Source organism: Piliocolobus tephrosceles, chromosome 17 (genome assembly GCF_002776525.5).
Source record: "Piliocolobus tephrosceles isolate RC106 chromosome 17, ASM277652v3, whole genome shotgun sequence".
Classification (NCBI taxonomy): domain Eukaryota; kingdom Metazoa; phylum Chordata; class Mammalia; order Primates; family Cercopithecidae; genus Piliocolobus; species Piliocolobus tephrosceles.
Window position 1 is genome coordinate 11,788,594 of NC_045450.1, and position 131,087 is coordinate 11,919,680.

At 44.6% G+C, this 131,087-nt stretch overlaps 2 protein-coding genes, 1 long non-coding RNA gene and 1 pseudogene across 10 annotated transcripts; 1 reads left to right on the forward strand and 3 right to left on the reverse strand.

Annotated features, from left to right (window-relative positions):
- Window positions 1–32,980: 32,980 nt before the first annotated feature.
- On the reverse strand, window positions 32,981–48,473 carry RSL1D1 (ribosomal L1 domain containing 1). The gene is made up of 9 exons (XM_023231119.1): window positions 48,303–48,473; window positions 47,090–47,229; window positions 43,814–43,952; window positions 42,857–43,005; window positions 42,665–42,766; window positions 38,127–38,220; window positions 37,915–38,040; window positions 35,632–35,919; window positions 32,981–33,762 (listed from the first exon to the last, which is right to left on the reverse strand). Exons 1-9 carry the CDS (start codon window positions 48,405–48,407, stop codon window positions 33,442–33,444), a joined length of 1,464 nt encoding a protein of 487 aa, XP_023086887.1. The 5' UTR covers window positions 48,408–48,473; the 3' UTR covers window positions 32,981–33,441.
- Window positions 48,474–48,538: 65 nt separating this feature from the next.
- Window positions 48,539–96,742, forward strand: LOC111555227. 2 transcript variants are annotated; one of them, XR_002735459.1, is made up of 4 exons: window positions 48,539–48,632; window positions 92,097–92,214; window positions 92,721–92,790; window positions 95,969–96,742. It is a non-coding gene; the product is annotated as an uncharacterized LOC111555227 (long non-coding RNA). The 2 variants fall into 2 exon arrangements; XR_002735460.1 differs by lacking the exon at window positions 95,969–96,742 and adding an exon at window positions 94,045–94,096.
- On the reverse strand, window positions 65,038–113,134 carry GSPT1 (G1 to S phase transition 1). Of its 7 annotated transcripts, none has more exons than XM_023231116.3 (15): window positions 111,485–111,703; window positions 94,588–94,629; window positions 94,436–94,477; window positions 93,156–93,383; window positions 91,549–91,582; window positions 87,897–87,974; window positions 84,423–84,603; window positions 83,642–83,796; window positions 83,333–83,473; window positions 82,010–82,103; window positions 79,889–79,969; window positions 74,019–74,192; window positions 72,685–72,774; window positions 72,359–72,527; window positions 65,038–69,836 (listed from the first exon to the last, which is right to left on the reverse strand). In XM_023231116.3, exons 3-15 carry the CDS (start codon window positions 94,455–94,457, stop codon window positions 69,784–69,786), a joined length of 1,500 nt encoding a protein of 499 aa, XP_023086884.1. In that variant the 5' UTR covers window positions 94,458–94,477; window positions 94,588–94,629; window positions 111,485–111,703; the 3' UTR covers window positions 65,038–69,783. The 7 variants fall into 7 exon arrangements, with proteins under 7 accessions (XP_023086884.1, XP_023086886.1, XP_023086883.1 ...); XM_023231118.3 differs by having other exon boundaries at window positions 111,464–111,703; XM_023231117.3 differs by lacking the exon at window positions 111,485–111,703 and adding an exon at window positions 112,522–113,134 and having other exon boundaries at window positions 65,043–69,836.
- Window positions 100,536–101,158, reverse strand: LOC111555225 (annotated as a pseudogene).
- Window positions 113,135–131,087: the final 17,953 nt, after the last annotated feature.

The window sequence follows — 131,087 nt, forward strand, 5'->3', positions numbered from 1 at the left end:
AAAAAAAAAGGAAGACAAAGTTATGACCGGACACCTGGTCTTTTTTTCTTTTTTTCTTCTCTTTTTTTTTTTTTTTTTTTTTTTAAAAGACAGGGCCTCTCTCTGTTACCCAGGCTGGAGTGCAGTGGCACAACCACAGCTCACTGCAGCCTCAATCTCCTGGGCTCAAGCAATCCTCCCACCTCAGGCTCCCAAGTAGCTGGGACTACAGGCTCGTGCCACACAGCCTTTTTAATTAAAAAAAGAAAGAAAAAGAAAGAAAAAGAAAGCAAACAAGGGCTGTTCTTTCCTATGCTTTTGGCTTTTCTGAAGTATATTAGTTTGCAATTTCAGCCTTCTTGCTTGCCTTGAATCCTCCACACCTCTGCGTGTTGTACCTGTTCGCAGCTGCATTAGGAGTCAGTATATAGGATTAGTTCAGGATGCCTTGGTTTTCCTTTCAGCTAGGCACCAAATCAAGTGTCTCAGTAAAATAACCCATCTCCTAGCACCCATCCAAAAAATTGGGAGTTACTTCCCCTTGGCCCATGAGGTCTCTGAATACCAGCTTCTACATCTAAGCAGCAATAGCAGTAGTAGTTCGGCTTTCTGTACAAAGTTATCTGAGATTCTCAGCAGGAGCTGGCGTGCACACATAATAAAAGTATCTGCTTTTTAAAAATATATTCACTGGCCAGGCGTGGTGTCTCACACCTATAATCCCAGCCATTTAGGAGGCTGAGGTGGGCGGATCACTTGAGGTCAAGTGTTCAAGACCAGTCTGGCCAACATGGTGAAACCCTATCTCTACTAAAAATACAAAAATTAGCTGAGCGTGGTGATGGATGCCTGTAGTCCCAGCTACTTGGAGGCTGAGGCAGGAGAACTGCTTGAACCCAGAAGGCGGAGGTTGCAGTGAGTCAAGATTGTGCCACTGCACTCCAGCCTAAGCGACAGAGGAAGACTACAAAAAAAAAAAAAAAAAAAAATATATATATATATATATATATATATACACGCACACACATATATATGTATAATAAAAAATACATATACACACACACACACAAAATTTAAGTTCCCCCCGAAGGAAAAAGGTACTTTGTATTGTGATAAATATATTGACTCATTTAAGCTTTCCCAAATAAATACAAGGTGAACTTTAAGATGCTACAAGTTGGTAGCGCAATTGTGGAAGCTTTGGAGTCTGGGAAGCATGGAGGCAAGTCCTCCTTACCCATCTGGGTGGCCCTAAGCAAGTATCTTTCAGAGCCTTGAGTTTATCTTTAAATGTGGATAACGATCCTCCTGGCACAGTGATGATTAAATAACATATATAAACCACCTGGCACAGAGACTGTTCAATAAACAGCAGATCCATTTTTTTTTTCCTCACCTACAGTTCAGTGGCAAGATCACAGCTCACTGTAACCTCAGCCTCCCGGAGCTCAAGGAGTCCTCCCACCTCAGCCTTCCGAGTAGCTGGGACTACAGGCATGCACACCACCACACCTGCCTAATTTTTGTATTTTTTGGTAGAGACGGTTTTACCATGTTGCCCAGGCTGGTCTCGAACTCCTGGGCTTAAGCAATCTGCCTACCTCGGCCTCCCGAAGTGCTGGGATTACAGGTGTGAGCCACCGTGCCCAGCATAGCAGTGATTATACTTCCCATGATGGAGTAAACTTTCCAGCAGTCATCTTTGCGGTGGGAAGGGATACTTGCACATGCACATACCCCATCCCCAGAGACTGTGAAGCATGCTCCCCAGTTCACCCTGGGAGTGACTGCCTTGGAAAAAACTGTTGCTGAGGGGCAGGATGGAGGGTCACAAATCCCTCAGGTGCACTGAGGTGGAAAAATGGTCAAGAGTCTCTGCCTTAAAAATGGAGCTTAGGAGATAAAACCCACCAACTAGGGGCCATTATCACCATGTTACCTACTGAAATGAGCCGACCACAGGACCAACCTCAAATAAGAACAGATAACAAAAATGACCTGTTTGCAAATATTACAGACCTGTACGAGAAAAGAAGTAGCTTCCAATTTCTAGCACTCAAAATATGAAAGAAACATTTAGAGAAGAAACATTTAATACTCAAAATGTGCTCCATGTTTGCCAAATTGCCCCGGGATACTCTGACCACATGCATTGAGTGTTGTCAGTACTCCTGGAAATCTGTGATAGAATCTTAATGTGCACCATGCAAAGTTTAATATCACATTTCTGTTGAATAATCACTGTGAGGCCAGGTGCGTTGGCTCATGCCTGTAATCCCAACACTTTGGGAGGCTGAGGCGGGTGTATCACCTGAGGTCAAGAGTTCGAGACCAGCCTGACCAACATGGTGAAAACGTGTCTCTACTGAAAATACAAATTTAGCCAGGCGTGGTGGCACATGCCTGTAATCCCAGCTACTCGGGAGGCTGAGACAGGAGACTCACTTGAACCCAGGAGGCAGAGGTCACAGTGAGCCAAGATCACGCCTTTGTACTTCATCCTGGGCAACAAGAGCAAAACTGTGTCTCAAAAAAAAAAAAATTTAATTTAATTTAAAAAAAATTAAACATGCTCTTTAAGGATTCCCCAAGATGTGGATTTGGGAAATGAATTATAGAATAGAAAGGAGCAAAAACACAGATTAAGGGAACCTGATATGCTGGGATACAGGGTCCAGGACCTTTGTCATTCAATATGTAAAAATGTCAGGATGTGCAAGTGAGAAACAACTTAAAACCTTAAAATCAGAAGATCACTCCCCACTGACACCGCGGATTAGAAGATAAGAATCACCTCGGCCGGGCACGGTGGCTGAAGCCTGTAATTCCAGCACTTTGGGAGGCCGAGGTGGGTGGATCACAAGGTCAGGAGATCGAGACCATCCTGGCTAACACGGTGAAACCCCGTCTCTACTAAAAATATAAAAAAATTAGCCGGGCGTGGTGGCGGGCGCTTGTAGTCCCAGCTACTCGGGAGGCTGAGGCAGGAGAATGGCGTGAACCCGGGAGGTGGAGTTTGCAGTGAGCTGAGATCGCACCACTGCACTCCTGGCTGGGCAACAGAGCGAGACTCTGCCTCAAAAAAAAAAAAAAAGAATCGCCTCAAAGGAAGCTGCTGTCAAACCCCTTTAATTCAACTAACCAACAATATTATGCAACTGCTTTTTTTCTTTCTTTCTCTCTTTTTTTTTTTTTTTTTAGGCGGAGTCTTGCTCTGTCGCCCAGGCTGGAGTGCAGCGGCCTGATCTCGGCTCACTACAAGCTCTGCCTCCCAGGTTCACGCCATTCTCCTGCCTCAGCCTCCCGAGTAGCTGGGACTACAGGCGCCCACCACTGTGTCTGGCTAATCTTTTGTATTTTTAGTAGAGATGGGGTTTCACTGTGTTAGCCAGGATGGTCTCGATCTCCTGACCTTGTGATCTGCCTGCCTCGGCCTCCCAAAGTGCTGGGATTACAGGCGTGAGCCACCGCGCTCAGCCAGCAACTGCTTTTTTTTTTTTTTTAAAAACATGTTCAAGGATCATACATTTTACTCAGATTTTTATATCATTCGGCAGGGAGCCAAGGCATATTAGGAAATTCACAGAAACCATAAACATAAAAAAAATGCGTAAGTCCTCAGTTCAGTAACCACACAAATATTTCCAAGAACACATCCAAAGCCACTTTCCCTTCTGCAAAGCTGTTATAAAATGTACTTAGCACCAGGCACAGTGGCTCATGCCTGTAATCCCAGCACTTTGGGAGGCCGAGGCGGGTGGATCACGAGGTCAGGAGTTCAAGACCAGCCTGGCCAAGATGGTGAAACCCCGTCTCTACTAAAAATACAAAAATTAGCCAGGTGTGGTGGTGTGTGCCTGTAATCCCAGCTACTGAGGAGGCTGAGGCAGGAGAATCGCTTAAACTCGGGAGGCGGAGGTTACAGTGAGCCGAGATCACACCACTGCATCCCAGCCTGGGCAACAGAGCAAGACTGTCTCAAAAAAAGATAATAATAAAATATGCTAATTTATCCTAAAAATGTATGACAATGGTTTGGCACCTTTTTTGCTGGAGGGTGTCAAAATCTAGCAATAAAGTTGCTCTAACCAGATTCAAACTAGAATATTATAGATCAAATCTAACCACTCAAATCTTGCCCAAGTCTTAGTGATTCATATACCCTTTGGGTGCCAGTTCCTTTTCAGCACTTCACTGGTATTTTCTTTCAAGGATTTATGAGTGTATATGTCAAGAATTTTTTGGCTGGGCGTGGTGGCTCACGCCTGTAATCCCAGCAGTTTGGGAGGCCAAGGCAGGTGGGTCACCTGAGGTGAGGAGTTGGAGACCAGCCCACCCAACATGGTGAAACACTGTCTCTACTAAAAATACAAAAAATTAGCCGAGCATGGTGGCATGCACCTGTAATCCCAGCTACCAGGGAGGCTGAGGCAGGAGAATCAATCGAACCCAGAAAGCAGAGGTTGCGGTGAGCTGAAATGGTACCACTGTACTCCAGCCTGAGCAACAGAGCAAGACTCCGTCTGAAAACAAAAAAAAAGAATTTGTTAGTTTTAAGAGACTGTTAAGTAGTGAACCCTAATTTAAAAAGGCTAAGGGGGCCGGGTGTAGTGGCTCATGCCTGTAATCCCAGCATGAGTTCGAGGCAGGCGGATCACAAAGTCAGGAGATCAAGACCATCCTGGCTAACACGGTGAAACTCCATCTCTACTTAAAAAAATACAAAAAATTATCCGGGCGTGGTGGCGGGCGCCTGTAGTCCCAGCTACTCAGGAGGCTGAGGCAGAAGAATGGCGTGAACCTGGGGGGTGGAGCTTGCAGTGAGCAGAGATCGCGCCACTGCACTCCAGCCTGGGCAACAGAGTGAGACTCCGTCTCAAAAAAATAAATAAATAAATAAATAAAATAAAAAGGCTAAGGGGAAGAAAGGAAATTTATGAGCTCACAGAACTTAATTGTCCAGGTAAAATTCGTGTCAGTATCATCAGAAACTTAGGCACGCACTCTCCTTCTGTCAGTTCTGCTTTCCATTCTCAGGCAGACCCACCCCTTCGGGCAATGTAACTGCCAGCAGTTCCAGGCTTAGGTGGTATTTTCTCAGCAACTTACACAAAGCCTTGTTCTTACAAACATTTCCATAAAACCTGGACCTGACTCATTGGCCAGAACTGTGTCACACTGTCACCAGTGGAGGGTGTCCAGGTTCTTGACGTTTGAACAAAGAATTGGACGAAACGCACAAAGCAATGAAAGAAAAGCACAGATTTACTGAAACGAAAGTAACACTGCACAGAGTAGGGAGCAAGTTAGAGGAAGTGACTCAAGAATGCTCGTTACAGAATTTTCTGGGGTTTAAATACTCCAGAGTATTTAAGATGTCAGAGGTTTCCCATTGGTTATTTGGGGTATACCTTATGTAAATGAAGAGGATAAGTGAAGTTACAAAGTTATTTGCTTGGCATACACCCCATGCAAATGAAGAGGATGTTTCCTGCCATAGCTGAAGTGAAGTTACCTCATCGCTACTAAAAATACAAAAACTAGGCCGTGTGCGGTGGCTCAAGCCTGTAATCCCAGGACTTTGGGAGGCCGAGATGGGCAGATCACGAGGTCAGGAGATCGAAGCCATCCTGGCTAACACGGTGAAACCCCGTCTCTACTAAAAAATACAAAAAACTAGCCGGGCGTGGTGGCGGGTGCCTCTAGTCCCAGCTACTCAGGAGGCTGAGGCAGGAGAATGACGTGAACCCGGGAGGCGGAGCTTGCAGTGAGCTGAGATCTGGCCACTGCACTCCAGCCTGGGTGACAGAGCGAGACTCTGTCTCAAAAAAAAAAAAAAAAAAACTAGCTGATATGGTAGCGGGCATCTGTAATCCCAGCTACTCAAGAGGCTGAGGCAGGAGAATCGCTTGAACCCAGGAGGCAGAAGTTGCAGTGAGCCGAGATCAGGCCACTGAACTCCATCTAGAAAAAAAAGCAAAAAACAAAAAAAGACACTTAATTGGGGGTTTTTCCCTTTTATTTCATTCTAGGAAGTTTGTTTGTTTGTTTATTTAGACAGAGTCTCACTTTGTTGCCCAGGCTATAGTGCAGTGGTAGGCTCTTGGCTCACTGCAGCCTCTGCCTCCCAGGTTCAAGCGATTTTCCTGCCTCAGCCTCCCAAGTAGCTGGGATTACAGGTGCTCACCACCACACCAAGCTAATTTTTCTATTTTTAATAGAGATGGAGTTTCACCATGTTGGCCAGGGTGGCCTCGAACTCCTGACCTCAGGTGATCCACCCACCTCGGCCTCCCAAAGTGCTGGGATTACAGGTGTGACAGCCACCACGCTCAGCCTAGTTCTAGAAAGTTTTTAGGTTCCCTGCCTCCAGACCCCATTCTCCTGCCTCAACATGACCATCCTGAATCAATCATCCAGGCAGGGCAGGTTATACAGTTTTGTTGTAAACTGTTATGTTAAAGCCAGGTGGGGTGGCTCACATCTGTAATCCCAGCACTTTGGGAGGCTGGGGTGGGCAGATCACTTGAGACCAGGAATTCCAGACTAGCCTGGCCAACATGGTGAAACCCCATCTCTACCAAAAATACAAAAATTACCCAGGTGTGGTGGCACGCACCTGTAACCTCAACTACTCAGGAAGCTGAAGTAGGAGAATCGCTTGAACCCAGGAGGCAGAGGTTGCAGTGAGCTGAAACTGGCCACTGCACTCCAGCCTGGGCAGCAGAGCCAGACTCTGGATCAAAAAAAAAGGAACAATCCTCCTTGATAGGTGCTGTCCTGCAACACAGAGACTAAGGGGAATTGAAAGATAATCCTCAAAGATTTCCAAGTGTTGGCTGCGTGCAGTGGCTCACGCCTGTAATTCCAGCACTTTGGGGGGCCGAGTTGGGCAGATTACCTGAGGTCAGGAGTTTGAGACCAACCTGGCCAACATGGTGAAACCCCGTCTCTACTAAAAATGCAAAAATTAGCTGGGCTTGGTGTTTTGCCCCTGTTGTCCCAGCTAGTCAGGAGGCTGAGGTGGGAGAATTGCTTGAACCCAGGAGGCAGAGGCTGCAGTGAGCTGAGATCGCACCACTGCATTCAAGCCTGGGTTACAGAGTGAGACCCCATCTCAAAAAAAAAAAAAAAAAAGATTTCTATGTGGCATGAAGGCTTTTGGACGATATGTAAGTCAAAAAGAATGCATGTGACATCTTGTATATAGTTATGAAAAGCAAGTATTTGTCGAATAACATGTATGTCGTGATTAAGATGTCAGGGTAAGGCCAGGCACGGTGGCTCACGCCTGTAATCCCAGCACTTTGGGAGGCCGAGGCGGGCGGAGATAACGAGGTCAGGAGATCAAGACCATCTGGCTAACACGGTGAAACCCTGTCTCTACTCTCTACTAAAAATACAAAAAATTAGCCGGGCGTGGTGGCGGGTGCCTGTTGTCCCAGCTACTCAGGACACTGAGGCAGGAGAATGGCATGAACCCAGGAGGCAGAGCTTGCAGTGAGCTGAGATCTGGCCACTGCACTCCAGTCTGGGCAACAGAGCAAGACTCCTTCTCAAAAAAATAAAGATGTCAGGGTGAAAGACGTGATTAGCTGAGGAGAAACTAAAGCAGAAGACAAGTGATCGCTGATAAGATCAGAGAAGAGGCCAGAAAACAATATGCAGAGCCAAGGAACAAAAAATATACACTAAGACGTAATCAGGGGTGTGGGGGGAGCGAGGCGCAGTGGCTCATGTCTGTAATCCCAGCTACACAAGAGGCTGAGGCAAGAATTGCTGAACCCAGGAGGCAGAGGTTGCAGTGAGCTGAGATCGCGCCACTATGCTCCAGCCTGGGCCACAGAGCAAGACTGTCTCAAAAAACAAAAAAGATGTCATCAGCCAGGAAACAAAACTTCCCTCAAAGAAGCTAAAGCTAAGCAAGGTTAAATGTGTTTGCAAACTGGCAGTTACGGTGGTAAATTTTGGGTATGCAGTTTTTAAAATCACAGTTTAGAGGGGAAAAAAGCAGCAGCTCTGAAAAGTATTTGCCTTATGAAGGCAATTAAATAAATCCTTTTTTTTTTTTTTTTTTCAGAAATGGAGTCTCACTTTATTGCCTAGGCTGAATTGCCAGAGCATGGCTCACCGCAAACTCTGCCTCCCGGGTTCAAGCAATTCTCCTGCCTCAGCCTCCTGAGTAGCTGGAATTACAGGTGCTGCCACCAAGTCTGGCTAATTTTTGCATTTTTAGTAGAGATGGGGTTTCACCATGTTGGCCAGGCTGGTCTCAAACTCCTGACCTCAGGTCATCCATTCGCCTCAGCCTCCCAAAGTGCTGGGATTAAAGGCATCAGCCACTGCACCCAACTGAGCTTTGTTAAGAATCAAATTCTTAACAACAACAACAACAAAGTAAAGAATCTGGCTGGTTGTGGTGGCTCACACCTGTAATCCCTGCACTTTGGGAGGCCAAGGCAGGTGGATCACCTGAGGTCAGGAGTTCGAGACCAGCCTGGCCATCATGAGAAAATACCATATCTATTAAAAATATAAAAGCTAGCTGGGTGTGGTGGCCCACACCTGTAATCCCAGCTACTTGGGAGGCTGAGGCAGGAGAATAGCTTGAACCCGCGAGGCAGAGGTTGCAGCGAGCCAAGATCGCGCCACTGCACTCCAGCCTGGGTGACAGAATGAGACTCCGTCTCAAAAATATAAAAGAAGAAGAATCTAATTTGGTAGCTTTAGGGTAAGGCCTGTGGTTCTGCACTTCTTACAAATTCTTAGGCCCTGGCAGTGCTGCTGCTCCAGGAACCACACTTTGAGAAGTGGCATTCCTCCAGAGAATGTCTAATTTGGCCGGGCGCGGTGGCTCAAGCCTGTAATCCCAGGACTTTGGGAGGCCGAGACGGGCGGATCACGAGGTCAGGAGATTGAGACCATGCTGGCTAACACGGTGAAACCCCGTCTCTACTAAAAATACAAAAAACCAGCCAGGCGAGGTGGCGGGCGCCTGTAGTCCCAGCTACTCGGGAGGCTGAGGCAGGAGAATGGCTTGAACCCGGGAGGCGGAGCTTGCAGTGAGCTGAGATCCAGCCACTGCACTCCAGCCTGAGCGACAGAGCGAGACTCCATCTCAAAAACAACAAAAACACCCTATTCCTTTTCTTATGGTTTCTGTATTTGTAGCTATAAAAGAATAAGATAAACAGGGCACAGTGGCTCATGCTTGTAATCCCATCTCTTTAGGAGGCCGAGGTGGGTAGACCGCTTGAGGACAGGAGTTCAAGACCAGCCTGACCAACATGGTGAAACTCTGTCTCTAATAAAAATACAAAAATTAGCCGGGTTTGGTGGCAGACACCTGTAATCCCAGCTACTTGGGAGGCTGATGCAAGAGAATCACTTGAACCCAGGGGGCAGAGTTTGCATCTTGCCACTGCACTCCAGCATGGGCAACAGACCAAGACTGCGTCTTAAAAAAAAAAAAAAAAAAAATACGAGATTGGGATTTTACCATGCTTCCAATCAGAAAAACAGCAAGAGTTAAATACGGCGGTTTTAAAATAGCCACATCCAGCCAGTCGTGGTACCTCACGCCTGTAATCCCAGCACTTTGGGAGACTCAGATGGGTGGATCACCTGAGGTCAGGAGTTTGAGACCAGCTTGGTCAATATGGTGAAACCCCGTGTCTGCTAAAAATAAAAAAAATCAGTCAGGCGTCGTGGCATGTGCCAGTAATCCCAGCTACTGGGGGGCTGAGGCCAGAGGATCACTTGAACCTGGGAGACGGAGGTTACAGTGAGCCGAGATTGTGCCAATGCACTCTAGCCTGGGCAACAGAATGAGACTGTCTCAAAAAAAAAAAGTCACGTCCTTTCTTCATCAAAACAATTCTTTTCTTGGGGGTGGCAGAGGGAGTGGGTGGGTTATGAGTTTTAGAGGGCTATGATAGACCACTGGTGACACCTTGTGGCTAGTTCTTACCATTACAACCACATTTTGGGTTCCCTTTCAAATGTAAAATTAGAAAAATCAACATTGGGTATTGTTTCATTTACATAATTTTGTGAAACTAAAATGTGTTTAACTTTTCATTTTGAGATGATTATAGATTCATCAGAGGGTCCCAAGAAATGTATAGGGAAGTTCCATAGACCCTTCTCAGCCTCTCCCAGTGTTAACTATTAAATACCAAAACCAAGAAAGTGACATTGGTACAACCTATAGATCTAATGCAGTTTTCACAGTTACACCTGCTCTCCTTTGTGACAAAAGCACTTTGACATATCAAGGAAAACGCATCAGGCCAATAAGAATCTCTTTCATAATATTAAATTCAATGACCAACTAGAAATTTTACCTTAGTTTTATGATAAAGTAAAATGAATCTCAGCATTCTACAACTTAGTTTTGTTGAAACAAATCTTGTTTTAGGCTGGAGTGGTGCCATCTTGGCTCACTGCAGCCTCAACCTCCCAGCTCACGGCTCGAGTGATCTTCCCACCTCAGCATCCCGGGTGGCTGGAACTACAGGCACACAACGCAACACCCAATTTTTTTTTTTTTGAGACAGGGTCTCACTCGATATGTTACCCAGGCTGGAGTCTGGAGTACAGTGGCATGATCATGGCTCACTACCGTCTCCGCCTCCCAGGTTCAAGCAGTTCTCTTGCTTCAGCCTCCTGAGTAGCTGGGACTACAGACACGCCAAACCTAATTTTTTTTTGTATTTTTAGTAGAGACAGGGTTTTGCCATGTTGACCAGACTGGTCTCAAACCTCTGACTTCAGGAGATCCACCGGCCTTGGCCTCCCAAAGTGCTGGGATTACAAGCCTGAGCCACCACACCCAGCCCCCACCTAATTTCTTGTACTTTTTTTTTTTGTGGAGATGGGGTTTTGCCATGTTGGCCAGGCAGGTCTTGAACTCCTGACCTCAAGTGATCCAGCCGCCTTGGCCTCCCAAAATGCTGGGATTACCAGTATGAGAGTCCACATGTGGCCTCTAGCTTTTTGTGTGCGTGTAAGACAGAGTTTCACTCTTGTTGCCCAGGCTGGAGTGCAATGGTGTGATCTTGGCTCCTGGGTTCAAGCAATTCTCCTGCCTCAGCCTCCTGAGCAGGTGGAATTATAGGTGTCCACCATCACACTCGGCTAATTTTTCGTATGTTTAGTAGAAAGAGGGTTTCACCCTGTTGGTCAGGCTGGTCTTGAACTCCTGACCTCAGGTCATCCACCCGCCTCAGCCTCCCAAAGTGCTGGGATTACAGGTGTGAGCCACCATGCCCGGCCTACCTTTCTTCTTTTGCTCATGATTGCTTTGGATATGTGGACTCATATTGGTTCCATATGAACTTCAGGATTTTTTTTTTTCTATCTCTGTGAAAATGTCATTGGTATTTTGATAGGGACTGAAATGAATCTGTAGATCACTTTGGAAAGCGTGGTCACTGAGGGAAAAAACACCGATTGTTTTTTCTCTGCTTCTCTGCTCTAACCACGACAGCAATGAACACAGAAGACTTCTGTGACCAAAGGTGTGGGGATTTCTCCCCACACACCAAGCAATCAATCAATTCTACATCAGACATCTGCTGAGTGTCCTCCAATTTTTTTTTTTTTTTTTTTTGACATAGTCTCTGTTGCCCAGGCTGGAGTGCAGTGGCGCAATCTTGGCTTACTGCAACTTCCGCCTCCCGGGTTCAAGCGATTGTCCTGCCTCAGCCTCCTGAATAGATGGGAATACAGGCGCCCGCCACTGTGCCTGGGTAATTTTTGTATTTTTAGTAGAGACAGGGTTTCACCATGTTGTCCAGGCTGGTCTTGAACTCCTGACCTCAGGTGATCCACTCTCCTTGGCCTCCCAAAGTTCTGAGATTACAGGCATGAGTGACTGCACCCGGCATTTTTTTTTTTCCCCTTTTAAACAAGGTCTAGCTCTGTTGCCCAGGCTGGAGTGCAGTGGCACAATCTCAATCTCTGAGGCTCAATCAATCCTCCCACCTCAGCTTTCCAAGTAGCTGGACCACAGGCAAGTGGCATCGTGCCTGGCTTTTTTTTCTGAGACACAGTCTTGCTCTGTCATTCAGGCTGGAGTGCAATGACGCGGTCTAGGCTCACTGCAGCCTCTGCCTCCCGGGTTCAAGCGATCCTCTTGCCTCTGCCTCCCGAGTAGCCGGGACTACAGGGACACATTGCCATGCTTGGATAATTTCTGTATTTTTAGTAGAGACAGGGTTTCACCATATTGGCCAGGCTGGTCTCAAACTCCTGACCTCAGGTGATCCACCCATCTCGGCCTTCCAAAGTGCTAGATTACAGGTGTGAGCCACCGCACCTGGCCTGTTTTTGTATTTTTTATAGAGACAGGCTTTTGCCATGTTAACCAGGTTAGTATCGAACTCCTGAACTTAAGCAATCTACCTGCCTTGGCCTCCCAACGTGCTCCGATTACAGGCATGAGGCACTATGCCCATCCTCAATTCTGACAGTATCTACCTTAATATAGCATCAGGCCCCACAGACTGAGAGCTCATTCCGACGAAACAGCCCTCTCCCTTCCCACCAGTCACAAATCTGAGCCACCAAAACTTCTGACTTGTTTCAACTTGGGCTTCCCACAACTCTCTCTTTGGGTTCATTTAATTGTTTGTTTATTTTGAGACGGAGTCTCGCTCTGTCACCCAGGCTAGAGTGCTGTGGCTGGATCTCAGCTCACTGCAAGCTCCGCCTCCCGGGTTCACGCCATTCTCCTGCCTCAGCCTCCCAGGTAGCTGGGACTACAGGCGCCGCCACCTCGCCCGGCTAGTTTTTTGTAGTTTTTAGTAGAGACGGGGTTTCACCATGTTAGCCAGGATGGTCTCAATCTCCTGACCTCGTGATCCACCCGTCTCGGCCTCCCAAAGTGCTGGGATTACAGGCTTGAGCCACCGCGCCCGGCCACTGGTTTATTATAAAGGATGTTATCGGGCAAGGGATGATGGCTCATGCCTGTAATCCCAGCACTTTGGGAGGCAACGGCAGGCAGATTACTTGAGGTCAGGAGTTTGAGACCAGCCTGGCCAACAAGGCAAAACCTTGTCTCTACTAAAAATCCAAACATTAGTCGAGTGTGGTGGCTCACGCCCACAATCCCAGCTACTCAGGAGGCTGAGGCAGGAGAATCCCTTGAACCCAAGGGGCGGAATCTGCAGTAAACTGAGATTTCACCACTGCACTCCAACCTGGTCTACAGAGTGATATTCTGTCTCAAAAAAAAAAAAAAGAAGGATGTTACTGGCTCACGCTTTGGGAGGCCAAGGCACGTGGATCACTCGAGGTCAGGAGTTCAAGACCAGCCTGGCCAACATGGTGAAAACCCGTCTCTACTAAAAATCCAAAAAGTAGCCAGCCTTGGTGGTAGGCACGTGTAATCCCAGCACTTTGGGAGGCTGAGGTGGGCAGATCACTTGAGATCAGGAGTTCGAGACCAACCTGGCTAACATGGAGAAATTCTGTCTCTATTAAAAAATACAAAAATTAGCCAGGCATAATGGCAAAGGAATCCCAGTGGCTTGGGAGGTTGAATCAGGACAATCACTTGAATATGGGAAGCAGAGGTTGCAGTGAGCCGGGATTGCGCCACTGCACTCCAACCTGGTCGACAGAGCGAGACTGTCTCAAAAATAAATAAAAAATTAAAAAGATGTTACCAAGGATACAAATGAAGAGATGCATAGGGTGAGGTGTGGGGAAAGGGGCTCAGAACTTCCCTGCCCTTCTTGGGTGAGCCACCCTCCAGGAACCTCCCCGTGTTCAGCTCTCTGGAAACTCCCTGAACCCTGTCCTCTTAGGCACTGGATAGTTATGAATAACCACACAGAAATGCAACTGGACACAAAGGCCATGATCTAACAGACGACGTGGACAAACAGAGCAAGGCCTCCGATTCTTCATGCTCTCTGTGGCCCCTTCTTCCAGGGTACATGGCAGGATCTCCTCTCAAGTGGGGGGTACTGTGACCCGCCATCAAAGTAGGTCAGACAACATTCCTTCTTCCAGGGTATGGGGTAGAGCCTGTTCTGAAATGGGAGTATCATCACCTAGTGTCAGACAAGGTGTGTCACCGAATTTACTTTTTTTTTTTTTTGGGAGATGGAGTCTCACTCTTGTCACCAGGCTGGAGTACAGTGGCGTGATCTCAGCTCACTGTAACCTCCTCCTCCTGGGTTCAACCGATTCTCCTGCCTCAGCCTCCCGAGTAGCTGGGACTACAGGCACACGCCACCATGCCCAGCTAATTTTTGTGTTTTTAGTAGAAATGGGGTTTCACCATGTTGGCCAGGATGGTCTTGACCTCGTGATCCACCCGCCTCAGCCTCCCAAAGTGCTGGGATTACAGGCATGAGCCACTGTGCCTGGCCACAGAACTTCTTTATAGCCAACTCCAAGAAGAAAGATGAGAGAAGATTCCTGCCTTGGGGAGAAAAATGGCAGGAGAAAGAAAGGTTGTTTTCCAAGACCTGCTTCAGAAGTCTCGGCTCACAGCAAGCTCTGCATCCCAGGTTCAAGCATTATTGCACCTCAGCCTCCCGAGTAGCTGAGACTACAGGTGCGTGCCACCACACCCAGCTAGTTTTTGTATTTTCATTTCAGTAGAGATGAGGTTTCACCATGTTGCTCAGACTGGTCGTGAACTCTTGACCTCAAGTGATCCACCCATCTCAACCTCCCAAAATGCTGGGATTACAGGTGTGAGCCACCACACCCAACCAACTTGGATTTTTTTTTTTTTTTTTTTTTTGGAGACGAAGTCTTACTCTGTCACCCAGCCTGGATTGCAATGGCAAGATCTTGGCTCACTGCAATCCCCACCTCCCGGGTTCAAGTGATTCTGTCTCAGCCTCCCAAGTAGCTGGGATTACAGGCATGCACCACCACACCTGGCTAATTGTTATATTTTTAGTAGAGATGGGGGTTTCGCTATGTTGGCCAGGCTGGTCTCGAACGCCTGCCCTCAGGTGATCCATCCTCCTCGGCCTCCCAAAGTGCTAGGATTATAGGCGTTAGCCATCGTACCCAGCAACGACTTGGAATTTTTTTGTTGAGTGGGAGGGGTAGACCCTCTCATTTTGTCATCCAAGCTGGAATGCAGTGGTACAATCTCGGCTCACTGTAACCTCTGCCTCCTGGGCTCAAGCAATTCTTTTGCCTGAGCCTCGCAAGTACCTGGGACTATAGACATCCACCACCATGCCCAGGCTAATTTTTTTTTTTTTTTTTTTTTAAAGAGACAGGGTTTCACCATGTTGCCCATACTGGTTTCAACTCCTGGGCTCAAGCGATCCACCCACCTTGGCCTCCCACAGTGCTGGGATTACAGGTGAGCAATACCATGCCTGGCCAGATGGCATGAATTTGAGAGGCATCATTATGACCTGAAGGTCCTTCTGCACAGGGAATCTTATGCTTTAGGGAATAAAAACATTATATAATCAGAAGAGTTTTTTTGAGACAGAGCCTCACCCTGTTGCCCAGGCTGGAGTACAGTGGCACAATCTCAGCTCACTGCAATCTCCACCTCCCAGGTTCAGGCAATTCTCTTGCCTCAGCCTCCAGAGCAGCTGGAATTATAGGCAGCTGCCATCGTGCCTGGCTAATTTTTCTATTTTTAGTAAGATGGGTTTTCACCATGTTGGCCAGGCTAGTCTTGAACTCCTGACCTCATGATCCACCCACCTTGGCCTCCCAAACTGCTGGGATTTCAAGAGTTTTTTAAAAGCCAGATTTTATTTCTATTTAAAAACAATGCTCAGGAGACTTAGCTCCAAAGACGAAGAGGCCAGGGTCCATGTACAGCTATAGCGAGGTGCTGGCGATGACTGAGTGAGTCGTGGAAGGCGCTGTAGTTCCTTGGAGACTTCCAGTTTTTCGTATCACTCCTAGTCTTAGGCTCGTGGTTTTCTTCAAGTTCTCGTCGACTGTAACTGTACACAGGGCTGTCACTCCAGTGAGGATAATGAAAAAAGCACCTATGGCTATCATTGTTAATCCCGTAGAGAAAACCACAGAGTCAGAGGGGTCCTGTAGAACAACAATGAGTCCCAGAATCACAGTCGCTAACCCTAAGCAGGTGACAAGCAGACATTCAGAGCAAGACAAGCATCGAAACTCCCGTCTTCCAGATACACTCATCCATGGATAAGTTTGGATAGGTTGGTACATGGTGAATTTTTGCTGCAGTGGTTAAGGGAAGAAAAAGTCTATGAAAGTTCAAATATAAAAAGGGTAAATAGAATCCTTTCTTTTTCTGTAAATTGCATCTACTGTGCATTCTTTTTCTGTTTTCCTTTTTTTTTTTTTTAACGGAGTCTCGCTCTGTTGCCAGGCTCGAGTGCAGTGGCGTGATCTTGGCTCACTTCAAGCTCTGCCTCTCGGGTTCAAGTGATTCTCCTGCCTCAGACTCCCTAGTAGCTGGGATTACAGGTGTGCACCACCACACCCAGCTAATTGTTGTATTTTTAGTAGAGACAGGGTTTCACCATGTTGACCAGAATGGTCTCAATCTCTTGACCTCTTGATCCGCCTGCCTCGGCCTCCCAAAGTGCTGGGATTATACGCATGACCCACTGTGCCCGGCCCTTTTTCTTTTTTTTTTTTTTTTTAAATGAGACAGAGTCTCACTGTGTCGCCCAGGCTGGAGTGCAGTGGTGCGATCTTGGCTCACTACAACCTCCACCTCCCGGGTTCAAGGGATTCTCCTGCCTCAGCCTCCTGAGTAGCTGGGATTACAGGTACCCACTGCCACAGCTGGCTAATTTTTGTGTTTGTAGTAGAGACAGGGTTTCAGCATATTGGCCAGGCTAGTCTCAAACTCCTGAATTCAAGTGATATGCCCACCTTGGCCTCCCCAAATGCTGGATTTACAAGCATAAGCCACCGCACTGGGCCTACTATGCATTTTCAATCAGAACTCCCTTCACCCTGTCTAATATCCTGAAGGTAATTTAAAGGGCTGGCTTCTAAGAGGTACTCAAATTCCCCTCTGAGGAGGCTGTCAGGAGGTCAGAGTTCTTCATGGTTTAATATATATCTTTTGGCTGGGTGCGATGGCTCACACCTGTAATCCCAACATTTTTGGACGCCAAGTTGGGAGGACTGCTTCAGCTCAGAAGTTCAAGACCAGCTTGTGCAACAGAGCTGAGACCCTGCCTCTACTAAAAATTGTAAGAAAATTAGCCAGTTCTGGTAGTACATGCCTATAGTCCCACATACTTGGGAAGCTGAAGCAGGACAATCACCTGAACCCAGGAGATGGAGGCTATAGTGAGCTAAGATTAGGCCACTGTACTCCAGCCTGAGTGACAGGACGAGACCCTGTCTCAAATTTTTAAAAAAAGGACATAAGAAGATACATCTTTACAATGTGAAAAGAAAACAAAATCTCAACCCCAAAGTCACTATGCCCAGGGGAAAAGTTAAGCTTGGAAACCGAGTCACACAAACAAAACAAAATCTGCCTTTCCTTTTGTTCCTAAACAGATAGCTATAAGATAGAAGGCCAGCCGGGTGCAGTAGCTCATGCCTGTAATCCCAGCACTTTGGGAGGCTGAGGCGGGTGGATCACGAGGTCAGGAGATCAAGACCATCCTGGATAACACGGTGAAACCCCGTCTCTACTAAAAATACAAAAAATTAGCCAGGCATGCTGGCGGGCACCTGTAGTCCCAGCAACTTGGGAGGCTGAGGCAGGAGAATGCCGTGAACTTGGGAGATGGAGCTTGCAGTGAGCCAAGACCATGCCACTGCACTCCAGCCTGGGCAACAGATGACTCACAAGGGAGACTTTTTTACCTGACAATGTAAATTAGCAGCTTATCTTCATAGGGAGGAGACAAGAGGAGACTATAAATCGCCCCACCCACCCACCCCGAGACCCATGCATATTTGATTTTTATGTTTATCTACAGGTCAAGTACAGATTCCCCGAGTTCAAGAAATACATGATTGTTCTTCCTCTCCTTCCTTTTCATATGCAGCACGTGGATTCAGTGAGCGCTCAAAGCCTCAAAACAATGTGACCCTATCCTTCCCTGTTTTTTCGTTCTACCTTTCCCCTCCTGCCCACTTTTTCCCCTTAAATATTGAAGCCCTCTAAATCCTGTTTGGAAAAAGTGCTGGCTCCAGATCCTCTTGTGGCTTCTGTCTCTCTTTCCTGGGCGTGTCCTCAACGTTGGCCAAAAGAAACCTCTACAGGGATTGAGACCTTCTGAAATTTCTGGTTTAAAAGTGAAATTTCATGAAGCTATCTCAAGACATCCAGAAAGACTACTTCTGAAAATGAATCCTTGCTCTTGGGAGGCCGAGGCAGGTGGATCGCTTGAGCCCAGGAGTTCAAGACCAGCCTGGGGAACGTGGCAAAACCCTGACTCTACAAAAATAAATAAATAAAATAAAATACAAAAAATGAGCCCCGCATGGTGGCAGGTGCCTGTAGTCCCAGATACTCTGGGAGCTGAGGCTTCAGTGAGCCTTGATTGTGCCACTGCACTCCAACCTGGGAGACAGCAAGGCCCCATCTCAATTATAAAAAAAGAAGGCACAGTGGCTCACGCCTGTAATCCCAGGTCTTTGAGAGGCCAAGGCGAGATCGCCTGAGGTCAGGGGTTCGAGACCAGTCCGGCCAACATGATGAAACCCCATCTCTACTAAAAATACTAAAATTAGCCAGGCATGGTGGCGTGTGCCTGTAATCCCAGCTACTTGGGAGGCTGAGGCAGGAGAATCACTTGAACCTGGGAGGCGGAGGTTGCCGTGAGCCAAGATCGCACCATTGCACTCCAGCCTGGGTGACAAGAACAAGACTTCACCTCAAAAAAAAAAAGAAGAAGAAAATGGCTGGGCACAGTGGCTCATGGCTGTGACCCCAGCACTTTGGAAGGCTGGATCACGTGAGATTGGGAGTTTAAGAGCAGCCTGACCAACATTGAGAAACCCCATGTCTACTAAAAATACAACAATTAGCCAGGCTTGCTGGCTGTAATCCCAGCTACCTGGGAGGCTGAGGTAGGAGAACTGCTTGAACCCGGGAGGGTGAGCCAAGATTACACCATTGCACTCCAGCCTGGGCAACACGAGCAAAACTCCGTCTCAGAAGAAGAAGAAAAAACTGAAGTACAAGGCCAAGGGTACTTGAAGTAGGCTTAACTTCTTCCTGAAGCACCATTAGTACTTGATGGTAAATTTATGTTTTTATACTTTAGGTACAAGTGATGAAATTCAAGGCCAGGCATAGTGACTCATGCTTGGAACCCCCGCACTTTGGGAGGCCGAGGCAGGAGAATCACTTGAGGTCAGGAGTTTGAGACCAGCTTGGCCAACATGATGAAATCCCTTCTCTACCAAAAATACAAAAATTAAGCCAGGTGCGTTGGCTCACGCCCATCATCTCAGCCCTTTGGGAGGCTGAGGCAGGCAGATCACTTGAGGTCAGGAGTTTGAGACCAGCCTGGTCAACATGGTGAAACCCCATCTCTACTTAAAATATAAAAATTAGCTGGGTGTGGTGCCACACACCTATAATCCAAGCTACTCAGGAGGCCGAGGCAGGAGAATTGCTTGAACCCAGGAAGCAGAGGTTGCAGTGAGCGGAGATTACACCATTGCACTCTAGCCTGGTGACAGAGTGAGACTCTGTCTCAAAAAACAAACAACAACAACAAAAACACCAAAATTAGCCGGGTATGGACGGCCCACACCTGTAGTTCCAGCTACTGAGAAGGCTTGAGGCAGGACAGTCTCTTGAACCCGGGAGGCAGAGGTTGCAGTGAGCCGAGATCGCACCACTGCACTCCAGCCTGGACAACATGGCAAGACTCTGTCTCAAAAAAAAAAAAAAAAAAAAAAAAATCCAGAAGAAGCAAACAAAAACAAGTGACAAGTAATGAAATTCAAGGTCAAAGATTAAGAACATGGACTTGAAGGAGGCGGGACAGTCACTCAAAGGAAATGTATTTTTTTTCACCAGCAGGAGGACTCAGTAGGTAGAAAGTTTACCAAGGGAGAAGCCTGGGCAGGGACAGTGATTGCCAAACGCTCCCCGCAGCTGTGGTTGCTCTTGCCTTAGGGCCAGGAGTTCACTCGAGGTTACTGTTTGTTAGACAGCATCAATTGTGGATTACAGAACTCCATAGCCACCAACCTAACTCAAGTCCGGGTTGGGGTTTTCACTGAGAAATGGTTGTGTGGCATTTTATCAACACAACAGCACCCCTGCGAGAAAGGTTTGGCTTCTAATTAATCGGATTAATAGCCAGCTTCCAAATCAATTGCTTTTCTTAACACACCAGCAAAAGTCATTTACTGAGTGAAAACCTGAGAACATCTACTATTCAGTGATCTTTCCTGAAGAGAGAAGTGGTAAGAGCAACTCTGCCCAACAAAATATGAAGTCTTAGGTTTTTCAAGCAGTAAATGAATACTGAATGAAAGCTAAGCATAAAGATAATACATTAATGGCTGGGCACGGTGGCTCACGCCTGTAATCCCAGCACTTTGGGAGGCCGAGGTGGGCGGATCACCTGAAGTCAAGAGTTCGAGACCATCCTGGCCAACATAGTAAAACCCCATTTCTACTAAAAATACAAAAAAAGTAGCCGGGTGTGTGACACATGCCTGTAATCCCAGCTACTCAGGAGGCTGAGGCAGGAGAATCGCTTGAACGTGGGAGGCAGAGGTTACAGTGAGCTGAGATCACGCCACTGCATTCCAGCTTGGGCAACAAGAGTAAAACTCCAACTCAAAAAATAAATAAATAAATAAAATAATACTACTACATTAATATAAAATCATGTGGTCAACTGGAATGGAAAAAAATTTTGAAGAGGAAAAAATGGTAAACCTTGTTTTTTGTTTTTGTTTTTGAGACGGAGTCTCACTCTGTCACCAGGATGGAGTGCAATGCTGTGATCTCAGAACGCTGCAATCTCCACCTCCTGGGTTCAAGTGATTCTCCTGCCTCAACCTCCCGAGTAGCTGGGACTACAGGCATGTGCCACCACATCTGGGTAATTTTTGTATTTTTAGTAGAGACAGGGTTTCACCATGTTGGCCAGGATGACCTCAATCTCTTGACCTTGTGATATGCCCGCCTCCACCTCCCAAAGTGCTGTAATTACAGGCATAAGCCGCCGCGCCCAACCGGTTTTTTGTTTTGTTTTGTTTTTGAGACAGGGTCTTGCTCTGTCCCCCAGGCTGGAGTGCAGTGGCGCAATCTCAGCTCACTGCAACCACTGCCTCCCAGGCTCAAGCGATCCTCCCATCTCGGCCTCCCAAGTAGCTGGGACTACAGTGCCTGCCACCACTCCTGGCTTATTTTTTTGTATGTTTTTGTAGAGAGGGGGTTTCACCTTGTTGCCCAAGCTGGTGTCAAACTTCTGGGGTCAGGCAATCCTCCTGATTCGGCCTCCTGAACTGCTGGGATTAGAGGTGTGAGCCACCACACCTGGTGCAGGTGTTTTCAATTATGTCTTTGCAACTGTATACACTAAACATTTTAGGTGTCAAGTTAACAGAGTTCATCACAAAATTTTAGGGTATGTAGGAACACACACAAAAAAACACTAATGAAAACAATGACAAACACTAGTGGTTTTGGCCTTTTAGGCTTGAACTCACCTTTAATGGAACCATTTTATTAATTTGCCATTTCATATTATGTTTTAACGCTCAATTGCTGGTAAGTTTTGTAGCTGAATTTTCTGAGCATTTGTGGCTAACTATGCTGTGTTCTTTAGTTTACTGACAATTTTGTTTCTGATTCCCTAATGTTTAGCCATCCTTACATTCTTCAGATAAGCTCTCCTAAGCTGTTATTAACCTGGTTAAGCAGTACATGGTGTACATTTATCTTAAGACCAGGTGATAGCAGTTTTTCTGGAGAAGAAAACTACTAGATTTGAGTACTAAAAATGCTACTTTTGCAAAATGAATTGGGAAGCTTTGAATTATAACGGCAACAACTCAAGATTTGTATGCACGATATTATTTTATTTTTGGAGACAGTATCTTGCTCTGTTACCCAGGCTGGAGTGCATTGGCGTGGTCTCGGCTCACTGCAACCTCCACCTCCCATGCTCAAGCAATCCTCCTCCCTCAACCTCCAGAGTGACTGAGACTAAGCCACCTTGCCTAGCTAAATTTTGTATTTTTAGTACAGACGGGGTGTGCCATGTTACCCAGGCTGGTCTGAACTCAAGTGATCCACCTACATCAAGCCTTCCAAAGTGCTAGGACTACAGGCGTGAGCCAGCGCACCTGGCCCACAGTATTATTAAGTTAAATCTCACTGTCTTTTCTCTTCCAGTTTTTAGGTTTTTGTCTCTTCATCCAGTTTTGGGAACTTATTACTTACCATTATGTAGACTTAAGATGTTGATATGAAATGGACATAATTCCCTTTGATTTTTTTTAGCTTATCATAATTCCCTTTGATTTTTTTTAGCTTATCTTTCCTGCCTAGGTTATTAAATGGCAAATATTTCTTTTTTCCCCCTGCTTTGCAGGGATGTATTGATCTGCCACCTTTTTCAACAACCAGTTTAGGGCCAGGCAAAGGAGCTTACACCTATAACCCCAGCACTTTGGGAGACTGAGGTGGGAGGATCCCTTGAAGTCAGGAGTTTGAGATTAGCCTGGGCAACATAGTTGAGACCCATCTCTACTAAAAATCTAAAAATTTTTTACAAGCCAAGCACAGTAGCTCACGTCTGTAATGCTAACAGTTTGTGAGGCCAAGGCGGGTAGATCACTTGAGGTCAAGAGTTCAAAATCAGGCTGGCCAACATGGTGAAATCCTGTCTCCACTAAAAATACAAAAATTGGCCGGGCGCGGTGGCTCAAGCCTGTAATCCCAGCACTTTGGGAGGCCGAGACGGGCGGATCACGAGGTCAGAAGATCAAGACCATCCTGGCTAACACGGTGAAACCCCGTCTCTACTAAAAATACAAAAAAACTAGCCGGGCGATTTGGCGGGCGCCTGTAGTCCCAGATACTCCGGAGGCTGAGGCAGGAGAATGGCGTAAACCCGGGAGGCGGAGCTTGCAGTGAGCTGAGATCCGGCCACTGCACTCCAGCCCGGGCGACAGAGCGAGACTCCATCTCAAAAAAATAAAATAAAAATAAAAATAAAAATACAAAAATTAGCCGAGCGTGGTGGCACGCGCCTGTAATCCCAGCTACTCAGGAGGCAGTGAACCGAGATTGGGCCACTGCACTCCAGCCTGAGCAACAGAGACTCTGTCTCAAAAAAACCAAAAAAAAAAAAAAAAGAAAAGAAAAGAAAAGAAAAAAGAGAAATCCAACAGCCTGACAGAAAAATAGTCAATGGATATGAATAAGAGACTAGATCTCTGAATATAAACTGTTAATATAAAAAAGATATGCAGCCCAACAATATTAATATTTAAGACAGCCTTTTAAGTGACTTTCAAACACAGTTAACAAAGAGCAAGCTAAAAGTTTTACGAAAGAAATGATAGCGTCTCTCACCTGGTACGGCAGGCACCTTTTTAGCAAAATAAGGTCAGGAATAGTTTCCCCAAAACAGCCGGACACCCTCCGTCACGACAAACCGTCTTAGATAAAAAGATGAGCAACGAGATGCTGCGTTTCTTTTATACGAATTAGGCTTTTTTTTTTTTTTTTTTTTTTTTTTTTTTGGAGACGGAGTCTCGCTCTGTCGCCCAGGCTGGAGTGCAGTGGCCAGATCTCAGCTCACTGCAAGCTCCGCCTCCCGGGTTTACGCCATTCTCCTGCCTCAGCCTCCAGAGTAGCTGGGACTACAGGCGCCCGCCACCTCGCCCGGCTAGTTTTTTGTATTTTTTAGTAGAGACGGGGTTTCACCGTGTTAGCCAGGATGGTCTCGAACTCCTGACCTCGTGATCCACCCGTCTCGGCCTCCCAAAGTGCTGGGATTACAGGCTTGAGCCACCGCGCCCGGCCACGAATTAGGCTCTTGATTGGATAATTGAAATAACACGGATTCTCACAAGCAGAAATCTTCACACATCAGGTTAATTGTTTTCTTAATTCATCCAATAATGTAATCTCTCAGTTCTATAAACATTGAAGAAATTCACGTCTCACAAGGAGAGACTGGGGGTAAATCCATATAGCAGTTCGCTTGAATGCCCCCACGTAAAAAAATAATAATAACAACAACAACAACAAATAAAAGATCTGTTTTACCCTGGTTGGTTTTTAGGTGACCATTTCATTTGGTTCACCTGCTGAGAATTTGGTAACGATGTTACTCTGAGGCAGGACGACTTCTAGCCACTGTATCCTTCATAGCACTGTTTCCCAGCCCTAACTGAGCAGAAGAATCACCTGGCCTCTTGGTCAAAACACAGATTCCTAAATTCCACATGTATACAGTAATTCCAGTTAAGCAGGTCTGCAGGAGGACCGGGAGTGTGCATTTTTCAGAAACCACCCACCCCGACCAGGGATCTTTAAATATTTTTACCATGCTCTTAATAATAGACATTTCAGAGGGATGAGTTGAAGGAGGGCTGGCATTTGTTCACTACAAAATCATACCATTGCAGGAATCTTGGAAAATATAGACCAGAAGGAAACAAAGGGAGAAAAATAAGCATAGGAAAAAATACTGTAAAAAAATCAAGATATTAAATATTAACTGAGCTTATGTTTAGGAAGTGGAACTGTGTATTATTATTTACAGGTTTGATTTACAGACTAAAGGGTGCAGAAGGCACTAAAATATTTTGTGATAATAATCCCATTTTGGAGATAAAAAATAAGCACTGGCCAGGCACAGTAGCTCATGTCTATAATCCCAGCACTTTAGCAGGCTAAGGTGGGAGGATCACTAGAGGCCAGGAGTTCAAAGTGGACGACATAATGAGATACTCAATTTTTTTTTCTTTTTTTTAGATGGAGTCTCCCTCTGTTGCCCAGGCTGGAGTGCAGTGACACCTTCTTGGCTCACTGCAACCTCCACCTCCTGGGTTCAAGTGATTCTCCTGTCTCAGGCTCCCAAAGTATCTGGGACTACAAGTGTGCACCACCACACCCAGCTAATTTTTTTATTGATTTTTAGTAGAGATGAGGTTTCATCATGTTGGCCAGGCTGGTCTTGAACTCCTGACCTTAGGTGATCCACCCACCTTGGCCTCCCAAAGTGCTGGAATTATAGGTGTGAGGACCATGCCTGGCCACCAAGATACTCCATCTCATATATATATATACTTTTTTAAATTAGCTGGTCATAGTGGTGCCCACTTGTAGTCCCAGCTACTCAGGAGGCTGAGGTTGGAGAATCACTTGAGCCTAGGAGGTCAAGGCTGCACTGAGCCATGATCGTGCCACTGCACTCCAGCCTGGGCAAAAAAGTGAGAACCTGTCTTACAGGTAAAATCTATAAGTGTTTAAGTGTGGAATTTTTTTTAAATTTATTTTAATTTTATTTAAAAATTGAGGCCAGGTGTGGTGGCTCATGCCTATAATCCCAGCACTTTGGGAGGCTGAGGCAGGTGAATCACGACATCAGGAGTTCAAGACCAGACTGGCCAAGATGGTGAAGCCCCATCTCTACTAAAAATACAAAAATTAGCCGGGCGTGGTGTCATGTGCCTATAATCCCAGCTACTCAGGAGGCTGAGGTACGAGAATCGCTTGAACCCGGGAGGCAGAGGTTGCAGTGAACTGAGATCGTGCCATTGTACTCCAGCATGGGTGACAAGAGCAAGACTCCATCTCAAAAAAAAAAAAAAGAAAAAAGAAAAAAGAAAATGACCTAGCTGAATTATATAAACAGGTGAAACTAATCTTTATTTATTTTTTCTTTCTTTTTTTTTTTGAGATGGACTTTTGCTCTTGTCACCCAGGCTGGAGTGCAGTGGCACGATCTCAGCTCACTGCAACCTCCGCCTCCCAGGTTCAAGCCATTCTTCTGCCTCAGCCTCCTGAGTAGCTGGGACAACAGGCACCTGCCACCACGCCCAGCTAATTTTTGTATTTTTACAGTGTTTCACCATATTGGCCAGGCTGGTCTCGAACTCCTGACCTTGTGATCCGCCTGCCTCAGCCTCCCAAAGTGCTGGGATTACAGGTGTGAGCCACCGCACCCAGCCGATACTAATCATTTTAAGTGCTGGACTGCAATGTTATAATCTGGGGTTAAATAGAACCACCTAAATAATTTGCCATTTTTTGTCTCCAGGACCACTATACTGAAATAATCCCCATAATCAAAATTTTATTTATGGTCTTTGATCGGATGCACTAATTTCCTCAGGATCCAAGGATTGATGAAGGTTTCTCATGGCTCATAAAGTCCAGATTGGGAATCTTGGTATTTGAATACTAATATTATCTGTAGGCAAGAAAACCGTGACAATATCAGAAAAAAAATGTAGGGAGTGCAGAACTTTCAAATATTTAACTAAATGACAAGAATTCTTTGCTCTTAAACACCCATATGTGGAAAGCAGAGCAAGGGTTGTTTGCAAGGTGTTAGGAATAGGATGACACTTAGCAACTTCTTGGTACCCTCATTTTCATATGTTCAAGGAGACTGAAATACAATGTGATCCTTTCTTTCTTTCTTTCTTTCTTTTCTTTCTTTCTTTCTTTTTTTTGAGACGTGGTCTCACTCTGTCGTCCAGGCTGGAGTGCAGTGGCGTGATCTCAGCTCACTGCAACCTCTGCCTTCTGGGTTCAAGGGATTATCCTGCGTCAGCCTCTCGAGTAGCTGGGATTATGGGTACACACCACTATGCCTGGCTAATTTTTGTATTTTTAGTAGAGATGGGGTTTCACCATATTACTCAGGCTGATTTCGAACTCCTGACCTCAAGTGATCTCCCCGCCTCGACCTCCCAAAGTGCTGGAAGTACAGGTGTGAGCCACTGTGCCCGGTCGCCCAGTCAGTATTTTAGCTATTTGTAGAGACAAGGGCCTGCTATGTTGCCTAGGCTGTTCTCAAACTTCCGATCTCAAGCGATCTTCCTGCCTCGATCTTTCGAAGTGTGGGGATTACAGGAGTGAGCCACCATGCCCAGCCCTCTACTAGCTCTTAAGGTCTGCTTGAATGGTCCTTGCTCTGCTGGGTACAGTTGGCTACATTTTATTTCATTTCTTTTCTTCTTCTTTTTTTTTTTTTTGAGACAGAGTCTTGCTGTGTCATCCACACTGGAGTTCAGTGGCACGACCTTGGCTCACTGCTACCTCCGCCTCCCCGACTCAAGCGATTCTCTTGCTTCAGTCTCCAAGTAGCTGGGACTACAGGCGTGCACCACCAGGCCCGGCTAATTCCTGTGTTTTTAGTAGAGACGGGGTTTCGCCATGTTGGCCAGGCTGGTCTTGAACTCCTGACCTCAGGTGAGGTCCCCACCTCTGCCTCCCCAAGTGCTGGGATTACAGGCATCAGCCACCGTGTCCAGACACTTTATTTCATTTCTGTTTCTGAGGTCCATTGCTCCATTCATTAGAAAAGGGGCGGCTTGCCAGGCTCAGTGGCTCAAGCCTGTAATCCCAGCACTTTGGGAGGCCGAGACGGGCGGATCACAAGGTCAGGAGATCGAGACCATCCTGGCTAACCCGGTGAAACCCCGTCTCTACTAAAAAATACAAAAAACTAGCCGGGCGAGGTGGCGGGTGCCTGTAGTCCCAGCTACTCGGGAGGCTGAGGCAGGAGAATGGTGTGAACCCAAAAGGCGGAGCTTGCAGTGAGCTGAGATCCGGCCACTGCACTCCAGTTTGGGCGACAGAGCGAGACTCTGTCTCAAAAAAAAAAAAAGAAAAGGGGCGGCTTGGAGAGGATTTGCCAACCTTCCCATGATTTCCATCACCATGTCCCCCAAAATGCACAATGTAAGCTTAAAAGTGTAGCAACTGGCCAGGCGTGGTGGCTTATGCCTGTAATCCCAGCACTGTGGGAGGCTGAGGTGGGTGGATTGCCCGATGTCAGGAGTTCTAGACAAGCCTGGCCAACATGGTGAAACCCCGTCTCTACTAAAAATACAAAAATTAGCCGGGCATGGTGCTGTGCACCTGTAATTCCAACTACTCAGGAGGCTGAGGCACAAGAATTGCTTCAACCCAGGAGGCAGAGGTCGCAGTGAGCTGAGATCGCACCATTGTACTCCAGCCTGGGTGACAAGAGCAAGACTCCATCTCAAAAAAAAAAAAAAAAAAGAAAGAAATGTAAAAGAAAAAGGAAAAGAAAAGGACCCAGCAGAGTTACATAAACAGGAGATACTAATCATTTTAAGTGCTGGACTGCAATGTTATAATCTGGGGTTAAATAGAACCACCTAAATAATTTGCCACTTTCTCTCTCCAGGACCACTATACTGAAATAATCCCCACAACCAAAATTTTATTCATGGTCTTTGATCGGATGCACTAATTTCCTCAGGATCCAAGGACTGATGAAGGTTTCTCACGGCTCATAAAGTCCAAATTGGGAATCTTGGTATTTGAATACTAATATTATCTGTAGGCAAGAAAACCGTGACAATATCAGAAAAAAAATGTAGGGAGTGCAGAACTTTCAAATATTTAACTAAATGGCAAGATTTCTTGGCTCTAAGTAGAGCAATTTCTTGGTACCCTCATTTTAGTATTTCTCAAGGAGACGGAAATACAATGTGATTTTTTTTTTTTTTTTTTTTTTTGGAGATGGAGTCTCGCTCTGTCACCCAGCCTGAAGTGCAGTGGCGCGATCTCAGCTCACTGTAAACTCCGCCTCCCGGGTTCACGCCATTCTCCTGCCTCAGTCTCCCGAGTAGCTTGGACTACAGGCGCCCGCCACCCCGCCCGGCTAGTTTTTCGTATTTTTTAGTAGAGACGGGGTTTCACCGTGTTAGCCAGGATGATTTCGATCTCCTGACCTCGTGATCCGCCCGTCTCGGCCTCCCAAAGTGCTGGGATTACAGGCTTGAGCCACCGCGCCCCGCCTTTTTTTTTTTTTTTTTTCTTGGAGATGGTGTCTTGCTCTGTTGCCCAGGCTGGAGTGCAGTGGCGTGATCTTGGCTCACTGCAAGCTCCACCTCCCGGGTTCACGCCATTCTCCTGCCTCAGCTTCCCGAATAGCTGGGACTATAGGCTCACGCTGCTGCGCCCAGCAAATTTTTTGTAGTTTTAGTAGAGACGGGGTTTCACCATATTAGCCAGAATGGTCTCAGTCTCCTGACCTCATGATTCGCCCGCCTTGGCCTCTCAAAGTGCTGGGATTACAGGGGTCAGCCACCACGCCCAGCCTTTTTTTTGGATGGAGTCTCACTCTGTCACCCAGGCTGGGGCGCAGTGGTGTGATCTTGGCTCACTGCAACCTCTGCCTCCTGGGTTCAAGCAATTCTCCTGCCTCAGCCTCTTGAGTAGCTGGGATTACAGATGCCCGCTACCACATCAGCTAATTTTTGTATTTTTAGTAGAGACGAGATTTTGCCATGTTGGCCAGGCTGGTTTCGAACTCCCGAGCTCAGGTGATCTGCCCACTTCCGCCTCCCGAAGTGCTGGGATTACAGGCGTGAGTCACCGCGCCCGGCCACAATGTGATGTTTAGCAGTTGGATTGACTTAAATACATTCATGGCATTTAAAATGAAATTTTAATTATTATGATTCCTGAAAAAACAAATGAACTAAAACTCAATTAATTCCTTCAGAACAAAAATGTTACACTAGAATTTCTCCCATCAGATCTTATTTCGTTCATTAAATCTCCCTGGTGAAGAGGATGGATTCCAGAAACCCAGTGACAACAATGAAATATCAGCCTCATACTTTGCCCACAGGAGCACACAAGAGCATCATATACCGTAGTAGAGATTTATGGTCCTCCTCTTAGCCCCCGGGGAGACTCCTATCAGCTCCTAGCACTATCAGCTGACTAGGAATGTGTGTGCAACACTTCTGAAGCCTTGGAAACCTAGTACAGAATGTACCCATCTTATGATGATTCAGCTTTATGATTTTTCAACTTTATGATGGTATAAAAGTGATACATAATCAGTAGAAACCATACACAATACACACACCACCATTGTTTACTTTTAGTACAGTATTCATTACATTTGTCAACACTTTATTATAAGATAGGCTTTATGTTAGATGATAATACCAGCATCTTGCTCAATAAATTGAAGCCAGCTTTTTCAACAGAGAACCTTATTAGAATGAAACTAGATGCAAGAACAGGAAGGTAAACACCTGTGTCATATTCAACAAGACTGAACTATGGGGCAAGGAATCACATAGTGTTGCAAAATCTTGAACTGGCTAGAGGATAGGATTACAAAAACCACACAGCTATTGCTGAAAAATTATGTCACGCAGAGAACAGACTGGCATGATTATGTATGTGGATTTGTCCTACACAAATCAGATCTTTAAGTGAAACAAGTCTATCTAACCATAGAACCTAGTTTCTATGGAAAACAAATCAATTAAGCTCAACTCCCACATTTTAAATGTAGATTCATTTATAGAAGCCTGAAAGGACACTGGGGTTACAAATAATTTTAGAGGCTTTCATAATGTAAAAAGTTAACATTACAATTCGTGTTACTAAAATGCAAAAGCAGGTTGGGCATGGCGCCTCACGCCTGTAATCTGAACATTTCAGGAGGCTGAGGCAGGAGGACTTGGGGCCAGGAGTTCAAGGCCAGCCTAGGGAATATAGGGAAAACCCATCTCTATGACATACGTAAAAATTGGCCAGGTGTGATGGCATGCCCCTGTAGTCTGAGCTACTTGGGAGGCTGAGGTGGGAGGATGGCCTTGAGCCCAGGAGATTAAGGCTGGAACCATGATGGCACTAGTGCACTCCAGCCTGGGAAACAGTAAGACCATCTCCCCCACTGCCCACACCCAAAAAAGCAAAAGCAGGCTGGAGTCCTCTAACTTGAGGGAGAGCTACAGGTCTGTTTTCTTTTTACTCAGTTTTGCTCTGCCACCCAGGCTGGAATGCAGTGGTGTGATCTTGGCTCACTGCAACCTCCACCTCCTGGGTTAAAGTGATTCTCCTGCTTCAGCCTCCCAAGTAGCTGGGATTACAGGGGCCTCCCACCATGCCCGGGTAGTTTTTGTATTTTTAGTAGAGATGGGGTTTCACCATGTTAGCCAGGCTGATTTCAGATCTCCTGGCCTCAGGTGATCTGCCAGCCGTGGCTGGGATGACAGATGTGAGCCACCATGCCCAGAATTTTTTTTTTTTTTGACTGGGCCGGGGAGGGGGCGGCAGGCCACGGATTGTCTCTGTTGCCCAGGCTGGAGTACAAGATCGTGATCATGGCCCACTGCAGCCTCTACCTCCCGGGTTCAAGCAATCCTCCCACCTCAGCCTCCCAAGTAGCTGGGACCACGGGCATGTGCCAAATACACCCAGCTTATTTTTGGTAGAGATGTGGTTTTGCCATGTTGCCCAGGATGGTCTCAAACTCCTGGGCTCAGGCAATCCACCCAGCCTTCCAAGTGCTGGGATTATGTTGGGAAAAGCTGAGTGTTGGGAGAAGCTGAGGCAGGGCTTGCATGTCTGACACAATGTAAAAGTCTTGGAACATGTCTGGGGTCCAGGGTCTAAAACCCCTTGTGGCCTTTGGAACACCAAGCTCTGTGCTAAAGGGTGGAAGGCTACCCTGATGCACCATAATCTAAGCCCAGGGCATAAAATCCCTCATGGCTTGGATAGAATCCAGGGCTTGTGGCTCTGGAACGTGTCTAGACTTGCTGGCTCCTTGCTCTCCCAGGATCAATTGTATCTTGAGTTAAAACAACCTGCTCTCCATTATCTCAAGTAGCAGAACAAATGCTAAACCATCACAGCTGTAAATCATATGCTTAATGCAACGCGCCCTTTCGACCTCCACATTCTCACCACCTGTTTCTTTGTTGGATTACCAATAGCGTGGGCTCCCAGTGCTCAGGGCCTTCGCAGTCTCCACGATGGCGATGGTCCTTGGTCCCACTTTTCTCTCTCAAACTTTTTCTCAATCCTTTGACTCCGCCAGACTTCGTCACCCCCACGACCTGGTGTTGGGTCTGATCACTCCAACAGTTACAGATGTAAGCCACTGCACCTGGTACCCACATGATCTTTGAAAGCAGTTCAGTCTATTGCATGCAAGCACATTCCTGCACTGCAGTGAATCTGTAACTTACTACTACAGATGCATACCAATTCACAACCAGTGAAAGGCCAAGTACCTAAAAAGTTTACCGCCTCAAAATATACTTGACAATTGTGGAAACTTCAGCAGTCTACTCTTCCAAGTTTCCTTGGAGTTGTCATACATAAGCAAGTCCATATGGACTGAGGAAAAACGAGGAAGAGGGGAAAGCTTAGGGAAGATAAATCACGTTCTTGCCTCCAGTAGGAAGGATTCAATTCAGTGCCTGTATAAATGATTCCATGTTAATTTCCCTTTCCATATGGATGCTAATCCAGTGACTCATAAGCTTAGACCAACAAACTCAGCATGCGAGCCAAGAAACTCATGCTTCTCCTGAATTCCGTAGCTGTATTCTCATACAGCGAGGCCCTCACTGGGCCACTTTGGGGATGACCACAAATTAATGTGATGGGTCACATCATAGACCTCCAGTCAGACCCACGTGATTTGGAAAGCCAACAGTGTCTACTCAGAAGCAAAGCAACGTTATACTTTTTTTTTCTGAGACAGAATCTCACACTGTCACCCAGGCTGGAGCACAGTGCGGTGATGGTTGCTCACTGCAGCCTCGACCTCTTGTGCTCACTTGATCCTTCCACCTCAGCCTGGGAGCACAGGTGCACGCCACCATGCCACACTATTTTTTTTTTTTTTAGAGATGGGGTTTCACCAAGTTGCCCAGGATAGCCCTAAACTCCTGAGCTCAAGCAATCCTCCCACCTTGGCTTCCCGAAGTGCCGAACCACCACAGAGAAGCACTATATTTTTCCTCTATTATATTAGCAAACACACAGGAGGACAATTTTAAAATATATTATTATACCCAGGAACATATGTCAGAATTACTTATGGAGGTTTTATTATTTTTATTTATTTATTTTTGAGATGGAGTCTCGTTCTGTCATCAGGCTGGAGTGCAGTGGCTCAATCTAGGCTCACTGCAACCTCTGCCTCCCAGGATCAGGCAATTCTCTTGCCTCAGCCTCCCTAGTAGCTGGGATTACAGGCGCTCGCCACCACGCCCAATTAATTTTTGTATTTTTAATAGAGACGGGGTTTCACCATGTTGGCCAGGATGATCTCAATCTCTTGAACTTATGATCCACCCGCCTCGACCTCCTGAAGTGCTGGGATTATAGGCGTGAGCCACCGTGCCTGGACTACTTATGGAGGTTTTAAAAAATCTTGAAGTCCAGGCCTGACGCTTGCAGAAGCTTACAAAGGAGGTCAAGATCTGAGTATTTCTAAAAAGCTCTGGAAGCAGCACTGAAGTTTCCTTCCGGCTAAATCACTGACTTTAGGTCGACTGGGGTACTTTGGGTTTTTTGGGCCATTTTTTGGGGGTGTGGGAAGCTTTTCTCACAGATTTACTAAGAGTGGTGAAGAACTTGGCCTCTGGCTTTTTTGGAGTCTGTCTCGCATCTTTTTTCCCCAGTGAAGGATTTTTTTCCTTCACTGCCTCTTCTTTGATCTTTCGCTTCTTCCCTGGGCCTTTCCCTGGGGTCTCTGCAGCTTTTGGGGTCTCAGATGCAGGCAAGGCCTTTCTTTTCTTCCCACGAGGTGTACTGGGATTAGGACTCTTTGTTGGAGACTTCTTTCCTGTGGCATGTTTTTGAATCTAGGGAAAAAAAGAGAAAGTTTAATACAGAAAAAGCCACAAAACCTGACAATCTAACTCCAGGAGTTACTGTTTTTATTTTTATTTATTATTTTTGAGACAGAGTTTCGCTCTTGCTGCCCATGCTAGAGTGCAATGGCACAATCTCAGCTCACTGCAACCTCCACCTCCCGAGTAGCTGGGATTACAGGCGCGTGCCACCATGTCCGGCTCACTTTTTAAATTTTTAGTAGAAACAGGGTTTCACTATGTTGGCCAGGTTGGTCTCGAACGCCTGACCTAAGGTGATCCACCTGCCTTGGCCTCCCAAAGTGCTATGATTACAGGCGTGCGCATGGCCAAGGTACTGTTTTTATTAGTTAACCCCCAAAAGGTACACCTCAGTATGATGACAGAGATAAGCTGTATTTCACTATTAAAAATGAGTGATAGGGCCGGGTGCGGTGGCTCAAGCCTGTAATCCCAGCACTTTGGGAGGCCGAGGCGGGCGGATCACGAGGTCAGAAGATCAAGACCATCCTGGCTAACACAGTGAAACCCCGTCTCTACTAAAAAATACAAAAAACTAGCCGGGTGAGGCGGCGGGCGCCTGTAGTCCCAGCTAGTCCCAGCTACTTGGGAGGCTGAGGCAGGAGAACGGCGTGAACACGGGAGGCGGAGCTTGCAGTGAGCTGAGAACCGGCCACTGCACTCCAGCCTGGGCGACAGAGCGAGACTCCGTCTCACTCTGTAGTGACTGAGGGATAGGTGCAGTGGCTCATGTCTGTAATCCCAGCACTATGGGAGGCTGAGGCAGGTGGATCACTTCAGGCCAAGAGTTCAAGAGCAGCCTGGTCAACATGGTGAAACCCCATCTCTACTAAAAATACAAAAAGTAGCCGGGCACGGTGGCACATACCTGTAATCCCAGCTACTCAAGAGGCTGAGGCATGAGAATTGCTTGGGCCTAAAAGGTGGAGGTTGCTATGAGGCGAGATCATGCCACTGCACTCCAGCCTGGGCAACAAAGTGAGACCTTGTCTCAAAAAAAAAAAAAAAAAAAGAATTGTGAAGACCCAGAGGTCTTTCTGGTCCAGTCAGAGGAAAACCACCTTTCCCTACGACTGAGGGGAGGGACTCCTGGAAGCACCATGAGGAGCACAGCAGACACATATGGGAGCAAATCCTGAGTCCTCCAACTGTAGCTGCATATCCCTGGCACATGGTGTATTACAGCAGGGGTTCCCAAATTCTCTGTGTAAAAGCCAACCGGTGGCTGGGTGCGGTGGTTCATGCCTGTAATCCCAGCACTTTGGGAGGCTGAGGCGGGCGGATCACCTGAGGCCAGGAGTTCGAGACAAGCCTAGCCAATGTGGCAAAACCCCATCTCTACTAAAAACACAAAAATTAGCTGGGCGTGGTGGTGTACGCCTATAATCCCAGCTACTTGGGAGGCTGAGGAAGGAGAATTGCTTGAACCAGGGAGGCAGAGGTTGCAGTGAGCTGAGATCACACCACTGCACTCCAGCCTGGGTGACAGATTGAGGCTCCATCTTCAAAAAAAAAACAAAGCAAAAAAAAAAAAAAAAAAGCCAACTGGTTGGGGCTAGGTGGGGTGACTCACACTTATAATCCCAGCACTTTGGCAGGCCAAGGTGGGAAGACTGTTTTGACCCCAGGAGCATAAGACCAGTCTGGGCAATATAGCAAGATTACATCTCAAAAAAAAAAAAAGAAAGAAAGAAAAGAAAAAAGTACAATAAATCATGATATGATAATCACTTTCATTGTTCTTTGGGTTCACTCTAGTATTTTTCATCAGCACAGTACCTGCCTGACACAGTAGCCACTGAACCAATCCATTACGAACAGTAAATATTAAAACAATACCTCTACATTTTCATTAGCTGGAGTCGTCTTTCCTATTGGTACCAGCTGTGGAATTTCATCTTCGGATTCATCTGTTGCTTTAACTTGGGCTTTTCCTCTGCCACGTTTTTTCTTCCCGTGCTCTGGGGTCTGTTCCTTCTTCGATTCAGGTTTCTTCACTGTAGTATCACCACTTTCAGGTGCCACATCATCTTTACTAAGAACTGATGCAGACTTCCTAGCCTGCCTCTTCTTTTTCCTCTCCTTTTGTTTTTCAAAATTTCTCTCTCTTCGTTTTCTCCTTGCCTCCTACCAAAAACACCACACAAACATTTTAGCAGGAACAGTTCTGTTGGTTAACAAACGGCATAGATTTACCACTTGCAGTTTTGATTATCCATAAGCCCCTGTATGGACCTTGACCTGTACAGAGAACAAACTCCTTAACCAGCACTGGAACCTCAACCGCAGTTTTTGACTCACAGCCAAACATGCATTTTACGCAGTAAATTATATACTGGCATTTCAGAATCTGACTATCTAAAGCACATGGTTAAGAGACTTTTGTGAAACACAGTATGGTTTAGAGAGTGTAAAGAATAATCCTCAGCTGGGCGCGGTGGCTCATGCCTGTAATCACAGCACTAAGAGAGGCTGAGGCAGGAGGAATCACTTGAGGTCAGGACTTAGAGATCAGCCTGGCCAACATGGTGAAACCCCATCTCTATTAAAAACACAAAAATTAGCTGGGCATGGTGATGCGTGCCTGTAGTCCCAACTACTCAGGAGGGTGAGGCACAGAGAATCATCTGAACTTGGAAGGCAGGGGTTCATGCCACTACACTCCAGCCTGGGCCACAGAGCAAAACCGTCTCAAAAACAAAACTAAAAATTCATTGGACACAATTAACATGGCTAAAGAGAGAAACACTAGATCAGTCTAACAAATAGCAAAAAATTAAATTTTCTTTCCTTCCAAAAGCTTCTTTTGCTAGAGTACAAGTAATACTGAAAACCTACAAACCAAGCTCAGGAGGTATCTGTGAGCATAATCTCCCACACCCATGTGCGTGCACATCAGGTGAACTGGTGTGTTGAAATCATCCCTAGGCCCAATCCCCATGAATGTAGGTGTACGAGTTTGTACTGTGATCAAACAGCACCTTTTCTAGGGGTGGCTCTTGCCTGTCACTCTTTCCCTTAGCTGTCAGGATTAAACTCCAGCCACCTACAACCCTGGATGGGAATAACTGGGTAAATAATTATGTCAATCCCTTTTATTACTGTTTCAAATGTATACATAGCTCACATTTATTCCAATGTTTTAAGCGTTTTGGTCTTTATTTAGACGTATGGTGATGTTATCTACGACTGGAAATATGTGGTAAGAACTTAACTCAGGCCCCCTCAAAAGCCAGTTAATCCAGGCCAGGCATAGTAACTCGTGCCTGTAATGCCAGCACTTTGGGAGGCCAAGGCAGGCAGGTCGCTTGAGCACAAGAATTCAAGAACAGCCTGAGAAACAGGGAGACCATGTCTGTACAAAAAAACAAAAAAATTTAGGCCGGGCACGGTGGCTCAAGCCTGTAATCCCAGCACTTAGGGAGGCCGAGATGGGCGGATCACGAGGTCAAGAGATCAAGACCATCCTGGCTAACATGATGAAATCCCGTCCCTACTAAAAAATACAAAAAGAAACTAGATGGGCGAGGTGGCGGGCGCCTGTAGTCCTGGCTACTTGGGAGGCTGAGGCAGGAGAATGGCGTAAACCCGGGAGACAGAGCTTGCAGTGAGCTGAGACCCGGCCACTGCACTCCAGCCTGGGTGACAGAGCAAGACTCTGTCTCAAAAAAAAAAAAAAAAAAAAAAAAAAAAAAAAAAAAAAAATTTAAAAATTAGCTGGGCGTGGTGGAGCATGCCTGTAGCCCCAGCTACTCAGAAGGCTGACACAGGATTGTTTGAGCCCAGGAGGTCAAGGCTTCAGTAAGCCTTGATTGCATCACTGTACTCCAGCCTGGAGAACAGAGTGAGACACAGTCTCTCTAAACAAAACCAGCTAGCACTGGATCTAACAAAAGTTAAAAACACACCCAATTTATCAATAAATACAAGATATTTCTATCTTAACATGCATTACTGATACTAATATCAACTACTTCATGTCAAGTGACAAAACACAACCACCAGAAAACCAGAAGACGACAACTGGAAAGTCAGGCAGGGATGATGGTCTACTTCTCGCTCCTAGGGACTGAGTTTACACCCTTCATTATTCATTCTGTAAGTATTTAAAATTCTACTAACTTTTTTCCGCTTATTAAGCATAGATCTTTTGGTTGCTTCATCCCAATTGCTGACAAATGAGGAAAAGATGGGAAGGGCAGCCGATTTATCAGTTTTCACAAACAGGAGTTTCACGCTCTCCCACTTCTGAAACAAAGAAAAGAGTAACATCGTCTACATATACTTTGTTTCTTTTAAATGAACAATCAGTTGATGCACCTGCAACACTATACCTCTGGTAATTTTTCTGAAAGTCCTTTGGTGACAGCAACAATGTTTTCAATGATGTGCTCAATTTGCATTCCAATGTGACCGATACGTATAGCACTGAAATTTAAGAGTATTAGACAAGATTTTAAAAAACCATTTTTCAAAATAAACCAGGCAGGTATATGAGAAATATAAATACATAACTCTTAAGTTTTTTTTCTTTTAAAAAGGTAGAAACATTAAGCCTGGGCAACATGGCAAAATCCTGTCTCTACCACACTAACAAAAATTAACTGGGCATGGTGGTACATGCCTGTAATCTCAGTTACTCAGGATGCTAAGGCAGAAAAATCACCTGAGCCCAGGAGCTCAAGGCTACAGTGAGCCCAGATCCGGCAACTGCACTCCAGCCTGGGTAACAGAGCAAAACAGTCTGAAAAACAACAACAACAAAAACCCATTAAAATCTTTAGGTTCTAAATATATTTTATTTCATTTTTGAGACAGTGTTTTCTTGTCGCCCAGGCTGAGGTGCAGTGGCACAATCAACGTACTGCGCTTAACCGGAGTAGCTGGGACTACATGTAGCCCAGTGGATTTTTGTATTTTTTATTTATTTATTTATTTTTTGAGATGGAGTCTCGCTCTGTTGCCCAGGCTGGAGTGCAGTGGCCAGATCTCAGCTCACTGCAAGCTCCGACTCCCGGGTTTACGCCATTCTCCTGCCTTAGCCTCCCAAGTACCTGGGACTACAGGCGCCCGCCACCTCGCCCGGCTAGTTTTCTGTATTTTTTAGTAGAGACGGGGTTTCACCATGTTAGCCAGGATGGTCTCGATCTCCTGACCTCGTGATCCGCCCGTCTCGGCCTCCCAAAGTGCTGGGATTACATGCTTGAGCCACTGTGCCTGGCCTGGATTTTTGTATTTTTTTTTTTTTTTTTTTTGAGACAGAGTCTGGCTCTGTCGCCCAGGCTGGAGTGCAGTGGCCGGATCTCAGCTCACTGCAAGCTCTGCCTCCCGGGTTTGCGCCATTCTCCTACCTCAGCCTCCCGAGTAGCTGGGACTACAGGCGCCCGCCACGTCGCCCGGCTAGTTTTTTGTGTTTTTTTAGTAGAGACGGGGTTTCAACGTGTTAGCCAGGATGGTCTCGATCTCCTGACCTCGTGATCTGCCCGTCTCGGCCTCCCAAAGTGCTGGCATTACAGGCTTGAGCCACCGCGCCCGGCCGGATTTTTGTGTTTTTTTGTAGAGATGGGTTCTCACTCCTGAGCTCAAGTGATCCACCAGGCTGGTCTTGAACTCCTGGGCTCAAGTGATCCACCAGGCTGGTCTTAAACTCCTGGGCTCAAGTGATCCTCCTGCCTTGGCCTCCCAAAGTGCTGGGATTACACGCATGAGCCAGCATGCGTGGCCTAAATGTATTTTAAAGGAAGATTATCATCTTTCATGTACTAGAAATTCCTTCTACCTAAAGTAAAATGTCACATCATGAGGGGGTGATTTTTTTTTTTTTTTGAGATGGAGTCTTGCTCTGTCGCCCAGGCTGAAGTGCAGTGACATGATCTCGGCCCACTACAACCTTCGCCTCCTGGGTTCAAGCAATCCTCCTGCCTCAGCCTCCCTAGTAGCTGAGATTACAGGCACACACCACCACGCACAGCTAATTTTTTTTCTTTTTTTGAGATGGAGTTTCGCTCTTGTTGCCTAGGCTGGAATGCAAAGGTGTGATCTTGGATCACCACAACCTCCACCTCCTGGGTTCAAGTGATTCTCCTGCCTTAGCCTCCCGAGTAGCTGGGATTACAGGCATGTGCCACCATGCCCGGCTAATGTTTTGTATTTTTTTTTTTTTAAGTAGAGACAGGGTGTCTCCATGTTGGTCAGGCTTGTCTCAAACTCCTGACCTCAGGTGATCCACCTGCCTCGGCCTCCCAAAGTGCTGGGACTACAGGCTTGAACCACTGCGCATAGCCTAATGTGTATATTTTTAGTAGGGATGGGGTTTCACCGTGTTGGCCAGGCTGGTCTTGAACACCTGACCTCCAGTGATCCACCCACCTCAGTCTCCCAAAGTGCTGGGATTACAGGAGTGAGCCACCATGCCCAGCTGAGGGGCTGATTAAAGAGCTGGTAGCACCTGACTGTGAAGCCAAGCAGCATTGGGAGGCAGGGGCAGAGCAGGTTCTACCTTTATCTTAGACAAACCCATGTCGCTGAGTCTGCCTTCAAGCTGTTCTAAGGGGAGCTACCTCCAGGAGTGTCACCTGCTCTCTCTCTAGTTCTACTGCTCCACCCAGCTGCCATGTTCAAGAATAAACAGTCCTTGTCTCTGGTGGAACAGTGTCTTTCAGCTACAATCAGGATCATCCCTTCAGGTGAAACAGAGTGCAGGCAGAAGCCCAGTGACAACCCTGGAGGGCTCAGCGCTGGGGCCAGAAGGCAGGCTCACTGTCGGGACAGTGTGTGCGGAATGAGGATGAGACAGGCTGTTGCTCCTCTCTCTCTTCAGCCAAAGACTGGGTACTGCCCATTCCCTGTGCTTGTTACCACCTGCCTGCAAGCACACCTGAGCATCCCAGATAGAAAGATGGTGAGGGGGTAAGAAGGGAGAGGAACAGAAGTGGAAGAGGAAAATAAATTACTATGCGGGGGAAAGGTAAGAGAGGAAATGAAAGAACGATTTCTTTTTTTCTCAGTTGTCTGCAACTTTCTTTAAGCTGTTGCTTTTGCCTTGGAAGATCCCCAGTGGCAGGAGACTGCTGCTCCTTTACCTGCCTTCCTGGTGCCATCTCCTCCTCCCAGATACTCATGGGGCCCATAAACACGGCCTGACTTCTGGCCAACCAGTTCCATGAGCCACTGCTTTGACATCCGCCTTTAACCAAAGGGACAGGGGTCCAAGCCCCGTGGCTAACTCTTCTCAGCTACTTCATTACACCTGATTAAGGGCTTCCCAGCGGCACGCAGAAGACAACACCAGAAAACACCTGTCCTGTCCATCCGCACCCTGCTCTGCTCTACCTGGAGACACGCTGCTGGGGTCAGGCCTCCCTGGTGAGCAGAGGCAAGAAATCTGTGTTTTCTGCTGAGTGTGACCACTGGGTATGCATGGCTCCTGGGGAATCTCTGGGTGGAAGGGTGGTGGCCTACAGCTCTGTCCTACTGGCAGCTATCCATCTCCACACCGCAGTCAGCAAGAAGAAGTACTTCATAAAATGTATTTTCAATACATTTAAAACCTGCCCTACCCCCCAAGCTGGTACACTGCCAAGAATACAAACTTAACCCATTTCTCAGCCTAATAAAATAGCCTGAGCCACATCCTCTGCTCAGCCAGAGGTCAGAAGCAATCACTGACCTAAAACATCTGTTCTAGTAGATAAGACTAGGTGTGGGGGCTCCACCTAGCTCAGTATCCTGAGTAAGGTCAAACCAATACAACAACACAGACACCAAACAGGCGGATGAACAGGATAAATACTGAATTCATTTAATAGGAAGTTGAACCAAGAATGAGGTGGATCTTCACTGTAAGGGGTAATATGGTGCTTTTAAAGGACAATTTGAGGCCAGGCATGGTGGCTCACGTCTATAATATCAACACTTTTGGAGGCCAGGACCGGAGGACTAGTTTTGTCCAGGGGTTTAAGTCCAGATGGGGCAACATAGTGAGACCCTGCCTCTACAAAACATTGAAAAATTGGCCAGGTATGGTGGCATGTGCCTGTAGTCCCAGCTACTCAGGAGGCTGAGGTGGGAGGATTGCTTGAGCCAAGGAGCTGGAGGATGCAGTGAACTGTGATTGCACCAGAGTGCAGTAGCACGATAAACAGAGGACAAGCTGAAAGCCCAGAGCTAGTCATGTCCAAGCATTCATCTTAGTCTCTTTGCTTTCCTCAGTATCTGGAGCTGCCCTGTTCAACGCAGTGACCATCAGCCACTAGCCACATGTGCCTATTTTAAATTTAAAATTCAGTTCCTGACACAGTAGCCCCATTTCAAGTGCTCAATAGCTACATACAAGTAGTGCCTACTGGATGAGACAGCACAGATGCAGACCATTTCCATCACAGCAGAGAGTTCTACCAGACAACACTGTTCTAGAGAACTGAACATTTTTTTCTTTTTTCATTTAAAGACACTCTTGCTCTGTCATTTAGGCTGGAGGACAGTGACAAGAACATGACTCACTGCAGTCTTGACCTCGTGGGCTCAAGTGATCTTCCTGCCTCAGCCTCCCTGTAGCTGGGAGCACACGGATGCAGCACTACACCTGGCTAATGTTCTTGATTTTTCTGTAAGTGGGGGAGGGGGTCTCACTATGTTGCCCAAGCTGGACTTGAACTCCTGGGCTCAAGTGATCCTCCTGCCTCAGCCTCCCAAAGTACTGGCATTACAGGCATTAGCCACTGCACCTGACCTGAGAACTGATCACTTCTGAGGAACAGATTTTAGTTTTAAAAAAGGATCTGGAGCCATTAACAAAATCTTTTTAAAAAGTATATAAAATCATTGTCAAATACAAGATTAAAGGAGGCACATATGAATGCCTTTTACCTACCTGCAAGAACCGCTTTTAGAAATGTTTAAGACCGTTCCACCTACACAATCATTGATCTCTCTTGATAAATTCTTGGACAGAAGGTTTACAGATACTGGAACTCTATAAAAAACACACAGGCATTCAGAACACAATGCTTACACACCTAGAAACTTCATGCTGCTAAAGTCCCATCATTACTAAGAAACTTACTTCTTTCTTTGATAGAAATGTCTCCCAATGAGTGAGGGTAAGAGGCGCCTAATTCTGGCATCAGTAATGAAGAAGTCAAAACTGCTCAGAAGGCGGAGCTTGGCTTCATAGGACTTATATTCCTTCTTTAGAGTTTGGAGGGAGATAATCTAGGAAGCATAGAGAAGAATAAAAACAAAAAGTTAGGAATCTAAACAAGAAATATTCAGGCAACAATTTGTATTTGGATTAAAAAATGTCCTAGAGCCATGCCTCTTATACTTTAATGAACACATAAGTGCCTAAAACATGCCAGGCACTATGCTACATGCTGGAGACACTGAGACAAATGAGAAAGGGCCCCAGCTAAAGAAACTTAGATACAGGTTGGCAACATATATATATTGTTATATATATGTTGCTGTATATGCTCATGCCTGTTAACACCAGCCCTTTGGGAGGCCAAGGTGGGTGGATCACCAGAGGTCAGGAGTTCAAGACCAGCCTGGCCAACATATTGAAACCTCGTCTCTACAAAAATATAAAAATTAGCCAGGCATGATGGCGAGTGCCTGTAATTCCAGCTATTCGAGCGGCTGAGGCAGGAGAATAGCTTGAACCCATGAGGTAGAGGTTGCAGTGAGCCAAGGTCCTGCCATTGCGTTCCAGCCTGGGCAACAGAGCGAGACTCCAAACAAAAAAAAAAAACTTAGATACCTTAGATCCAGCGGGTAATAAAGACAAGTACACCAACTACAAAACAGTAAATCAGAGAAAAACAAGATGCTGTGGAAGTACACAGGAATGACACGAGCCACCTCTTTTATAATTTGCAAGATACAAAAGCTACTGATGTACACGCCACCACAAATTAAATTGAGAAAAGTAGAAGAAAAATACTAGGAAATACAGCAATGTATTTGTGACATCATTTTGACTGAATTAAATCCTCTTGAAAATATTAACCAGGCTTCCTACCTGAGAAATGGTTTTAATTCCATGCTTGTTTAAAAGCTTTCTATAAAACTGTTCTGTCTTTTCAGGAGTTGAATTGGGTTCGTCCTTCGTAAATAAACAGATATCTTCTGAATCTGATCGAATGCTATGAGGCAAGGTCCTACAAAATAAGTGACAAGAAACCGAGGAAAGCATTATTACACACATTATGCATGTTTGTATCACATAGAATACACAATAAAGTTAGTGTCATTTAAATAACCTTTAGTCATGCTAGTTAAGCAAATATTGCACCAAAAACAACATTTAAAAATACATTTTATGGCCAGTAGTAGTGGCTCAAGCCTGTAATCCCAGCACTTTAGGAGGCCAAGGCGTATGGATCACCTGAGGTCAGGAGTTTGAGACCAGCCGACCAACATGGTGAAACCGCGTTTCCACTAAAAGTGTAAAAAATTAGCCAGGGGAGGTGGTGGGCGCCTGTAATCCCAGCTACTTGAGAGTCTGAAGCAGGAGAATCGCTTGAACCCGGGAGGTAGAGGTTGCAGTGAGCCAAGATGGCACCACTGGACTCCAGCCTGGGTAACAAGAGGCAAACTCCGTCTCAAAAAGCAAAAACCAAAACAAAAAACAAAACTCACTTTCAATGGCAAATAAATCACAAATACACACAGGCCCAAATATCAATTAACACTTGGCATATAGCAAGAATTAAAATATACTCAAAGACATCCAAATTCTTGCATATGTAATTATTATTATATATCTGTTGCAGTATGTGCACACGTACTCTAATGTGCTATAACAACCTAGCTTAATCAGGACAGGCCTGGTTCAGAATTTTACCTTCTCTAAAACTCTTAACTCCATAAACAGAATAACTCTTTCTTCTTTTCTTTTTTTGAGACAGGTTTTGCTCAGTCGCCAAGGCCAGAGTGCAGTGGTGTGACCATAGCTCACAATAGTCTCCAGCACAGTTGAGACTCCAGGCGTGTACCAGTTGGGTGCAGGCCCAGCTAACTTTTGTATTTTTCGCAGAGGCAGGGTTTCGCTGCATAGCCTACGCTGGTCTTGAATTTGAATTTGTGGGCTCACTCAATTCACCTGCCTCACCCTCCCAAATTGCTGAGATTATAGCTCGGCCAACCTTTTTTTTTTTTTTTTTTTTTTTTGAGATGGGAGTCTCACTGTTGCCCAGGCTGGAGTCTCTGCAACCTCTGCTTTCTGGGTTCAAATGATTCTTGTGCTTCACCCTCCCAAGCAGCTGGGATTACAGATGCCCACCATCATGTCTGGCTAATTTTTGTATTTTTAGTAGAGATGGGGTTTCGCCATGTTGGTCAGGCTAATCTCAAACTCCCAGGCCTCAAGTGATTCACCTACCTTACCTCCCGAAGTGCTGGGATTACAGTGATGAGCCACCGTGCCCAGCACAACATAACTTTTAAGAAGTGAAACGGGCCAGGCACCATGGCTAAAGCCTGTAATCCCAACACTCTGGGAGGCCGAGATGGGCGGATCACGAGGTCAGGAGATCGAGACCATCCTGGCTAACACGGTGAAACCTCGTCTCTACTAAAAAATACAAAAAACTAGCTGGGCCAGGTGGCGGTTGCCTGTAGTCCCAGCTACTCGAGAGGCTGAGGCAGGAGAATGGCATGAACCCGGGAGGCGGAGCTTGCAGTGAGCTGAGATCCGGCCACTGCACCCCAGCTTGGGCGACAGAGCGAGACTCCGTCTCAAAAAAAAAAAAAAAAGAATTGAAACAGGCCGGGCACGGTGGCTAAAGCCTGTAATCTCAACACTCTGGGAGACTGAGAGGGAGGATTGCTTGAGCCTGAGTTCGAGATCAGCCTAGAGAACACAGTGAAACCTCATGTCCCTCATCTCCACAAAAAATTTCCAAATTAGCTGGGCATGGTGGCATACACCTATACTCCCAGCCACTTGGGAGGTTGAGGTGGGAGGATCACTTGAGTCAGGTCAGGGAGGTCGACGTTGCAGCAAACACAGATCTCCCTACTGCACTCCAGTGAGGCAACAGCACAAGACCCTGTCTCTAACAAACAAACAAACAAACAAAAAAAGAGATAAAAGAATCGAAACCAAAAACATGGAATAACCCAAGAGGGACCAGCAAACACAATTATGCCACATCTTACAGAAAATAAAATAAGAGGGTTTAACTCATTTCTTATGCTTACAACCTATGTTCTGAAGAAGCATTTTGTATAATCACCATGGATTTTTCCATAGAAAGGACTTCACTGGAGTTTTTAGTAGTCTCTGTACAAAGGAATAAATTGTAGCCCCAAAGAATTTTTGCTTGACATGGAAAGATAACGGTTTCTAATAAAAATTAAAAAAAAAGAAACTGTTTAACTTATTCCATGTTTATTCTTTCAAACACCAGGTTTTCAATTCAACAGACCTGATTACGTTAGCTGTTCACCAAGCTCTAAGAAAACTGGTGAAATTTTTTTTTTTTTTTTTGAGATGTAGTCTTGCTCTGTGTCCAGACTAGAGTGCAGTGGCCAGATCTCAGCTCACTGCAAGCTCCGCTTCCCAGGTTCACGCCATTCTCCTGCCTCAGCCTCCCAGAGTAGCTGGGACTACAGGCGCCCATCACCACGGCCGGCTAATTTTTGTGTATCTGTGTGTGTTTTTTCTTTTTTAGTAGAGACTGGGTTTCATTGTGTTAGCCAGGATGGTCTCGATCTCCTGACCTTGTAATCCGCCCGCCTCAGCCTCCCAAAGTGCTGGGATTACAGGCGTGAGCCACCGCGCCCATCCAAAAACTGGTGAAATTTCTAGAAAATTTTAGCACATCTGAATTCCTACGGTTCTTTTATTTTTATTTTTTTGAGATGAGTCTTGCTCTGTCGCCTAGGCTGGAGGGAAATGGAGAGATCTCCGCTCGCTGTGACCTCCGCCTCCCAGGTTCAAGCGACTCTCCTGCCTCAGCCTCCCCAGTAGCTGAGATTACAGGCACCCACCATCATGCCCAGCTAATTTTTGTATTTTTGGAGAGATGGGGTTTTTACCATGTTGGCCAGGCTGGTCTTGAACTCCTGATCTCGGGCGATCCGCCCACCTCGGCCTCCCAAAGTGCTGGGATTACAGGTGTGAGCCACCACGCCAAACCTCTATGGTTCTTTTAGACATAATTGTTTTACTTCATATCAGATTTTTATTATAAGTTTGCAAAGTTTCCATTAGAAACTACGATGGAATTGTTCCAGTTACAAAGAATGAACAAGCAGATAAAAACAGCAAAGGTAGAAAATCACAACTTACAATCTGACTCTCAGTTCTTTACTTGGAATTTTCCATAATACCACCATTAAAAATAAATTTTCACTCTCATTCAAAAGCAACCCATAATTGTTTTTCCTGGACTTGCAATGTGTCAAGAGCGCATCCACTGCCTTTCTAACCTGCAAAGTGAAGATTGACAAATAAGTGAAATGTTCTCACAATAACTTACACAAATAAGTGAAATGTTCTCAATCTAATTTAGCATTTGTCCCTTCTCACACCTGTTTTTTCCCTTCCAACTTCAATTACAAGGGGTAACCTCCATAGTCATATCTATGAGGATCTTGCAATTTATATTCAGAAAAATCTAAGAATCCATCAAACACGCCTAAGTAACTATTTCTAGCACTGTCTGCAGGACGCCTCTTCTACTTAAGAGATCGGGCCAGAGGGAAACGTGCCTCTCCTGCCCTCAACGATGAAAGCAATAATCCCACGAATAGCGCAAAGCGACATCCATTTAGCATTTACTGAGTACTCTTGTTTTTTTTTTTGAGACACAGTCTCGCTGTTGTCGCCAGAGCTGGAATGAAATGGCAGGATCTCGGCTCACTGAAATCTCCGCCTCTCAGGTTCCAGTAATTCTCCTGCCTCAGCCTCCCGAGTAGCTGACAATACAGGCGCCCGCCACCACCCCTAGCTAATTTTTGTATTTTTAGTAGAGACGGGGTTTCACCATGTTGGCCAGGCTGGTCTCTCTCAGGTGATCCACCCCCCTCGGCCCCCCAAAATGCTGGGATTACAGGCGTGAGACACCGCGCCCGGCCTACTGAGTACCTTCTCACCACGTGCCAGGCCCCTGGCCAAAGCGCTTTACACACATTACCTCTCCCGATCCTGGATAGCGGGGAGTGGAAGGGCCTATTTTAAATAACCGGTAGCAAACCTGCAAAACTAAACGACTCGGTCAAGGGCTAACAATAGGGAAGCTAAGCCAGGTCTCCAGGTCGATCTCGTCTAGCTCCACGGTACAGTTGCAACCCAATTCAAGAGCGCCAGGCCGCAGGACCGGGGGAAGCAGGCGCCCACCCAGGTGTTTAAAGGCGGGAGACAGCTGAGGTACACGGCCCGCAAGCGACCGTCCCACAGCCACGGGGAAGTGCGCCGAGCATGCACTCGGGTTCCGGCACCCTGGGCCTCACGAGGTCACCGCCACCCCGCTTCCAAGCCACCCTCCCCATGAACCACTCACTTGCTCTTTGTCCAGCTGCTTCCGTGCTGTCGGGGTCCCTGGAGTTGAGGCGGAGGTTGCAGTCGCCGCTGAAGAAGACGACGGCGCCGAGGCCGAGTCCTCCATCTTGTTTTCACCTCGTGAAGACGCGCGTGTGAAACCCCGCGGCTGGCTTCTGCTGCGCACGCGCGAGCGAGGCCCGGACCCGGAAGCGAGGGGGCGGGAACCGAGCCTCTGTGCGTTATTTCCGGGCGAGCGTAGGGTTTCGCACGTAACGGCGGTGGCTGCTGTCAGATTCCGTTCCTTGAGGAGGTACCTGCTCTTGCGCTCTTCTCCCGCTTTCCATGAGGTGTGAGTAGTAGCTTGGGTGTCCCCTCAGTCTTACACGATAGAAATCAAGAAAGCACCTTGAGGCGGGAGAAGAGTCCCGTCAGGAGACCCAATGGGGTCCCCCACACTCCAGGGGTCCCCCACACTCCACGGTCCCCGCCTCCGGGAAGGCCGCGCGTGGCGTGGGCAGAGAGCCGGTTGACTTTAGGAGACGCGAACCCCAGGCTGGTGAGGAGTCCATGAAATATAAGGCACGGGAGCCACCCGGCGCGTCGTTAAGCAGCGTGAGGGACCGAAAGATGAGTCTGAGCCAATCTCTTAGCTTCTGGTCTCGCAGAGAGGCGGGAGGTGAGATCCTATACAAAAAAGCGTGGTTGGCCGTGCGCGTGGCTGGCGCCTGGAATCCTAGCGGTTTGGGAGGCCGAGGCTAGGGATTCCAGGAGTTGGAGACCAGCCCGTGCAATATACGAGACCCTATCTCTCCAAAAAACATAAAGATTAGCCGGCGTGGTGGTGCGCGCCAGTAGTACCAGCTACTTGGGAGGTGGAGGATGGAGGATCTTGAGCCCAGGAATTCGAGGCTCAGTGAGTTCTGATCCGCGCCACTGCATTCCAGCGTAGGCAGTAGAGCGAGACCTTGTCGCTAAACAAAGAAGCAAGTAAGAGTGGAGGCTGGATAACTGACAAATGGAATTCCTTAGAACAGGGGAGTCCAATCTTTTGGCTTCCATGGGCCACAGTGGAAGAAGAATTGTCTGGGCCCACATATAAAATACATTAACACTAATGATAGCTGATAAGCTAAAAAAAAAATCTTAAAAAAAACTCATAATGCTTTAAGAAAGTTTACGAATTTCTGTTGGGCTGTATTGAAAACCTGGCCTCCAGGACCACACGCGGCCCTTAGGTAGGAGAGGCTTGCTTTGTAATGTCTTCCTCCCACTCCACCCACCTCCCCAGAGGTACCCTTACCAGTGTCTCCTGGAACCTTCCAGAGATGTTCTAGGCATGTTTAGGAGATACTTACTTCTCCTTTCTCTTTTTGGATGGGTTTAATTAATTTCTTTTTTCCTTTTTTTTTTTTTTTGTAACAGTCTCACTCTGTCGCCCAGGCTGGAGTACAGTGATCTCGTCTCACTGCAGTCTCCCCATTTTGGGTTCAAACAGTTCTCTTGTCTCAGCCTCCCGAGTAGCTGGAACTACAGGCGCGCGCCATTACGCCCAGCTACCTTTTTTTTTTTTCGAGGCAGAGTTTCACTCTTGTTGCCTAGGCTGGAGTTCAATGGCGAGACCTCAGCCCACCGCAACCTCAGCCTCCCAGTTCAAGCTGTTCTCCTGCCTCAGCCTCCCCAGTAGCTGAGATTACAGGCATGCACCATCACGCCTGGCTAATTTTGTATTTTTAGTAGAGATGGTTTTGTCCATGTTGGCCAGGCTGGTCTCGAACTCCTGACCTCAGGTGATCCACTCACCTTGGCCTCCCAAAGTGCTGAGATTGCAGGAGTGAGCCACTGTGCCCAGCCATTTTTTGTTGTTGTTGTTTTTTTAGAAACGGAGACGTGCTCTGTCACTCAGGCTGGAGTGTAGTGGCGTGACTATAGCTTAACTGCAGTTTGGAACTCCTGGGTTCAAGAGATCCTCTGGCTTCAGCCTCCCGAGTAGGTAGGACTAAAGGTTCTGGTCACCATGTCCTGATATCTTTCACAGTTTTTTTGTAGATGTGAGGACAGGGAGGGGTCTCACCATGTTGCCCAGACTGGTCTCGAACTCCTGGCTTCAAGGGATCCTCCCACCTTAGCCTTCCAAAGTGCTGGGGTTGCATGCATGAACCACTAAACCTGGCCAAACTTACGTTTTACAAAAACACATATAGTAGCCTGGTATACCCATTGTTCCACACCTTGCTTTTTCTTTTTAATGTACCTTGGAGATTGTTCCAAGTCAGTACACAAAGCTCTGCCTCATCTTTTTAAACGGCTCTATGGCGTCCCACCATGCAGCAACACTACGGTTTATTTAGGAACTTTTTTAGGCGCCTTCAGGATGGTTTCAGACTTTTTACAACTAGTCATGTAAAGTTTTAAGAGATGGAGGAATGAGAGTAAGAGGCTTTCCCTCAACTGCTTTCAGAAGGTGTTCCTTCCATGAAAGGATGTTCTGCTAATCTCTAATAATAGCCTTGTGTTTAATCAACATGTAGAAGAAATGTTCTGAAACCATTGGCACCTGCTTCCCTTTGTGTATTCTAGAATCTAGTGTAAGAGTGGTTTCCTGTTAGCACAGTGTAATGAATTGTTACACTGGGTTTTGTGGATCCATGTTTTGTAGTAGTATTAAGAGTATGGAGACTGTCAGATGTTCTTTCACCTGAACTTCAGTTTGAGAACCATGTTTGTAGGCCAAGGAAACAGTGTGAATGCCGGTGAAAGAGTATGGAAGTGTTTGGAAGCAGTATGTAGCTACAGCAGGAATGTGCAGAGGGCAAGAATGGGAGATGCAGTTTGGAAAGTAGGTAAAGGAATGAATTCATTATCAAGCTGAGGGTTTATACTCACTTTGGAGAAATTGTAAAGATAAGAGGTTTTTGAACTGGCAGTAGAGAAGAAAAGGTAGTGATGATGTATGCGTTAGATAAGTTAATAATCTGGTTGTGATATTGTGGTTTTAAAGATGTGTCCTATCTACGCATTCTTTGATAACTGTCCTCTCAGCTAATGAGGCTTCGTTTCCCTCCTCTTGAGTGTAGACTGGACTTAGTGGCTTGCTTGTGTCAAACAGAATATGGCAGAAGTGATAGTATGTCACTTCTGAGATTAGGTTATAAAAAGACTGTAGTTTCATCTTTGATGTTCTTTCTCTCCCTGTTTCCCTCTCTCATTTACTCCCTCCCTCATTACTTGTAAGGCAGCTCTAGAGAAAGGGAAGCCAGCTGCCATGTTGTGAGGACACTTGGGCAGCCACACGAGTGAGCTTGGAAGTGGATCCTCCTTCGGTCCAACCTTGAGATAACTGCAAACTCAAGAGGCCCTGAGCCAGAACCACTGAGCTAGGCTGCTCCCAGATTCCTGACCCATAAAAACTGTGATATCATAAATGTGTGTTCTTTTGAGGCACTAAATTGGGGTAATTTGTTACCCATCAGTAGATAACTAGTGCAGATTAGTAGACTTCCTGTCTTCAGACTCATTGACACATTCACTTGTCTTCACTTAAAAGTCCTATTAGGACCTCATCCTCGGCAAGTCCCATCATGAATCATCATCTTCTCAAACTTGCTCCTCTTGTATGTGTGTGTGGCTTTTTTGTTTGTTTTTGTTTTGACATGGAATCTTGCTCTGTCGCTCAGGCTGGAGTGCAGTGGCACAGTCTTGGCTCACTGCAACCTCTCCCTCCCAGGTTCAAGTGATTCTCGTGCCTCAACCTCCTGAGTAGCTGAGATTACAGGCACGCACCATGGTGCCTGGCGAATTTTTGTGTTTTCAGTAGAGATGGGGTTTCTCCATGCTGGCCAGGCTAGTCTCGAGCCCCTGACCTCAAGTGACCCACCCGCCTCAGGCTCCCAAAGTGCTGGGATTACAGTTGTGAGCCACCGCGCCCGGCCCCTCGTGTGTTTTCTGTGTCCATCATTGGTACCACCAAGCCATATAGGGAGTTATTCTTAACTCTTTCCTTCTCATCCCCCAAACATAGTCAATAACAAAGTCTTGCTTATTCTTTTTTTTTGGAGACGGAGTCTTGCTTGGTAGCCCAGGCTGGAGTGCAGTGGCGCAATCTCATCTCACTGCAGCCTCCACCTCCTGGATTCAAGTGATTCTCCTGCCTCAGCCTCCCGAGTAAGTGGGATTACAAATGTGTGCCACCATGCCCAGCTAAGTTTTGTAGTTTTAGTAATGACGAGATTTCACCATGTTGGCTAGTCTGGTCATGAACTCCTGACCTCAAGTGATTGTTCTGCCTTTGCCTTCCAAAGTGCTGGGATTACAGGCATGAACCACTGCACCGGGCCCTTGTTTATTCTTTTTAAATGTCTCTTGCATGTATCCAGTTCTTTTAATTCCTGCCACATGCTGGTAGAGGACATTATCATGTATTTGTTTTTTGTTTTTTGCCTAGATTACTTAGATTACACCTCCACTTTTGCATCTTTTATTTTTTTTTATTTTAGTTTTGGGACAAGGTCTCACTCTGTCACGCAGGCTGGAGTGTGGTAGGTGATCACAGCTCATTGCAGCCTCAACCTCCTGGACTCAAGTGATCGTCCCACCTCAGACTCCCAAGTAGCTGAAATTACAGGTGTGTGCCACCACGTCTGCCTAATTTTTTGACTTTTTTATAGAGATGGAGTTCTCTCTATGTTACCCAGGCTGGTCTCAAACTCCTGGACTCAAGTGATCCTCCCACCTAGGCCTCCCAGAGTGTTGGGATTACAGGTGTGAGCCATCACTTCCAGCCCAATTTTGCATCTTATAGTCCATTCTCTACCCTTCAGATGGCGTGATCTTATTAAAATTCAATTCTAATCATATCAAACTATGCTGAATCACCTTCATTGGGTTATTGTCATTGGAATGAGGTATATTCCTTAATTTGCCTTGTATGTATCACAGTTTGCATCTCTTGTCTGGTGTCCTATGTAGTTTAGTATTTGTCCAAGAAAATAGTGTTCCAGTTTGAAAGGTAAATCATATGGACTGGGCATGGTGACTCATGCCTGTAATCCTAGCACTTTGGGAGGCCAACGTAGGATTGCTTGAGCTTAGGAATTCAAAGCTGCAGTTAGCTGTGATTGTGCTGCTGTACTCCAGCTTGGGTGACAGAGTGAGACCCTGTCTAAAAAAATAAGTAAGTAAAAAATTTTAAAACGTAAGTCACATGGTCATTCTCAACACAGTAGGTACTCTTCATCTGGTCCCTTTCTTTTTATCTTCCTAACTTCATACCCTGCCACTCAATCCTTCGATCTTTAAGTCCTAGTTTCAACTCTGCAGTTTCTACTTTTCTTCATACCTTCCAACGTACTATCACTTCTTCCTGGAACACTATCGCCTTGTACCTCCATATCCCATCCCCACATTTATTAACTCATCCTTCTAATTTCTGCTTCAGATTACTTCTGGAGAATTGTAGCTTAGATAATCCTGTCCTCTTACCCCAAAATATTTATGGTTTTCCTACTATAATTGGCTCTCCCCTGTTTGACGATAAGCTCTGAGAGGGTAGGAGAGAGCCAATTAATGGTAGGAAAACTATAAATGGTATCTTCACTATTTATCCTTACTTATTTACTATAAATGACATAAGTAGTATTTCTTTAGAATGAGCAATGCATTAGAATGGCCTGAGACAGGGCTTAAGGAGATGAATATGGGAAACTATTGTGGTTTTTTTTTCTTTTTTTTTTTTTTTGAGACGGAGTCTCGCTCTGTCACCCAGGCTGGAGTGCAGTGGCTGATCTCAGCTCACTGCAAGCTCCGCCTCCCGGATTTACGCCATTCTCCTGCCTCAGCCTCCGGAGTAGCTGGGACTACAGGTGCCCGCCACCTCGCCCGGCTAGTTTTTTGTATTTGTTAGTAGAGACGGGGTTTCACCGTGTTAGCCAGGATGGTCTTGATCTCCTGACCTCGCGATCCGCCCATCTCGGCCTCCCAAAGTGCTGGGATTACAGGCTTGAGCCACCGCACCCGGCCACTATTGTGGTTTTTTAGGTATCAAGATCTGATGGTAGGGTGATAGTGAGGACAGGGTACCTATACTGCTTGACCTGAGCTTGGAGATAGAAGGAGAGAAGTTTAGATTACTTCCAAATTCTGAGAGCCTGAAAAACTGGGCAAATGGGTGGTATTAATAGAACTGGGGAAGTAAGGAGGAGCAGCAGATTTAGAGGGAAAACATGAGATCCTTTTCAATAGAGTCATGTACCACATAATGATGTTTCTTTCAACAACAGACCCACATACATGGTCACGTAAGATCATAATGGAGCTGAAAAATTCCTGTTGCCTAGTGATGTAATAGCCATCATAATGTCAGAGCATTCCTTACATGTTTGTGGTGATGTTGGTGTAAACAAGCCTACTGTACTGCCCCCAAGTATGGCAAATATAGTTATGTACAGTACAGAATTACTTGATAATAATAAGCAACTATGTTACTGGTTTATGTGTGTACTATACTGTGCCTTTTTTTTTTTTATAGATGGGATCTTACTACATTGCCCAGGCTGTTCTTGAACTCCTGAGCTGAAGTGGTCCTCCTGCCTCCTGCCTCCTGAAGTGTTGGGCATGAGATTACAGGGATGAGCCACCATGCCCTGCTATACTGTACTTTTTTTTTTTTTTTTTTTTTGAGACAGAGTCTTGCTCTGTGGCTGAGGCTGGAGTGTAATAGCGCAATCTTGGCTCACTACAACCTCCACCTTCCAGGTTCAAGCGATTCCCCTGCTTCAGCCTCCTGAGTAGCTGGGACTACAGGAGCATGCCACCACGCCTGGCTAATTTTTTGTACTTTTAGTAGAGACAGGGTTTCACCGTGTTAGCCAGGATGATCTCAATCTCCTAGCCTTGTGATCCGCCCACCTCCACCTCCCAAAGTGCTGGGATTACAGGCATGAGCCACTGCGCCTGGCCTTTCATTTTTAATAAAAACGTTTTAAAAGGGCCAGGTATGGTGGCTCACACCTGTAATCCCAGCACTTTGGGAGGCTGAGGTGGGCAGATCACCTAAGGTCAGGAGTTCTGAGACCAGCCTGGCCAACATGATGAAACCCCGTCTCTACTAAAATTACAAAACTTAGCCAAGAGTGGTGGCGGGTGCCTGTAATCCCAGCTACTGAGGAGGCTGAGGCAGGAGAATCGCTTGAACCCAGGAGGCAGAAGTTGCAGCAAGCCGAGATCGCGCATCGCACTCCAGCCTGGGTGACAGAGCAAGACTGTCTAAAAAACAACAAAAGTTTAAAAATGAAAAAAAGGCCAGGCATGGTGGTTCACGCCTGTAATCCCAGCACTTTGGGAGGCCGAGGTGGGTGGATCACGAGGTCAGGAGATGGAGACCATCCTGGCTAACATGGTGAAACCCCGTCTCTACTAAAAATACAAAAAAAAAAAAAAAAAAAAAAATTAGCTGGGTGTGGTGGCACGCACCTGTAGTCCCATCTATTTGGGAGGCTAAGGCAGGATAATCACTTGAACCCGGGAGGTGGAGGTTGCAGTGAGCCGAGATTGCACCACTGCACTCCAGCCTGGGCGATAGAACGAGACTCTGTCTCAGTTAAAAAAAGGAAAAACAATAAAAAATTTCAAAAATAGAGAAAAGCTTACAGAATAAGTATATAAAGAAAAACATTTTTGTGCAGCTGAACAATGTGTGTGTGTTTTAAGCAAAGTGTTACTACGAAAGAGTCAAACTTAAAAATGTAAAAGTTTATAAAGTAAAAAAGTTACAGTAAGCCAAGGTTAATTTATTATTGAAGAAAGAAAAATTTTTTAAAGCCAGGCTCAGTGGTGTGTGCCTGTTGTCTTAACTACTCAGGAGGCTGAGGCAGGAGGATTGCTTGAGCCTGGGAGTTCAAGTTCAGTCTGGACAACATAGTGAGACCCCGTCTCAGAAAAAAGAAAAAGAAAGAAAAATAAATCTAGTCTACCTAAGAGTACAGTGTTTGTAAGTCTGCAGTGGTGTACAGTAATGTCCTAGGCCTTCTCATTCACTCACTTATTCACCCAGAGCAACTTCCAGTCTGCAAGCTCCATTCACGATAAGTGCCCTATACAGGTGTGCCATTTTTAATGTTTTATACTGTTTTTTTTTTTACTGTATCTTTTAGGTACAGTTGCCTACAGTATTTAGTACAGTAACGTGCTATACAGGTTTGTAGCCCAGGAGCAGTAGGCTGTATCATATAGCAGCGTTGGTGTGTAGCAAGCCATACCATTTAGGTTGGTGTGAGTACACTGATACTCCCACAACTGTAAAGTCACCCAAAGGCGCATTTCTCAGGATGTATCCTCATCATTAAGCAACCCATGACTGTATTTTGAGTTTGAAGTTCCAATGGTACATCTAAATGGACCTGGAATGTGGAAGGGAATATTCCTGAACTAAAAAGAAGGAAATTAGAAGTCATTTTCGTGAAGGTGATGATTAAAGCTTTGTAAATAGGTGAGATTGCAAAAAAAAATCTACAGGAAGAATAAAGTTGTAAAGAAACCTTCAATGACAAATGAGGAGGAAACAGAAATAGTTGAAGATGTAAAAGAAAACCAATTTAGGAGGCTGAGGCAGCCAGATTGCTTGAGCTCAGGAGTTCAAGACTGCCCTGGGCAACATAGTGAGATCCTGTCTCTACAAAAAATACAAAAATTAGATGGTTATGGTGACATATGCCTGTGTCCCAGCTACTCATGATGCTGAAATGGGAGGATTGCTTGAGCCCAGGGAGTTGACGCTACAGTGAGCCACGATTGTACCACTGCACTCCAGCCTAGACAACAGAGCAAGACCTTGTCTCAAAAAACAGAAAAAAAGAATGAAGGCTGGGCGCGGTGGCTCACGCCTGTAATCCCAGCACTTTGGGAGGCCGAGGGGCAGATCACAAGGTCACGAGATTGAGATCATCCTGGCTAACACAGTGAAACCCCATCTCTACTAAAAATAGAAAAAGTTAGCCGGGGATGGTGGTGGGCGCCTGTAGTTCCAGCTACTCAGGAGGCTGAGGCAGGAGAATCACTTGAACCCAGGAGGTGGAGGTTGCAGTGAGCTGAGATTGCGCCACTGCACTCCAACTCCAGCCTGGGAGACAGAGTGAGACTGTGTCTCAAAAAACAAATAAACAAACAAAAAACCCAAAAAGAATGAAAACCAAGAGAGTGCCAAGTTACAGAAGCCATGAGGGAGTGGAGGTATCTGAAGATGTGTTAATACTGTTAAATATTGAAGTTGAGAAGAATACATACTGATAAAAGACCATATTGTTAGCACCACAAGACAGGGTGAAAAAATTAAAAAATAAATAAATAGGCCAGGTGCGGTGGCTCACACCTGTAATCCCAGCACTTTGGGAGGCTGAGGAGGGAGGATTGCTTGAGGCCAGGAGTTCTAGGCTAGTCTGAATAACCTAGTGAAACCTCATTTCTACAAAAACCAAGGTAATTAATTTGAATTAGTGAGTACCCAGGTCTCACTGATACCATGAATACTATTAAGTTGTTTCTCTTGGAAGGTACTGAGGTATGTCTCTTCAAACTTCTTGAAATTCTTTTTTGTAGTTAATTTTATGAAGGATTTTATAAATCAACTAATTGTAAAGAGCATTCGAATATGTTGCTGAATGGTAAACATAAAGTTCAAGAAACTTCACACTTAGTAATGAAACTCATATTCTAGTTCGAAATAAATATTGTTACAATCAACTAGTAACCTTAGAAAATTATTAGACATCCTTTTTTATATAGCACTATTGAATCAGAGTTGTTACAAATGGCAGACTAACAAAAGAAATGCCACATAGTCAACTGGTGATGTCTGGATTATCTAAAAGTAATTTAATACTCAGCATATTTTTGGTACTGAAATCTGCTAAGTAATATTAACCTAAACATAATGGAATCAAGGGTGAAACAATATTGCCCAAATGTAGAATGTGACATTTTAAGGAAGGTACGAAGAACATGGTGTTTTGGGTCAAAAAGAATCCCAAGTCTGAATCCCAACTCCATGATTTACTAGTTGTTTAGCCTTGGACAAGGTGGCTGATCTCCCAAGCCTCAATGTCTTCATCTGTTAAATAAAGCTGGTTCCCTCGGATTCAATAGAATCTATCTTCACAGTGTCCGTCTTGTGCATGATAGCACAAGGTTAGTTCTCTTCCCCTTCCCTTTGCTGAAAATAATGTAATCGTTATTAAATGGATTGGAAAATGAAATTGTGCATCTTAGGGGCCAAAAGAGGGCAGGAGGCAGCTTACCTGCATTCAAGCAGGGAAGAAATAGCCAATCAGTAAAGAAATTGATATTTGATTCTAATTTGGGGGCGAAGGGGTGGAGGGCTGGGGAAGAGAAACAAGAGAACAATGATATTGCCGGAGAAAGAAATGTAAAGAGGTTTTCCATAGAAAACCTAACTTTATTAACTTAAGTTTGTTGTTTATTTTTTATTTTTTTATTTTTTATTTTTGAGGCGGAGGCTCGCTCTGTGGCCCAGGCTGGAGTGCAGTGGCCGGATCTCAGCTCACTGCAAGCTCCGCCTCCTGGGTTTACACCATTCTCCTGCCTCAGCCTCCCGAGTAGCTGGGACTACAGGCGCCCGCCACCTCGCCCGGCTAGTTTTTTGTACTTTTTTAGTAGAGACGGGGTTTCACAGGGTTAGCCAGGATGGTCTCGATCTCCTGACCTCATGATCCGCCCGTCTTGGCCTCCCAAAGTGCTGCGATTACAGGCTTGAGCCACCGCGCCCGGCCCTGCTGTTTATTTTTTATTTTATTTTTTTTTTTTGAGGCGGAGTCTCTCTCTGTCGCCCGGGCTGGAGTACTGCGGCTGGATCTCAGCTCACTGCAAGCTCCGCCTGCCGGGTTCACGCCATTCTCCTGTCTCAGCCTCCCGAGTAGCTGGGACTACAGGGGGCCGCCACCTCGCCCGGCTAGTTTTTTGTATTTTTAGTAGAGACGGGGTTTCACAGTGTTAGCCAGGATGGTCTCGATCTCCTGACCTCGTGATCCCCCCGTCTCGGCCTCCCAAAGTGCTGGGATTACAGGCTTGAGCCACCGCGCCCGGCCCTGCTGTTTGTTTTTAACTCTTTGTCCTCATACAATCTATGTGGGTATCACAAGTACACCATTTTGCTGCTAGGTATCATAGTGCACACCAACCCCACTCAATACATGATTAACAAACAGATTCTTAATCCAGTCAACCTGTATTTAGAGTTATATTCCCCAAGGAATGGAATATTAAGGCCACTCTTAGAAGTAATTTCTACATTAAAAAAAAAATAGGTTAAATAGCATAAGGTTAGTTCTCTTCTCCTCCTTTTGCTGAAAGGGATACCATTAGTCTCTTTTTATCAATGACGATACCAGCTGATAACTTGCAGGACTGTGCTCTTCTAGCCAGTCCCAGTACCTAACTGGTAAATGTTATAACAACTCAAAGTGCTGCTTCATTCAAATTAGGAAAGTTTTTTTTTTTTTTGCTTTTTTTTTTTTTTTTTTTTTTTTGAGATATAGCCTGTCTCTATTGCCCAGGCTGGAGTGCAGTGGCACGATCTCAGCTCACTGCAACCTCTGCCTCCAAGTAGCTGGGATTACAGGTATGTGCCACGATGCCTGGCTAATTTTTGTATTTTTAGTAGAGACGGGGTTTTACCATGCTGGCCAGGCTGGTCTAGAACTCCCAACCTCAGGCAGTCTGCCTGCCTTGGCCTCCCAAAGTGCTGGGATTACAGGGGTGAGCCACCGTGCCTGGCAGGAAACTTTTAAATAGCTACTATACTGTAAAGTATTATGCTAGGTCATCAATAAGGATCTATAAAAGGACTTAGAGAAAATACGTTATTCAGGCACAGAATTGAATAAATCTACCAAAAAAAGAAAAAATGATTTAGCCCTGAAGTTTAAAAACAGTTATTTAGTAGAGGTGCAAGTCAGGTTAGTTCTGTAAGTTAGCCCTAGCAACATGAAAGTCATAGGGACAATCCAGTTTTAGAATTGGCGCATCATTTAGAAATGGCACCTCAGGCCAGGCACAGTGGCTCATGCCTGTCATCCCGGCACTTTGGGAAGCAGAGGAGTGTGGATCACCTGAGGTCAGGAGTTAGAGACCAGCCTGGCCAACATGGCAAAACCCCATCTCTACTAAAAAAAACTTATAAATTAGCCAGGTGTGGTGGCACGTGCCTGTCATCCCAGCTACTGAGGACACTGAGGCAGGAGAATCGTTTGAACCTGGGAGGTGGAGGTTGCACTGAGCCAAGATCCCGCCACTGCACTCCAGCCTGGGCGACAGAGCGAGACTGTGTCTCAAAAACAAAAAGGAAAGGAAAGAAATGGTACCTCACAGGCAATACAGGGAAGACCCTCTTTAGGATTGGAAAGGGAGATGAGAAGGGAGCTCATGTTATTTCACCACCTGTTAGGATCACTACGTTATCTGTTTATCCTTGGTGAGTTTTATAAAAGTAGATGAAGAAGAGGTGAGACTTTTCTCTCTAGTTTTACTTCCTTGCATTAGAGAAATTCAGAAGAAAGGTATTTGCATTTGCAACTAACCTGTCAAAGAATGCTAATTGGAAAGCAAAATCAAATCTCCCTTCAAGGATAGATCATTTGAATTAGAAAATATTCATAAAGGCCGGGCGCGGTGGCTCAAGCCTGTAATCCCAGCACTTTGGGAGGCCGAGACGGGTGGATCACGAGGTCAGGAGATCGAGACCATCCTGGCTAACACGGTGAAACCCCTTCTCTACTAAAATACAAAAAAAAATTAGCCGGGCGAGGTGGCGGGCGCCTGTAGTCCCAGCTACTCGGGAGGCTGAGGCAGGAGAATGGCATAAACCCGGGAGGCGGAGCTTGCAGTGAGCTGAGATCTGGCCACTGCCCTCCAGCCTGGGTGACAGAGCGAGACTCCATCTCAAAAAAAAAAAAAAAAAAAAAAAAAATTCATAAAATGGAGTATTAGCAAAAAAAAAAAGAGAGAGAGAGAGAGCTGCTGATACACACAACATAATCTCTGAAACGTAATGTGCCAAAGATAACAAAGTTGAGTTCAAGCTATGTGATTCCAGTTATGTAGCGTTCAAAAACAGACAAAACTATTATAATAGCAAAACAGTGAATGCCTTGGCAAGAGGGGATTGGTTGGAAAGTAGCAGAAGAGAGCTTTCTGAGGTGATGTGTTCTGCATGTTGATGGGGTGTTTACACAGTTGTATACACTTGACAAACTCATTGTAAAATTAAGATCTGTGCTTTTCACTGTATGCAAATTTTACCTTAATAAAAAATCCTCTCCTTTGACATATAACATCTGTCTTCTGGAACTTCCTTACAAATCATAATTACTCCTAAGAATCTAAATCTTGAAGATTCATTTTTTATCCTAAAACCTGATATATTTGCCAGGGAATTAACAAAGATAGTGATGTCGACTGCTTTTAAGTAACTTCTGTAGTTTTAAAAAATTGATTCATAATAGAGGTACAAATTTTCTTTTTTTTTTCGAGATGGAGTCTCGCTCTGTCGCCCAGGCTGGAGTGCAGTGGCCGGATCTCAGCTCACTGCAAGCTCCGCCTCCCGGGTTCACGCTATTCTCCTGCCTCAGCCTCCGGAGTAGCTGGGACTACAGGCGCCCACCACCTCACCCAGCTAGTTTTTTTGTATTTTTTAGTAGAGATGGGGTTTCACCGTGTTAGCCAGGATGGTCTCGATCTCCTGATCTCGTGATCCGCCCGTCTCGGCCTCCCAAAGTGCTGGGATTACAGGCTTGAGCCACCGCGCCCAGCCAAGCAAGCCGACAAGTACAAATTTTCAAGGTGCATGTGATTATACATTGATATAATGTGTACCGATCAAATCAGGGTAATTGGGATATCCATCGCCTGTTTATCTCCATGTTGGAAACATTCAAATTATTTTCTTCTGTTTGGAAATGTGGAACTTGTGTAGTTGATAAGCAAATACAAAGTCGTTTGGGAGTACTGTGCCCAGTTAAGTGGGATGAAATCCTCATTAAAAATTTCAACCTAAATATAACTACAAGGTACAAAACAAATGTGGTTTTTTTCCATTATGCCCTCTTATTTTTACCAGTAGCTTGACTCTTGACTAAGCTCAAACCAGAGAACAGAACTTTTAGTGAAAATGCTTTAAACAAGTAAACTAATATTACTGTGTTTCATGATGATCATTTCCATTGAAGGCAAATGTTAAGGAATCACATGTGGGCAATGGGATGTTAAGAAAATGTGCAGCTAACATTAAATGTGACTCACTGCAGATAGAGGAAATTTTTGGCCTTTTTTTTTTTTGAGATGGAGCCTCACTCCCATTGCACAGGCTGGAGTGCAGTGGTGCCATCTGCACTTACTGCAACCTCCACCTCCCGGGTTCAAACAATTCTTCTTCCTCAGCCTCCCAAGTAGCTGGGATTACAGGCTTGTGCTACCGTGCCTGGCTAATTTTAGTATTTTTAGCAGAGATGGGGTTTTGCCATGTTGGCCATGCTGGTCTTGAACTCCTGATCTCAGATGATCCACCCACCTCGGCCTCCCAAAGTGCCAGGATTAAAGGCGTGAGCCACTGTGCCCGGCCTGGCATAATTTTTAACAGAAGGATGATATTCCAAATAATTTAAAAAGTACACTCCTCAGCTAGAGGAATTTTACTTGTTGTAGGCAGTCTCTTATTCCTAGCAGAAAACATATGAAAATATTTCTTGCATGTAATATGGGTGCACAAAGCCTTCAGAAGCAATTTGAATGAAAGATTGACAGTAACAAGAATTTCACTTAAAAAAAAAAAATAACAGCATCTCACTATGTTGCCCAGACTAGAGTGCGTGGCAGTTCATAGGCGTAACCATAACCCTCTGCAGCCTCGAACTCCTGGACTCAGGTGATCTTCCCAACTCAGGAGTAGCTGGGACTACAGGTGTGTGTCACTGCATCTAGCAAATGTCCTTTTTTTTAAAGACAGAGTCTCTCCCTGTTAACAGGCTGGAGTGCAGTGGCGCTATCTCGGCTCACTGCAACCTCCCCCTTCCGGGTTCAAGTGATTCTCCTGCCTCAGTCTCCCGAGTAGCTGGGACTACAGGTGCGCGCCACCATGGCTGGCTAATTTCTGTATTTTTAATAGAGACAAGGTTTCACCATGTTGGCCAGGATGGTATCGATCTCTTTACCTCATGATCTGCCCATCTCAGGCTCCCAAAGTGTTGGGATTACAGGCATGAGCCACCACACCCAACTGGCAAATTTCACTTTTAAGACCAACACATTGAATTAACTCTAAAGAGGACAAAGTAAATATAAGTAAACAAAAAAAGGATGTTACATGACTTGTACAGTTCTTAATCCAACATCAAAATGGCCATAAAGGCTTAAAAATTGTCACTAATGGTTAAATAATTTTCCAGGATCTTTTTTTCATATGGCCAAAGAGGCTAAACTTGTGTTTTAAGACACTTTTAAGTTTGGTAAGCTTTAAAATTCTATTTTATTGTTATTTGGTCTTTATTCTAGATTGAGATACACAATCTTTCACTACAGATTTACAGCATCCAAGGTATTGATGGCTATTTTTCGTGTTTTTTTTTTGAGATGGAGTCTTGCTCTTGTTGGCCAGGCTGGAGTGCGTGGCACGATCTTGGCTCACTGCAAGCTTCGCCTCCTGGGTTCAAGCAATTCTCCTGCCTCGGCTTCCCAAGTAGCTGGGATTACAGGCACACGCCTCCACGCCCAGCTAATTTTTGTATTTTTTAGTAGAGATGGGTTTTCACCACGTTTGCCAGGCTGGTCTGGAATTGCAGACCTCTTAAGTGATTCGCCCGCCTCGGCCTCCCAAAGTACTGGGATTATAGGCATGAGCCACTGTGCCTGGCCTGAACCCCACTTTAATAGCAAGCTTGGTCCCAAGTTTTAAGCTATGATTGGTTTAATGCCAAATACCTAGAGGCTGACTGCCGAAACCTCAAAGTGATTCACCTAAAGACAGTTTAAACAGGAACTTAGTGAGTACACAGGAATGAACTGCTGTCATTCAAGTAGCCACTGTATATATTACCTTTATCATTAATTTCTTCTTGCCCTTGCACATTGAATAAAACGGGCAAGCACTATTTGGTCTCTTGATCTTTATTAAAAATCCTCAATGTAGAGGTTCATAGTTCTGACAATAACTGACATTTCCCCCAACTCTGCTATTCACATAAAACCACATACTATGATCTCGTTATTTATTATTCAGCATCTCTAGCTTCCTACAGGGTTATTATTTTTGTTTCCTAAGGTTGTTGTATACATTATACAAAAGACTTGCATACCATATGCAAGCAGATAACGTTTGTGAATCCCTTATGTGACAGAGCTTATTAGATCCACCCAACAAACCTGTTGGTAGATGGTTCCAATAGCTGATACAAAAATAAAAGGATTGTACAGAAAAGGGCATGGATGGCTTTTGCTTGTTACAACACAGGTAATTACAAACGACAAATCCTTCAAAAGGGAAGATGACAACTTTTATTGTTATTACAAAAGCAAATTTAACTTGTCATTTGAATAACTGCAAGAGCAGACTAAGGGCTTAATCCTCACACAGGCACCAAGTCAGGCACAGTAGGTAGCTACAAATCGTAAGAAAAAAATTTCTTTCCTACCTAGAGCACTCTTCCATGCTTTGGAATTAGGCTAAAAAACTCACAAACCTGATCAGCTCCCTTTAATCCTCTTTTTTTTTTTTTTTTTTTTTTTTAAAGAGATCTAGGTATTAACCTGCTGTCTAGCGAAAACTAGTCACTAGGTCCTGGCCTGAGATACCCACGTTTCCTTTAGAACAAACAGAACTAACAGGTGTGTACATTTCTGAGAGCCCGATGTGTGAGTCCTTAAAATGGAGACCTTGCAGGAGGCTCAGACCTCAGTTTCACCTAATGCATGTGGAGGAAATGGAGGTGAGAATAGTCACCTGAAGAGTGCAAGCGGTCCAGCTCCAGCACACTCTTCCCCAGGCAGCAGGAAAAGGAGGTAGCAAGGACTTGGGCTGACATCTGAAGCACTAAGCTAATGTGCCTGGTAGAGAGGAGTCTCAGGAAGCACAAAATGTTGCTCCACCTGTGCTGTCCACAAACCTGAGGTTTCCACATCGTTTTAAAGGGCACAGTGGCAAATGTGACAAGGCAGAAAACAACCATTTCAAGGATCACTTAAGGAATCCTGGTGCTTTCTGCCTAATCAGACGTAGTGCCAATCTGCTTTTCCCTTATATTGGAGAACATAAAGGTTTTAATCTCCACTCCCACACCTTCAGGCCCTTGTAATAATCCTTAGTAAACAACTCAGCTAGCATTATTGTTTCAAGGAAGCATAGGATCAGAGGTATGTGAGAAGTGGATTTATTGAAGGGAAGGGAAGACTCAGTAAGTTCTAGGATATTAAAGTCAAGAGTATCCTAGAGCCAAAAACCACCAAAAGTTGAACCAAATCTACCTGAACTGAATTCTGACAGTAAACTGGGTCAAATGGAATCCACATTATTACTACTAGAAAATAAAAACACTTCCTATTCCATTTACTATGAAATCTAATCTAACCACAACTGACTGCTATAAATGTAAACCTAGTTAAGTCTTTTGTGCTATGTGATTACACTTAACAAGTTGCTGCCATGGCGAGATCTCTAAAGAAACAAGATCAAGAATGTATAGATGGCATCTGCTAGAATCACTGAAAGAGTTAGCTGGAAGAAATAAAAGCCTATTATTTGGAGACAGATAATTGTCCCCTAAAACCACTGGTTGCTCCCTCTACCTTACGTATGTCTGTGAGAGGATTAATGGCACAGTTTGTTCCGATAAGGTAGGCCAACAATGAATATAACATTTAAACCATCCTAAAATCAGAGCTATAGTGCTATAACCAGATTTTTCACAAAGGGTTTTAAAGTTGAAAGTTGTCTGATGTTAAGAGCTGTAATAAAACTGCGTATTTTCCCCTTGGCTACCTTAAATCCCTATCCAAAGCAATTAAGCTATCATCCATGAAGCGGTCCATGAGGAAGTCCATGCCAGTAAGGAAAGGTGCTAGAGTGCTGTTATGTATAATAGTCATCAAAGATCACGGAGTAATTACAGTCATTACTAGTGTTCCTGAAGATCGCCAAGGGAGTTTAGCTGATTTTTTTCCAGAAGTTCATCTTGGGAAAAGTTTTTGACCATAGGTTCAACTTTTTTCTTGGGTTGCAAAACTGCATCTGGCTGCAAGTCTGACCCAAAATATTCGCAGCACATCAGCTGAGAGGATGCTGGCAACTGCTGAACTACATCACAGTTCAAAGTCCGATATTGTGAGAGCAGTACTTATAGTTTATGTAACCAGCAAATGTGAGTTACCTCTTGTTACAGTGAACAACCTGCACTGTTAGAGTTTAGGAACTTTTGACATTCAGTTATCACATATTTCAAAGATTTTCAACTCAAAAAAAAAAAATACATGGGCTTAATTATTCAGTAACACTTTACTATTTGTCACTTAATCTCAAGACAATACACACTCAGTCCAACTCTTTTGGTTTGATTTTACATAGATTTTCACTTACTTTTGCAAATTAAAAACAAGAAATGAGTGCTGTATTTCCCCCTCTCCCACAGTAAGAAACAAGGGTTTAAAATGGCAATTACTTAGATGTTTATTTCAACATTTCTTAAATTCACTTTATTAATTTAAAAAACTAATTAAATAATCTAGCATGAAAGTTATATAAAGAACATCATTAATGTGAAAAGATGCAAGAAAAAAATCATTCTAGTAGAGCAACGTTAAAGATAGAGAACAAATGCTTAGGTAATACCCTAAATATGCAGCCAACTACCCTATTTTTGCACTGTCAACCATATAAACACGTTTGTATTTGCAGAAGACAGAATGACAGCACAGGAATTTGTATTGCTCTATAAAGGTCCAACATCTCCACATAATGCCAAGTTCACCTTCGACATTTTACTTCCTTACCCAAATGAATAGCCCATGTAAGCAGGATTTGAAAATGCAACAACTTGAAAAAGATGAGAACAATTTTCAAAGCCCATAGAACTTCTGTTGCTGGTTAATTTTAGCATTGAAATTTCTTTTGAATAATCTAATCTTGCAAATATGCAAGAATCCAGTGGAATTTTTACAGTTACATTTGTATTTGTATGACCTGTTACTTTTTAGAGGTAGGCCTTTCACAGTTGATATATCCAAGTTACTTAAGAGTCTTGGCGACATGCACATAATATTCTAACAGTGCAAATGTTTTAGTAGCAAACATAACTTATTTTTTAAAAATGTGTTCGATTTAGAAAGGGAACTCTTATCAGTGGAAATGATTTCAGTGGCTCTTGAACTTTTAAATATTCATTAAAATTCAAGCAATTGCTAGTATTTGTTTTTATTAACATGGAATTACAAAAAGAACTATTATGTTTTGATTAAAGCTCCTATATTTTCCAGAAAAATAAAAGCCCAGATATTTGCAGACATAAAATTTATTTAAATTTCATGCAATTTAATAGCCATAATTGTAGTTTTAAGAATCTGTAGAACAATAACTTTGCTCTGTCATAAGATGTAGCCTCATTCATGAAATGAATGGGAATTTCACAGTAAAGAAACACTAGGCCAAGCGCGGCGCCTCACGCCTGTAATCCTAGCACTTTTGAGAGGCTGAAGCGAGCGGATCACTTGAGGTCAGGAGTTTGAGAGCAGCCTGGCCAATATGGTGAAACCTCCTCTCTACTAAAACTACAAAAATTAACTGGGCCTGGTGTTGGGCTCCTGTAATCCCAGCTACTCAAGAGGCTGAGGCAGGAAATTGAATCCGGGAGATGGAGGCTGCAGTGAGCCAAGATCGAGCCACTGCACTCCAGCCTAGGAGACAGAGTAAGCCTCTGTCTCAAAACAGAACAAAACACCCAATAGATTAAGTTTTATGTTCTGTGACTGGAAATACAGTCTGTCCAGGCTTTTCTTTTCTGAGGAGCAAAATTACAGGGAAGGGACTTGTTATTAAATATACAATTACAAAGTACCTTATTTAGACAGAAATCACTATCTGAAAGAGGCTCTCTTTGATAAATGGCAACACTCAACATCAAGGGGGCTTCGGATAAACCTACAAATTGCCTCCATTCCTCATTTATTCTCATGAAAAATTTCAAAGTCATGATAATTATAGCAGAAACTCATTCAATCTAAAACCACCACAGTGCTGCACTGTGGTTCATCAAAAACATGGTGAGCAAATTTCAGCTTTACACTTAAGAAAACTCAGTGCATTTCAAATAATTGAGATAAAACTTACACTGTGCTTGATTCTACTTATCGATGATAATTTTAGTCTGTGCAGATTCTGATGATTCAAAATATGTTTATTTAGTTGCTGGGTTGAGATTTAGCTTTAACCAGCAAGGATCATCCAACCTTCAAAGTTACTGGTACAAAGAGTAAACTGGGTAACTTGTAGAAGTGGCACTTGCAGCTGATACGGTTTTCATACTAGAAGCATGCAGCTCTTATAAATACTAAAAGAGGAATTTTTGCCAGGTCTCAAACATGCTTTATTTGTTGTAAATTCCACTAATTTACCGAGTTAATGGAATTTTCTCTCGGGGTACAATTTCATTACGCTTTACTTATAAAAACTACAGTATGCTGTTCATTTTAAAACAACTTACTGTGTTTAAGAAATCATGTTACAATATAATTGGAAAAAAAATAAATAACTAAAAGACCTAGTAAAGCAGTGTCACATTTGGATAAAGGGATTTAACTGCATGTATGCATTAACAATCAAAAGAAGGGGTCAAACTAATCCTTTCCTTTAATACAAACTTGAACACTGTGAATGCCTCATTTATAGTGGATCGGGAAAGAGTTTATAAAAGTCCAAGTAATAAAATGTATTCAGTTACTTGGGAAAGTTAAAAAGCTAATGCAACAATGTTACATCCAGATAAAAAACATTATTCAAAAGCAATTCAAATACCGAAAAGGATTTCAAATTGAATATTTTATTAACATGGTAGTTGCCTTTGTAACATGTGCACACACACTCGCACACTCAGAATGATCTGCCTGGGGAAAAAATACTAAAGATGCCTAAGGGGAAAATGAAAAATAAAAAAATTCCTGTAGGTTTTCATTATTGTAGGCAATTATGTCCACATCACTTACAAAGCTATTGCCAAATCTGTCCACGGAAGCAGAGTTTGAAGAGGGGGCTAGGGACGGGAATCCTGGGAAAAATTCAACAGTGGCATAGCAGAGCTCTCAATATGAGAAAGCTGACATAATGTGGACTTTTGCTGTGAATTTCCTCTTTGCAAAATACCGGGAGAGGTTTATGGGCAGAAAATAAGAGAAGGCGGTGTGAAGTAGGCTTTTGCAGTCAATTTTCCTCACAGTATTGTGCAGGGTCATCAAGAAAATGCTTAGTCTTTCTCTGGAACCAGTTTCAGAACTTTTCCAATTGCAATGGTCTTACCTAGAAATGAAAATTTTAAAAAATCTTTCAGTAGTTAACAGCAAGTCTATATAAGATATTAAAACATTATTTTAAATCACAAAAATATTTTTTACAATGTAAGTTACTATTAACTAGCTTTACTGCCAAACCCATGATACTTCTATTTAGGTAGTCTTAATAAGTGGGTCTTATTTGGGGGAGCTGGTAAAGAGATGGTTCCCTGTATCAAAAACCTATCTCCCTCGGCCCCCCACCAAGCAATTCTCCTGCTTCATCCTCCCGAGTAGCTGGGATTACAGATGCCTGCTACTACACCCAGCTAATTTTTGTATTTTTAGTAGAGACGGGGTTTCACCACGTTGGCCTGGCTGGTCTTCAACTCCTGACCTCAGGTGATCCACCCGCCTCAGCCTCCCAAAGTGCTGAGATTACAGGCATGAGCCACTGAGTAAAGACAGAGTCTTACTCTGTCCATCCAGGATGGAGTGCAGTGGCGCGACTTCGGCTGACTGCAACCTCCTCCTTCCAGGTTCAAGCGATTCTCCTGCCTCAGCCTCCTAAGTAGCTGATTATAGGTGCCTGCCACCATGCCCAGCTGATTTTTGTATTTTTAGTAGAGGAAGGGTTTCACTATGTTGGCCAGGCTGGTCTTGAACTCTTGGCCTCAGGTGATCTGCCTGCCTTGGCCTCCCAAAGTGCTGGGATTACAGGCGTGAGGCACCACACCGGGCCAAAAACCCCTGGATAAAAAAAAAAGGGGGGGGGGGGGGGGACTATATTTGTGGAATATCAACACAAGGGAATACTATTCAGCGATAAAAAGGAATAAATAACATGTTACATGGTTGAACCTCAAAATCATACTAAGTAAAATAAACTAGACAAAGGACCACATACTTTATAATTCTATTTATGGAGTGTCTATAAAAGACAAATTGCAAAGTGGTTGCCTAGGGGTGGAGGTGGGAATAAGGGGTGATTATGAACAAGTATAAGGTTTCTTTTTAGGTGTTCTTAATGTTCTAACATTAGTATATGGTGATAGTTGTACAATTCTGTAAACGTACTAAAATTCATTGAATTATATATTTAAAACAGGTCAATTTCATATTATGAAAACTGTATCTCAATAAAGCTGCTAAAAAAATCCCAAAACCTATCCTTAAGTAACTGAAAAGACACAGCAATCGCCACTGACTACAAGGCAGTGAACACATCCTTCTGGTAGTACTCCTGTGGACTGAAAGGGATACAAAACCCACTGGGTCTTGTGGAAAACTTAAAAGCCAAGTTATCTTTTTTTTTTGTAACCCAAGTTATCTTTTAGGGAAAACTAATTCTAGGGTTAAGAATTCCTGCTACATTAATTGCTTTTCTTCTGTCTTCCTGATTTTATCAGGTTCTGAGTGGTAAACTAAAACTATAATTTTGTTATAGTAATAAGGTAAACACAATAACCAGTTTTACTATCAACCAGAAGAGTTCTGGGCCTTTAAAGTAAAATAAACATTGTCTTTATACAATTTTGTCCAATGTAAGGTTCAGGAACTATATTCATCACCAAGGCTTAGCACAGTTCTTGACATTTTGTAGATACAAAGTAGTTTTTGCTAAATGGAATTGGAATGAACATGTGAAATGACTATTCTGTATTTGAATGGAACTATCAAGTTTTATGTAAAGTCTTCTATAGTCTTAAAATGGTTATCTAAGTTAGGAATATTAACAGCCGGGACGGGCTCGGTGGCTCACGTCTGTAATCCCAGCACTTTGGGAGGCCAAGGTGGGCAGATCACGAGGTCAGGAGATCAAGACCACCCTGGCTAACACGGTGAAACCCTGTCTCTACTTAAAATACAAAAAGGTAGCTGGGCGTGGTGGTGGCGCCTGTAACCACAGCTACTCGGGAGGCGAGGCAGGAGAATGGCGTGAACCTGGGAGGTGGAGCTTGCAGTGAGCCAAGACTGTGCTACTGTACTCCAGCCTGGGTGACAGAGCGAGACTCTATCTCAAAAAAAGGAAAGGAAAAAGAATATTAACAGACCATAAGGAAACATTTCATAACAATCATTTTGTTTTTATGCCAAAGAAGTTCATGACCCCAAGATGGGAATATTAGTTGTTCTGCGTCACCGAGAGGTAGGCAGAAATGGATGCACACAAAAGGTCACAAACATTAGACCTCTGAAAAATTACGTGTAAAAAAAATCATTCTCTATATCCCTTTTAATCTCTAGACATATTAAAAGGATTACATCATAGAAATGTCTTAGTAAATAAAATAGCTCTCCAAATCCACTACTCACAAAACATCAAAATTAAGATTCTTTACGTAGAGCATTACTAGATTTGGCATTACTGCTAAAACACGTGGTCAATTCTGTTCAATACATTCTACTCATAAAACATTCATATGAATACAGAATGTGAATCGAAGTTTTCTGTGAACCCACTGCTATGTGTACTGTACTGAGATGATGAAGATGAACAAAGCTAGGTATCCTGGATATGCTACTAGACATCAGTTTAAAAACTCTTACCCTCATCTCTTAAGGTAAAACGACCCATCTGAGGGAAGTCTTTAAAGGTCTCCAGGCAGATGGTTCCTGCTGTCCTTAAGCGAGCAATGCATACTTGATCTTGTTTCACGAAACGGGGTCGGGTCTTACTTTTTTCTCCTGATTTTTTGTCTACCAAGCAGATTAAGGCCTAACCAAGAAAAAGAGTATGAGAAAATCAGAATGATGCCAAATGAAATAATCTTTAAGAACAGGTATAGAAATAAAAGTGCATCACTGTTGCTGATTAGAAATTATGAAGATAAAACGGCATTAAAACCGAAATAAACCAATTATCTTAAACTCACTGTTATTTCGACTTCCTCAATACAGGTATGAATATGCAGCACCGCATTATAGCCTGGGCAGATGATGGATTTGTGCTCTATAATCACTATCTGTCAAACAAACAAACAAACAAACAAACACATTCTTATCTTTATCCTTAGGGTAAAAAAGAATTCAGTGTTCTCAAGTGCCATATAAATCCCAAGAATTAGTGTTACCATCTCAGTAGGACACCAACTTAAAAGTGATTTTTGTGTTAGAGGTGATAGGTTTGTCTTACTAATTTTGTTCATAGGATGGGGTCAGGCTGCTTGACCTCAAAGCATGAATTTCAATATCCTATCCTCTATTAATCTTCTTGGTGAGTCCCTGGTCAACTTTCAAAACACAGCAGGCTGGCTGGGCTCAGTGGCTCATGCCTGTAATCTCAGCACTTTGGGAGGCCGAGGCGTGGTGGGCAGGGGGAACACTTGAGGCCAGGAGTTCGAGACCAGCCTGGACAACATGGTGAAACTCCGTCTCTACTAAAAATACAAAACAATCAGCTAGGCCTGGTGGTGGGCGCCTATAATTCCAGCTACTCAGGAGGCTGAGGCAGGACAATCGCTTGAATCCCGGAGGTGGAAGTTGCAGTGAGCCGAGATCATGCCCCTGCACTCCAGCCTGGGTGACAGAGCAAAACTCTATTTCCAAACAAAATAAAAGATAGCAGGCCAACTTTCTTCTCTGGGAAGCCTTTCCTCATATTCCCCAAGGAATTAAGCTAATCTTTACCGCTCAGAAGCTACCTAGATGTAAACTTATCCAGCTTTATCCATTTCTCAATATCCAAGGTCCAGTAAAGTAAACAACTTTACATCTGGCATCAAAATCTAACTTGATTAGTTGTCATACCTTAGAACGGAGCTTTAAAAAATTCTGTTAACCACACCAGTCACTTACTCTGTCATTCTCCCAGGGAGGTTAGATTGTTAATAACAGGGAAAGCTGTGTGATTTCTTGTCTGGAAAGCTATGTGCTGTGAATGAGCACATAAACCATGACTTCCACAGTAACTGTGCTCCGGTCAAAGTAAATATTAGATACTCTAAAATGTATCATCAGGAGATCAAACATAAAAAGGAACTTACAAAGAATACTCCTTATCCAGTAAGCACTTGTACCAGCTTGAAGACCTTGTATGAGGTGCCTATTGTGGTTATGATATATAAGTGGCTTATAATATTTCCATTCCCCTTCTGTACACTAAGATGGGTTAACTGGCATGTCACCAATAATCAGGACAAAAGGCACTGACATTCCAATTTCATTTAGACATTAAAACCCACTATTACAACGACAATAATTTGTTTACCTGGGCATCAAATGTGCGTCCAGAATGACAAAGATTATTAGGATCACAAAGTATAAATCCTGGAAGAATCTCCTCTTCTTCAATTCCTTTCAGTCTGATTTTGAGGTTTTCACCTGGGGCTACAGTATCTGTTTCTACATCATCGGAAAGTATTCCAAGAACTTCCACATTGTGCTTTAAAATAAAACAAGATTGGAGGTTTTCTGACACATTCACTGCATTATGGAACATAAAATGATCTGAATGTCTGCTCAATAAAGAGTTGCAAGATTTGACTGTAAACACTTATTATATCTGTATGACATAAAATCTTAGCCTAGATATGATCGGTGAAAATAATATCCTAGAAGTATAACTGCCAATTAAAGTATTAACTTGTCACCTTTTAAATATCACATTCTAATCATTTCCAAATAGAACACGGTATACACTAGCATTTGCCTTTTTTACTTTTTCAAAATCAAAAACACAATATTTGGATTTCAGTTTCATGGATATAATTTTTATTATTATGGAATTCTATGAAGGATTTAATAAACCTGTCTTCCATTACCTATCAATCTCCAAATATCAGAATTGTGCACTACTTAAAAGTTATTGAACTAAGCTTTAAAAGTCTATCGCCTATTTAATGAATACATAATTTCCTTTTAGTGTGATCAAATGCTCTGGAATTAGATAGTGATGATGGCTGCATAGCATTGTTTTTTTTTGAGATGGACTTTTGCTCTTGTTGCCCAGGCTGGAGTGCAGTGGTATGATCTTGACTCACTGCAACTTCTGCCTCCTGGGTTCAAGCCATTCTCCTGCCTCAGCCTCCCAAGTAGCTGGGATTACAGGCACCCGCCACCACGCCTGGCTAATTTTTTGTATTTTTAGTAGTGACGAGGTTTCACTATGTTGGCCAGGCAGGTCTCAAACTCCTGACCTCAGGTGATCCACCCACCTTTGCCTCCCAAAGTGCTCAGATTACAGGCGTGAGCCACTGTGCCCAGCCTGAACTCTTTGTTTCTAACAGAATAGTCCATAGAGCTGGGTAGTCCACATGCCCTTAGCCCAGCTACTTGGAAGGTTGAGGCATGAGGACTGTCTGAGCCCAGGAGTTTAAGGCTGCAGTGAGCTAAAATCACACCACTGCACTGTAGCCTGAGTGACACAGCGAAACCCTGTCTTTAAAAAAAAAAAAAAAAGTTTTTAATGTAAAAATAACATAGTTATGGAAGCCTCCAGTTCTGATGCCAGTATTGCTCCTCAGTACTTCCAATGCTGGCTGTGGCAGTAAGGTTTGAACAAGTGATATGAGAGGAGATACACATGAAATTTACCATCAGTGACATTTACTACATTAACAATGCCATGCAGGCCGGGTGCAGTGGCTCACGCCTCAGCACTTTGGGAGGCTGAGGCAGGTGGATCACCTGAAGTCAGGAGTTTGAGACCAGCCTGGCCAACATGGTGAAACCCTGTCTCTACTAAAAATACAAAAGAAAAAAAGCAATTAGCCGGGCATGGTGGCAGGTGCCTGTAATCCCAGCTACTGGGGAGGACTGGGCAGGAGAATCACTTGAACCCAGGACGCAGAGGATGCAGTGAGCCGAGATCATGTCACTGTACTCCAGCCTGGGCAACAAGAGCGAAACTCCATCTCCAGGGAAAAAAAAAGGGGGGGGGGGGGGGGGGGCCGGGCGGGGTGGCGCACACCTGTAATGCCAGCACTTTGGGGGGCTGAGGCAGGTGGGCCATGATGTCAGGAGTTCAAGGCCAGCCTTGCCAAGATGGTGAAATCCTGTCTCTACTAAAAATACAAAAATTAGCCAGGCGCGGTGGCAGGCACCTGTAATCCCAGCTACTTGAGAGGCCGAGGCAGAGAATTGTTTGAACCCTGGAGGTGGAGGTTGCAGTGAGCCGTGATGGCGCCAGTGTACTCCAGCCTGGGCCACAGTAGGAGACTCCGTCTCAAAAAAAAAGGAAAGAAAGAAACGAGTTTAGAAGTCACTCACCTAAAAAACAATCTGTATTGGCTGGGCGCAGTAGCTCACGCCTGTAATCCCAGCACTTTGGGAGGCCGAGGCAGGTGGATCATGAGGTCATAAGTACAGGACCAGCCTGGCCAACAGGGTGAAACCCCGTCTCTACTAAAAATACAAAAATGAGCTAGGCATGGTGGCACGTTCCTGTAATCCCAGCTACTTGGGAGGCTGAGGCAGGAGCATTGCTTGAACTGGGACCCGGGAGGTGGAGGTTGCAGTGAGCCGAGACCGCGTCACTACACTCCAGCCTGGGATACAGAGTGAGACTCTGTCTCAAAACAAACAAACAAACAAAAAAAAAACACTATCTGTATCTCAGAACAGTTTCATAAAATATCAAAGTAAAAAACCAATTTTTAATTTAACCCATTAATTACTTACTGTGGTAAAATACATGTAACAAAATTTACCATCATAACCATTTTAGGTGTACATTTCAATAGTATTAAATACACTATAATATTGTACAACTAATATTCAGAACTCTAAAATCTTGTTATCTTGCAAAACTGAAACTCTCCATTCCCCCAAACCCTGGCAACCACCATCCTACTTTCAGTTGACAAATGTGACTATTCGAGGTACCTCATTTAAGTAGAATCATACGGTATTTGTCTTTTTGTGACTGGTTTATTTCACATAGCATAATGTCCTCAAGGTTCATTCATGTTGTGGCCTATGTCAGAACTTCCTTTTGAAGGCTGTACAATATTCTATTACATACATGTAACTCGCTTGCTTTATCCATTCATCCTTTATGGACACCAGGGCTGCTTCCACCTTCTGGCTAATGTGAATAATGCATCTATGAACATGTTTATACAGATATCTGAGACTCTGCTTTCAACTCTTTTGAGTATATACTCAGAAATGGTATTGCTGGATTATGTGGGAAATTTATGTTTAATTTTTTGAGGAACTGCTATTATTTTTTCACAGCACTTGGCACAATTTTACATTACCAACAGTGCACAAGGGTTCCAAATTCTCCACATCCTTGCCAACACATGTTACTTTGTTTTCCAAAGAAGTTTTTAACTGAGATGGGATCTTACACATAGTGAGAGACCTGGCCTGGTCTCAAAACTCAAGTGATCCTCCTGCCTCAGCTTCTCCCAAAGTGCAGGGATGATAGGCGTAAGCCACCACGTCCAGCCCTGTGGATATGATTTCTATTTCCCTAATGGTTAGTGGTGCTAAGCATCTTTTCATGTATGTTTTGGCTGTTTGTACATCTTCTTTGGAAAAATGTCTATTGCAGCCCTTTGCCCATTTTTGAATTGGGTTGTTTAGTTTTTTTGTTGACTTATAGGAGTTCTTCATATATTCTAGATATTAACCCCATATTTAGATATATGATTGGCAAATGTTTTCTCTCATTCCATAGGTTGCCAACCCCATGAATTTTTTATTGTAAAAGTCTTGCCACTTTTTTATTTTATATTTGAGACGGAGTCTCGCACTGTGGCCCATGCTGGTGTGCAGTGGTGTGATCTTGGCTCGCTGTAACCTCCACCTCCCGGGTTCAAGCGATTCTCCTGTCTCAGACTCCTGGGTAGCTAGGATTACAGGCACCCGCTGACACACTTGGCTAATTTTTTGTATTTTTAGTAGAGACGGGGGTTTCACTATGTTGGCCAAGCTGGTCTCGAACTCCTGACCTCGTGATCCACCCACCTCAGCCTCCCAAAGTGCTGGGATTACATGCGTGGCCCACTGTGCCGGCCGCCTCTATGTCTTTTAAACTATTCTAGCTCTGTTCCACTGAGATTCAGGAGGACTAAACTGAAGTGAGTTTTTTTTTTTTTTTGAGACGGAGTCTCGCTTTGTCGCCCAGGTTGGAGTGCAGTGGCACCATCTCGGCTCACTGCAAGCTCCACCTCCTGGGTTCATGCCATTTTCCTGCCTCAGCCTCCGAGTAGCTGGGACTACAGGCATGCACCACCACGCCCGGCTAATTTTTTTGTATTTTTAGTAGAGACGGGGTTTCACCGTGTTAGCCAGGTTGGTCTTGATCTCCTGACCTCGTGATCTGCCCGCCTCAGCATCCCAAAGTGCTGGGATTACAGGCGTGAGCCACCGCGCCCGGCTGAAGTGAGTTTTTGAGACTTGCTCAACTCTAGGACATTCTATATCTGCCTAGTGACTAGTATCAAGTGACGGCTTCCACAGAGAACAGCCACTTTCTCTATACTAGCTACTAAGGCCCCTCACTTGCAAATATGTCTGAGTACTAACTTCACTTATGTTTAGAGAATCATACTTGTTTCTATTCTGGTAAAATATAAATAATAACATTTAACTTTTAAACCATTTAGTTTGCAATTCAGTGCCATCTAGTGTATTCACCATGTTGTACAATCAATACCACTATCTAATTCTAAAACTTCATTGTCCCAAAAAAGAAATCCTATACCCATTAAGCAGTCACTCCCTACTTTCCCTCCTTCAGCCCCTTGCAACCACCAAGCTGCCTTACACCTCCATGGCTTTTTTTTTTTTTTTTTTTTTGAGAAAAGGTCTTGCTCTGTTGCCCAGCCTGGAGTGCAGTGGTATGATCAGACATCATAAATCACAGCAGTCTTGACTTCCTGGGCTCAAGCAATCCTCCTGCCTCAACCTCCCAAATAGCTGGGACCACAGGCATGTATCACCACAAGTGGCTAATTTTACTTTTCATAGAGACAGAGTCTCCCTACGTTGCCCAGTGTGGTCTCCAATTCCTGGGCTCAAGCTCTGTCCGCCTCTAACTCCCAAAGTGCTAGGTATTAGCCACCATGCCTGGCTCATCTCCATAATTTCTGTGACAACTCTACAGACAAAACTGAGTAAGGGCTGGGTGTGGTGGCTCATGCCTGTAATCCCAGCACTTTGGGAGGCCCAGGCGGGCAAATCACAAGGTTAGGAGTTCGAGACCAGCCTGGCCAACATGGTGAAACCCTGTCTCTACTAAAACTACAAAAGTTAGCCGGATATGGTGATGCATGCCTATAATCCCAGCTACCCGGGAGACAAAGGTTGCAATAAGTAGAAAGTGCACCACTGCACTCCAGCCTGGGCGACAGGGCTAGACTCCGTCTCAAAACAACAACAACAACTAACTAAGAACTCAACCTGAGAATTATTTTCATTCAAATGTTAGCCTTCAGGTTGCAAAGATAATAGGAAAAAGCAGGCTTTAAAATAGAAACATTTTAGAAGAAACTATATATTCTAATCTCCAATGCACAAGGCATCAAGAAGCAAGATAATACAATTTGTAAGGTGCCAATTATGTCTAAATATTACATTTGATAATGGATTCTTTTTCTAATTTACTCTGCCTGGAGTTAGCATGGTAAATAAATTCTCACTGAAATCTAGCAAAATCCCCATCTGAAGGTACTGATGACTCAAGTATGTGGCCCAACATAAGCAACATCTTTGGAGCTGTTAGAGAAGCCCTGCCTCAGGTTATCTGCAAACATCAGCAACTGAACAGTCAAAAATAACACAAAGGAGGTCAGGTGTGGTGGCTCACGCCTGTAATCCTAGCACTTTGGGGGGCCAAGACGGGAGGATTGTTGAGGCCAGGAGTTAGAGACTAGTCTGGTCAACATAGTGAGACCCCATCTCAATTTTTATTAAAAAAAAAAAAAAAATTAGCCAGGCAGAGTGGCACAAGCCTATAGTCCCAGCTACTTGGGAGGCTCAGGTGGCAGGATTACTTGAAAGTTTGAGGCTGCAATAAGCTATGACTGCGCCACTGCACTCCTGCCTCAGTGACAGAACAAGACCCTCTCTCTTTAAAAAAAAAAAAAAATCAATAAATAGATGGGAAACAGCATAACCGATTCTTACCTTGTTTGGCATCATCACAAGCTGCTGGCCTTTACAAATAGATCCTGATTCCAGCTTTCCCAGGACCACAGTGCCCATATCCTGATGAAATGTAAAATAAAATCCAGTTTCAGTCTTACTGGTGCTGTATAACAACTCAATAGCCCAAAGTGAAATACTATACTGCTTATTCATAAAGGAAAATCATTTGCTTAAGTAGAAGGCTTAGGTTCATCTTAAACTCAGTAACAAATACTCTATAATAATTTGTCATAAGCATTTGTATGATCATATTAATAATGCAGTATGCCTATGATTTAAAAAGAAAATATGGTGCATATTTTGCATGCAAAATGGATATGGGTATGGTGGCTCATGCCTATAATCCCAACACTTTGGGAGGCAGAGAGGGGTGGACCACCTGAGGTCAGGGGTTCGAGACCAGCCTGGCCAATATGGCGAAACCCCATCTCTACTAAAAATACAAAAATTAGCCAGGCATGGTGGAATGCCTGTAATCCCAGCTACTCGGGAGGCTGAAGCAGAAGGATCACTTGAACTTGGGAGGCAGAGGGTGCCATGAGCCAAGACTGAACCACTCGACTCCAGCTTGAGACAGAGCAAGACTCTGTCTCAAAAAACAGGCTGGGCTCGGTGGCTTACAAGGTCAGAAAATCGAGCCCATCCTGGCTAACATGGTGAAACCCCGTCTCTACTAAAAATACAAAAATTAGCTGGGTGTGATGGTGCATGCCTGTAATCCCAGCTACTCGGAAGGCTGAGGCATGAGAATCGCTTGAACCCAGGAGGCAGAGGTTGCAGTGAGCTGAAATCATGCCACTGCACACCAGCCTGGCGAAAGAGTGAGACTCCATCTAAAAAAAAAAAAGAAAAAAAGGTGCAGAAAACAACACAGAAATTCATGTTGGAAGATCTGAACTGCTTGTATCAATTCAGGTTCTCCTGATCTCTAGGCCTGTTTCCTCATATATAAAATTGGAAAAAACAGTATTTGTTAAAGAAATTTAGAATGGAGCTAATTAAAGAATGATGTATTTGAGGAGGGGAAAACATTACATACATTGATACCGCAAAACTTAAAAAAAATTCAAGTTGGAAATCCAGTTAAAAACAAGGAAGTTTATTTTTTTAAGATGAACATCCAGTGCTGGTGAGGCTGTGGTAAAACGAACACTCATGCTGCCAGTGGTAACAGAAGTTAGCACAGTATTTTTGCGATGCTATTTATCAATATGCATCAACTTTAATGAGAAAATCCTTTGAGCCCAGCAGCTACATCTATGAGTTTATCACTGAGATATGATCCCTGGCTCATCTGGAAACAGCTAAAATAAACTAAACTTATTGAATAAATTATGGTCTGTCTATACCACTAATATAAAGCCAGTAAGAAAAAGACATCAATGTTATGTTGTTAATAAAGTTTCTGGACCAGGCATGGTGGCTCATGCCTGTAATCCCAGCACTTTGGGAGGCCAAGGCAGGCAGATCACCTGAGCTTAGGAGTTCAAGACCAGCCTGGCCAACATTGTGAAACCCCATCTCTACTAAAAATACAAAAAACAATTAGCCAGATGCACTGGCACATGTCTGTAGTCCCAGCTACTTAGGAGGCTGAGGCTGGAGAATCTCCTGAACCTGGAAGACAGAGATTGCAGTGAGCTGAGATCACACCGCTGCACTGTAGCCTGGGTGACAGAATGAGACTCCATCTCAAAAAAACAAAAAGAAGGGCAGGTGCAGTAACTCACACCTGTAATCCCTGCACTTTGGGAGGCCAAGGTGAATGGATCACAAGGTCAGGAGATTGAGACCATCCTGGCTAACATGGTGAAACCCTGTCTCTACTAACAATACAAAAAAAATTAGTTAGGCGTGGTGGCGGGTACCTGTAGTCCCAGCTACTCAGGAGGCTGAGGCAGGGCAATGGCGTGAACCTGCAAGGCGGAGCTTGCAGTGAGCCCAGATTGCACCACTGCACTCCAGCCTGGAGAACAGAGTGTGAGACTCTGTCTCAAAAAGAAAAGAAAAGAAAGAAAAAAAGTTTTCATAATTAGAAACAAAATGCACAACAATGATTTCACCTCCCAAGAAACCCAATTTCTTTAACATTTTGGGTACCTTGTACTTATCCACAATTGGCAGCCTGATTGGTCCATCAACTGATCTATTGAAGTTTGGCAAATTATCCAGATATGGAATAAACGGTAATCCACTGAGAACATAACAACAATATCCATTAAAGAAAAGAAAGTCAACATAAATGTCAAAATGTTAAGTTACGTGACTATAACTTTAAACAGGTTAGAACAATATTTTCATTCTACTCATGTATTTTTCCCATTCAACCAATTTATTATCCATTTCATCTCACTTATTCCACAGAAAACTAAAAGTATTACAAAACTGCTCAGTATAAGGCTTCCTCATAAACTTATTAAAATTTAAAAAAATATTTTATAGCAAATAACCTATATGTAATAAATTGACTATATTACTTAATTTTTATCGACTTTTCCAGCTATTAAACCAAGATTCCATAAAATAATTTCCCCTTTAAACATACAGTACTGGCTGGGTGCAGTGGCTCATGCCTATAATCCAAGCACTTTGGGAGGCTGAAAAGCAGGTGCATCTCTTGAGCCCAGGAGTCCCAGACCAGCCAGGGGCAACATGGTGACTCCCTGTCTCTACTAAAAATACAAAAATCAGCCAGGTGCGGTGGCATGCACTTATAGTCTCTACAGCTTGGGAGGCTGAGGTGGGAGGACCTCTTGAGCTGGGAGGTAGAGGTTGCAGTGAGCTGAGATCATGCCACTGCACTCCAGCCTGGGCAACAGAGTGAAAGCCTGTTTCAAAAAAAACCAAACAACAACAAAAAAAAACAGAAACACAGAGTCCAAGAATAAACTCATATTTATGATCATTTGATTTTCAATGAGGGAGCCAATTCAATTCAATGGAAAAAGAATAGTCTTTTCAACAAATTGTGTGTAAACAATTAATATACAAAAACAAAATGAACCTAGACAGACCTTACATCTTACACAAAAGTTAACTCAAAATAAAATACACACCTAAATGTAAAAAACTTCAAAAATAAAACCTTTTGTGCTTCAAAGGACACCATCGAGAAGTGAAAAAAGGCAACCCATAACGTGGGAGAAAATACTTGCTATAATCAGATTGCAGCTGATAAGGGACTGGTGGCCGGTGTTAAAAAGAACTCTTAGGACTCATCAACAAAACGACAACCCAGCTTAAAAATGGGCAAAGATCTAAGTATTTTTAAAACCAAGGTTACAGTTAATATTCTCTTAAACTACTTATAAAGATGTATGCTCAATAGCATATGTTAACATGTTACTCAGCGTATGTCTTTATAAGTAATTTAAGTAGTAACATCCTTTTCCTTTTTAAAAAAAGGAAAAAACAGTTACTTACATGTACCAAGGACAGAAATCCGACTGCTCTTTGAGATTTGCTCCAGTAAGTCCTGAGCAGGGCATAAAGTGAATGTCCTTTTTGGGATTGAAGCCAACTTTTTTCAAAAATGGCACTAGTTTCTCTTTACATTCTTCATATCTACAATTATAATATAACCAAAATAACTCAATTATAATGTAAACCAAGAACTCTAGTTTCCTAAGTAAACAGATTAAGGTTTAGAAAAGCCCTAGAGAAAAAGGCGTACAATAACAAAACCTAAATCCGTAGTCCCACTCACATAAAATACCAGACATCTACGCTCACCTCTCATTGCTCCAATTTACTGTTGGATCATCCATCTTATTAATTAGCACAATTAGGTGTTTTACACCTGCTGTCTTTGCCAACATCGCATGTTCTCTTGTCTGTCCTCCTTTTTCAAATCCAGTTTCAAACTCTCCTTTCCTGGCTGAGATTACCTAATTCCAAGAAAGGAAACAGTTTACTCCTACGCCTTCAGGCATACCCTTATGGCAGTAAAACATCTTTCCTTTCAGTTATATCACAAGTTTTTTTTTTGCAAGAAAATAGAAGCAAATGAGTTATGACGTACCTGCTTTTGAATGTCACAAATCAAACAATGTCTAAATGCTTCCAATCCCCCACATTCCCAAAATCTCGTATACCTGCATATTTTAAAATTCCAACATTTACTTTCTAGACCTTGTAACTACAAAAAAAAAAAAAAAAGTGATCTACTACCAGTACATTGTGAAAATTGCAAAACCACTGAAGACCACATGAAACAGATGGTTTCCTATTCATCTTTTACCCACGGCGCCTAACGGCGGACTTGGCATTTAATAGAGACTAAGATCTGACATGGTAATAGGTAACAGCAACAGGAGAGAAAAGGTAAAATATATTTTCAGAAGTAAATCAAATTTTGAAGAGTTCTTGAAGAGATTAGTAAGATGAAAACTGTGACAGTGTACATCATTATATTTCACTGCATCCTGAATTTGAGCTTTTAGAAGATAAATTCAAATTTAAAGACCTAAGTGGGGCTACTAACAAATTAGACGGACTGGAAATGTCTTCTTACCAGCACAGCCAGGTCAGCTTGAGAGGCACCACCAATCATATTTGGGACAAAACTCTTGTGGCCAGGGGCATCTAGAATTGTGAAATGCTTCTTTTCGGTTTCAAAATAGGCACGACCCACTTCTACTGTTTTACCCTTGTCTCGTTCTTCCTGATTTGTGTCTAAGGCCCAAGACAAGTACCTGAAATAATTTTTAAAAAAAGAATAATATTCCTAAGAACATCAGAATTTTTAGGATATTCTTCACCATTAAAGATATAATTGACGACATCCAGCTTTATGTCTATCACACAACAACTAAATCATGAACAAGACTGGTGAAATTAAAACTGAGCCCGGCGCGGTGGGTCACACCTGTAATCCTAGCACTTCTGAAGGCCAAGGCCGCGGATCACGAGGTCAGGGGTTTGAGACCAGCCTGACCAACATGGTGACGCCACGTCTCTACTGAAAATACAAAAATTAGCCGGGTGTGGAGGCGCCCACCTGTAATCCCACCTACTTAGGAGGCTGAGGCAGAAGAATCGCTTGAACTCAGGAGGCGGAGCTTGCAGTGAGCCAAGATCGTGCCACTGCACTCCAGCATGGGCGACAGGGAGACGCTCCATCTCAAATTAAAAGAAAAAAAAGTAAACGAAGAAATTGAAAGAATAGGGCTGGGCGCAGTGGCTCACGCCTGTAATCCCTGCACTTTGGGAGGGTGAGGCTGGCAGATAACCTGAGGTCTGGAGTTTGAGACCAGCCTGGCCAATACGACAAAACCTCATCTCTACTAAAAATACAAAAATTGGGCATAGTAGTGCATACCTATAGTCACAGCTATTTCGGAAGCTGAGGCAGGAGAATCGCTTGAAGCTGGGAAGTAGAGGTTGCAGTGAGCTGAGATCGTGCCACTGCACTTCAGGCTGGGCAACAGAGCGAGACTCTGTCTCAAAAAAAAGGGGGCCGGGCACAGTGGCTCATGCCTATAATCCCAGCACTTTGGGAGTCCGAGGCAAGGCAGATCACCTGAGGTCAAGAGATCGAGACCATTCTGGCCAACATGGTGAGACCCCGTCTCTACTAAAAATATAAAAATTAGCCGGGCATGGTGGCGCGTGCCTGTAATCCCAGCTACTCGGGAGGCTGAGGCAGGAGAATCGCTTGAACCCAGGAGGCGGAGATTGCAGTGAGCTGAGATTGCACCACTGTACTCCAGCCTGGTGACACAGTGAGACTCTGTCTCAAAAAAAAGAAAACTGAAAAAATGTATTGTTTTGATTCAAACGCTTGGAGCTTTTATATAAACACAATTATACAGTCTAGAACATTATTTTATGACAAGTTGACAACATACACAGAAGAACAAAGTACAAAATGCCAATATCACTGTGTGTTAAGTGATAATGAGCTCCCTTATTACTTCATTTTTATACTCACATGGCACAAAATACAACACAAATAATGGGTGTCTTGAGAGTCAAAGGGTTAATACAACTTTTTTGGATGGGCGCGGTGACTCACACCTATAATCTCAGCACTCTGAGAGGCAAAGGCGGGTGGATCACGAGGTCAGGAGATCAAGACCATCCTAGCTAACACGGTGAAACCCTGTCTCTACTAAAAATACAAAAAATTAGCCGGGCGTGGTGGCGGGCACCTGTAGTCCCAGCTACTCAGGCGGCTGAGGCAGGAGAATGGTGTGAACCCGGGTGGCAGAGCTTGCAGTGAGCGGAGATGGAGCCACTACACTCCAGCCTGGGCGACAGAGCCCAGGCCATGCCTGGCCCCCTTTTTTTTTTTGAGACGGAGTCACACTCTGGCCCAGGCTGGAGTGCAGTACCACCATCTCGGCTCACTGCAACCTCTGCTTCCCAGGTTTCAGCGATTCTCCTGCCTCAGGCTCCCAGGTAGCTGGGATTACAGGTGCCCACCACCACACCTTCCTAATTTTTGTAGTTTTTTTTTTTTTTTTTGAGATGGAGTTTCGCTCTTGTTGCCCAGGCTGGAGTGCAACGGCCCGATCTCGGTTCACTGCAACCTCCGCCTCCCGGGTTCAAGTGATGCTCCTGCCTCAGCTTCCCCAGTAGATTAGATAAGAGGCATGTGCCACCACGCCCAGCTAATTTTGTATTTTTAGTAGAGACAGGGTTTCTCCATGTTGGTCAGGCTGGTCTCGAACTCCTGACCTCAGGTGATCCGCCTGCCTCGGCCTCCCAAAGAGCTGGGATTATAGGCGTGAGCCACTGCGCCCAGCCATTTTTGTAGTTTTAGTAGAGACAAGGTTTCACCATGTTGGCCAGGGTGGTCTCAAACTCCCGACCTCAGATGATCTGCCTGCCTTGCCTCCCAAAGTGCTGAGATTACAGGCGTGAGTCACCACACCTGGCCCAGTAAAAGTTGTTTTTTTTTTTGGACAGGGAGTCTTACTCTGTTGCCCAGGATGGAGTGCAGTGGCATGATCTCGGGCTCACTGCAAGCTCCGCCTCCCAGGTTCACGCCATTCTCTTGCCTCAGCCTCCTGAGTAGCTAAGACTACAGGCGCCTGCCACCTCGCCCAGCTAATTTTTTGTATTTTTAGCAGAGAAGGGGGTTTCACCGTGTTAGCCACGATGGTCTAGATCTCCTGACCTCGTGATCCGTCCGCCTTGGTCCCCCAAAGTGCTGGGATTACAGGCATAAACCACTGTGCCAGGCCTAAAACTTTTTAATAAAATAAAAAATAAATGTCCTCAGATATTTTTGAAAAGTGAAAGCCACTAACGCACCATGTGGGAGCAATGGCTACTTGCTAAAAATTGCTTCAATATTACACTGCCAAGTCAAAATTTATATAAATTCAAACCATCCATAATAGTAAGCATGAATTTAGCTTACCTCATCATCTGTACTTCATAGCATGTCCTCAATTTTTTATAACACTGACTAGCATTTTTCCCGATTATAGAGGAATATAATTTTTTTTTTAAATGACCATCAATATCCCATTGAGATAAGGCTTGCTAACTTTTTAAAAATAAAAGTAGTAAGGTTAGAAAGCAGAAAAAAGTTGACTGTCTCACCATTCAAAGGCAACTACTGTCAATAATTCCATTCCATTTTATTTCCAGCATTTATTTACATAATGGTCATATCTTAAGCACAGGGATGTGTCCTGCTTCCCCCCAACTGCCACCACAATGCAAGTTCTATTCATGGCTACTATAAATTATGTAAATGTAAGTTTTCAGTGGTTGCAGAATGACCCAATTAAATGGATGGTTTATAATATTTTCAACAAGTCTATCACCAGATGTATGGATTGTTTCCAAATTTCTCTGTGTGTTATTAAGTCATTAGGAACTCATCTACTGTGTATTATGAGGAGAGGGGAAATTTCCTTTGTTGTGATACCATTTTAGACTTCAACAATTTATATTTTAATAGGCTCCAAAAGCACTAAGTGGGCATCGTTTCCTTAAAAGTAGTTTATAATGTCATTAAAGTTTACTATACCAAGTTTCTCTGTTTTTTTCTTTAGCTTCTCTTTCATACTTTTCAAGTGTCCTTTTGTCAACCATTCCAGTCAAATACCTGAAAACATTTAAAGAAAAAAAAGTAAACAATTATTCACAAATTACTCAGTGGAATTAGGAAAATGTGAAAATCGTCGAGGGGAATTTCAACTCCAGAAAATAGTTATTTTATGTGTGTGTGTCCATCTCAAAAAAAAATATATAAAAAATACATATTAAAAAAATATATTAAAAATATATATTAAAAAAATATATATATATATATATATATTTTTTTTTTTTGAGATGGAGTTTCGCTCTTGTCATCCAGCTGGAGTGCAATGGCACAATCTCGGCTCACTGCAACCTCTGTCTCCCGGGTTCAAGTGATTCTCCTGCCTGAGCCTCCCAAGTAGCTGGGATTACAGGCATCCACCACCATGCCCGGCTAATTTTCGTACTTGTAGTTGAGACAGGGTTTCACTATGGTGACCAGGCTGCTCTCAAACTCCTCACCTCAGATGCTCCACCCACCTCGGCCTCCCAAAGTGCTGGGATTACAGGCGTGAGTCACTGCGCCTGGCCAGATTTTTTTTTTTTTTTGAGACAGGGTCTCGCTGTGTCGCCTAGGGTAGAGTGCAGCGGCGTGGTCTCAGCTTACTGCGACCTCCTCCTCCTGGGTCCAAGCGATTCTCCTGTCTCAGTCTCTCAAGCAGCTGGGATTACAGGCATGTACCACCATGCCAGGCTAAGTTTTTGTATTTTTAGTAGAGAATGGGTTTCACCATGTTGGTCAGGCTGGTCTCGAACTCCTGACCTCAAGTGATCTGCCCACCTCGGCCTCCCAAAGTGCTGGGATTACAGATGTGAGAGCCACCATGCCTGGCTAGAAAATAGTTAAAGGTACCACTGGTGGATGCTAAAATTATGGAAAGTGTAAGTGGAAAAAGGATATTTACAGTCTCAAATTATCAGACAAAGTGACCTGGTGTGGTGGTTCATGCCTATAATCCCAGCACTTTGGGAGGCCGAAGTGGGCGGATCACAAGGTCAGGAGTTCAAGACCAGCCTGACCAACATAGTGAAACCTCCTCTCTACTAAAAATACAAAAAACTTAGCCAGACGTGGTGGTGCATGCCTATAATCCCAGCCACTTGGGACACTAAGGCAGGAGAATTGCTTGAACCCTGGAGGCAGAGGTTGCAATGAGCCATGATCGCACCACTGCACTCCAGCCTGGGCGATACAATGAGACTCAGTCTCAAAAAAAAAAAATAGAAAAGGGAAAACAATAACCTTATAGTGGACAATCTTGACAGATGACACCTTAACCAAGTAATCATGCCTAATTTCACCAGTAATAAGGAAGTTCTGATGAATTACTATGGTTATAAGATGTTAACATCAGGACAGGATGAATGACAGGAACTTCCTGTAGTGTTTTTGCAATCATTCCGTAAATCTAAAATTATTTCAGAATATAGAAGGTTTTTGTTTATTTTGTTTTTTAAAGTAAATATAAAGGTGGGCATGGTGGTGCAAGCGTGTAGTCCCAACTACTTGAGAGGCTGAGGTAGGAGGATCAGTTGAGCACAGGAGTTTGAAGCTATAGTGTGTTATGATCCGCCATATAAATAGCCACTACGCTCCAGCCCGGGCAACACAGCAAGACCCTGTCTCTCTTTTTTTTTTTTTTTTTGAGACGGAGTCTCGCTCTGTCGCCCAGGCTGGAGTGCAGTGGCCGGACCTCAGCTCACTGCAAGCTCCGCCTCCCGGGTTTACACCATTCTCCTGCCTCAGCCTCCCGAGTAGCTGGGACTACAGGCGCCCGCCATCTCGCCCGGCTAGTTTTTTGTATTTTTTAGTAGAGACGGGGTTTCACCGTGTTGGCCAGGATGGTCTCGATCTCCTGACCTCGTGATCCGCCCGTCTCGGCCTCCCAAAGTGCTGGGATTACAGGCTTGAGCCACCGCGCCCGGCCGACCCTGTCTCTTAAAATAAATATAGTTTTATTTTTATTTTTTATAGCAATGAGGGTCTCACTATATTGCCCTGGTTGTTCTTGAAGCCTGGGCTCAAATGATCCTTCTACCTTGGCCTCCCCAAAGTGCTAGGATTACAGGTATGAGCCACCATGCCTAGCCAAGTAAATTTAAAAATAAAATAACAAGTAAATGTAAATGTAGGTACTATAGAAAAGAGAAAAAATTGCAACAATGTTGTCTAGGCGAGTAAGTCTTATTACTTGTCAAAATGAGATAATAATTTTAAAATAGTTCGTTAGTAACGCATACTTCCCTTGACTCAATCCAATTCAAAGCCCTCCTTTCCCTATAGCTTTCATCTGTGTTCTCCACATAGACATCTATAGTGCAGTGCACATAAGCATTTGCATGTAGAAACCCAGTGTGACGCCACCAAAACTTACAGCCCATCAGCAAAAAATATACACTGTTCTGAAACATAACATCATATGGCTGTGACACTTCAACCACAGAGACCTGGTGAAGGACCCCTGTTTAACAGCCTGTCTTAGGGTCTCTGTTGTGGAAATGTTCAGAAGTAACTGGCAAGATTACCAATTACCATTAGCCAGGTGTGGTTAATCACACCTGTATCCCAGCACTTTGGGAGGCAGAGGAGGGCAGAACACTTGACCCCAAGAGGTCAAGACCAGCCTGGGCAATATGGAGAAACACCACCTCTACAAAAAACACAAAAATTAGCCAGGCCTGGGCATGCTCGCATGCACCTGTAATCCCACCTGCTTAGGAGGCTGAAGTGGAAGGACTGCTTGAGCCCAGGAGGTCGAGGCTGCAGTGAGCCAAAATCATGCCACTGCACTCCAGCCTTGGTAACAGAATGAGACCCTATCTCAAAAAAAAAAAAAAATTTTAACTAGACAAGATGATGGCAAGCCCCCTAGGTCCTCTGATGACACAGTTTGAAGCAATGGGTCTAATTTAGAGGAGCAATTAAAAATGTAGGACTTTTTAGTTATTAAGATTTGTCAATACTAAAATGCATTACTAAAAGCCAGCCACAGTCATTTCATACCTAGGAAATTCCTATCATACGATCAAAAAATTATCTTAGCATTTTAGCTAGTCTACCTGTCTATAAAATCCATATACATTTAAGGAGCTAATGAATGAGGAAAAAACAGTTCTCCCATTCACCAGATTTAAGAGCTGGCTTTCTTTATTCCCATGTATGTTATATGCAAAGCAGACTAAGATTTCCCATAATCTAGAGTTTTATGTTCATTTTTTATTTTTAAAAAATGTAAAAAGCGTTCAGAAACACATTTAACAATAGCAATAATCACATTACAAAAACTACTACTTTTTAAAAAAAAATTAAAATAGAGATAGAGTCTCACTGTCTTGCCCAGGCTGGTTTCAAACTCCAGACCTCAAGTCAAGTGATCCTCCCACCTTAGCCTCTCAAAATGCTGGGATTAGAGGTGTGTTCCACCACACCAGTCCAAAAATCACTTCTTAACATCAGTATTACATCCCAGTAATTTTATTTTTAATTTTTCCTGGGGGGACCCGTTTTATCTCCTTTGTGTGACTTTATGAAGGTTTACAATGCCTAAAATTCATTCAATCAATTTAACTCTGTTATTTAACAAAAGATACAGACTTACATTATTTGTCCTCCAATGGTTGACTTGCCAGCATCTAAAAGTAACATCAACATGCAAACCATAGGTTAAAACCAAAAACCAATGGCCACATATGCAAACAACAGTGCCCTTTAACATACATAATTAAATCTTCCATATGAATTTGCGGCATAAATCCTAGTTCATTACCTTTCTCCTTTTGAAAATGAGGCTCAAGGCTGGGCTCAGTGGCTCACGCCTGTAATTCCAGCACTTTGGGAGGCCGGTGAGGGCAGATCACCTGAGGTCAGGAGTTCAAGACCAGCCTGGCCAACATGGTGAAACCTCATTTCTACTAAAAATAAAAAAATTAGCTAGGCATGGTGGCGGCCACCTGTAATCCCAGCTACTTGGGAAGCTGAGGCAGAAGAATCGTGTGAACTTGGGAAACAGAGGTTGCAGTGAGCCGAGATCACACCATTGCACTCCAGCCTGGGCGACAAGAGTGAAACTCCGACTCAAAAAAAAAGAAAAAAGAAAAAAAAAAGAAACACTAAGAAATACTTTACTGATAAAGAATTTTTTAACAGATTACTCTGAAGGCACAGCAGCAACTGACTATAAATTCCCGAGAAGGAGTTTCAGAGAGCAAAAGCAGCTGAAGAACTTCTGAACTACATTTAGGTGCTTTCACTTACAGCAAGTAAGGTATGTGCTCCTTTACACCTTTTTTTTTTCCTCCGACAGAATCTTGCTCCGTTGCCCAGAGTTGGAGTGCAGTGGTGCTATCTCGGTTCACTGCAACCTGCCTCCTGAGGCAATTCTCCTGCCTCAGCCTCCAGAGGAGCTGGGATTACAGGCTCATGTTGCCATACCTGGCTAATTTTTGTATTTTTAGTAGAGACAGGGTTTCACCATGTTGGCCAGGCTGGTCTTGAACTTCTGACCTCATGATCCACCCGCCATGGCCTCCCAAAGTGGTGGGATTACAGGCGCGAGCCACAGTGCTCAGTCGCTCCTTTACACTTTCAAAAGAGTTCTTGCTACTAAAAGAAGGAGTATGGTGTTTCATATTCGGGGGGAAGGCAGAGATAGTAGAAATGAAAGACACATAATTCTGTATTTTTTTCTCACAATTCTGGACATAGGTCGGATAATCAGATAATATCTGAATAAATTAAATAAATTTGTTCTTGTGTTTTTTTCTAAACCAGCAACCTGGCAAGCATCCAGAAGTTACTCCAAATTATTGATTTCCTGCTTCACACGAAATTAAGATATCTGGTAAGGTCTATCACATTAAAATTAACAAAGTTAACTGAAGTTCATTTAAAAAGGGCACATTTTCTAAGATATTGATATAATCTATGCTGAACCACCATCAATGGTCAACAGACTAATTCTATGTTACATATAATATACTGAAGTTTTTCTTTCAGCATCTATGCCATTACAGAATTATTCATTTGCCTAAATTTCAAGAAAAAAGTACTTGCATTTTTTTGCCAGCTAAAAAAAATCTAGCAAGTTAAAAATCAAGACATTTTCAATTAATTTGCTTCAGTTTCACTAAACATCTCCAAGTAGCTAAAAAGGATGTTCTATGTTTCATGTATCCAGTAACTTTAATTGCTATGACAGCAGCTTACCTACATGCCCAATGAATACTACATTTACATGCTCTTTCTTAGGAGCACCTGGTGGTGCAACCACAGACTTAGGTTTTGGTATCTCCTCTTCCTCCTCCATCATTTCATGGGCACTTTCCTCTGGTGGCCTTCCATCTCCCAAGGAACCAACCCCTGGCTCTGCTTCACTTATTTCTTCTTTGTGCTCCCATGATTCTTCTGGAGACATTTCTGTCTCTCCATTTTCTACTGAAGGAAGACATTTTAACTTAGTATTCTGAAAAAGACTTATAATCTATAAAGTCTAAAGACTTTAGAATACACAAGCTTTAAAACAACAAATGGAACTTTGCATATGTAGGTCCATTTCCTAATGCCTAGTGACACATAAGCAGGAAAACCTCTTTCGTAATTGACAGCTTTCAAGGCAGACTCACTGCTGGTATCAGATCAGAGGGCACTGACTCACAGGCTGAGATTGCTATTTTAGCAAAGCTTCATTTTCATGAGGACAAACAAAGTGTAAACAAGAGTGCTAACATTCCCAACAGCCTAGTTATTCCAGTGTTGAGACACCCTAATAGTAAGAAAAAAAGTAACAAGAAAAAAATTGTGACACACGAAAAGTATGAAAGGATTTAGGAAATATTTTCTTTTTCCTCTTAAAGTAATAAAACTTTGGCATCAACTTTAATCACCCTGGGAACATGAAACCCTTAAGAATTAAGTTATAAAAAGGAAGAACATTTTTCACCAAAAAATAGAACATGTGGCCTGGCATGGTGGCTCACACCTGTAATCCCAGCACTTTGGGAGGCCGAGGTGGGCGGGATCACAAGGTCAGGAGTTCGAGAACAGCCTGACCAACATGGCGAAACCCTATCTCTACTAAAAATAAAAAAATTGCCAGGCGTCGTGGCGCGTGCCTGTAATCCTAGCTACTCAGGAAGCTGAGGCAGGAGAATCATTTGAAGCCGGGAGGCGGAGGTTGCAGTGAGCCAAGATCACACCACTGTACTCCAGCTTGGGCGACAGAGCGAGACTCCATCTCAAAAAAAGAAAACAGAACATGTACAGGTATTTAAATTGACTTTACCATTCCTCCACTCAATTTTATTTGCAATCTCTAAGTTTATCAAGACAGTGTTAATGCCTAGTTTGTTCCACTTTCTAAATACTAATAGCAAAGACTCAATGTGTCTTAAATGTAGGCATTACAATAATCATAACACATTTGCACCTTAAATCTTGAGAGTGAGAGTTTCCTATTACTGTATTAATATGGTCAGAAATTTTCTTACCAATAGGTTCTGAAAGTTCCATGCTAACAGCTGAATTTGAACCTAGACAAGAGATTGAAATATAATGTATATTTACAAAACAGTATCTAGCTTTATACAGCATAGACAACCTAATGTTTTCGCAAGTAGACTTTCAAATAGAGCATCATTACCTTCACGCAATGACTGTTCCTCTTGAGAGGATTCCACAGGTGCTGTTTAACAGAAATAAGTTCTGTTAAAAATTGATACTTATCCATCCATTTCACTTATCTTTTAATATGTAGTAAAAACAGAAGTTCAATAACACGACACAAGCCTCAATCAGTAACCCCCGATCAAGGCAGCTAACTCAGGCCTTCAAATTAGAAGTCTCTGCTTAACCTACTTTTCAAAATGCTACTAATCAAAGCTAATTTTGAAACATTTTCAGTAGTTTCAATGTATTCATAAAAACATGCTTATTCTTTTGATTTGCTTTATAAACTTTTTCTTCACAAATACTGTCAAAGTAATCTGCAGCTCAGCACAGATCAGATGTGCTCAACAAATACACATCTACTCGCCATGATTCTCTCTTGGTAACCTAGCCCAAGAAAGCTGTGATTCGCATTTTATTTTTATTTTTATTTTTTTTGAGACTGAGTTTCATTCTTGTTGCCCAGGCTAGAGTGCAATGAATGGCACGATCTCGGCTTACCACAGCCTCCACCTCCCTGGTTCAAGCGATTCTCCTGCCTCAGTCTCCTGAATAGCTGGGATTACAGGCATGCGCCACCATGCCTGGCTAATATTGTATTTTTAGTAGAGACAGGGTTTTGCCATGTTGGTCAGGCTGGTCTTGAACTACTGACCTCAGGTGATCCGCCCACCTTGGCCTCCCAAAGTGCTGGGATTACAGGTTTGAGCCACCGCACCCAGCCTGTGATTAGCCCATTTTAATATTCCATACTCATCAAAATCCCTGAATAAATCAGATACCTGTAAGATAAATGACATTTGTATAAAGTCCTGAAATACATATAAGCCGTTAAAAACATCTGCAGAAAAGGTGATTCCAGTGATGCCAGTTTTTTCCTACACTAGAACTCTAAGACCAAGCAACAATCCAGTTTCCAGTTGCCACACTGCAAATTTATTTATGACATTACTGGAAGAGATGTAGAAGAAATACATACTAATAACCAAATATCTAAGTTTGCTTTTTGGATTTTAGTTTGTCAGATACAGACATACCTAAATTATACTCCAATATGAATGTGCCCCTGCTGTAAACAATCTCCACAATAGAAAAAGACACCAAAGAATTAAATCATATGAATCATGCACAGCAAGTATGAAAAAATAATGAATTTGTAACCTGTAAAATCATTGCCCGGAAAGGATCAATACCTGTAAGAGTCAAGAGAAAGTGTTTTGGGCCCAACCTTCAATAGCATCAAATGTTGAGTAAAGTAATTTCCTGTCCCTGATAGGTAAAGGACAACCAAATTGTTTTTTTATTTTTTAAGTGACAGGCTCAGATTGTCACTTAGGAAGATCTTTTTCTTGCAGCTTAAACTACATGAACTAGAGTGGGGAAGACCCCACAGGCAGGAAGACCCACATCACCACTGCAAGAAAGCATGCCATGGGGACAACCAAGCAATACAACTGGAAGGGCAGGCGGGCTACACCTGACAGGAGTTGGGAGAAAGGGAGAGTACAAGGTCTAAGATGACCCCAAGCTGTGGGATGAGCAGGACATTAACAAACGGGGGGAAACCCATTTGAACCTGGTTTGGAAGGAGACCGAAACTGTACTTCAAACACAATACAGATTTAACCTTTTTTTGCTTTTCCATTTTGAAGAAAAGTTTAAGGGTAAGATAAGGAAAAACTACTCAATTTTCAGAGAAAGCCAGGCAGTACTGAGAGAATCAAGTTCACAGGCCACCCTAAGAAGGAGGTGACAGCATGGAGTACTCTCAAACCCTGGAACTAAGCTGACTCCTAGGCTTAACTCCTGGCTTACGACAAGCTGTGAATGCACTTATTCCACTGCAATTGTGGGAATTTCATCTACCTTAGAGGATTGTTGAGGGGTTTATGGGAGGAATGGGAGAATAATTTGTTTAGTGTCAGTTAAAGAACTCCTGGCATATTCAACAAATGTCAGTCTCCATCTGCTATGTAACTACTCCAACTCAATCCTATCAATATGTATTGAGTATCAGTCAGACACAGTGGCTCACACCTGCAATCCCAACACTTTGGGAGGCCGAGGTGGGGGGCATCATTTGAGTTCGGGAGTTCAAGACCAGCCTGGCCAATGTGGCAAAACCGTGTCTCTACTGAAAATACAAAAAAATGAGCCGAGCGTGGCGCACACCTGTAATCCCAGCTACTCGGGAGGCTGAGGCAGGAGAATCACTTGATCCCGGGAGGTGGAGGTTACAGTGAGCCAAGATCACGACACTGTACTCTAGCCTGGGCAACAAGAGTGAAACTCCTTCTCAAAAAAAAAAAAAAGAAAAATTAGGGCCGGGCGCGGTGGCTCAAGCCTGTAATCCCAGCACTTTGGGAGGCCGAGACGGGCGGATCACGAGGTCAGGAGATCGAGACCATCCTGGCTAACACGGTGAAACCCCGTCTCTACTAAAATACAAAAAATTAGCCGGGCGTGTTGGCGGGCGCCTGTAGTCCCAGCTACTCGGGAGGCTGAGGCAGGAGAATGGCGTGAACCCGGGAGGCAGAGCTTGCAGTGAGCTGAGATCAGGCCACTGCACTCCAGCCTGGGCGACAGAGCGAGACTCCGTCTCAAAAAAAAAAAAAAAAAAAAAAAAAGAAAAATTAATAAAAAATGCATGTGTGTGTGTATGTGTGTGTACCGAGTATCTATTATGGGCCAGACAAGGATAAAAAGTACTCACAAATCCATATTGTGTAGGGCGTGGGTGGTGGTGGTAGCAATTTGCTTTAACTAATTTTTATGGAGCCCTATGTGCCGACTGCTAGCTCATCCCCACCAAAAGCCCTAGGAAACAGATCCGGTAATCACTACCATCTAACATACAGGCACAGCAGAATCAACTGCAGGCATTTCCAAGTTATGCAAGTGCCATCCTCCCCTTCCTCAGATAGCCCCTGCTGAAAATCAGTATTCAAGTAAAGTAAGCTCTGGTGGACACACAGTTATGATGTACTGTACGTTAAAGCAGGAAAATGACTGGTATGGTGGGCTTCCTCACCACTCTCGAGAGTATCACTAACTGTAACAGCTTTTTAAAACAAAACAATACTTACACCTGACCACTTAGTTCCTGGCACCAGCTATTAGATTTACAATACAGATGGCTCCTCAACTTACAATGGATTGTAAGTTGCAAATAGGTTGGGCATGGTGGCTCACACCTGTAGTCCCGAACCTCTGGGAGTCCAAGGTGGGAGAATGGCAAGAGTCTGAGACCAGCCTGGGCAACACGGCAAAACCCCATCTGTACCAAAAAAAAAAAATCTGTCAGGAGTGGTGGCATGCACCTACAGTCCCAGTTGCTCGGGCGGCTGAGCCCGGGAGGTCAAGGTTGCAATGAATAGTGATTGCACCACTGCACTCCAGCCTGGGTAAGACAGTGACACTCTGTCTTTTCTTTTTTTTTTTTTTTTTTTTTGAGATGGAGTCTCGCTCTGCCGCCCAGGCTGGAGTGCAGTGGCCAGATCTCAGCTCACTGCAAGCTCCACCTCCCGGGTTTACGCCATTCTCCTGCCTCAGCCTCCGGAGTAGCTGGGACTACAGGTGCCCGCCACCTCGCCCGGCTAGTTTTTTGTATTTTTTAGTAGAGACAGGGTTTCACCATGTTAGCCAGGATGGTCTCGATCTCCTGACCTCGTGATCCGCCCGCCTCGGCCTCCCAAAGTGCTGGGATTACAGGCTTGAGCCACCGCGCCCGGCCGACACTCTGTCTTAAAAAATAAAAATAAAACCGATATATTTCTACGCTGTCTTCATACATCCACAGTAAACCCTTACTTCTTCATTCTTCTCTGGTCTTATTCATGATGCATACAATGTCCAGATTTTACTGGCTACTAATGAGCCTGGGCTTAGACTCTTCCTAGGTTGAACTGTTCATGGCTAGGAAATAGATGATTAGGGTGTAATTTCTCACATCCTGCATGGTTCACAGCTGCTAGTAAAAGAAGTTAGAACCCTCTCAAGGAATGAAATTACAGTTTCAAATTTTCCAACGTTATCTCTATGTTTAGAAACACACCCTTATTAACTATTTAAAAATGGAACAATTGTTGTAAGTGGGAAAGCTGTCAGAGTTTACCACTGAGTGCAACTGCCATGCCCCAAATTAAAAGGAAAAACTAAGTTTGAGACCAGCCTGGGCAACATGGCAAAACCCCATCTCTGCAAAAAATATATATATATAAAAATTAGGCTGGACATGGTGGTTCATGCTTGTAGTCCCAGCTACTCAGGAAGCGGAGGCAAGAGAACTGCTTGAGCCTGGGTAGCAGAGGTCACAGTGAGCCAAGATTGCACCACTGCACTCTAGCCTGGGTGAAAGAATGAGACCCTGTCTCAAAAAAAAGAGGAAAAATTAGGCTGGGCATGGTGGCTCACACCTGTAATGCCAGCACTTTGGGAGGCCGAGGTGGGCGGATCACCCGAGGTCAGGAGTTTGAGACCAGCCTGACCAATATGAGGAAACCCCGACTCTACTAAAAATACAAAAATTTGCCAGGCATGATGTCTCATGCCTGTAATCCCAGCTACTTGGGAGGCTGAGGCAAGAGAATCACTTGAACCCAGAAGGCGGAAGTTGCTGTGAGCTGAGATCGTACCATTGCACTCCAGCCTGGGCAACATGAGCGAAACTCTGTCTTTAAAACAAAAAAAAAAAGGCAAAACTAATAGTATAATTTATAATAAAGGAAGATTAATGAATTGGCTATGATACTTGGTACATTACCACAAATTTTAAAACATGAAGTGGAAAGATTTTACCAGAAGACAGCAGAACACGAGTACTGCCTGTGATACAGATGATAAACTGGATCTTTTTTTTTTTTTTAGAGATGGAGTCTCGCTCTGTCGCCCAGGTTGGAGTGCAATATCGTGGTCTCGGCTCACTGCAACCTCCACTTCCCAGGTTCAAGCGATTCTCCAGCTTGAAGTCCCGAGTAGCTGGGACTACAGGCGTGTGCCACCACACCCAGCTAATTTTTGTAGTTTTAGTAGAGATAAGGTTTCACTATGTTGGCCAGGCTGGTCTCAAACTCCTGACCTCATGTGATCTGCCCACCTCAGCCTCCCAAAGTCCTAGGATTACAGTCATGAGCCACCGCACCTGGCCTTAAATTTTTTATAGAGATGGGGTTTCAATAGGTTCCCCAGACTGGTCTCCAACTCCTGAGCTCAAGCAATCCACCCACCTCAGCCTCCCAAAGTGCTAGGATTACAGGTGTGAGCCACCGTGCCCAGCTTCCAAAATACTTTAATAACTCAAAAGGAAACCCATATTCATTCAGCAGTTACTGCCCACACTCTATCCTAGCTTCTGGCAGCCACCAGTCAGTCTGTTTTCTGTCTATGTGGATTTACCTCTTCTGAATATTTCATATCAAGGGAATCACAGAATATGTGGTGTTTGTGTTGTTTCACCACAATCAAATTTTAACTATCAATTTTAAGATCCAGTTATCAGGTCAGGCATGGTGGCTCATGACTGTAATCCCAGCACTTTGGGAGGCTGAGGCAGGTGGAGCACCTGAGGTCGGGGGTTTGAGACCAGCCTGGCCAACACTGTGAAACCCCGTCTCTACTAAAAATACAAAAATTAGCTGGGGTGGTGACAGGTGCCTATAATCCCAGCTACTCAGGAGGCTGAATCTTGAATCTTGAACCTGGGAGGCAGAGGCTGCAGTGAGTTGAGATCGCACCACTGCACTTCAGCCTGGGCATAACAGTGAGACTCTGTCTCAAAAAAAATAAAAAGTAGCTGGGCGTGGTGGCACATATCTGTAGCGCCAGCTACTTGGGATGCTGAGGTGGGAAGATCATTTGAACCCAGGAGGTAGAGGGAGGTTACAGTGAACCAAGATGGCACCACTGCACTCCAACCTGGACGACGGGATGAGACCCTGTCTCCCAAAAAAAAAAAAGAAAATGCTTTAGAACTATATAGAAATGCTGGTTGTACAACACGGTGTGAATGTACTAAATGTCACTGAATTGTTCACTTTAAAATGGTTAGTTTTATTTATTTATTTGTTTAATTGTTTATCAAGAGGAACTATTTCTTAGCCCACATATTCATGTGTTCAGGAACACTAATCAGTGACAAACTTCTAAGTAAATCAACCTGAAGAAATTATTTATATTCCAAGATGACTTTACACTCTGAAAGATACCAGCCTTCCTCATCTCCTCAAAATCTCGTCATTTCTGTAGAAATCTGCTTATGCCTTCTTTCTTGGTTCAGCCACACCAAACTTACACAAAGCAGCAATCCCCACGGATACCATGAATGCTCCAAACATATGAAGTTGCAGACGCTTGGCCAGAAGGCCATGCACCTGAGGCTTTGGCAATACTTCGGGAGCCATGGTAGTTACTGTCCTTGATATGTATGCCAACCTCAACACCAACGTCCTTCCTGACTCATTTTATTTTATTTTATTTATTTTGAGACAGAGTCTTGCTCTGTCGCCAGGCTGGAGTGCAGTGGCGCGACCTCGACTCACTGCAACTTCTGCCTCCCGTGTTCAAGTGATACCCCTGCCTCAGCCTCCCAAATAGCTGGGACAATAGGCGCACACCACCACGCCTGTGTAATTTTTTTATTTTAGTAGAGACAGGGTTTCACCATGTTGGCCAGGATGGTCTCAATCTCCTGATCTTGTGATCTGCCCACCTAGGCCTCCTAAAGTGCTGGGATTACAGGCGTGAGCTACCGCACCCAGCCAGTTTTATGTTATGTGGATTTAGCTTCAATTTTTAAAAAGGGTATACAATTATTTTTAAAGCTTTGATCATGGATCAAAGGACTTGAACATGGAGAATCCTACTTGGCCAGCACATCCACACAGCACACGTCAGTCAAGGCCACAGACATCATGGCAGGTAAAAAAAAGCTACGTTTTGATTCAAGTTACATGTTTTAAACATAAATGTTTGGCTAATTCTTAAAAAGTGCCTGATGCATATATTTCATAAATCAGCAATTTAAATTCATACTGCTTTAGACACAAAACTCATCTTTAGGCCGGGTGTAGTGGCTCATGCCTGTAAAACCAACACTCTGGGAGGCAAGGCAGGAGGATCACTTGAGGCCAGGAGTTTGAGACCAGCCTGGGACACAAGGAGACTTTATCCTTACAAAAATTTAAAAATTAACTGGGTATAGTAGCACAAGCCTATAGTCCCAGGCAGGAGAATCACTTGAACCTGGGAGGTGGAGGCTGCAGTGAGCAGTGATCACACCAGTGCACTCCAGCCTGGGCGACAGAGCAAGACCCTGTATCAAACAGTAACAACAAAACACAGTCATCCTAAGTAAAATTGTAGTTTTGTTAGCTAAATGGGGTGTTAATTAAAGAAAAATACAACTTCAGAGCTGTCACAGAAGTGTCTCACATTGCATGAAAGTGAGAAGTATGTGTGACAAAAATATGTCCAAGTTTCTGCAGTGATGGAAATGTTTTATATCTGTGCTGTGACATGACAGTCACCAGCGACATGTGGTTATTAAGCACTGGAAACACGGCTATTACGACTAAGGAAGTGAATTTTAAATTTAATTTTAATAAATTTAGATAGCCACATGTGGTTCTCGATTACACTTTGGATACACAGTTCTAGCTCAAGGATTCTCCTTAATTGTAGTACACACTTGCCTACCTAATCCCCCATTTCTGTCCCATTCCCTGTCCATCCCCCAGCCTGAAGGGCTAATGATCACTCCTCTTGGACATGACACCTCTTTAAATTAGAGGCACACACGGGGACTGGGTGCAGTGGCTCACACCTGTACCTGTAATCCCAGCACTTTGGGAGGCCAAGGCGGGCGGATCACTTGAGGTCAGGAATTTGAGACCAGCCTGGCCAACATGGTGAAACCCCATCTCTACTAAAAAATGAGCCAGGTCTGGTGGCACACACCTGTAATCCCAGCTACTCAGGAGGCTGTGGTGGGAGAATGGCTTGAACCGGGGAGGCGGAGGTTGCAGTGAGTTGAGATCATTGAGTCACTGCACTCCAGCCTGGGTGACAGAACAAGACTCTGTCTCAAAAATAAATAAATAAATAAATAATAGGTACACATGTATCTTACCTCTTGTTCCCTAGATTATAGACTTCCAGAATTAACTGTAGGTGGATGGATTTCTGAAACATGGAGACTTTTTCTCTACTTCGGTAATCTCAACAAGTTGGCATGATGTATTGTATAGAATAAATACACAGTCAATTTTTACTGAATTAGCGTGTTTTCCTTTGACTTTCACACTGGTTCCTTCCAGTCACATCAGTTCACTTTTTCATTTTTCTTTTTGAGATGGAGTCTCGCTCTGTCGCCCAGGCTGGAGTGCAGTGGCACAATCTCAGCTCACTGCAACCTCTACCTCCTGGGTTCAAGCATGAACCACCGCGCCTGGCCTCACTTTCCTTTTCTGACCAGGATCCTTAGCCTCCATCTGTACATTCATTGCATTTCCGTTAGGGTTCAAGAGAGCTGAAAACAATTTTAAATGTGCCAACTTTCTCAGAAGGGGTTAGGGAAGCACTACACTCAGGAGATGTTGGGCCAGGTGTGGTGGTTCTCGCCTATAAGCCCAGCACTTTGGGAGGCCAAGCTAAGAGGACTGCTTGAGGCCAAGAGTTCAAGACCAGCCGGGGCAACACAGTGAGGCTTTGTCGCTACAAAAAAAAAAATGTAAAAATTAGCCAAGCGTAGAGGCATATAGTTGTAGTCTCAGCTACTTGGGAGGCTGAGGCAGGAGGATCCCTTAAACCCAGGAGGTTGAGGCCACAGTGAGCTCTGAGTGTGCCACTAAACTCCAGCCTGGGCAACGTGAGACCCTGTCTCAAAAAACAAAATTAAAAAAAGAAAATTTTAAACTAACTGTGTGGTTCATATTCCATTTCCATTGGATTATGCCAGGGTGGTAACGATAAAAAAGCAAGATTCATTTATCTCAGGAAGAAAATTAGGCTGAGATGATAAATCCAGCAGCCAGCAAGTCTTAATAATAGGCAATTATCTGGTAAGATCACATGAGACAATGTTTCTTGAAATTTTTTCACGAAAATCCCTCCAACAGCAAAGAATGACCCCATCTCTGACAAAAATTTGCAAGATGAGGTATTTTTTTTCCCATAGACAATACTGAAAAATAGTAAAAGCAAACACCAGAAAGAAAAGTCTGCAGAACACATAAAAAATGTGGATGGTTTTGCCTTAATTACCTAACACTCTAAAAATAAAAAGGCACAGTGGTACAGACAGTGGTGAACAGAGCTGTTTTAAAGTATTTTACATCAACATTTGGTAAAATGTAAAAAGAAGTAATTTCAAAATATTGCTTTAAATCACAGCATTACCTACTTATGACAAATATCATTCTGCTACCACTGAGACAGAACACAGAGAAATGCCACAGTCCAAGCTCACGGGCCCAGTTTCTGGAGAGTCTCGGTCTACTTTAATACAAAATCACAGGGAAAGCACTAGCAGTCACTACTAGAATAAACTTTGAAATGACCTAGATTCTAAGCCTCGCTCCTCTCATGGATGTGACCTAAGTTATTTAGCTTTACTGAGCCCTTATTTTCTCATCTGTAAAATGGGTCAACAGTACCTAAACCTCAAGAGAATGTTGTGAAGACTAAATAACTGAGAAGGGGATATTAAGCAGTGGTGGTAACTGCTCAATAAATTTATTACAGCAAGCATTTCAAAGCCCCAAAATAATTTCAAAAACCTTTAAGAATGAAACATTAGGCAAATGCCAAGGCCACTCTCAGAAAACACATGCTGGTTGTAGTAATCAGCTCTAAGCATGCCCTTCCCCACCCCCGCCCCCGCCCCCCCACCCCCTCCCTCCCCGGTTATTAAACAGCATGATGTGGCAGATCCAGCACTAAACTAACTAAACTAGCAGGTGGCAAATCTGCATTCTAGACTCAACGGGGTCATTAACTCTGTGAGTAACCTTAGGCATCTACTTAGCATTTCTAAGGCTCCAGTTCCTTTATCTGAAAACGAGGAGATTGTACAACTGCTAGGGTCAAACACTCCAAGAACCTCTTTATTCAGACACTAAAGGAATACCACATTATCAACCTGATTAGACTTTGCATAGAGTAACTAAAATTCCATTCTGTTTTTCAAACAACCCTGAAAGATAGTCTTATGAGCTACATCCTGACTACTTCAAAAACAATTTGAAGCCAGGCACAGTGGCTCACACATGTAATCCCAGCACTTTGGGAGGCTGAGGCGGGCGGCTCACTTGAAGTCAGGAGTTCGAGACTAGCCTGGTCAGCATGGCAAAGCCCTATCTCTACTAAAAATACAAAAATTAGCCAGGCGTGGTGGTGCACATGTGTAATCCCAGCTACTTGGGAGGCTGAGGCAAGAGAATCACTTGAACCAGGTTTTGGTGAGCCAAGATCGCGCCAGTGCACTCCAGCCTGGGCAACAGAGAGAGATTCATCTCAAAAACAAACAAACAAAACAAAAAAACCATTTAAATAACATTTAAAATACACAAACCAAAACCATTTCAGAGAGCCTCAAAAAAAGTACAAAAATAACAGAAACAGCAGGGTGCGGTGGCTCATGCCTGTAATCCCAGCACTGTGGGAGGCCGAGGTGGGTGGCTCACTTGAGATCAGTAGTTCAACACCAGCCTTGCCAACATGGCGAAACCCTGTCTCTACTAAAAATACAAAAATTAGCGGGGCATGGTGGTGCGCACCTGTAATCCCAGCTACTCGGGAGACTAGGGCAGGAGAATCGCTTGAACCCAGGAGGTGGAGGCTGCCATGAGCCACGATCACTACACTCCAGCTGGGGCAACAGAGGGAGACTCCGTGTCAAAAACAAAAAATAACAGAAACATTTTTCTGCTACCAAAATGAACCACCCAAAGGCAATGGACAAGTAGTATGGTAAAATACTGGAATTCCACAGAAATATTCAACCAGGAAGTTACCCAGTGACATTCCGCAGAATGAGTTTTTTTTTTTTTTTTTTTTTTTCAAGTGAAGTGACATACAATTACCTAATGGGAATGTGGTTTGGAAGTGAGTGTCACCAATGGTAGGTCAGGTGCCCAAGAAAGCCTTAATGTGTTCTTCTCCCTTTGAAAGTAGAATTATGATGGGAAACTGGTTCAACTTGCAGTACTGTAACAACTAGGTTTCCTTAAAACAAAGCCATTTACAAAGGAGCCATATAAATCTACATCCTCGGCTCTACTGAAAACAAGGCAGAAACTTCTAAGCCTTGAAACAAATCAACAGCTAAATCTGTCAATTTTCTTGATTGTTCTGAGTACCTCAGACCCCTCAACTAGTAGCCAAATTCTTGCCTCCCGAAGATATTTTAAGACTAAGGGTAGAATGATGAAATTCTAAACATGCCCCAATAGATACACTAGCCAGACTCATAGTAACTGAACTCACTGCTGTTTAATGCGAAATAGACAAGTACTGTAAAAAGATAACTAGTGCTCTATCTTCAGCACTCTTGAAAAACTTAAAAATATGAAACTTGGCCAGGCACAGTGGCTCTCACCTGAAATCCCAGCACTTTGGGAGGCTGAGACCGGTGGATCACGTGAGGTCAGGAGTTTGAGACCAGCCTGGGCAACGTGGTGAAACCCCACCTCTACTAAAAATACAAAAATTAGCTGGATGTGGTGGCGGGCGCCTGTAATCTCAGCTACTTGGGAAGCTGAGGCAGGAGAATCACTTGAACCTGGGAGGCGAAGGTTACCGTGAACCGAATTAGGGCCACTGCACTCCAGCCTGTGATAGAGTGAGACTCCATCTCAAAAAACAAAAACAAAATCTTAGCCAGGCGTTGTGGTAGGTGCCTATAGTCCTAGCTACTCAGGAGGCTGAGGCAGAAGGATCACTTGAGCCCAGGGATTTGTAGTAACAATGAGCTATGATCACACCACTGTACTCTAGCTTGGGTGGCGAAGTAAGATCTTGTCTCTAAAAAATAATAAGTAAAAAGTTTTTAAAATACACACAACCTTGGTGTTCAGGCTCTGGCTACAACTCTGGCCCAGGAGGCCAGAAAAAAAAACTACACACACAGGCATTCAGAAGGAACAGTGAGCAGATAATAAATCTTTAGTTTTATTAGAGTGACAAGACTGCAATGTTTCACACAAGGGATTGCTGTTCTCAGCTTTGAAAACCCTCTCTACACTCGCTGCAGGGCTCACTTACCATGCTGTGTCTTCCACTAGAGTACACTGGGCAGCTGATCCCTTTATAGATTCCTTCAGGACCACAATTGATTCATCTTGGTGTTATTTCAAGTGCCTAGCACAGCACCTTACATTCAGTGGACTAGTAAATGTTTGTTAATTAGTTGCCAGTACATATATCTGAGCAAAACCAGAAATTCGCATTTCTGGAAAAAATTCCATTCTAATACTGCTAACTCAACCCAGAAGGTTATCAAATCTCTTTTTCATTCCTTTCTCTTCAACCAGAAAGAAAATACTACCTGAAAACTTTCAGACATTTCTTCCCCAACAAACCAAAGCAAGCAAATCAAGGCTTAAAGTTTGTCCTCTACGTTACCTCCTTAACTTGTCCAAACTGAAATTGCTGTCTTTTCACGCAGTACAACTTCAGAAAAGGTAAAAAATAAAGAACAGAAGAATGCAATAAGATATGTACTAACAGCACTATGTAAAACCTGCTTCAAAGAGGGTTTATTCCAGTCAAAATTTCTAACAGTTTAAACAACTGCTCAACTTGGCACAGCATATCCCTAGATGATGCCTTCATTTGTTCCCTAAATCCTCACTCTCAAGCCATTCATACATGTAAAACCATGAAACAAGAGGCAAAAAGGTCAGTCATGGCAGGAGAAGTAAAGAAAGACTGTGTAATACTTACTACTGTGATACTCCAGGGATACTGTGGGGCCTCTACCACATCTGCTGTCCCATTGAAGCCTAAAAACGCCTTTATATGAACACAGTTCTTGCAGGCACTTCAGTCTCAAAAACAGATTCTCAAATATAGAATTTTAGCTATCATCTACCTCAACAGACAGAATTTAACATAATAATAAAGCGTAAGGGCCTTTCTGGATTAAACAACCATTCCTTTGATTTGGGATCCTCTCTACTCTGGTGGCCCTGAAGAGGTCACTTCTGAGATGTTCCAGCTTAAAACTGAGAGTATTCTAAAAAGCATCTGCCAAGTGGTGATGGTTGCATAACCTTACAAATAAACTAAAAACCACTGAACTGTACACTTTTCTCTTTGGACAGTGTCTCATTTGGTCACCCAGGCTGAGTGCAGTGGTGCCATCATAGCTCACTGCAGCCTCCAACTCCTGGGCTCAAGAGATCCTCCCACCTCAGCCTCCCAAGTAGCTGGGACTACAGGCTTATGCCACCACACCCAGCTTTTTTTTTTTGAGATGGAGTCTCACTGTCACCCAAGCTAGAGTGCAGTGGCGTGATCTCAGCTCACTGCAACCTCCGCCTCCCAGGTTCAAGTGAGTCTCCTGCCTCAGCCTCCCAAGTAGCTGAGACTATGGGCGTGCACAACCATGCCTGGCTGATTTTTGTATTTTTAGTAGAGACAGGTTTTGCCATCTTGGCCAGGCTGGTCTCACACTCCTGACCTCAGGTGATCCATCCACCTCGGCCTCCCAAAGTGCTGGGATTACAGGCATGAGCCACTGCGCCCTGCTGTATTTTATTGTTTGTGGACACAGGGTCTCAGTCTCACTATGTTTTACAGAGACCTCAGGCAACCCTCTCACCTCAGACTCCCAGAGTGTTGGGTTTATAGGTGTGAGCCAATGCGCCCAGCTTGTACAGTTGAAAAGGGTGAATTTTACAGTGTGTAAGTTAAATCTCAATCAAAAAAAAAAAAAAGGCCGGGCGCAGTGGCTCACACCTGTAATCCCAGCATTTTCGGAGGCCAAGGTGGGCAGATCACCTGAGGTCAGGAGTTCAACACCAGCCTAGCCAATATGGTGAAATCTCATCTCTACAAAAACACACACAGAAAAGACAAATAGCTGGGCATGATGGCAGGTGCCTGTGATCCCAGCTACTTGGGAGGCTGAGGCAGGAGAATCGCTTGAACCTGGGAGGAGGAGGTTGTAGTGAGCCGAGATCCTGCCATTGCACTCCAGCCAGGGCAACAGAGCAAGACTCTGTCTCAAAAAAAAAAAAAAAAAAAAGTCCTCCTCCAATAAATCAGGTATTCAGCAAATACTGAATGCTACAAAACAGAATGTTTCTCTTTAAAATTCAAGTTCCACAATACAATCTGCCAAGTTTTGGAGACAGTGCCTCCTCTGAGTAAGTACTGAGGGCTGCTGGTTTAATTCCATGCTTATTTCTTAATGGCATTGAGTTTTCAGAGGCATTAAAGGTGGGATGATGCAAAGAACACCACTTCATTACTTTAGAAGCTCTGGCTGTTCTAGAAAGTCCAAATAACCCTAAAAATCACTAAAACAGTTTCTTACCTAAGAATAAAAAAAACTAGGTGCAAATTACAACTTAAATACATCCTATCAGAGAAAATGCTTGTTCTAATACACATTAAACTTTGTCTTCTACATTGTCATTCATTTGGGGACCTCAATTTTTAAGGAGAATCTCTCGGCCAATTTACTTGGCTCTAGAGAACTACGCTTAAATGAATTACACTTAATTACACTTAAATGGGTTCCACTTAATTATTTCTTAGGAACCTATATTCTTTAGTTTTCAAAGATATCCAAGGTCAACACTGAATCCCAAGGTCTGACTCTCCAGGCTCCTTCAACAGCTTTCCTGGCAAGCAGTTTAAAAACACACCCACCACAAATTTCAGCTATGGCTTAACTAAAGAACAAAATGTGCTGCTAGCCCTACTGTCCACTTCCTCACTATCACAAAAACCTTGCAAACTTTTTGGTTCACCTTTTGTAAATTTCAATCCAGGTGTTATTTCCTAATTTTCCCCCTGCTTTTTACAAGCACTGATTGTTATCCGACGCTGGCTTTTTATGGACTGGAACATGCAATCCAACAGTCTCAATATAACTCTGGACCTCAATTTAGAAAATCAGTTCTTTTCCAAATAGACATCCTACGTAGGATAATTTTTTAAAAACATTAACTGGCATCTTGGTAGAAGCAGTTGGTAAAGTCAGTAACACCAAAATAGTTTTCTGATTAAAAACAAGAAAGCTGACCATGATGTAGGGATTTTCTTACTGACAGCTACTTCCCTACAGGTTTTCACATCTCCAACTTCTAGCATTGTTAAAGAGAAAAAAATTAGGTGTAACTACAAATTAGCAACTATGAGGAAGAGAGAAAGCCTGCATAAAAAGTAATACCTAGTCACCAACAGGCATCAACAGTGACTATTTTAGACCAAGGATGGTTATCCCCGGATGACTGGCTGGACAGGCTGTAAATGGAATCCTGAGTCTAGTCAGAGTCCTGAGTCTAGTCAGAGTGGTGCTGGTGGCTCCACAGAAAGGAGGAAGAGCCGAAAACGAAAATGGCTGGATAAACAAAATCTGCAAAATAAGGTAGGGAATGGGCAGTTTTAGGAGCTGAGAAGTGAACTAGGTTAGCAGTCAAAATGGCTTGATATAAGTCAAGAATTACAAGCTAAGCTTCCTTATTCAAAAGGAAAACATCGTCTATGGCCATACCACCCTGAACGTGCTCGATCTCCTCAAATCTCCTCAAAAGAAAACATCAACCACCCACACAAACAAAAGAAATGCCATTGTCAATAAAACCACCAAATCAACCGTGCTGACGCACATACGTCATCAGTGTTTCTCCAAACGCTATCCTTTTACCACAAAAGAGCAAACGGTGACAAAAGTTTCCGTAGAAACCAAACTCCTAGAGCACTTTTATAATGTCCACTTATCTAAGAACCACAATACAGAACTTAATTTTTTTATATGAAAAACATAAATTTATTTCTCATAACACAATACAGAACTTTAAAGAGAGAAATCAACAATATGTTCTCACTTAAAATGTGCTGGAAGTCATGACCCAGCCCACCAATGTCCTGGCTAAATGATGAAAGGACGTTCAGCCTTTTCCTTCCTTTTTCATTTTCTCTTTAAGGAAACACTGACAGTTCCTAAAATAAGCACCATTAGGAAGAGAATACTTAAGTTCACTCATTTGATATTCCTACAACGTCAGCACCTGCAAGCAGGCTACCTACCACTTAAGCAACCCGTAAGTACTGGAAGATGTTTAAAAACCAAAGTTAACTCGAAATCACACAATGTATGTCTACTAGCTACAGTCAGAAAGACACGTGACAACTATTAAATTATAACAAATGCTCAAGTGTCTGAAGAAATAGACTGAATTACTGACACACGAACACAGTGAATTATTCCAAGCAACCGGAATAAGGTCAACGATTTTACAGCAATGAAAATTCTCTAAACGTGTCGCTGACAAAGGAGAAAAGTGTAAGCCTCACTTAAAAAAGACACAAATCAATATAGTCTCCTATCACACAGTAAGTGAGGAATCCTAACTTTGCTGCACTTTGTAAACTTTAGAAGCCTACACAATGCTAAAGGTATCACAGATCTTGGTATTGATAGCCAAGTTTCTGCCCGATCACAAAGCTGCAGTGCATCTTGGGATCCCTTCAGGACGGTTCAGGGCCATGGATAATTTAAAACATAATTACAGTTTCAACAGTAGAAACTGCAGCAGGAGACGCTCTCTCAGCTGGACCTAAGGTGAAAGGAAAACTCCGGCATTTGTCCTCCCTAACTCCTCCCATCTCTAAACGCCCACCCGACTGATTCCTGGTTCCACCTGCGCCTCGTGGCAGTCATCCGCCGCGGCCCCCACTCCGTCCCATACGGTTCACATCTCAAGCGGGTAACTGCGGACTCCAGAGCAGGGCAGGGGCGCGGAAGGGCGGCACTCGGGTCCGGGTCTTTGGGCGCACTGCCCGCTGTCCGCTCCCCGCCCGGCCACCGCCGCCAGCCGCCCCTCGCAGGCCGGCTCCCGGGATCGGGGCGCCCCACCTAGGCGGACGGCGCCACGGTCAGCGCCCCACGTGCCCGGCGGGCCCCAGGGCCGCACCCCTACGCCATGTGGGCTCCGGTGCCCTGCCTGGCTTCCTCCCGCCTCCCCCGTGCTGCCCCGCGTCCCGGGCCTTTACCCGCAGGGCCTCCCGCGCCGCTGCCGGCTCCGTGGTTGGTGGCGGCGCCGCCAGCTGGGGGTGGCGGCGCTGCTGGGCCCCGCAGGAAGGACGGCACGAACTCGGCGGCGTGGACGTTCGGCACGAAGGGCTTGGCGTTGACGTTGAGTTGCCGGCTGAAGGCCGCGCTGAGGTTCTCCCGCTGGGCCTCGGCCGCCGCCGCCAGGGAGCCGCCGCCGCACGGGCCTGGCCCGGGGGCTTCCATGTCCGCCTGGTCCCAGCAGTCGGGCGCCGAGTCGCTGCTGCTGCTGCCGCTGCTGCCCCCACCACCGCCGCCGCCGCCGCCACCGCCGCCGCCGCCGCCACCGCCGCCACTGCCCGGATCCATGATCGGGGGGGCCGTGTGTGTGGTGGACAGAGAGCGGGAAATGGAGGCAGGGGCGCCCGGCCGGGGAGGAGTGGGCCGCGCTGACCAAGGGAAGGCGGCGGGGCAGAAGGGCCGGGAGCTAGCGACAAAGATCCCCGGCGTCGCCGCGGCAGCAGCTCCAGTCCCGACTCCACACTCGCGACGACGACAGAGGCGGCGGCGGCGGCTCAACCCTCCTCCTCGTGTCTGCGAGCGGATCTCCTCCCACCTAACCACCTCCGACTGCCTCACCGCCAACCCCACGCCCGGCGCGGATTGACCCCTCGCCACCACCCGTACCTTCGCCTCGGTAGTTCTCTGTTTGGCCGCCCCCGTTTCCGGCTATTTAGCACGGCAGGAGGCAGAACTACAAGTTCCGGCAGCGCCCGCGCGACCCCGCTGCGGTTTTCCCGGGGGCCGACGGGAGTCGGAGTTCAGGGACTGGGCGCAACCGGAAGCGGCTCCGGCTCCCGGCAGGCAACGCGGGGAGGCGGAGGTCTTGTGGCCGCTCGGCTGCCCCACCTGTCACCGGGTGGGGGGCAGGGGCAGGCCCTGGTTGGTGCAGCTCTGGGCTGGGCGGAAGACCGAGAGTCTTTTAGCCCATAGGAGGGGTCCACTCTGGCCTGTTGGACACAGGGTGCGGGAAAACGGACAGCATCTATTACGTGGGGAAGAAAAATACACTCAGCTCCCGAAAATTCCTGTACTCTCTTTTCACCACCTTTCCTGCCTTCTCTGCCTCACAGTCTCCCTACCTTGTTCTCTCTCCACCTTCTTTCTCCCTACCCCCAGCCAGATTTTGCCCTACATTTCAAAGCCGGTGCCGATTTCAAAGCTGATTTCATTTTATGTAATCATTTGGTGGAAGAGACAATAAAACTGTGAGATGTTCCAGCTTAAAACTGCAGTGTGGCTCATAAATCGCTGGGGCCCAGGCTCTGCCCAGGCAGAAGGGATCGTTAACTGGAAACTTTCAATGACTCACTGTTTGTTTGACTAGTCATATAAAGCCTTCACCCAAATTTTTCCATCCTTTCCTCCTCCCTGCCAAAGCGTTTGCAAATTAAACAGAGGATTGCCATATTCCATGGTGTATCCAGCTGTACCTAACTAACAAGGTTATTTGGTGAGTTCAGCTTCCTTATGCACCATTAGGTGAAGTGGTTTCCTCTTGAATGGTCTGATTTGCTCAAGAATTCCCATAGCACTTTTCATTGACTGCATCTTACACTTACAGATTGCAATTAGGTAAACCTGGGAAAAGAGCAAAAGCAAAAGAGAAATACTTAGAGTTCGCATTTAGGCTCTTCATGAAGTATGAAAAAATGTTGCTCTGAGTACCTGTTAAGTTGTCCTGTAATTCACCCATGTGGAGCCCAAGACAGAGAAAAATATATTGTTAGTATTTTTCTGAAAGGAGTCTAGACAGGGTGCAACTAATCTGCCTAGAAATTACAGAGTAAAGGAAGTACATACATAGAATAGATGTTTCTGAACAACCTTAGGTTGTTTTTTTTTAAAAAAAAAAAAAGCTAACAAAATCTCGATCTAGATCTGTATTTTAATTTTAAACATCTGTATTGTAAAGACAAAAGAGAACTCAGACTAATGAGATAGGTCACAAACGACGCTGTCAACTATTTTTCAAAAGAGTCCTAGGCTACAGTAGTTTGAATTTAATTTGAAACTACCAAGATTTATGGATTGAAAAAATACATACCGGCCAGGCACAGTAGCTGATGCCCATAATCCCAGCACTTTGGGAGGCTGAGGCAGATGGATCACGTGAGGTGAGGAGTCCGTGACCAGCCTGGCCAATATGGTGAAACCCCGTCTCTACTAAAAATACAAAAGTTAGGCCGGGCGCGGTCGCTCACGCCTGTAATCCCAGCATTTTGGGAGACCGAGGTGGGCAGATCACAAGATCAGGAGATAGAGACCATCCTGGCTAACACGGTGAAACCCTGTCTCTACTAAAAATACAAAAAAATTAACTGGGTTTGGTGGCGGGCACCTGTAGTCCCAGCTACTTGGGAGGCTGAGGCAGGAGAATGGTGCGAACCCGGGAGGCGGAGCTTGCAGTGAGCTGAGATCATGCCACTGCACTCCAGAGTGGGCAACAGAGCCAGACTCCGTCTCAAAAAAAAAAAAAAAAAGTTAGCTGGGCGTGGTGGCACATGCTTGTAATCCCAAATACTTGGGAGGCTGAGGTAGGAGAATCACTCGAACCCAAGAGGCAGAGGTTGCAGTGAGCCGAGATCGCGCCATTGCACTCCAGCCTGGGCAACAAGAGCAAAACTGTCTCAAACAACAATAGCAACAACAACCACAAATACTACTTGGGCAGATGAGCACTCTGCATGTTTAAAAAAAAAAAAAGCCTGGAGATTGGTTTTAAGTTTCTCTTCAAGTTTGTGGTCCATGCTCTCTGAAAACTAGGGGAATTATGGACTTTGGGGACTCAAGGGAAAGGGTGAGAATGTGGTGAAGAATGAAAGACTACACATTGGGTACAGTGTACACTGCTCTGTTGATGAGTCACCAAAACTCAGAAATCACCAGTAAACAACTTATTCACATAACCAAACACCACCTGTTCACTAAAAACCTCTGAAATAAAAATAAAATAGGCTGGGCGTGGTGGCTCACGCCTGTAATCCCAGCACTTTGGGAGGCCGAAGCGGGAGGATCACTTGAGGTCAGGAGTTCGAGACCAGCCTGGCCAACAGGGGGAAACCCCATCCCTACTAAAAATACAAAAATTAGCTGGGCATGGTGGCACCTGCCTGTAATCCCAGCTGCTCGGGAAGCTGAGGCAGGAAAATCGCCTGAACCTGGGAGGTGGAGGTTGGAGTGAGCCAACATTGTGCCACTACACTCCAGCCTGGGCAACAGAGAGTCTGTCTCAAAAACAAACAAACAAACAAACAAACAAAAACGTGATCCACCCGCCTCAGCCTCCCAAACTGCTGGGATTACCGGTGTGAGCCACCACGCCCGGCCGAGTTTGCCTCTGCTTAATAGGAAGTTTTGGTTATAGCGCATTATTATACCCGAAGACCTAACTGAATCATACTTAACAATGTCCATTTTAAAGTTGGTGTTAAGTGACTGTCAGATTTACAGAGAACTTAACAACTGTTATAAAAATTAGAATTTCATTTATGCGAGACCTGTATTGCTATTGAATAAAAGATGTTCACCTTATATTCACAAGAAAAAATACAAGGTGTTCAAAATGAAATGCCTTCTCTTTCCAGATTTTCACTCCCCATCCACCCACTCCTAAGGAAATGTCAACACAATCAGCTGGCTCAAATAATGAACTACACATCCTTCTCCAAGCATTTTGTCTTTGAATACTGCTCTCCTCTTTGTAGCTTCCCTACAGCACTGAATGGTTGCTTTCTCACAGGTTAGTTCTTCACATCTAATTGAAATAGCAGAGTTTCCTTCTGCCTGGTTCTTTTTCTAGGGACAAAGGCAGAAACTACTCAGACTGCTGCTTAGAAAAGCAGTTGATGTCATTAATTTCCTTGTCTCTGAACAGGATAATTATGGTTATTCAGGAAAAAATCCACTCCATTGGTTTTCCAAAGCTTTGACCTGCCAGACAGAGCTCCAGCAGAAAAGGGAAAAATCCTTCTTGTTAGTTGTGCTAAGACTGAGCAACTTGAGGGCAGGGTCTTACCTTAATCTTCTTTACATTTCCACTGCCTAGTATAATGCCCGGTATATAAAAGGTGCTTGATCAATTTAACTGGCTGATACTGTCCTTTGATACTCATTTAAGACTGTTGAGACATACGGCTAATTTTATTTATTTATTTATTCATTCATTTATTTATTTATTTATAATTTTTCTTGAGACGGAGCCTCACTCTGTCGCCCAGGCTAGAGTGCAGTGGCATGATCTCAGCTCACTGCAACCTCTGCCTCCCAGGTTCAAGCGATTCTTCCCCCTCAGCCTCCCGAGTAGCTGGGACTACAGGTGTGCACCACCACACCTAGCTAAGTTTTGTATTTTTAGTAGAGACGGGGTTTCACCATGTTGACCAGGATGGTCTTGATTTCTTGACCTTGTGATCCGCCCTCCTCGGCCTCCCAAAGTGTTGGATTACAGGCGTGAGACACTGCATCCGGCCTGTATTTTTTTTTTTTAGTAAAGACAGGGTTTCACCATGTTGGCCAGGCTGTCTCGAACTTCTGATCTCAAGTGATCTGCTTGCCTTAGCCTCCCAAAGTGCTAGGATTACAGACTTGAGACACTGCACCCAGCTATTTTAATTTAATTTAATTTAATTTAAGTTTTTGAAATGGAGTCTTGCTCTGCTGCCCAGGCTGGAGTGCAGTGGGGCAGTCTTCACTCACCACAGCCTCTACCTCCCAGGTTCAAGCAATTCTCCTCCCTTAGCCTCCTAAGTAGTGGGATTATAGGTGCCCGCCACACACCCCCACACCCCGGGTAATTTTTGTATTTTTAGTAGATATAGGGTTTCACCATATTACCCAGGCTGGTCTGGAACTATTGACCTCAAGAGATCCTCCTGCCGCAGCCTCCCAAAGTGCTGGGATTACAGGCATGAGTCAACACACCCCATCCCAGGACTAATAATTTAGAAAACTTAGGAAAAATCAGAGTTTTTCCTACTCTCACACACAAGTCACCACTCAACACAGAGTACAGTCCTCTCTGGGTAGAGGAAGGGGATTACTTCCAGGGGCCCTTCAGATACCAAAATCCAATCATACTAAAATCCCACAATCTACACCGTGTATATGAAAGGTCAGCCCTCCCTACACTTGGGTTCCTGCATCTTGAGAATCCTGTCTTTTTGATCCCCCTTGGATTGAAAAAAAAAATCTGTGTGTAAGTGGACCCTCGCAGTTCAGGCTCACGTTTTTCAAGGGCCAGTTGTATTCCACCAGTGTGGGGGAGTTTCTACCCACCACCAACCAGTTCTTCAGCAGACACCAACAGGATAACCAATCATTTCTCTCAATTCTGACATTAACCAGAGTAAGATCAAAAAAAAAAGGACAGGCTGGGCGCGGTGGCTCAAGCCTGTAATCCCAGCACTTTGGGAGGCCGAGACGGGTGGATCACGAGGTCAGGAGATCGAGACCATCCTGGCTAACACGGTGAAACCCCGTCTCTACTAAAAAATACAAAAAACTAGCCGGGCGAGATGGCGGGCGCCTATAGTCCCAGCTACTCGGGAGGCTGAGGCAGGAGAATGGCGTAAACCCGGGAGGCAGAGCTTGCAGTGAGCCGAGATTGCACCACTGCACTCCAGCCTGGGTGACAGAGCGAGACTCCGTCTCAAAGAAAAAAAAAAAAAAAAAGACAGATCACACAGGTTAAGGGATAAGTCCCACAAGACTGCCCCCACTTCCAATGCCAATAACACGTTCCACATTGTGACCTGTGCTTCTGACCAACTGGCTATGAATTGGGGGTTCCCATGACCCCCTCCATGGGTTCAGGTAATTTGCCAGAATGGCTCATGGAACTCAAGGAAACAGGGTGAACGCGGTGGCTCATGCCTGTAATCCCAGTACTTTAGGAGGCCAAGGCGGGTGAATCACCTGAGGTCAGGAGTTTGAGACCAGCCTGGCCAACCGGGTGAAACCCGGTCTCTACTAAAAAAATACAAAACTTAGCTGGATGTGGTGGTGGGTGCCTGTAATCCCAGCCACTGGGGGGCAGGAGAATCGCTTGAACGCGGGAGGCAGAGGGTGTAGTGAGTTGAGTGCTCCACTGCACTCAAGCCTGGGCAACAGAGCAAGACTCCGTTTCAAAAAGAAGAACTCAAGGAAACACTTTACTTACATTTACCCATAAAGGATATTACAAAGGATACAGATGAACAGCCGTGTGGAAGAGACGTACAGGGCTGGGAAAGGGCACAGAGTTCCAATTCTATCTCCAGGTGTGCCATCCTCCAGGGTCCTCTACGTGTTCAGCAACCCAGAAGCTCTCCGAACCCTGTCCTTCCGGGTGTCTGTGGAGGCTTCACTACGTAGCCATGATTGATTGCATCATTGGCCATTGCTGATTAACTCAACCTTTAGCCCCTCTGCCCACCCCAGAGGTTGGGTGTAGGGCTGAAAGTTCCAAGCTTCTAATCATGACTTGGCCTTTCTGGTGACCAGTTGTCTTCTAGGAGCCCATCAATAGTTGCATCATTAGGCAGGGTATGGTGGCTCACACCTGTAATCCTAGCACTTTGGGAGGACGAGGCAGGCGGATCACTTGAGGTCAGGAGTTTGAGACCAGCTTGGCCAACATGGTGAAACCCTGTCTCTACTAAAAATATTAAAAAATTAGCTAGGCATGGTGATGCATGCCTGTAACCCCAGCTACTCAGGAGGTTGAGGCACGAGAATCACTTGAACCTGGGAGGCGGAGGTTGCAGTAAGTCAAGATCACGCCATTGCACTCCAGCCTTGGTGACAGAGCGAGACTCCTTCTCAAAAAAAAAAAAAAAAAAGACCCTCTGTGCCAGAAACTGGGGGCAGAGCCCTTATTTCACAATAGCACCTTTTGTGGCAGGCTTCTTTCACTTAGCATAATGTTTTCAAGGTTCATCCATGTCGAAGCAGGCATAAGTACTTCATCCCTTTTTCTTTTTTATTTTTGAGACAGAGTCTCGCTCTGTCGCCCAGGCTGCGGTATAGTGGTATGATCTTGGCTCACCATAACCTCTGCTTCCCAGGTTCTGCCTCAGCCTCCTGAGTAGCTGGGACTACAGGCATGCACCACCATGACTGGCTAATTTTTGTATATTTAGTAGAGATGGGGTTCACTATACTGGCCAGGCTGGTCTCAAACTCCTGACCTCGTGATCTGCCTGCCTCGGCCTCCCAAAGTGTTGGGATTACAGGTGTGAGCCACCCCGACTGGCCACTTCATCCCTTTTAAAGGCTGACTAATATTTTATTGTATGGATTCTACCACAATGTGTTTATCCATTGATGGGCAAATTGCTTTTGTAACTTAAGTAAGTCAAAAATAAAAGGTTAACAAGTGAGATCACAGTAAAGTGTGTAGTCTAGTTAGTTGTGTTGTCTTAATGTCAATTTCCTGAATTTTGATAGTGTACTATAGTTATGGTAGACATTACTGTTGGGAGAAGCTAGGTGAAGGGTACTTGGGATCTCTCTACTATTTCGGCAACTTTTCGTGAGTCTGTAATTATTTCAAAGTAAAAAGTTAACCAGGGTGCAACGGCTTATTCCTGTAGTCCCAGCTACTCAGGAGGCTGAGGTGGGAGGATCACTTGAGTACAGGAGGCTGAGGCTGAGGTTGAGGCTGCAGCAAGCCGTGTTCATACCACTGTACTCCAGCTTGGACAACAGAGCAAGACCCTGTCTCAAAAAAAAAAAAAGATCCCATGTGAAATTATTCAGACTTTCAGACTTCAGCCTGGGTTCCCAAGTCTTTTTTTTTTTTTTTTTTTTGATAGAGTTTCGCTCTTGTTGCCCAGGCTGGAATGCAATGGTGCGATCTCGGCTTACCGCAACCTCCACCTCCTGGGTTCAAGCAATTCTCCTGCCTCAGCCTTCTGAGTAGCTGGGATTACAGGCATGCACCACCACATCCAGCTAATTTTGTATTTTCAGTAGAGACAGGGTTTCTCCATGTTGGTTAGGTTGGTCTCCAACTCCCAACCTCAGGTGATCCACCCACCTCAGCCTCCCAAAGTGCTAGGATTACAGGCGTGACCCACTGGGCCCAGTCCCAAGTCTACCAAAATATTTTTTCTGTCTTCCTTGATTAAAGTTGTTTAAGGCAGGAGTAGAGTTGCAAAAGGGGGAATTTTTCTCAACTTTGAGAATTTAAGGCTGGGTATGGTGGCTCATGCCCGTAATCGCAACACTTTGGGAAACTGAGGCAGGAGGAGTGCTTGAGGCCAGGAGTTCAAGACCAGCCTGGGCAATATAACAAAACCCTGTCTCTACAAAAGATAAATTAAAAAATAAAAAATATAATTTTATAAATATAAAACAGCATAAAAAATCACATTCACAAACTTATCTGGAATCTCAAGATTGCCTTTTTCTTTTTTTTTGAAACAAGGTCCTGCTCTGTCATGCAGGCTGCAGTGCAGTGGCATGAACTTGGCTCACTGCAACCTCTGCCTCCTGAGCTCGAGCAATCCTCCCACTTCAGCCCCCCGAGTAGCTGGGACTACAGGCACAAGCCACCACACCCGGCTAATTTTTTGGTATTTTTTTGTAGAGATGGGATTTTGCCACGTTCGCTGATCTCTAACTCCTGGATTCAAGGAATCTGCTCACCGTATAGCCTCCCAAGGTACTGGGATTACAGGCATGAGCCATTGCGCCCGGCCAATTGCCAATTGCCAATTGCCAATGCCTCAACACCTTGTTTCATGTTTTAACGTGAGAAATAAAACAATTTTTTTTTTCTTTTGAGACAGCATCTCACTCTGTCGCCCAGGCTGGGGTGCAGTGGCACAATCTCAGCTCACTGCAACCTCTACCTCCCGGGTTCAAGTGATTCTCCTGTCTCAGCCTCCTGAGTAGCTGACATTACAGGTGCCCACCACCATGCCCAGTTCATTTTTGTATTTTTAGTAGAGACGGGGTTTCACAATGTTGGCCAAGCTGGTCTCGAACTCCTGACCCCAGGTGACCTGCCTGCCTCAGCCTCCCAAAATGCTGGGATTACAGGCATGAGCCACTGCACCTCGTCCAGAAATAAAACAAATTTAATATGCGTGTTTGTTGCCTCCTTGACCACCAACGTAGTCCACTTCTACCTCTTCAAAAAAGGCAACCGCATGTTGCCTCTTCCTTTTCTCCCCAGAAAAAATTATCTTTATCTTTTTTGTGTGTGTGTGACAGAGTCTCACTCTGTTGCCCAGGCTGGAGTGCAGTGGCACGATCTTGGTTCCCTGCAATGTCCACCTCCCAGTTTCAAGTGATTCTCCTGCCTCAGCCTCCCGAGTAGCTGGGACTACAGGCATCCGCCACCACACCCAGCTAAGTTTTGTATTTTTAGTAGAGAGGGGGGGTTTCACCATGTTGGCCTGGCTGGTCTCGAACTCCTGACCTCAAGTGATCCACCCACCTCTGCCTCCCAAAGTGCTGGGATGACAGGCGTGAGCCACCACACCCGGCATTTTTTTTTTTTTTTGAAACAAAGTCTTGCCCTGTTGCTTCGGCTGGAGTGCAGTACATGATCACAGCTCACTACAACCCCGACCCCCTGGGCTCAAGCGATCCTCCCACCTCAGCCCCTGGAGTAGCTGGGACCACAGGTTCAAGCCACTTACTTTTTAAATTTTTTTTTGTAGGGGGTGGGTCTCACTATGTTGCCCAGGCTGGTCTTAAACACCTGGGCTGAAATGATCCTCCTGCCTCAGCCTCCCAGTGAACCGCCACAGCCAGCCATACGTTGCCTTTACAGCGTGGGCAGGTGGGAACTTATATCCAAGAAGCAGGGAGGGGAGCAGTGAATGGAAACAATTAAGAGGAAACACGGGGGTAAGGGGGATTCTGGCTAAGCCCATGTAACAGGATTCTTGCTGAAGGCAGGTCAGGGTGACCAAATATTACCTAGAGGATGGTGGAGGATGAGGAGCCTGATCAGATACGGAAGATGATCAGATATCAACGGTGGGGGGTTCTTGCTAAACTGACTTAGCAGGATTCTTTGCTAAAACTGGATTTAATAAGGAAGTGCACAGATGGGCTTTGCAGAAGATTCAGAAGCCTGACTAAAGTTTGGCCAAACAAAGAATCTTTGTCACGTGTGAGATAAAAAAAAAAAAAAGGTAAGGAAGCTGGGCATGGTGGCTTGCACCTGTAATCCCAGCTACTTGAGAGGCTAACGCAGGAGGATGGTTTGGGTCCAGGAGTTTGAAACCAGCCGGGGCAACATAACAAAAGACTGTATCTCTACAAAAATAAATTTTAAAAAAGACAAGGAAAGGCTGGGGGCAGTGGCTTACACCTGTAATCCCAGTACTTTGGGAGGCTGAGGCAGGTGGATCATGAGGTCAGGAGTTTGAGACCAGCCTGGCCAACATGGGGAAACCCCGTCTCTACTAAAGATATAAAAAATTAGCCGGACGTGATGGCACATGCTTGTAATGCCAGCTACTCAGGAGGGTGAGACAGGAGAATCACTTGAACCCAGGAGGTGGAGGTTGCAGTGAGCCGAGATTGTATCATTGCACTCCAGCCTGGGTGACAGGGTGAGACTGTGCCTCAAAATAAACAATAAATAAATAAGGAAAGGCTGAATGGATAGCAGATGATGATGATGATGACGCTATTGTTAAAACTTGGTAATGCCAACATGATCAAAATGACACCGAGCCCCAGAGCTCTGTCTTAAAGGATAGTCAATTGACCAGTTCATGTGCCGGAACTGGCTTCCTTGTCAGCTCCTGTGGGTTAATTGCCTTTTCAATGAACAGCTACACAAACCAGTTGTCCTGGTTTCCCCAGGAATCAGAGACCCTTCTGCGAGTCAATCTTTTACGTCACTTTGCAGGCTCATTTTCTGAGTCCATCCATCTGGAGGAAGAGATCTTAGTCAATAAAATCGCGGTGCCTTCTGTCACTAAAACCCAGGAGGCATTAACACTCATTTACAGCCCCTGGGTTTCCCTGTAAATGGACTTGTCCCCCGCTGGTAGAATGAAGCTACCAGGACCACTCTAAGAGCTGCCAATTTCCTAGGCCAGCATAGTGCAGGTCTCCTCCCTGTGCTGGCAGAGCTTGGCCCTTGAAAGGTATCTGAACAGCGGCTGTCCCCAGGTTGAACAGGCTTGTTGATTTACGTTGGAAATAGCTGTCTTGCTGTCACGATTGTCCCAGTACATCCACTTTGTGCATGTAAAAGACTCATAAGAGCATGGAGGAAGCCTGATCATCAACATGTGACTCAGCTGAAAAGTTGACTTATTCTGCAGAAACCAGGGTTCATTGTCATTTTCCATTGTCAAGAGAAGAAAACAAAGTTCAGAGAGGTTGAATAACTTGAGATATTGACATATTGCTTGGCATGTTTTTTTGTTTTGTTTTGTTTTTGTTCTTTTTTCTTTTTATCTTTTTTTTTTTTTTTTTTGAGACGGAGATTCACTCTTGTTGCCCAGGCTGGAGTGCAATGGCACGATCTTGGTTCACTGCAACCTCTGCCTCCTAGGCTCAACCGATTCACCTGCCTCAGCCCCTCAAGTAGCTGGGATTACAGGCATGTGCCACCACATCTGGCTAATTTTATATTTATAGTTTTATTTTATTTATTTGTTTGTTTTTGAGATGGAGTCTCACTCTGTAGCCCAAGCTGGAGGGCAGTAGCGTGATCTTGGCTCACTGCAACCTCTGCCTCTGGGGCTCAAGTGATTCTCGTGCCTCAGCCTCCCGAGTAGCTGAGACTACAGGAGCCCGCCACGACACCCAGCTAATTTTTTGTATTTTAGTAGAGACAGGGTTTCACCAGGTTGCTGAGGGCAGTCTCGAACTCCTGAGCTCAGAAGATCTGTCTGCCTTGGTCTCCCAAAGTGCTGGGATTACAAACATGAGCCATGACAGCACAGCGCCCCGCTTAATTTCATATTTTAGTAGAAACAAGGTTTCACCATATTGATCAGGTTGGTCTCGAACTCCTGACCTAAGGTGGTCCACCTGCCTCAGCCTCCCAAAGTGCTAGGATTACAGGCGTGAGCCACTGCACCCGGCCCCTTGTCATGTTTTACACCTAAGATTTTCCAGGGTCCCTGCACATTGTTACAGACCCCCTGATCAGGAAAGGTGCCTTATAGGTGGGGAGAGGAAAACTCCCCTCAACTACAGTCAGTAGTTTTAAGCTGCACAGCTAGCCTATTAAATAATGTATATATTATACAAATATGTAATCACAGCAATTATATGAATAAACATCTATCTTTATTATTAACTTTTAATAATACTTTTTTGTTTTTAAATGAGACAGAGTCTTGCTCTGTTGCCCAGGCTGGAATGCAATGCCACCATCTTGGCTCACTGCAACCTCTGCCTCCTGGGTTCAAGCGATTCTCCCGCCTCAGCCTCCCGAGTAGCTGGGATTACAGGCATGCGCTACCATGCCTGGCTAATTTTGTATTTTTAGTAGAGACGGGGTTTCACCATGTTGGTCAGGTTTGTCTCGAACTCCCTACCTCAGGTGATCCGCCCACCTCAGCCCCCTAAGGTGCTGGGATTATAGGATTGAGCCACTGCACCTAGCCTAATTTTTGTAATTTTAGTAGAAACAGGGTTTCACCATGTTGGCCAGGATGGTCTCCAACTCCTGACCTTGTAATCCACCTGCTTTGGCCTCCCAAAGTGCTGGGATTACAGATGTGAGCCATCATGCCCGGCCTGGGCCATTTCGATCTTTTGGTTATTGTAACTAATGCTACTATGACACCTGTACATATTTCAGTCCATGCCTTCAACTCCTTTGGATGTACATTTAGAAGTGGAACTGCTGGCCCAGCGCGGTGGCTCATGCCTGTAATCCCAGCAGTTTGGGAGGCCAAGGTGGGCAGATCACTTGAGGTCAGGAGTTCCAGACCAGCCTGGCCAACGTGGTGAAACCCTGTCTCTACTAAAAAAAACCCACAAAAATTAACTGGGTGTGGTGGTGCACACCTGTAATCCCAGCTACTTGAGAGGCTGAGATAGGAGAATTGCTTGAAACTGGGAGGCAGAGATTGCAGTGAGCCGAGATACGCCACTGCACTCCAGCCTGGGCGACAGAGCAAGACCCTGTCTCAGAAAAAAAAAAAAAAAAAAAGGAATGGAACTGCTGGATGATGTGGATATTACCTTTAATGTTACTTTAAAATGTGTTTGGCCGGGCGCGGTGGCTCAAGCCTGTAATCCCAGCACTTTGGGAGGCCGAGACGGGCGGATCACGAGGTCAGGAGATCGAGACCATCCTGGCTAACCTGGTGAAACCCCGTCTCTACTAAAAAATACAAAAAATTAGCCGGGCGAGGTGGCGGGCGCCTGTAGTCCCAGCTACTCAGGAGGCTGAGGCAGGAGAATGGCGTAAACCCGGGAGGCGGAGCTTGCAGTGAGCTGAGATCCGGCCACTGCACTCCAGCCTGGGCGACAGAGCGAGACTCTGTCTCAAAATCAAACAAACAAACAAACAAAAAAAAATGTGTTTACCTTTGGCCAAGAGCAGTAACTCACACCTATAGTCCGAGCACTTTGGGAGGCTGAGGTGGGAGGATGGCTTGAAGCCAGGAGGTAAAGACCAGCCTAGGCAACAAAGTCAAGATCCTGTGTCTACAAAAATATAAAAATTATCTGAGTGTGGTGGTGCATCCTGTAGTCTCAGCTACCTGGGAGGCTGACGTGGCAGGCTAGCTTGAGTCCGGAAGACATAGGCTGCAGTGAGCCATGACCGTGCCACTGCATAGTCTTGGTGACAGAGGGAGACCCATCTCAAAACAAAAAACAAACAAACAAACAAAAAACCTGGGCACAGTGGCAGCCATCTGTAGTCCCAGCTACTTGGGAGGCTGAGGCAGGAGGATCACTTCAGCCCAGGAGTTTGAGGCTGCAGTGAGCTATGATCAGACAGTCCTCTCTAGCCTGGGCAACAGAGCAGCACCTTGTCTCGAGAAATATTAAAAAATAAAAGTAAAAGAAAAAAAAATAGCTTGGTCGCGGTGGCTCACGCCTGTAATCCCAGCACTTTGGGAGGCCGAGGTAGGCAGATCACCTGAGGTTGGGAGTTCGAGATCAGCCTGACCAACAGGGATAAACTCCGTCTTTACTAAAAATACAAAATTAGCCAGGCATGGTGGCATCTGTCTGTAATCTCAGATACTTGGGAGGCTGAGGCAGGAGAATCACTTGAATCCAGGAAGCCAAGGTTGTGGTGAGCCAAGATCACGCCATTACACTCCAGCCTGGGCAACAAGAGTGAAACTTTGTTTCATTTTTAAAAAAAGTATATATATATATATATACACACACACACACACATATATATTTATTAGAGATGGAGTCTCGCTATATTGGTCAGGCTGGTCTGAAACTCCCGGCCTCAAGCTAACCTCCTCCCTTGCTCTCCTAAAGCGTTGGGATTACAGGCATGAGCCACCATTCCCAGACAAAACTTTAAAAAAATAAAATGTATTTACCTTTAACATCACAACAGCCTTGAAGGGCTGCATGTGCTATCTTCATATTATCAAGATGAGAAGACAAAACTTCAGAGAGGTTGAATAACTTGAAGCCAGTTTTATAAGACCACAAACCTAGGGCGCGCGCTTTCATCCTCACTTATGCAAAATCATAGCATCACTGGGGTTTCTTGCATAGGGGACTCAACCAGAAACTGTACAAGCCAGCTCCTGTAAAGAATACCTTCTAAAGTTTTAACGCATAAGTTTTCTTCTGATCAGCTGGATTAAAAATAATCCTCTGATTTCCTGGGAGAGGACCTCCACTGGCCTCGGATAGCCGGTCTCCCATGGTGCCCGTCGGCGGACTGCTCCGCCCCATGTGGGGCTTTCTTTTGCTCTGGGACCGGGTCCTCATGGAGAGCCCTTTGTCCTGGGAAACGGGGTGTGGCCGCCCCCTCGCCCATCACGCAACGCACGTTCGTAGGGAACCCGGCTCTAAACCCTTCCTAGACTACCTGCTTCTGGGTCGGAGTTTCGTACCTAGCAGATCAACTCCCTGGCTGCGAACTATAAAAAGTCAGCCCTGACACAGGGTTTGTTTTATTAAAAAAAAAAAAAATGAATGAATGAATGAATAAATAGATAGATAGATAAATATCTGATTTTAAAATCTCACTGATTCAACTCCATATCAACTTTCAAAGAGGATTTGAAGCTTCTTAGAATAAAACCGTAGGGGCAGTAATGTCCAAAATTAAGAAACAAGAGAAAAGTCAGAAACCAACTCATAAAAAGAGGAGAAGGAGGGGGATAGGGTATCAAGATTCTTTTTATTTTATTTTATTATTAATTAATTTATTTATTTATTTGATATGGAGTCTTGCTGTGTTGCCAGGCTGGAGGGCAGTGGCCTGATCTCGGCTTTTGGCTCACTGCAACCTCTGCCTCCCCAGCTCAAGCAATTCCCCTGGCTCAGCCTCCCGAGTAGCTGGGGCTACAGGCTTCTGCCACCAGGCCCGGCTAATTTTTTGTATTTTAGTAGAGACGGGGTTTCACCGTGTTGGCCAGGATGGTCTCGGTCTCCTGACCTCAAGTGATCCGCCTGCCTCGGCCTCCCAAAGTGCTGGGATTACAGACATGAGCCACTGGGCCTTCTTTTCTTTTCTTTTTTTCTCCTAGAATTGAAATTCTCTTTTCTTTTCTTTTTTTAAAGAGACAGGTTCTCACTCTTAAGCTGTGGCCCATGCTGAAGTGCAGTGGTGCGATCCTAGCTCACTGCAGCTTCACACTCCTAGGATCAAGCAATCCTCTCTCCTCAGCCTCCTGAGTAGCTGGGATTACAGGTGTGCACCACCATGCCAGGCCAATTTTTTTTGGTTGTTGTTTCTTTAGAGATGGCGGGGGTCTCACTATGTTGCCCAGGCTGGTCTTGAACTCCTGGCTTCAAGCGATTCTCCTGCCTTGGCCTCTCAAAGTGCTGGGATTACAGGTGTGAGCCACCACACCTGGCCAAGATCTCTTGATTAAAGACAGCTACGGCAACTGATCATAATATTTAGTTCTAAGTTCCTTAGCACACAGGGAAAAGACAGACATTGGACAATGCACCTCTCTTTGGTAGCAGAGCACACACCAATTTATTCATTCATTTTACTTCAATTTATTCTGAGTCTACTGAAGGCCAACGAACATTTTCCTGATCCTGAAGCAATTTCCTGGGAATTGATGTTAGCATAATCAACACAACACCATTCATGGTGCTGGGGTCCTACCTTCACTTCCTGACTTTTGACTTCCCCAAATGTGACTGGCCCCTTACTGATAGGATTTTTTTTTTTTTTTTTTTTTTTTTTTTGAGATAAATTCTTGCTCTGTTGCCAGGCTGGAGTGCAGTGGCGTGATCTCAGCTCACTGCAACCTCTGCCTCCAGGGTTCAAACGATTCTCCTGCCGCAGCCTCCCAAGTAGCTGAGACTACAGAAGCATGCCCCCAAGCCCAGCTAATTTTTGTGTTTTTAATAGAGACGGAGTTTCACCATGTTGGCCAGGCTGGTCTCAAACTCCTGACCTCGTGATCCACCCTCCTCGGCCTCTCAAAGTGTTGGGATTACAGGCATGAGCCATGGTGCCTGACCCTTGATACTATCTTTATTGAGTACATGACTGGTATTGGAGATCAGGAAAGCAGATTAGACATTCACAGTGTATGTTTCTACAGAAGCCCAATATGCAGTTTTCAAGCCGTATTAAAGACTGTCCCTATCCTCAGTTCGTTTCACTATAATTATTCTTGCCTCATGGATCAATTAACAATCATCTATTCTCTTACACCTTCTGTAATGAGATTTGTTTGTTTTCCTGCCTCTAATCGTGTATTACGGGATTTGCTTTGAAACTGCCTTTGCAAAGATTAAGAGAGTGAGGGAAGCCTAACATGATTGACTCCCTCTTGCTTCTAGTCTCACAGGCTGGCTGTCTTTGCTCATTCCTAGGTGTAGACCAAGCTAACCATGGAGGAAATTTAGCCTATTGTTTAACTTTTGTGTGTGTGTGTGATGGAGTCTTGCTCTGTCGCCCAGGCTGGAGCGCAGTAGCCGGATCCAGGCTCACTGCAACCTCCGCCTTATTGCTTAACTTTGAAGCAAGGATGATAATAGTCCCTCCCTAAAATAAACCCCCTCCTTGCTCAGGGACCACCTTTGTAAACTAATGAAAGACCAGGATTGCTGTTGTGGGAAGGGAGCGAATTCTGCTAAAATGTAGGCAAAGTTTCTATAATCCCTTACTGCTCAGAAGTCATATGGCCAGAAGTCACAAGATTTGTGACTTCTCCAATTACTCCTATAGATAACACTGCTATTATAGAACCCACAATTGGTCTTTGAGATGTTTTTCAGTCTATTGTATCCTGGCAACCAACTCACCCCATCAGACCCATGAATTATAACTCAGTCAGTCCTGTGATCCTCACCAAGGAGCAGATTCAGCACATAGGAACCACTTCCCATACCCCTGTGATTTCATCCCCAATCACCAGCACCCATTTCCTAGCTCGCTTCCCACCAAATTACCCATACAATCCCAGTTTCTCCCTTGATCCCAGGAGTTCAGGACCAGCCTGGGCAATATGGCAAAACCCCATCTCTACAAAAAATACAAAAATCAGCTGGGTGTGGTGATGCAGCACCTGTAGTCCCACCTACTCAGGAGGCTGAGGTGGGAGGCTTGCTTGAGCTGGGGATGTGGAGGCTGCAGTGAGCCATGACCATGCCACTGTGCTGCAGCCTGGGTGACAGAGTGAAACCCTGTCTCAAAAAAAAAAAAAAAAGAAAAGGAAAAGAAAAAGAAAAAAAGAAAGAACCAAATATAAATGTATCAGCAGGAACAGATTTACAAATTTAATGTTGGGGGTAGAGGGGAAATTTGTAGAATATGTACAATATGACGCCACTTGTGAAAAAGTTTTAAAGACTCAAACTGAAAAAAGAATACTCTATGTTGTTATGGGAACATAGCAAGCAGGAAAAGTATGTCCTCTGAGTTATCTGGGAGACTGGTTTGAGTAATAGCTCTAGTCCCTTCACTTGGCGAGCCTTGTGTTAATTGACCTCCTTCTTTACTGCAATCTCAATCTCAGTGATTTGGGTTTATCTCTGCAGCGGGCAAGAAGGCCAGGTGAGGTGGCTCACGCCTGTAATCCCAGCACTTTGGGAGGTTGAGATGGCAGTACTGCGTGAGTCCAGGAGTTCAAGATCAGCCCGGAAAACATAGCAAGACCCCCATCTCTATTACAATTTTAAAAGTTAACCAGGTATAGTGGTGCATGCCTGTACCGCTACTCAGGAGGCTGAGGTAGGAGTACTGCTTGAGCCCAGGAAGTTGAGGCAGCAGTGAGTGAGCCATAATTATGCCATGGCACTCTAGCCTGGGCAAAAGAGTGAGACCCTATTAAAAAAAAAAAAAAAGTCAGGTTAACATCAAGTGTTGGTAAGGAAGTGAGGAAATAGGGACATATATATACCACTGGTAGGTGTACGAATTGCTATGACATCTTGGGAAAGCATTTTGCAAACTGTAATATTGACGTGGAGAGGTCCCTATCCCACAAGCCAGCAACACAGTTTCATTGTCAAGTACATTCCCTTGATTTGAACTTCCCAACCTGTGAGTGGCCAAGTGAATGACAGGTGCTGAGAAACGGATCCCCTCAGTGCCCACAGGACCTAAGTAGCTCCAGCCTTTGGGCGTGTGGCCTCTGGCCGTGAGCAGCCTCCTGCTTACAAATACTCTATTACTGTTTCTTCTGTGAGCCGGACATGAAAAGGATCGGGAAATACTGAGCTAGAGAAACTCCCTGGTGAGCACCAAGAGATGGGTTTAAAGCTATTCATTACAGCACTGCTTGAAGTAGCCCAAATTAGAAACACCTAAATGTCTATCAGTAGGAGAAGAAATAACTAAACATGATGGAATACTATTCAGTAATTATCACGAATGAACCAAATCTTGCTGGGTGTGGTGGCTCATGCCTGTAATCCCAGCACTCTGGGAGGCTGAGGCGCTTGGGTTGCTTGAGCCCAGGAGTTCGATACCAGCCTGGGCAACATGGCAAAACCCCATCTCTACAAAAAATACAAAAATCAGCTGGGTGTGGTGACACAGCACCTGTAGTCCCACCTACTCAGGAGGCTGAGGTGGGAGGCTTGCTTGAGCTGGGGAT

Excerpts from the sequence above, each read along its gene's own strand:
- RSL1D1 (XM_023231119.1), bottom strand. The coding sequence starts at position 48,407 with ATGGAGGACTCGGCCTCGGCGCCGTCGTCTTCTTCAGCGGCGACTGCA. Across the intron at positions 43,953-47,089 it reads AAAGAACTGAGAGTCAGATT|GACCTTGCCTCATAGCATTC; the intron begins GTAAGTTGTGAT and ends CTTATTTTGTAG. Across the intron at positions 35,920-37,914 it reads TGCTTAATAAGCGGAAAAAA|GAGGCAAGGAGAAAACGAAG; the intron begins GTTAGTAGAATT and ends TGTTTTTGGTAG.
- GSPT1 (XM_023231112.3), bottom strand. The coding sequence starts at position 112,203 with ATGGATCCGGGCAGTGGCGGCGGTGGCGGCGGCGGCGGCGGTGGCGGC. Across the intron at positions 93,384-94,435 it reads GGAACTTTCAGAACCTATTG|TAGAAAATGGAGAGACAGAA; the intron begins GTAAGAAAATTT and ends GTCTTCCTTCAG. Across the intron at positions 84,604-87,896 it reads GAAAAAAACAGAGAAACTTG|GTACTTGTCTTGGGCCTTAG; the intron begins GTATAGTAAACT and ends AAATTATTTCAG.